This window comes from Chiroxiphia lanceolata, chromosome 2, assembly GCF_009829145.1.
Source record: "Chiroxiphia lanceolata isolate bChiLan1 chromosome 2, bChiLan1.pri, whole genome shotgun sequence".
NCBI lineage: Eukaryota > Metazoa > Chordata > Aves > Passeriformes > Pipridae > Chiroxiphia > Chiroxiphia lanceolata.
This window is the reverse complement of record NC_045638.1, coordinates 109043795-109158273: the sequence shown is the minus strand read 5'-3', so window position 1 is coordinate 109158273 and position 114479 is coordinate 109043795. Positions and strand designations below refer to the sequence as shown.

At 39.4% G+C, this 114479-nt stretch overlaps 1 protein-coding gene across 5 annotated transcripts; it reads right to left on the bottom strand.

The window, feature by feature from the left end:
• Nucleotides 1-25099: 25099 nt before the first annotated feature.
• On the bottom strand, nucleotides 25100-112752 carry LOC116783299 (SAM domain-containing protein SAMSN-1-like). Of its 5 annotated transcripts, XM_032680728.1 has the most exons (19): nucleotides 112635-112752; nucleotides 109580-109660; nucleotides 108919-109055; nucleotides 100779-100916; nucleotides 95201-95241; nucleotides 92788-92825; nucleotides 91273-91359; nucleotides 87428-87495; nucleotides 83827-83895; nucleotides 79437-79560; nucleotides 78206-78325; nucleotides 77949-78115; nucleotides 43261-43332; nucleotides 42522-42677; nucleotides 40407-40527; nucleotides 38895-39046; nucleotides 36434-36640; nucleotides 35256-35406; nucleotides 25100-26319 (listed from the first exon to the last, which is right to left on the bottom strand). In XM_032680728.1, the coding sequence occupies exons 3-19, from the start codon at nucleotides 108940-108942 to the stop codon at nucleotides 26114-26116; spliced, it is 1941 nt and encodes a 646-aa protein (XP_032536619.1). In that variant the 5' UTR covers nucleotides 108943-109055; nucleotides 109580-109660; nucleotides 112635-112752; the 3' UTR covers nucleotides 25100-26113. The 5 variants fall into 5 exon arrangements, with proteins under 5 accessions (XP_032536619.1, XP_032536618.1, XP_032536620.1 ...); XM_032680727.1 differs by having other exon boundaries at nucleotides 77949-78325; XM_032680729.1 differs by lacking the exons at nucleotides 77949-78115; nucleotides 78206-78325; nucleotides 79437-79560; ... (7 more) ...; nucleotides 109580-109660; nucleotides 112635-112752 and adding an exon at nucleotides 60583-60717.
• Between the last annotated feature and the right edge of the window lie 1727 nt (nucleotides 112753-114479).

The following is a 114479-nucleotide window of genomic DNA, read 5'->3' as shown; positions in this document are numbered from 1 at the left end:
AGAAGGGAGGTAATTGGTGCTAGGAATTTAGAAGATACCTAAACCTGAAACCTCATTTTCAGTTTTTAACTTAGGTAATAGTAGGTTCTTAGCTTTAGTGCAATCACATTGTCAAAATTAAAGAGCTCACTGATAGTTCCTTTCCCTAATTAAAACACTGATCTTCCTCTGCTGGATACGGTTGGGAAAGGGAAGGATTTCAGCAGTGCCCAGCCTTCCTCTGACAGACAGTTCAATGTCAGGCAGCTGGAAGAGGAGTATAACCTTCAATTTAGATGCAAAAGTTTCCATTTAAATTCCAGCATGTAGCCTAAAGATTTCTAGCTCCCGTTGAGTGGCTGACTGGCTATTGCCGGGCAGGTGTGCGCTGAATTCTTCATCAGCCAGAGACCCACTCCCCAGCTGGAGGCAGCAGGAGCAACTTGGGGCTGTTCCTGGGACCTGCAGCCCCAGATCGAGGAATAAGAGGAGTGTGAGGAGCTCCCAGCAGATGTCTCTGCCACGCAGCAATGCTTCTCCAGAACACTTTAAATGTATGACAGATACCTGCAGATTCATATAAAGCATATTAACCTTTTGCAATAGTTATCCAAAGTCTTGTAAAGGCGTAAGTCATGAAAATGGTGCCTCATTTTTCATTACAGTTTATTTAATTGCTTTAACATACCCATTTCACCGAACCTTCATGAAATAATTTTGAGGTTAACAACGAAATTATTATTTCCCCTTTCATGAATACAGTTGCGGTGATACCAGTATGATGTAACCCAATAGATGTCCAGGAAAAACAGTCTGGAAGAGAAATGAGATTTTCACAGCTGTTTCTGCCACTTCTCTACTTGAATTTCATTTGGTTTGCATGCTGATACAGATTTCTGTGGTGTGAATAGTAATAATAATAATAGTAATAACCCAGAACTTTTATTGAAGAGACAAAGCATTTTGGCACTTGCTAGCCTGGCAGCTGAGATTTTCTCTTGCTGCTTCACCATAGTGAGGTGGGTAGGTGTTGCAAGGCCGAATGGCAGCCGTGAGATTGGCTGAATTCTCCCCAGCCACGGCAGCCTGGGTTAGTGGGGCTGGATCGTGTCTTGGCTTGGACTCATGCTGATGTCTGGAACACATCATCCACCTTCTGCTCAGCTCGGGTGTCCTCTGTTGAATCAGGGAGAATGATACTGTGGGGGGTGACAGGAAAACTGATTGCTCGTACAACTGTTTGCAGCACCTCGTTGTACAAGGTGCTGCAGAGTGCCAGCTATAGCTCAAGGAGGATGGGATGGCTGGGAGTCTCATCATCTGCACGAATCATGACAGTGATAATGATAATGAACAAGAGTCCCAGCAGCCTCCCAAGAGGCCGTTTTCTCATTCGCGTTGTTGCTGTGCATATGAAATCCATACAGATGTCAGTCAGGCTTGTCAGTTTTGTCTATTATAAACGACAACAAAAGGATAAACAAAAGAATGCACTGAAATGTAACTTCCTTAATAGCAAGCTCCCCAGGAAAAGGAGAAGAAGTTTTGTGATATGTGTGGATAGAGAAAAGTCCTGCTTTTCTTTTTTTGTGGAGTACTGAGGATGAAGTATCAAAGTATGTATTTTACATTTGTCCTTTTCCTGAAGGTATCGCCTACAGTACTTCAGTGGGTTTGTGCACTGGATAAGAACTTTTGGGCCTTTACAGTGAATCTTTTGACTGGCACAGAAGAGCTATTTCAGTTATCACTTTGAAGTAGTGTTAGGGTGCTTCAGGAGCATCTATACTGTGCCTATTTTCCTTGTTTCTGGCCCAAATTATTTCTAACCCAAGTATACAGGAGAAATAATAGTTTAGAGCATGTATTCGTCTTTACACAGTGTGAAGCAGAGGACCACAGAACATCAGTGACTCCAGAAGAGATAACAAGCCTGGATGGCCAATACAGTTTGAAGCAAGATGTCTCAAGCACCATTTCAGAGAGCTCACAAAAGCATCAGCCTTCTTCCATTATTTTATGGAAAGGAATCTGTATTGAGGAGGAGCAGCAAAGATCTGATGAGGTAGAAGTGTAGAAGTGTCCTTATTTATTTGGTTAAAGTGCTAGTGGCATTTGCAAATCTTTAGAGTATATATCTGTCCTGCAGGAACCGAGTTGCCATTATTGTATAAATAGCCAGCACACTTCAGTTTAATGGATATGTAGTTCAAATGCAATGAAGACGTGAGCAAGCTCATCCAGCATTATACAAACTCAGTTTAATTTCTGAGTGCAGTATGTGAAACCAATAGCACTTGACAGCACATCCCACCATGCTTCTTTCATACTCTAGTTGGCCTGAAATAGGGAGAGAAATGTTGAGAACACAGAAGAAGAAAACTGTGTCATCATCAGCCTAAGTCAAGGTCCTTAGTGTTGCTTTGTACCTTCCCAGAACCTCTGGTCAATTGGCATCCACTTCGCATTAGTTGTTGCCTGTGCCAAGGCTTGCAACGTACCTGGAGGGCTCTTAAACCTATTTCTGACAATATTGATGGAATCATTCCGACATTAGTCAGATTACCCTTACAAGACAAGCAAAGATATTAGCCACAGAATGTCTTCTTTTCTCAGCATCACTCCCCCGTGCACTGTTGTGTGAGTAGCAAGTGTCTGTTTTGCCTGGAGAGAAGTTTGTTAGAAGCAGATACTGTAAAGCTAGAGCCATTCCAGAAGAAGTATGCACTGCTAGAGAAGATGATCCATCCACAGAAGCATAAATTAGTCTTTCTGTGCAATCACAATAAAATAAAAGTCCCATCCAGCTTTCTCTCTCTTTCTTGAATGATTGCACTGTGTGTAGGTCTGCTGGACTGTATCAATACTTTTGTGCAGCAGATAATTCATTGCCATGCTTTTGGCTCGGCCCTGCTGCTCAGCTATGCAAGTGCTTGAAAAATCAGCTATTGCTTATGCACAGCCCAGCACAGTTGTAGACTTTACAAGATATGTGAAATCTGCGCGCCAGCAGATTTGTGGGCACTGAGCCCTTAAGCTTCAGAATATTTTTACCAAATACAAAATACTGATAAAAATGCAACAGTATGTTTATGTTGTGGTTCTAAGAAACATTTCTGACTGTGTGCAAACAGTCTCATTGGGCAGGACTGCTTTTTTTTTTCTTCTTCTTTTCCTAGCACGTGGCACAAAGGGCGCTGGTGCTGTCGGCATGCTGAGGTGCTCCCACAGTGCCCATAATTGCAATTAAACCTCAGTGTGAGGGAGGGATTTCACAGTCTCAGAAAGACGTAGTAGAAGTACATTAATTTCTGCTGAATTTTTTGGGACAGAGAATGCATCTCTTCATATGTTCTGGAGAAGCCCCAAATGCTTCCCATCTCAGTATAATAGCTCTTTTCTTGCTGTCAGTCAGGACCAAAGTGAGCAGAGCTGACAGATGTCGATTCTTTCAGATTTCCCCTTTCCCAAGGACCTTGACAGCGTCAGCTGCGGGAACAACAAACTTACTCCTTTTTTTTTTTCCCATACCTGTTTACTCTCACTGTAGCTGTCCCCTCTATCACAAGGAGATGAAGATTCAGTTCATATCATGCAACATCAATACTTTACCCTCACTTTGTTGAAAAGGATCCAAGGAACAATATAACATGCTACCTGTCCTTCTCTGTCTGCCGTTTACTGCAGTAACCATCCTCCAGGCTTTCACTTCAGAAGCAGTTGGGTATGACAGAAGAACTGTAGGATAGCTACAGATGCCACACGTCTACAAAACTTGCAATATCCATATCAGCAAATAAAAACAAAACCAAATCATAAATAAGGGGTTTTCAATTTCAGTGTTAATGAATAATCCAAATTTAAATATATCTGTGTCAGCATTCTTGTTGCTATCACATTAATTTAAAGCAAAAAAATTTTTGGATATCATGCAGTGTATGGACACAGTTTTTTGAAGCTGGATTACACATTCTGGCTCAATATGTGGAAAATATGGGATATCCGGAGAGGTCCAAGGGGTATATGATTGGGAACCAAATACTTAAATCTCTTTGGTAATTTGATTTTGTACAGTAGATCTCCCATAAAATAACATTGAGTTGACTGTTATCTGCAGTCACTGAGGGCTTGTAATTTACTGCCATTATGTTTCTTCTTTCTGATTTCTGTATGTGATTGAGAATTCTATGGATAAGCCTCTTTCTATGTATCTTTTATATATTTTTGTTTTGATTTGTGTGGCCCTAAAATCTGACCAGACAAGTAAAGCCTTTTTTTTTTTTTTATGTTTATTAGACAAAAAACTTTACTAACCTTTCCCCAGTTCTCAGAACTCATCTTTATTTTTCTGTGTGCAGATTGATAGATTTTAGCTCAAATGTGTGATAAAGAGTAGCAGAGCTCTTCCTGTAAAAGGCATTTCTATGAAAAATGCAGTTTAGTTTGCAGCCTGTGATAATGAGATAATTCACGGAGGGCCTGTCAGGAAAATCAGCTTGCCATCTCTGTGCCATTTTTAAACAATGTGTATTATCTATCTTTTTTCCCCTCCACTTTTGACAGAAACAAGAAGCTTTCTCTATCCTATACTGAAGGATGGCAATGGAAATGAGGGGGAAAAAAGCACTTTTCTTTTCATACACAAACATTGTGACTGACTTGAAGGAAGTGATTACTGTTGGGAAACAGATAGACATCTCTGCTCCTCCAGCTGGTGACCTCCATCCAGCTGGGTGTTTTGTAGTCTCCCTTGCACCCATGCTGTGTGGCATCACTGGCTTTTCCAGCTCATGGAGCATCAGCAGAGCCTTACACATGGAACGTGGTGAACCACGTGTCCCTCTGGGGGAGTACACAGTCCAGTAATTCCATCTGGGAGCACAGTCTTTCAGCAGTTAACCAAAAAGTCCATTCCAAGCCCATCTATGCAACAATATTTAGTGCTAAACAAAATTGAGAAAATCAGGACTGGGGAGGAGACTGTTCACGATGAAAGAAAAAGCCTGCGTTTGTTGGATAGTGCTTCAAGCAGCCGAACTGGTTGGTTCAGCCTGCTCTCACCACCATTATGCATTTTGAATGTCTATTTTCCAGCTTTTTTTTTCAATATAGAATAAATGGTTTGTCTGCAATTTCATTTAAGTTACTCTATGTGACTATAACATTCCGCTTGTCTATCTGAGCAGGCTCTGTTCCGTCTGGATGGCAAAATGGATAGAGGATCTCAGTAGTTACAGAAGGAAAAGCCATATTAGACTGGAGCCCATCATCCTGTAAGGGCATGATATAACACTGTGCCAGAGGCAATATCAGATATTAAACTGACATAATACAGAAGTGTTTTACACTATCTTAAATTATAATGAGAGAGAGCAGCCTAGGAGTGGATTTCTTGTCAGTGCTGTAGCCGGGTTGCCTTATGAGCAAGAGGTGATACACAGACTATGACAAGGAACAGACTGCTGGGTTAGTTCAGGCAGCTAAACCTTCTCCAGCATCAGCCGTGCACATTTGGGACTGTAAGGTCCTGGGCAACGTGCTGTTGCACTGCGATCCCGTCAGCCCTGGCCAGCCGAGTGGAGGGGCCTGCTTTAGTCCCTGGGTCTTGAGACAAAATCCATCAAAGCCGAGTGGGTTTTTTTGCCCGTTGTTTTGGAGCAGGGCAATGCCCGGCTCTGCACAGCCCCAGAGGAAGGACTCGGTGCCGCGGTAGGTGGCACTCTGTCCCCAGGCAGCCCCGCTCCCCCGCGGGATGCGCTGGGCAGCTGGAGGTGGTGGGTTTGTGCTCAGCATCTGAAAGCAGCCCTGGTGTCTTGCTGGGAGGATGAAAAATCCCATGGCATGTTTGCAGAAGAAGAGAGATGAACTTTTTGGCATCCTGGCTCGTCCCAAAATTAAGTGGATCTATTCCACTTAATTTCTCCCGCATTTTAATTGGCTCAGATGTAACTGGTGCCTTGCTTCTCCCAGACTGATGCAGGCTTTGGAATAGCACTTTAAACATACATTACCCCACCCCCCAAATGTGAAGTAAACCAGCATTTAACAGGGCTTATTAATTTGTACTGCACATTAATGCAGTTGTGGAAACTGGCACAGTACAAATATCCTCTCTCATAACTATTTTCTGTAGATCTTTTTTTTAGTAGAATATGAAATCATGAAATAGAAATGCTTTTATACTCTTCTGCTGCTGGAGATATTATTGAGAGACAAGGAATATCTTCAGTGCTGTGCCTTAAACTCTCACAACAGTTTTTTTTCTCTCAAAACACTTGTAACAAAAATACATTGCACCAGGTGCCCTGGTTTCATTTCTGCATGCTCTCTTCTCAGAGGTTTCACATAACTCAGAAATGGAAAGTCAAACTACGCAACGTGAATTTGCTGCTGATGGGCATATACACAGGGGTAGACTAATAAAAATACAGCATTTCTTCTCGATACAGTGTACATTTCCAGTGCTGAGTAAATACTAAATACAATGGCTGAAAGATCCTGTTACTAAGGCAACCAACTCCCATGTTATCTTTAAATATATATACATAATCCTTCTGCTACTTGAAAAGAAAAATTCTTGTCAAGATTTGGTGAACTGAATTCTTGATGAGATCTGTCTTACAAAAGGCCAAATATTGTGGTGCAGTGTTAGTTTATTTCAGGACTGAAAATTAACTCAGCAGCAACACTCCAGCAGAGAGGATGTCTGAACTTCATGGTTGACCCAAACCATCCTGGTTTCATGGCATGTGGCCTGCACAGTACTTATATTCAGTGGACCTCGGACTGGACAAGTTTGCAGCTTCTTACACCTCACCATGCTTTCAGTGAAGTACTACAGATATTAATGAGATCTATGTTCAGGGTTTAGGAGTTACCTTTAAAAAAAAGAATATTTAAATAACTCCAGCTTAGTGTCTCATCCCAGCAGCTCAGGACACTAAATGAAGTTATCTATGAAGGTTAATCAGCCCCACGTTTCTGAAGAGCGGGTATAAAAGGGGTCACAGAATAAGCTTGAGGAACAGTGAAATGGTACTAGGTGAGACTTTCTCCTCCAAGTGAAGTCTTAACCCCAGTCTGTCTCTCACAGATGTAAGTTGTGAGGCAACTCATCTTCTCTGTTAGGTCAAAGAATTTTTGGCCAGAACTGGAGAAATTCACCTATGTGGCACAAAGATCTCTCACTGCTTTGCTTTGCTTTTTTTTTTTTTGACACTGAGAGGAGGATCTGTCCCCTCTCTCATATCATGTAATAAGGTTAGGAGGTCCTTATCCGCGTCCCTCAGCTGGGTTGCTCTCTCTCCATGGCTTGAGTCCAAGTACTTTCAGCTCTTTTCGACATCTCAGAAGTGACACCGTTCTGTTCCCATTTTTAGAAAATACCGGGGATACGCTGAGGTTGAGAAAAATCTTTGCTCCTAAATGAGCTATTCCAGATGAAACTTTTTGTGTCTCATTTCTTTCCCAGTCTTTTCAGAGGTTTCCCTAGTGTGGTCGTGAAGGCGGTGCTTGTAATTAGGGAGACTCATCGTTCCAAGCACAATTGACACAGTCCTTTTGTCAGTTATCCCCCAATAGGGATAATAGTATTTTATCCTTAAATCCAAAGGTTAAATGCGTTTTAACCAAAGTGCCTAAACCCGATGATGCTTAACTGCTATGTAAATGAGGTCTGCCCCATACAGTCTTCTTCCTGGCTTACCAGCAGATGCTTGAGGAATACACCCTCCCCTTGGAGGCCTCCGTCCATCTGGAGTTCCCAAGCAGCCCTTAGGCTTCTCTTCTCCCTTTTCATCAACAATAAGCTCCTTGCTCTCAAAACCTTCAGGGAATGTGGATTATGCAGGCATGGAAATGGGATTTTTAGTAACAAGTGGCCAAATGTTCAGACATCTTCTCTAAAGACATTTGTGCTTCTAGTGAAAAAAAGAGTCTGATCCCAATAACGAATCTATTTCTAAATTAATAATAATTTTTAAAACCTCTTAAGTCTGAGATGCATTAAAATACAAGGTGACATTTGAATATGTACTGTGGGTCAGACTCTGATGCTCTAGGGCACACTGAGTACTGTTTTACTTGCAAGTAGTTCCATTCATTTCAGTGACCCAGTTACGGAGTAAGACACCACTCAGCAAGAGAAAAGATGTTTAAAATCTGCCCACAATATTTGATGATAATTTGATTTCTGTGCTGCCTTCCAGACACAGTCACCCCGTTCTGCTTTCACCACAGTGCAGCATCTCTTTCATAGATGCTGACATCTCTAGATGGCTGTCAGGCTTTGTGATGAAGAATATTACAATAACATTGCAGCTGTGTCAACGAAGCATTCATGAAGATGGTATTTTTTGAGTGATTCTTGTAAAATTCCATGGATTTTTCTCTTAAGTTGATATTCAGGTTTCTGAAACTATGGTAACTTCTGCGTATTTGCATATTGTAGGCTGTACAGCCACAAATGGAGGTAATTGATTTTCTCCCCAAAGTAATTCGGTACTCTTCACTTCAGAGATCATCCTTTGGATTATCGACTCCTTATTATTAGTCATTTGCAAAATTATTGCTATGGCTATGAGGTTCATAGCCCTGCCAGACTTTTCACTTCTTTTCCTCAGGGTCTTCTTCCTGACCAGGAAGGTTTTAATCCTCTTGTATTTGGGGGGAAAAAAAACCATCCAGCTAGCTGTGCTGGCACCTTCTTCCATAAGGCTGACATTTCAAATCAGTTCTTTATCAGCACATGCTTCTTGCTTGCCTTTATGATAGCCTCAAAAAATGTTACAAAGAGCTTGGTCAGTGATGATAACCTCTCCAGAGCACTGACCTACAGCAAGGAGAGGAGTGTTTCCCAATGACTACAGTATAGTAGCAAATAAATAGTTTGTGCTTGCACTCAACTACACTGTCACCCTTTTCAGTGTTTCACAGTTGGACTAACACCTTGCTCATGATAGCTCTGCCCCATTTTTTTTTCTGTTTCAAATAAATTTATAACTTCAGCATAAACCCTCGCTCTAGGCTAAGTGGTACATTAACATTAATTGTCTTATTTAGCCCAAAATTTTCAAAATTATTAGAATAACTTTTGAAGATTTAGAGTAGACCTAGTGTGGGAGCCTTTTTGGTTTGGGTGGGATATTCTTTTAAGGGCAAAAGGTGAAACTGATGTTTCAGAAAAATTTCACCAAATGTATTGATAGTTCTTAGACTACCAATGGTTGCTTGTATTGATTTTCAAAGCATTTAGGACTTCACAGAAATGGTAGGGTTAATCTAAATTTAAGGTACTATTTGAGTTTCAGATACAGGTATTTCTGTTTGTACTCTATTTTCACAGAAAGAAAGTAGCATTTCTCAGGCTCTGCGGTGTTCTAAAACTGCAGATAGCAGTAGGAGTGACTCAGTGCTTCAATCACCATTTGTGGTTCCCTGCTTGTGCCTTTGTTGTTTTCTGGCTTGCAGTTAAGGTAACCATTGAGTAGGAAGGACCTGGTTTTAGTTGTGCAGTTGTATCTGAACTAGGCATAGGGGTGAGATGATGGAGCTGTCACAGTAGCATCGACATCAGTAACACAGTTGGCCATCCGTGGCACTTCCAAATTATTCTTTTGGTTATAAGTCAAGCTCTGTGATCTTCCTGCCTCCACCTTCCTCTGGGAAAACTAGTGTAGAACCAGAACCCCAAAATTTATATAAGGTTTTACTGATGTTCCAGTCATGAGTTCCTTAGTGTTGGAGAAACACTGATGTGGAGGCATGGTGTTTTGGGACAGAACATGGGATAAAAGTAAGGGCTACTTATCAGTGACTACTGATAGCATTTCTTTTGTTACATAGTATTAATTTAATTTCAGCAGTATTCATATACATGTATGTATATGAATATGTATTCATTTTCTGCTGAATTGGTAGCTTTCTCTTTATTAGGAGCCCTTATTGTCTGCCTTTGAGGGGCTCAAGAACATCTCTGTGCAATGAAGAAGGGTTCTGTATTTCCTTAGTCTTAGCCTAGCCCTGATAGATGGCACTTTCATCTCAGCCACATATTTCTCTGGTAAAGGTGATTCCACAAACTTTACTCTGAACTTGTTCCATTGCCTAAGTTTTCCAATAGTTATAACATTTACCTAATATTTAATCTAAATTCCCCCTTGCTGCATCTTAAACCCATTACTTCTTGTTCTGTCCTTGTTCTCTAATGAGAATAATTGGTCTACGTCCTCTCCATAACAGCCCTTTGCCTATTTGTAGACAGTAATGCTTCCCCTCAGTCCTCTTTCCTCCAGACTGAGCAGCCCCTGCTCTCGTAACCTTTTCTCAGAGGTCTTATTTACTAACTCTTAAATCATTTTTGTTGCTCTCCTCTGAACTCTCTCCAATTTCTCTGTCTGTTTTAAAATGCAGTGCCCCAAAATGAATGCCATTCTCCGAATGAGGCCTAGCCAGTGCTAAGTAGAGCAGAATAATTATCTTGCTTGTTTAACATGAGGTATTCCTCAGCACGGCTCTCGCCTCATCTGCCAGAGCTCGGTCCCCTGGCCTCTTCGTCCATTTGTTATCCTTTGTAACCCTGCAGAAAACAGGAGCTTTCTAATGCAATGTTTTTAGGGCAAAACCAAATAAATTAACTCCTGATGTCTTAATTGCTCCCCTTGCCAAATGGGAGGCACTTCTGGCATGGCGGAGCAAGAGGCGGCTGAGCTGTGGGGTCTGGGGGAACTCTGGAAGACTCTGAGGTCCCTCAGCCCACCCACAGGTGCTCCTTGGCACAAATCACTGGGCTCCAGCCTTGCCCTCCCCTTCCCCACGCCTGCCCAGGGCCTGTGACCTCCCACGCCTTCCCCTCACACGTGTCCCACCTGCCGCTCACGGTGTCCCCCGCAGCCGGGATTCTTTCCCCGTGTGCCGGTAATGAAGGGAGACCAGTGTGGCCATGACCCAGGGATGCTCCCAGCCCCCAGGAGGCCTTTCTTGCTGCGGTGGTTCCAGCTTGACTGTCCCGTTCAGGCAGACCCGAGGCTGGAAGTACCACTGCTGTCTCCCCACATGTCCACACAGTTCGATGTTGCTCTCAGGTAAAACCAAGTGCCTATCCCTGGTTCCTCCAAACCCACATCACAGCGCTGACTGACAATCCGCCTTTGAGTGAGATGCACTCTACCATTTTTAGTGAGGGTTCACCATTGCCCTTCTGGCCTCTGGGAGTCAAGCTTTTGCAACTTGGTTTTCCCAAGGCACTGCAGCCCTGGAGACCTGCACAGGGAGCCTCCTGTGACTGGGAAGGATGGAGAGGTCTGGAGAGTGGTAGCTGGCTGCCACACTGGTGACAGAAATATCAGGTTCAGAGGAGGAGGAGCACATCAATTTTTTCAATCACACTCAGCAAGTGGAGGATATATTTAGTTTAATTCAGAAAAAGTTATCAAGACAAGGGGGTTTATTTTGTTTTCATGCCCATGCCATGAATGGTTTGCTGGAGCATCATTCCTGATGTTTGTTTGGGCCCTTGGTGTGAAAGGTTTGAGGGGTGAGGCTGTCCAGCAGCATGGGAACTGCAAGGGCAGCATGACTTCACAGCTGGTGGCTCACTGCTGGTGACAGGCAGACACTGTTTCAAAGCTCCCTTGCAGATAGAAGCTGAGAGGTTATTTCCAAATTCTGTGCCAGCTCACACCAGTGAGAGCTGAGGTGCTGATACCCTGATAGGTGCATGATCCAAGGAGAATGCAGGCAAACACAGGATATCACTTGGAACATCAACCACCACAGTTTTGCTTAGGAGCCTTTAGCAAAACTTGTCTCTTTCCATTATAATTTATGCCCATATTACAGGGACAGTGATACTTTCCAAGGAGTACCATGTGACATACATAAAATGTTTGACGGGCTTTGGAGCCGAATCCAGAACCCTTTCTTTCAAACATCCCCTTTGACTTTGCAGAGCTTGGTGTCAGCCCTGGAGACCCTCTGACTGGAAGCACTGCTGAAGATTCTTACTTTTTCAGAGAGCAAGACAATACCTGCTGACACACTGTTTTGCCTGCAAAGAATTAAAAACTCAGTGAATGAATTCTGCGTAAAAGTTCCAGTCTCAGACTTCGAGAGAGAACGTGAGTGGTAAAAATACACCAGCATCTCAGGCTCTGTCTTCAGCGAAGGCACGGGGCCAGAGATTCAGCTTTGCTGAGTCCACATTTGTTGAAGCAGAGTGAGGAACTGGTTATGACTTCCTAACTCTGTGTCTGGCTGCCAGCCCACAGCCAGAACGGGGAAGCCAGGGAGCTGCTCTGACACGTAGCATCTAAGTGTGTCCCAAGGAATACGGATGGTATAACCTGGGCACATTCTCTGCACCCTTCTTTTCCTTTCTTGTCTCTTGCCTCCTTTGCTGACATGCCCCTTGGAGCAAAAGTGGCCAGGGAGAAGCAGCAGCGCACTCTGAGGGGACATTTCAGTGCTGGCAATCAGTTGTGCATGCAGGTATAGCACAGCTCCTCTCTTTTACCTCGGCACCTCTGAAGCGATGCAGGGAATGTGCCCAGGATTTACAAGGCTCGTGCTGAATGCAGCCAGCATCATTGCTTGCTACATTTTTCCAGATCGGTGCACCAGTATGCTGCTTAATAGACCTCTGGCATAATGTGCAACAGTACTAAGCTCTATACCTTAGAGCTAAAAATGAGGAGGCAGGAGGAGATGAACAGCATAGTTGTTTTTCATGCTGCTTGAAGTGAAATTACACAGGAAGTAAGTCACCTCCTGAAGAGACTAGACACAAGAGGACTTATCTCTCTTGGTTAAATTAAAAAGAATGATTAAATGCCAGATAGTGAGAGCACGTCAGGCAAATCCCACACAAGCACTTTTCTTGCTAATAAAGGAACCACGTAAGTTACCAACTGACTTTAAAATGATTGAGAAAGTGTAGTTGTAAAAATCACTGCTGCTAATTTACCTTCTGGCAGGTGTAGAAGAGACCAGCTTTGGCTCAGAGTAGCACTTGATGCAGTATTACAGTACTGTAGCTTGTAAAGAGTGCCTGCACATGTGAGGACGTGGTGTCTGGGTTGCTCCATGCTTGACTGCTGAACTTGAATGGCCCTCACAAAAGCTTCACATATTGAGCAAAGAACTGTGAAACCCAAACCCAGCTGACTGCATAGTCTGCTGTCTCTTTTGGCTTTGCAAAGGTATGCAACACTGGATTCACATAAACTGACTGAAGGAGGGTACACTGGAGCAAGATCTCTTCAAACCTCTTCTCAAATCCAGCATCTCTTTAGCATTTCTTGTTAGCCAGGGTCATTACACCTGCCAGAGGAGATCCTTTTCCCAAGGAATTTCTCTTGCTGTCGCAACACTAACCCTGTTCTGCCTCAATCACAGCAGGTAAGCTGGACCACTATGGTCCCTCCAAAGCATTACAGGGTTTTCACCACAGCCTGCATAGCAAATATCTCTGTATCAGATCTTGTACAGACAGGAAAGACATTTTTTTTCATCTTTCTATTTTTGTCCCTTTTAGTTCTCACCAGCTAGCACATTACTCATATTTAAAGGAAAAATACAATTCATTTTAAAGACTGTCCTACTCTTTATGAAAACCTTTCCATTCATCTCAGCAAATATTGTCGAGTTGTAAACCGAAATACTAAGAGAAGTCCCATAGGGAAAGGGATTCATCCCATCTCTAAGCTCCCTGATTCTGGAGTTTAGCAATTTTCTACCTAGCAAAAATTTGCCTCCACCAAGAAATATGTGCAAGGGTTTTGTAACTGGGGTTTAACTGGAACTGATCTGTACAAAACCTTCTCCCACAACCCTAGATTCATCATAAAGAGGAAAGAACTGCTATATTACAGCAGAATAAAATTGTCTGCACAGAGACCTGGCACAGTACTACTGCCCCAAATGGGCTGTTTCATGCAGTCAAGCCTTAAGTTAAGACCTAACACTTATGGGCCTTTCAGCTCCCCAGTCAGTGGGAAATTTGGGGGAATTTCTTCATAGGCTCCTGCTCTTTCAAACTCCCAGTATTACCACAAATTCTCTGACTCAGTGGAATAGTAGTAAAAATAAAGGAGGGGGGTGTGAACTTGCTCTGTGGTGTCCCAGGCTGGAGAGAGAAGCACAAAAACTTTATTATTCAGATCAGCTCCCTGTCTTTGGTTACTGCTCTCACTACTGTCTGAGGGCAGTAGGAGAAGGAGAACACCACAGCCTCAAATTTTCAGTTCATAACAAAAGCTGACCAAGCCAACTTATCCTCTTTCTCCCTCATCCTTATAACTTTTATGTGATAGGATGTGAAGGCATCAAACATCTGTTATTATACCTTGCTCCTTTGAAATATATACTTCCAGTTGCCCATATCTGCTTTGCTACTCGGCTCCTAACAACGTGATTGGCCATCTATAACTCTTTTTAAAAGTAATCTTTAAAGGATGAATGGGACAGAAAACCCCTATATCTTTTAGAGACCAACCCTAAAAGAAGATTCCTTCTAAATCCATCTATTCCAGTTAATAGGGTTTGGCACAGCCACTATGTCTGCTATTCCAGACCTTAAAAGATAATTTATAACAGAACTCTGAATGTTTCCTGGCTCAATGCATTTTTTAATATACTGGATCATTTGCATTAGTGTCTCTGTTCACCTTATATTTCATGAGTAAGTAAATTGTGGAAGGTTAACCTTTTCTATAAAAAATAGGTCTTTATGTGGAAGTCAATATTGGCACAGTCTGTAGAAGACCTCTGTCTCATCTGTCTAGGTGAATGTGTTGTCTGGGCTTCATTGCAATTCTTTTGGTTTTACACAGTCTTTCTTTCTTTCTTTTTTCTTTTTTTCACCCTAAAGCTAAAAAAAGAAATTTAATAAACTAACATTAGTATCAAATTCTTTAAATTGTCGAGTCATGCTCTGGCTGGCTTTTCCCCCTGTATAGTGCTGTGCACCACAGTTCACACATTTATGCTTACAGCACATCCCTTCTTGACTAATTTATAGCATTTAAAAGCTTAGTTGATCTTGTGGGCTGCTTGGTGCTTAAGTGGACTCTTGGCTCTGTAGCAGTGATTCCAGGTCTAGCAGGCAGCAGTGTGCCCCCTCAGTGTTTGATTGCTACCCTACTCATCCAAGGACATAACTAGCACTATGAAAGATTTCTCCAAAGACTGATGCATGCAATTAACTGAATTACTTCAACAGGGTGTGGATAGGATAGATTTAAAGTGGAACCTGTTACTGTGCCAGTGGCTGGATGAGGATCCTGCTGTGCCAGTCGAGGGGGAAGAAAATCCTTCTCTGCCAGTTCTCAATGAAGAAGTTCTTGCTGTGACAGCAGATCTAGCTCACACGCTTGATTTAATGCCCTCAATTACCATATCTTTGTAATTATCATCCATGTCTGATAAGTCTTGTGGAAACTATCAGATCTTGAGTAGAGGATCTAGGAGACTTGTAAGAATATAATGTCTTGAATTGATCTTGCTGTTTAATGTTTCATCACTCTACTACTGATTGATCATTCTTTGAATAAAATGATAGCATAGCTGTATGCCAACACTAGTGATTCATTTTCACTTAGCTAATCAAAATGTTGTTTCACAAGACCCTGATGATGTTCAGTATGCCTTTTAGGAGGTATCACCTTACACCAAGCTGGCTGACTCAGATGGTCTATTTCTTATTCTGTTACCAGACCAAACCATGATTTATGAGGTGCAAGTAGTTCTTACAGGAGTTCAGATCTTTGATTGCAAAGTTTTTCAACTAGTGAGAAATCGTAGCAAATATTATTTTTTTTTCAGTTGAAGGAACTGCAGCATCTCTGCATACCCTGGATCAATACCTGCACATTTTCTCTTTTTACATGTAATTTAAGGATTAGCAGAAGATTCTAATCTGGTCCGTACAGATCAGCCACTCATTGTTAGCTAGGCAAGCCAAGCATATTGTTTTCGCCCTATCTCGTGATGGAACCATAATGCTAAGATTCAGACAGTGACTTGTTTTTAGGAGGGCTTTTTTTAGCAATGTGAAAAAAATGAAAAGCAAATTTTTTGCTGCCTCTGTAGTCATGAAGTGTGTTCATGTTTGTAGCTGAATTTTGAAAGCGCATACCCATCAGCCAGGGATGTGACTCTTACCTTTTTATGAGTGCTAGTTGTTCTTTTTACTACTGTAATCCTGGTAAGTTAAACAGTGTAATGCAGTTTGATGTTTGCTAGAGCAATGAAGTGGTGAGTAAAGATCACCTTTAGGAAGAATTAAGCACTGAAGTAGGATAAAGCAGTGAGTCAGGATAGTCTAATGTAGTAAAGAGACTGCAGTTTTCAGACTACAATTGTAAGCAAGTACTTCATAGGCCTTAGGGGCACAGGTGAATTTTACCCTGAAAACACAGCATTTTCCTACAGGTTTATGTCTGATATAATTATGTTCTCAAGGTTTAGCTTTTTTATTTTTTCATATTCCATGAGCCTCAGTAGCAATAATGCTGGAAAAAAATTCCACTGTAGCACTGAACACTGTCTGCCTGCAGCAAAGACAAAGTTCATAAAGGACACAGAAAGCACAGAACCCCTGTTAACCTTCTGAGAAGGAAGGTGTGTTAGTACATGCCAAGAAAGCAATCTTTTTTCCCCCTAGGTCTTCGTACAGTCTCATATGTTTTCTTTTCTAAAGAGAGAATACACCACTGTGGTGATTTTGTAACTATCATAAGCTTCAAAAAGACTGTAGAAGATTCTGGCAGGGCCAGAATTGTGATTCATGATGTCAGCCACCCCTTTACCCATTATATTTTTAAGAATTGACTTAAACAGCCTCTTAAATACTGACAGGTTGGATATAAGCCTGAATCAATGGTCAGTGTGGTCAGTGGCTGGAATGGCCACTAGAGGATGTCCTGCAAAGTGATCAATAATCCATATTGGTTCTTTGGTTTTTTGTTTGGTTTGGATTTTTTTAGTTTGGTTTTGTAGGGGTTTTTTGTGTGTCTATGTGTGTTTTTTTATTAATGATGTAATGATTAGCATCTGAGAAAACAGTGTTTCTCTAAGTCCAGTGATTCACCCATATTTTTGAGTGTGATTGCAAATGTTCCCATTTAAAGTGTTATGCAGATGCCTTTTTCACAGACCAATATGTCAGATTTCTACCCACTTGCCTTTGTTTTCTACAACATTGATGGTCCTTTGAGTTAGTGATGCTTGTGCAATTCCAGATGAGAGCTCCCAGTGCCCACGTGGTACCACTTCTTCCTGATTAAGCAGAACTAGTGAGCACCTGATTGACTTTTACCATAAATGCTGACATTCTGCAGCCAAAGGGGAGAGGGGAAAAAATCTCCTTTGATAATGTTTAAAGCGCACAGGCCATTTTCAGCAAGGATTTCCATTTCAAGAGATTTGTTAGTGTAGTCTTGGATTAGTGTATGCATCGAAAGCTTTACTTAGGAAGATTTTCATCCTTTGAGGCACACATATTCCAAAGCTCTTTGTTGTTCTGAATCCATGATTATGTGCTGAATAATGAATATTTTTAAAAGCTTTATGCAGCCACACTGTGACACCTTGACAATTTCAGCCAATCTCGCTGTCTTTTTGTTTTCCTTTTTTTTTTTTTTTGACATTTCCTAACATAAAACTTTTAGCAAAGACTTCTAGCAATTTAGAAGTTCTTCAGTGTCAGGCAACCGAATTGCTGAGATGCTGATTTAAAAAAAAAAAAAAAGGTATCTTATGCTGATTTTGTTTTAGAACAAGCTGACTAGCTGCAATTGAGGTTAATTGACCTTTATAATGGATACACAGGACAGTACTAAAGCTGTATACATAAACTGCAAGTTTATTTGGTAGCAAATTGTGTTAATTGACATTCATTGTGCATCTTTCTGTTGTTTATTGCTAGTTGCTCATGTGAATAGTTTGTTGATATTATAGATAGGACAAACATTTGTTTCAGATAAATAGGATTTTCAGTTGAATAGGTTTTAATTAAATGATCCCCTGTTCTCAATTTTGAAATTATGAAGTCCTGTACAGTATATAGCTAAACCTGTTATCTGGGATCTTATATTGTCAAATATGTCTCACACAAATTTGTTTATTTTTGTCAAATAATGCCTAATTTCTCTACCAGTTGGGCAAGATTCAGGTCTCTTGCCAGAGTAAACCATGAAATTACAGTGTTGCAGAGACTAAGCTTATGCAAGAATTATAGGTGGTTGGTCTGTCTCACAGGACAATCCAGTGTTACAGCAAACACACATTCACTGCCATGTTAAAACTGTAAGGGAGAGGATATACAGCTTCTCTCATGCACAGGTCCTGTTCTGCTGGACACTCAGCCATCATCTTTCACAGACCTCAGTAAACACCTGTAGGGCCTGTCCTGTATAGCCACAGTCTTCATGCTTTTCACAACATACAATGCTTTTAATCCCTTAACTAAGTTTTAAATATGTCCACAAATTAAATTCAAACTAGTCAATTTTCCCATTGTTTTCCTCTAATGAAATGAAGCCGTAACTGGTAAAGTCACTCTTGTGACACAACCACTTCCACTGACGATGGCTTTCCCTCCACTCTGAAAGCAAAATAAAAAAAGTAACCCCTCCAAAGGCCCAGGTGGAAGCTCTTTCTAGGTTACAAAGCATGTTTTGCTTAACAAATTTAAAATGAGCAAAGGTTGATAATACATTTTGCCTAGCAAAAAAAAAAAAAAGCAGAACTAAGACAGGTAGATGTCCTGTAGGCATGTACATAGCATTAATTGAGTGGTGCAGAGCTATTAACTATTATAGTCTTTTATGTCCTTCTGATACTTCATCACTGTCTTTAAATAGCCACATAGCTTGAAACATTGACAAGGAAGTAAAATAAGTATTTTCTGTGTATTTTTACCACAGAGAGGTTTAAAGAGGAGTAACTGTTTTTCAGTAAGTTACATTTTATTTTAATGTGCTGGTGTAAAGAATGATGCTAGTCATTCACCTTTTATGTTAGAGATGAGAGTAAACTTAGGAAGCAAAGCACTTAGATAAGATACAGAGAGATTTCTTTAAAAGCATGCAAGTTCCTCGGTTTTACTGTATTCATTTTTCTCTAAAGTGTTTTTTCACCACATGAGTGGCTTTCTCTTTCCATTTCTTATACATTTGCACTCTCTAAAGTCTAAGGTTATTGCCAGTAATATTTTAAGAAGTGCTTTCCCTGGAGGATGTTTTTTTGATAGCCAGCAAGGGACTGCTCTCAGATATGATGGTGAACATTTAGAAAGATTTGTGATATAATGTGCATCACAGACACGAGGACCTTGTTTCTTTTCACAGAAAAGTAACAAAAGGCTGGGGCCTGATTTTCAGCTCTGTTTGAGCTCACCAGCTGCAGGAACAGTCACTGAGACCTGGCATCTGAGTGAAGCAGGTCAGTAGTGTCCGGATGAGGGTGCTTTAGAAATGGAGAGTAGAAGCAGCACAGGCTCTCTGTCCTGATGGCAGAGTACACACTGCTGTATTCAAACTCAGTCTCAAGTCACTGAGTAACTCTTAATGCTTGTGTGTTCATTTACATTAAGGGGAGCTGTGATTCACACAGTTTGGTTCCTTCTTTCTTCAGGAAAGCTAAGGCTTGAGGACGATTAAGTTTGAAATCCTCCCATGTCTTCCCCCAGCCATATAGATTTGACTGGTAGCCAAACAGTGTCAACCAGCTTGTCCACAGTCTGTCAAAACCACCCTATGACCTTGCACAGTCTTGACTTGTCTCCATGTCCTAATGCTGAGTTGCACAACGTGTCTACACCTCTGATGTTCCACCCTAAAACCCCATGTATGGCACACAACAGGAGAGCCCTTCCATACGTGGGAAAGTAATGGGACAGTAGTAAGGGTTCCTCTAATCCTCACTCACTGTAAGCACAGAGGACCCACGGAGAAACAAACTCTGAAACCTGAGAGCCCTGAACATGGATGATTTGAGAAAGCCCAGGCTTTGCCACAGCCCCGTGTCAGAACATCAGTGAGTAGGGGGGTATTCATGTGTTTGGTTGGCATGGGGAACGGGCCTTAGGAGGTGAGGGCATGTAGGCTCTGCCCAAGGAACATGCACATTGTGGGACACTGGCCAGGTTTAACTTAAGCAGCCAAGGTACATGAACTGTTAAGGAACACCGCTTGCCCTCCAGCCCTCTTGTCCCTCATTTGTGTATGAATTCTTGGCACAGGCAGATTTTCTGTGTTCTTGCTGTCAGCAGAGAGTTCTCATGCCTAGCAGAGATTTCTAGGCATGTCAGAACAGATTCTGCCAAGACACAGAAAATGAAATGACCTTCTCAAACCCTCCAAGCCTATCATGGACCTCCTCCCACCTGTTTCCTCTTTCAAGAGAATATGTATTTCCCAAGAAATTCAGGTTCATTGCGGTTACTGCTGTTAATTACGCATACATGATGCAAATCAGTAGATTTAACAGTTGTGTTAGCCTGAATTTATTACTATTTCCCAGATCCTTTTGCCATGTACTTATAGTGGCATTTGTTGGCCTTTCCTAGACAGGAGAAAATAGAAGGTTTGCCACTACTTCTCTTGGTCTTGTAAGGAAAAGACCAGCCTTCTCCTAGGGTGAGGTAATTGTAGAATCATAGAATTATAGAATCATTTGCATTGGAAGAGACTTTAGAGATCATCTATTCCAACCCCTCTGCTGTGGACAGGGACATCTTTCACAAGACCAGGTTGCTCAGAGCTCCATCCAACCCGGCCTTAAAAACTGCCAGGGATGGGACATCCACAGCTTCTCTGGGCAACCTGTTCCAATGCCTCACCACCCTCACAGCAAAGGATTTCTTCCTAGTATCTCATCTAAACCTACTCTCTGTCAGTTTGAAAACATTCCTCCTTGTGCTGTCACTACAGGCTCTTTGAAATAGTCCTTCTCCATCTTTCCTGTTGGCTCCCTTCAGGTACTAGAAGACCACAACTGGGTCACTGAAGCCTTCTCTTTTCCAGGCTGAACAATCCCAATTCTCTCAGCCTCTCCTTGTAGGAGAGGTGCTCCACACCTCTAATCAACTTGGTGGCCTCCTCTGGACTGTCTCCAACAGGTCCATGTCCTTCCTGTGCTGGGGACCCCAGAGCTGGAGGCAGTAAAAGGCTTGACAAAGTCAATGGCTGATTGTCAACCTGCAGCAGTGATTCCAGCCAGTGCCAGACCTCTGGCCAGCCCTCAGGACTTTAGAGGCAGAAAAAGAGCTACAGGTTTATGGGTTCATCAGTTAAGACAAGCACTGGGGACATACAAACTGAAAGCTCTACACAGATGTATTATAGGCTTTTCTACGTTCTCCTGAGCTGTAGGCAAATATCTGCTTATTGCCTACCAGGAGCCAAGGATCAGGGATGCAAGTGAACACCTCATGCAGGAACTCTTAGACCAAAAGAATATGCTTATACTATCCCATGTCTTGTGTTCCTGGAACTGACCAAAGAGCACAGAGCAGCAGTACAACATACACAGCCCACAGACCTCTGAGTGTGATGCAAATAATCTCCTCAGTGGTTAACGTAGCCCAAAACCTCATCTTTGAGCTGTGAAAAACAGGCAGGAGGTTTGCCAAGCTGTTACTATACATGTTGAAATTACTTCCCTCTGACATGACAACAGAGCCAGGCATCTGTTTGTGTGTGTATATATGTGTTTATCTGTGGGTGTAAAGGACTATATGGATCTTGACTTGATGGAACAGTAATTTCCACGGAAGGGGCAGGTTGTACTTATCCTGTGAACAGTGACATCTAGAAACTGGCCTTTTTCACAGCACCCAAGGTATCCTTTCTTCTTTCAGTATTGGCTTGTTATCTCTGCACCAGCCTTCTAAAGATTCTGCCAGAGTGATGCAGCTCCGTGACAATGCTAGAAATTACTTGAATTGCCACTACCTGGGAGAAAGCACTACGGTATAAAGGCACCTTTTATATCACAGCTGACAAGCTGTGGGCTTCTTCACATCACTGGAGAGACTGGCCACTCAGTGGTAGGCTTGGTGAAGTAAGGGATGGACAGCTGGGTGGAAAATTGGCTGGACTGCTGGGCAAAGTCCAGCTGGCAGCCAGTGTTTAGTTGGGTCCCTCATAGACGAGTCTCCTCCAGAATTTCCACAGGTCTGCCCACATTCCACCATATGCTTCCTGTGCTCATTCCCACTGTTGCCGTGGGATTTAGGTGCTGAAAAAATCTCCCGGAGCAGTTAATTAGGGGTGAGATAAGAAAGGGTTTATTTGCCAAGGCTAAGATGTTACAAGACGCGCGCCCCTGTGCCCGAGAGGTTACATTTTATAATACCATCCATCCAATCCCAGATGTGTCCACCCTATGGCCTTTACTCTGGTCCGCCCCAGGGTCCACCCCAGAAAATGGGTCTGGGGTGCATTTCGGGACCACCTACTTCATCACCTTCACCATCATCAGAGCACAAAGGGTACATAGTTACCTAATTCTTGACTTCATTCTGTGGTTTAGGCCCAGATATGCTGTTCTGTTAACTGTCTAGGCCTTGCCTTGACAAAAGACTAAACATTTCTATTAGATTTGGGGCTATGAGTGATATAGGGAGGATAGAATGGGGTAAGAGGGTTAAGGAATGTATAAATGAGGGTACTAGAGGGAAAAGAATAAGGGACAAGGGACAAAGAAGGGAGGTTGCTGCTTTTAAAACTTACAAGTCTTACCAATATTAGAAAAATAAAAAAACCATTAGGGGCTTAAGGCATAACCACCTCAGCAAAATGAAAGCAAAACCCTCCTTGTTTCTAGCCTCTATGCTGATGCATTTATACACTCTGACTTTCAGAAGTTTTGTTACAAAGCCTGGAGAGCAGGATGCTGACTCTTGGGATTTGCAGGCTAGTCCACAGGGCTGTGATCTGGCACTCAGCTGCCCTCTTTGCTGGTGCAGCAGCCCTTCTCTAACGTGGTGCAGCTGTGAACAGCAGTCAAATGGGGCTGAGCATGCGACAGTGCTGTTAAATGTGGTGTTGACTTTGACCAGAGCTGGTCCTCCTTTGGGGAGGAGGGGGCCCACCACCACCTGAGTTTATCTGTGGGTCCCCAAAGTCTTTCTGAGTTAGTGGCTTTCTGCTGTGGGCAGGCAGCAGCACACGTGTCAGCAGCCAGCCCAGCACCCCAGCCCTGAGGGAAGCCTGCAGCAGCTGCAGCACAGCCTCTGAGGCTGGGGACAGCCCCACGGGTGAAGGCCAGAAGGGCTACCCTCATTAGCTTCACCTCTGCTGTCACTGAGTGGTTCTGCAACCCTTTTTAACTGCAGGGAGCAGTGGACTCTCGGTTACCTCCAAATAAGAGACTTACAAATGTTTTAGTCCTCCTTAATGGTAGAGAAAGGTTAATAGAAATGAAAAGGGACATGACACTACTGAGCAAGTGACAGAGAGGAACAAAACCTCTACTGCTTTCTTTTCTTCCCTGTGTCCGGGACATTTTTAAGATTAACAGATCAAAAGGAGCTAAGATCTGCACCAGATTTTTCCCAACAGTTCCTAGAATTATCTTTTATTCAGATTACCCAGCACTACAGCCAGTTGGAGAAATGTTGGTGCTATTACAAAGAGTTTAATCCATGATCAGTGTGATTAATGAGACTATGAGAGATGAAAGAAAGTTGGGTATGCATTTTCTTGCTTTGTGGTACCAAATTTCCTCATTCTTTTCTCAGAATAATGTGAGAGAACGGAAGTTTCTCAGTTTGAGATCTAATCTGCTCTGCCTTCTCAGGAAGCTACAAATGTCTCAAACGAGCCTTCAGTTGATACATTTTTCTAAATAAGAAGCCCTTTGGACAGAGCCTTACTGATTAGAGACAGAAGTGGGTAAACCACAGCTCATGCCCTTCATTCCCAACTAGTTAACCTCACACCTTTATACTCTTGCCATCAGCTCAAGCTACTGAGAGTTTAATTCCTGTAAAATAAATCAGCTGTTGGGTGTTTTGCTCTGTTGAAAGCTTTGCCTGTCTCACTAGTTAGGGAGACCTATTTTTGTTTCCAAATCTATGCAAATTAACTTTTCTCAGAGTATTTATATCAGGATACATCTCTGGTCTCTAGGGTCATTAGCCCTTGACCCACGTAACTTAGGTGTTTCTTGACAGTCCTAATCATACTTAAACTCACCTTAAAAAACATGTTATTTACAGGCTCAGCATTTTTACAGATGTCTACATAGAAGCAACCTGAAGACTAAGCACCTCTGCCACAAAAACCAAAAGATAAGCCCCTCTTAGAGGAATTCAGGCTGACTTTAGTCCTCCTCTAGAATGAGGAGATGATAGAAGCCAATCCAAATACATTATTTCAGAAGTTAAGTCATATTAAGCAATGTCAGTACTGCATGTCATGACGCACTACTGGCTAGAAAAGCATTAACAAACGTAGCTGCTTGACACAAGCTCTCACAGTCCTCCATCCCCACCACGCCTGGCAGTATGGGGTCATTGCTGCTAAATGATGATGTTTGTTTCCAGTGTAAAAAGTAAGTTAAAACCAGACACAAATCTGAGTAGCTCCCTTCCCGGTTTATTTTTCTAAACAGAGTGTATTTACTCCAAATCTTTGAAACCTAGTTAATGCCATTTTCTAAAATTGCAATTTTTATACTACAGCCTTCAGAGCAGATCTGTGTATTAGGAGTCTGACAGCAGTAGTCAGCTGAGGTGTCATGAAAAGAACAGAAAGTATTTACACTGGGAAAAAAAAAAGAAAAGAAAGAGAGAAAAGCTTTCCATTTGTTTATAGCTTCTTCAGAAATACTCCTTTTGAGGTGGAACTTTCTGTGTTTCATCTCTTCTGAAGGTGATTTTCTTTCAAACTGTCAGCAATATGTGTGAAATTTTTTAACATAAATGCAAAATGCCTTAAATTATGAAAATTGTGTGACTAATGAGTGCGCAAAAAGTCTCTCTATTGATTTGATACACAGATTATTATGCATGCTAAAAATGCTCAATGGAGTTGCCATTTACTGTGTTAGTCTTAGAAGAGAGCAGTCTTTGAAATGTAATGACCACATTAAAAATCAAGTAGTTTTTAAAGGCTTAAACACATGCTTCTGTTTATTATTGAAGGAAGTACTATAAAAGAAGACAGGCGGTTAAAATGTGCATTCCAGTGTGAAATATACTGGGAAAAGACAATAAAATCTCATATGAAAGACAATCATGCACAATAACCATGTTAGCTTCCGAGTTCTGTATACAAACAAATACTCTATTAACAAACTTCACACCACACACAAAAGGCAACAGCTTCACAAAAAGATTATCATAAAAGCATAACATTGATACTGATTATTTTTTTCTCCAAGCTTGCATTCTCTGTGTAATGCTTGGGACAAATGAGAACAGGTGAAAATAACCATAAAAGAATTGCCACTGCATAAGCCATTCAGGTGGCTGTGTTCTTCTAAAAGATAAGGAACACAGAGAACTAGATTCAGATCCACCCTACAGTTCTTTCATGCCTTCAAGATAAAGTACAGGAGATGATAGTCTACTTTAGAGCTCCTTTTGGAGTGGTATGAAACAGTTTTAGTGAGAATTAGCTTGGTACTTTTCAAAGTAGAGTATGAATGTATCCACTCTTTATTATGATGATATATCAATGAAAGTACATTCTGTACATATATCAGCAAAACACAGCTGAAAATAGAGACAGTGTGATCAATCCATATATTTTTAAAATAAATATATACAATATTTACATTTTGGACAGTTCCAGAAATTAACATTTCCAGATTATGAACCACTACCTAAAAAATATCTCTATTATTATAGAAAATGCATTTGCTGTACAAATATTTATAAATACTTATGTATAAACTTTTCCAGTGAAAAGTCTGTGAATTCATTGAAAAGAAAACCGGGAGATATTCTTATTATCAACTAACATTTAACTATCAAGTGTCCACATATTAAACAGTCTAGAGCATCATACATCAGACAAAAGTAGATTTTCGGTGTTGAGAATATTTTGTGTTCTGCTTCTGTGCCATCATACTGCCAAATCTGACTGTCTTTTCTGAAAATCTCCAGAAAAGCAGCAGGACTGAGTCAGTTTGACTCGGTGATTGTTATTGACTGCACCATGTCAGACAGGGCTTCTGGGTCTACTTCTTCTTTGCCATTATCTGAATTTTCTGATGAGATGTAACAGCCAGAATCTCTTGGACAGTCATTTAACTGTGATTTGTCAGAGTTTGGGTGAGGGCTTAAGTTCTGTGTCTCCTGACCATCCTCACTTTTTTGCTGTTGTTCAACTAGAAAGAACAGAAAAAGAAAGAAAAAAAAATTGTCAAAATAAGCATCTTGGGAAAGAGTTTGAGGTAGCAGCATGACTGATCTTGAACTTTAGAAACGGAGCTGGTAACATACACATGACTAGATCAATATCAATATCAAAAAAAAGATATTGAAACAGAAACCTCAGAATCAAAGAGCTAAAAATATGGTCACGCGAGTATAACAACACCTGAGTTGAGTTTGAGGCTGGTTTTTATCCCTTGGTACGTTTCTCAGAGATGAATTCTGGAAAATTTGGCCTCGTCCTTCAGCCTGAGGTCCTTTAGGCTGTCCACAGTCGCTGTGTGAGGTCACCATGCCCACAGATGGCAGATACATGCCTGTGTTTGTGTGTTCCAGAGTCTGCCCAGGCAATATCATGTTTATAACATGTTGCATTATAGATGTTGTGCCCTTTTGACTGTAACCCCCAACATTTGACATGCACTGTGTGCTGTGTAGGGAGATGAAATGCTCTGGTCTTCAGAAGTGCTCGGTATAAAGATGTGGTAACCAGGTTTTCTAAAGCACTGAGCTTTTCAGTGGGAGTGGGTGGCTGATGGAAACTTCCTAAGCTTAGCTTAGGAAGGTATCCAGAAGGTTATTTTCCACAACACAGAGACCTCAGAGAAAGCTGAGATGCCTGACTTCTACTGTATGGTTTTTGAACACTGTTCCAAAACTGAGTAGAAGCAAATTATCTTGCAAATAATTTGTCCTTGTTTAGCTGCTGTATGACTAATCTGTTGAAACTCAAGAATGCAACTTGGTGAGAGTATCAACAGACCTCTCAAAAAAAGCTCAACAAGACAGGACATACCTGTATATCATGACTCTAATTTATCTCATTTTTAAATTGTGTATTCCTCTTTTCTGGCTTTGAGATACGTGATGTTTACTCACAGTACGTTTCTTAAGAAAGTAAACTATAAAATATAAAATCTTTCCCCTTTGTACTTTTGTGTGTGTGTGTGTGTGTGTGTGTGTGTGTGTGTGTGTGCTGTTATCACCCTCCTCTAACTGAATTTTTATTTCAAACTGTGTCTGGCTTTCCAAAGTATGGGGAACAAGTCTCAGAGGAAACAGATGGTTTTACCCCAGACTTTTAGCCCTTCAGAAAAATGGAACCTTTTTGCTTTTGCGAAGACAGTTCCCTTATTTCACTTGATTTGTTACTCCATGGTTAAATAGTTAGCTTTAGATCTTGAGTCATGTTTAAGCTGTCTCCATTCAAGTTCAGGCAGACTGGAAGTCCTAATATATGAAGGATTTAATACTGTGTCAAAAGCTAAATCCAGTTGAGGTCCCAAAAGTTTAAAATTTCCACAAAGAAAATTCATACTGACTCTTGTTTCAATTGTTGGAAATTATAAGATTTGTTAAAGTGGGAAAAGACTTTATATTTGATTTTTTTTTTTTAAATCTTGCATTGTATAATGAAGCATAAATTAGAAATGAAAAATTGAAATATTTCACTTTTAGAGTGAAAGTGAACAGCAGGAGAATTTCTTCAGAGACCTTTTTCATTGTGTGAGATTTCAACAAACTTATTTAACAAACCAATGTGATATATTGAGAAACATTTTGAGATCTTCATGGCAGTCTTGTAGATTTCTTTGGCCTGATTAAGTCTGTTTAATATTTTCTAACTTTCAATTGCCTAAATAAGTCAAAAAACTAATCTGATTTTTGAAGAAAAGAATCCAAAGTCTCAACTTTGTCATTTTTGCATTAAGCCTGAGGCTATAGACATAACCTGATGTATTTAAAAATAATTTTAAAAATCACTTTAAATATATTCTAAGGAATAAAAGTTCCACCTTGTTCCCAAATAAATTAGTGGTTAATTGCACTTGTGTGAAAGAGTACACGTTTCAGCAGAGGTAATTGATATCTGTAACTCTTTGATCTCCTTCTCACTTTACAGAACACAGTTTGTCATGTCAAATGTTATCTCTCTTTGCAGGGAAAATATTTGATCATGTAGGGTCCAATTGATTTCTGATTTTAGTCGGGAAGGAATTACAAAAGGCATTACACCAGCGAAGGCATTACTGCTGCTAGTTATAGCCACCGAAGTAGTTTAGCACAAAGACCAGCAGATGCCCCAGTAAAGCCCTGTCTAAACCGTGTCATTAGCTCCTCGCAGCCCCATCCCACGGGCACAGACCCCGCGGGTCCTGGGCAGCACCCGGAGCCTCCTGCGCGGCCGTGGGCAGCGCTGCCTGCCCACCTCCACCCTAATCCCCTCATCAGCCTAATGCTGCTCCCTGGAGCTTCTATCTGCTTCCCCAGCATCATCTGCTGCCCCGGCAAGCACTGACCTAAAAAAGTGTTAATCCTGTTTACATTTTCAAGGTCAGAGAGGAGCTTCCATCCACTTTGTTTTACGATGGGAAGATCAAGTAACTAGCGGGTTAAAAGGAAAATGCAGTTTCAGTCAGTGTATTAGTACCTTGTAACTAGCTGTGTAGATAATCTGAGTAGTTCCCATGTGAACAGTGGATCCTAAATTTGTTTTGTATCAATGTCTCCCTTGTCTGTTTCAGGGGAAAAGGCTGAGATGGAAGCCTGGAACTAAGATTTATTTTTATTTTTATTTAATTTGAATTTCGATCAGTTAGGAGAATAAGAAATCTTTATTTACAAAGCATACAAATATGTAAAACTTTCTATAACACTAGTAGAATTTTTCTTGCATGAAAAACTTACTAAATAGTCAGGTTTTTGAGACAGCAAAAATATTGTATTTTCTATCATTCTGAGCAGAAAAAGTTGAAGATAAGCCCTTCTCCTCCATATTTAAGAAGAAAAGACTGAAAGCAAACTTCAACACCTTTTTTTCTCTTTAAAGGTGCCTTAAATATCATGCAGTAAGTACTAAACCACTTGAACAGGATACTGAGTATTAAAAATATATACAGCATGCAGTTTTAGATGTCGCTTCATGAGAAAAGCAAAGCAACTTTTGCTCTTTTTTCTTTTTCTTTTTTTAAGCTTTTTGCTCTTATATTCGGTTCCACTTAAGTCCTTTCTCTAGCACTTACATGTTCAAGTAAAGGTAAGTTTGCTGCCTTGATCTTTTGGACATCAGAAGAAAGCTGCGATGCACAGAAAGCAGGAATTGATAAAATTAAACTGCTGTTAGATGTTGCAGAATCATCGGAAATAACTATCTTATCAACGCATGGGAGTCCTATCATTTTTCTACAGCAAAGCAGCTTCCCATAAGATAAATAGCTTTCAGTCACTGCTGTCTATGATATGGCCAGAAGAGCCCAAGATATGCATCATTTTGACACATATATTCCAGTACTACTTTAGACGGTAGGATTATATTCAGACTTCTGAAAAAAAATGTGAGGCCTTTAGCCTTGGTAGGAGACGTGTGACACATACTTATCTCCCCCGCTGTTTAGATCTTTAAAATGAGGGTTTGTTGCTCAGTGACATAGATGTGCATGACACATGCAGGGATAGGCTCCTTTTTCCCTTCACCAGCTCTTTTCCCTTTCTTAATGAGGTTAAAGTCCTGACTGGGAGAGCACTTTAAACATAGGTTTAAGGCAATTCAGCTCAAGAATGTACAGGGGTCACACTGACTCCTGTATGGTTATGACAGTTTAAACCAGACGAGTGGAACGAAGGCTTGGATTTTTTTCTTGGGCAAAAAGAAGGTCACCCAGCAGCAAACCATACTTCATGAGTGTGCCCTCTGAGAGTTTGCCTTCATGAGTTTTGTCCAGGAGGAGAACTGGGCTAGGAGCAGAGTGCTTTAGGCTGAGTCACTGGCCTGCCTGCCTGGGAAGGTGCAGTGGTGATGTGCTGAGCAGCATCATGTAGTAACTAAATAAAAATCACCGAATTGTTAGGGTTGGAAGGCCCCTCTGGATATCACCTCGTCCAACCACCCTGCCCAGGCAGGGTCACGTAGGGCAGGTTATATAGGAGTGTATCTGGCTGGGTTTGGAATGTCTCCAGAGAGAGAGTCTCTATGCCCTCCCTAGGCAAGTTTCTGTGCTCTGCCACCCTCAATGGACAGTTCTTCCTCGTGTTGAGGTGGAACCTCTTATGTTTTAGTTTTTGGCCATTATCATTGTCCTGTCACTGGGCACCACTGAAGAAAGTGTGTCTTTGAGCACGAATTTAGATCTCCTGGGTATATCTGAAGGCCATGTATCAACCTGTGGTGCCTGTACCAGTTAGACCAGCTAAGTGTTAAAATGAAATGAAAACTCACAAAGCATCAAACTCAGAAAGGATTATTTTGAAGAAGTAGAGGGCAATAATTCTTGAAAAAGAAGCAGAGAAACCTGAATGGGTTTGTGCAATACTTTGGGCACCAAAAGGAGTAAACCTTTTGTGGATGTACAGACATGCAACTGCAAAAAATTGCTCTCACTGAAGTCAGTGGCATAGCTTTTCTGAGAGGGAAAAGTTACTGAACTGATGTGAGAGTGTATGGTGGAAACAGAAATGAGAAGATTCTTTTTTTCTCTAAAATCTGGAAGCAAACAGATGTGCCTTTAAAAAAGGTGAAATAAACTAATACTCATGCAAGGATGAGCTTCCTTGGGAAATCTGGAAATATTATGTCCAGGCCAATGAGTTGTACCAGAGTACAGAAGGAGAGATTGTCTTTGAGCACTATTTGACCTTGACATGATATTGTGTGATCCCACGTATTTAAAGGGATTGCCCAGTGTAAAATAGTACTCTTGATGCTTGATTGTCACGTAAGGAATGCATCTGAGAACTGGAAGTCATGTCCTTAGCTAATTACTATTTTGCTGTCCAAGTACAATAAATAAGAAAACTCATCTGGAACTGGCATTAGAATTTAGAGTATGATTTGCACTTAAATATGAAAAGTAAGCTAAGGAAAGGATTTGGGGAGGTAAGCATAAAATATTATCCCCCAAATTACACATATTCACCTTTTTTTTTCCATAAAATGAACTGTATGCACATATCCAATCAAGTCTAATTCTTCTTTAGCTCAGAATAGCTTCAGACTAATGTAACCCACTGGACTTTAGGGATGAACCTCTTCACTTAAATCATCTAAGTGAGAAGAGAATCAAGCCTATTATGCACACAGAAAAACGTGTGTCCTGGGAAGCGGTCAAGAAAAAAAAAAGTTCAAAACTTCTTTTATTACTTTATTCATTAACCATCCAGCAACTGCTTCACTTTAAAAATAGCATCCTACAAAAGCACAGACATCCATCTCCTGTCTAGGAGCCATCTGGGAGAAGAATGGAAAGCTATTAAGAAATACTTTACAAAAAAGACCTTTTTTTTCCCCTCACAAGCCATGAATTCATGAAAACCAATCATTTCGTCCCAAATATATAGGTCTGATCAACTTATAGAAAATCTGAAAAGAAATCTGGGAAGGGAGGAAAGGTCATGAAGAGCTTACAAGACCTTGCAGTTCTAGGATAGCCTTGCTCCGTTAAGTACTTGAAGATGATGAATTTGGGTCTGGACTCTCAGGAAACATAGAAAGAAGATAGTGCAGTGCTAGGAAGCAAAATCTGCTTAAAAACACTATGTGGTAGCATTTGCTAAATAAAACTTAATTTTTAATTTTTGGTGTACGATGGGCAAATTTTTTCATTTCAAATTCATTCAGGTTCGAATCAAATGTAAAATTAAAAAATTCTCACTGCCAGAAATCCTACATTTTGTATGGCTTTAAGAAGCATATAATGTGGAAACTATTGTTGCAGGTCTTTTGGTTGGAAAATGTTTATTCTGCAAAATGAATCATATAGCCAAAGTATGTGGCATGAAGAAATCACTTAGTATAATACGCAATAAATATAAAGAAAAAGTCAAGGAGCGAAAAAGAAATTAAAAGCCCTGTAAAGGCATCTGAACATCTCAAAAGATCAGATAACACACTAAAAAAATATGACATCCTGCTTTACTACAGTTATAGTAGAATCTAGTAAAATGAGGCTATGTTCCAGCATGCTTGGCTGTTCTGAATAATAGCAGAGTCACAAAAACTCAGAAACCCTTGTATTTCAACTCTGGACCATACCTGACACTCCATCCATTAATCAAACATGTGCTCCATGGAAGTATGAATGCAATTCAGAGACATGGAAGTCTTCCAAGCTCTGTGAGAAAGATGGACTTAGAAGAGTAAATATGGACTATGGCCTTAGTATTTTTTTTTTTTTTCACAAAGCTTATAATAAAAGTGAACTTTTACCTGGAAAAGTGCTGAAATTCTAATTAGAATACTCTTGGCCAGTAAACAGATTACCTTGTATTTGTGGATAATTATGCAGCTCACTTCTAAGCAATGCAGAAAATCAATTTTAATTAAAAAATCATTTATGCTGGACTGAGCCATGCCCATTTAGGAAAAAAAAAATATTGACCCAGGAAAGTTCAGTTCAGATGCAGAATTCACTTTCACAGTAGCACCCAGCTCTTTCAACCCAATTTTCCAATCTGATTGACAGAAGGACAAAGAGGTCAAGTGATTCGTACGACGTCAGACTCATGCTGAGCTTATCCCCAAGATCATCTTGACACCCCGTCTTTCGTTATAGAGACTTAACAGATAACTTCTACCCAATTTAGTATTTAGTATCTTCCTTTTTAGACCAGGTTGTTAAATTCTCTTCCATCCCTACCAGTCACATGACAAGTGCTATGAGCCTTTCACAACCAGGCAAAGCAAGGATTTGATCCAGTCCCGATTCCAGATTCAAACTGGGAAAGTATTTATGCATGGCTTACCTTAAAATATACATGAGTCTTGTGAAACTCAACTGGACTTAAATGAATGTTTACAGCTGGCATGACATATAAAGTTGTTGTGGTTCTGGTCCCTGCGACTAACCATAAATTCTGGGGAAATTATTTTATCGAATTTGAATACTGGAAAGATTTGCTATACTTGTCTAAAGTGCATGTGAAGTAAATACTCATTTCATCTCTTGAAATAAGACTACAGTGTCATCACTGATTTTAAAGCATGGGCTACTTTCTAAGATTTAATGTTATTATTTCAAGAACCATTACAAGAATTTGAACTATTAGACTACCATACAGATAACATCAGGGACACTGTTTTGCCTGGAGAACTGACTTAATCCCATGATTCTATTATAGGAAGAACCCTATTTGGGTAATAATGGTAAATTTATTAATTTTCAGTGTATGGGATACGTAAAGACTTGTTAGGTTTGGTCCTTGCACAGATGTATATAGAACATCAGGTGTTAAGACACCTTCGAAAAAAGACTTGGTGTTATATTCTAAAAAGGTTCAATATCTGATGCTGCTTGCTGTGCTCTTGTTACTCAAGGAACATAACTAGTAAACCATATCCTCACCACTACAGAACAGTTTAACACTTGTGTGGTCTGTTAAAAACCATTATGTTTCAGTTTGGATTTCACACTGATGCAAAACTGCAAAATTACAATCTAGCATTTTTCTTCACTATTTTTTGGTGTGTTAAATATTGAAAAAAATATATGCAATAAAAGGTGCAGAAAGCACAGCAAGGCTAGTTAACCACAAGGTATACACTAATGCATGTATAGCCAGTATGCACATTTTCAGATGATTCCCAGGTAAGTTCCTGCAATACAATTCTTGCAAAATATAACCCTTTTTTTCTTGGATTCACTATTTCAGTTGCTGTTTCTACACAGACAGCCCTTCAGGAGTCCTTTTCTAGCCTGTCATCTCACAGAGCCATAGACCAGAAAGAACTTTTGAACCTGGAGGGCAAAAAAACCCCTTTCTAACACCTCTCCAATGTGTTTGCAAGAACCTTACCTTTCCCTGGAAGCTGAATAAGAACAGAAAACACTGAATGTACAAAAGGGGTTCCAAAAAGCCTGAAAATTCAGAAAAAAGACTGGAAAGCTACCTACTGACTGAGGAGACAACAAGTAGATGCCTGACAGTAACTGATACTTAAATATCCCAGGAAGTCATTGTTTTCCCTTCTCTTTCTTTCAGATGCTACTCGATTGCAAGTGCACATTTGATGAAATGACTGCTTAGCACAGGGGTGAGTATGCACGAATATTAATGAAGAGGAAAATATCTCCTGTGTTGGCTGAGTGTCTAATTAAGTAGATGCTTAGCTGTAGTTTCTACGAATTTGACATAAATTATTTAAAATTGGAAGTCAGACTGGAAACATCATTAAAATATCATGAGAATAGTTTTTTTCTCTTCTGTATCCTAGCTTTTCCACTCCCCATGAAAGGAACAAGTGAAGAAAACAAAACGGTGATCAATACACGTGCATACACACACACTGTATGTTCAGATTTTGGAAGCTTATGGAAAAAATAAGTTAGATTAATTTTGAGAAAAGAATGCAAAGCAGCTATTAGCGTATATATTTTTTTTTTAATGAAACTTTTCTACAAAAGAAACTAATTTGGATAAGGATTTAAGTGTGGGATGAAGGGAGGGAAGGAAAACACATATTATTCTGCAGAACGTTGTTTAAAAAATTAAAGAAAATTCTTTACTGCAGCTCTATTTTGGTTAAGATATGAGTGCAGAGTTGGGGAAGTTTTATTTTCTGCTCTTGCACAGACGTATGACTTTTGGGAAGCCACTTAACCTCTGGGAGGGTTCAGTCCCCAAACATGGATAGGATTGTTCCTAAGCAATAGTTGCTACTAATCTCTAGCGTAGGAACTATAAATAAGAAATTTTAAATCATTCATGTGTTACTAGTATAGTAATCATATACATATCTAGAAGAGATGTATGGCTTCCTATCTGAACAAATAAGAAAACCATCTGACTCCATGTTTCATATTTAAAAGAAAAATCATTTGAGAGCAATGTGAGAACGACTATTTCTTTAAATATGTTTCAGCTTGCACATGACTCTTAACAAAGTTTAAACACTTACTGTCACAATCCTGTAGATTTTCAATTGCTGATAACAATCTTGCCCTGTCTTCTGGGTTTGAAATATTTAATTCGATCAAGTGGCTTTCCTGTAGATCCTTTAAGTCCTCTAGAGTTTCGTAGCCATTTAGCAAGAGGGTTGAGGCATATTCCTACAAAAAGAAGGAAGCAAATTCTCTCATGGAAACAAGAACTATGTAGAGGAATGGGCACAGTTCCACTTTTACTTTTTTGTCAGGTTGAAATAGGCTCCATTCTCCAATCTGATTGACTAGCCTTTGGCGTAAAACCAGAGCTGGAGAGCAAGAGAGGACAGAGGCAGAGATGCCTGGGGATCATCCTGGCCTTCCCAGCATCTATGCCTGAACTCTCTAACAGACTCCGGCAGCAAATTGGACCAGGACAGAGCTCTGCCAAAATTATTTAATCTGCCAAGTGTCTGGACTTTTGTGGGTCATTCCATGAGTGTCTCTCATGCTGGATCGAGGAGGGCTCTCTGAGGAAAGGTGTGCTCTGTGTTTGCATAGAAGGAGCCCTTTGATACAAGCAAGGTGAGAAGCTGGGGCAGACCCCAGCCGTGCTGTGTCACACGTGGTCCCCCTTTGAGCTGTGTGTCGACTCAGTATGAAACTCTGTGTGTGCTCCAGGGAAAGGAGCGTTTGCATCAGCAGCAAAGCAATTACCGTTATTAAAAATGTTACTTGTAAATCATGACCCCATTATGCTTTGATGCTCAGTCAAGAACTAGGGTTGCAGAGATGGAGAAAGACGCAACATGAGCATAGTGCAAAAAGACTATTGCTCCCTAAAGACCACAAGAAATTAGAAACACAAATTCTAGATTTTGGCACTGGAGTCAGACTGCAGTCCTGTCCCCGAGGTGTCCACAGTCACACACCTCCTGCACTTAACACACAACTGCAGTCAGCAGTGACAACTGCACTGACAAGTCACCGCTCTGCCTCTTTGTGTGGAGCCTCTTAGCCTGACCAGATGAGGTGATAAAATGTGGTTCTATAGCCACTCGTGTCAGATAAAAGACAGATACGAAGCTGCCTTGCTTTGCTGACATCAAAACTGTTGAAACCTGCCTTTCTACTCCTGCCTGTAAATGGCATCCGAACCCGAGCACACAGAAATGAAACGTTACACGAAGAGCTGGGAAATGTGCTGGCTGACCTGCAGGTGGACACATTCCAGGAGCTCTTGCAATGTTTTAGGCTTGGTCCTTTTGCTTCCTCGGTGCTGGTTTATCTTTCTGGGTGCAGCTTCTTCTTCCAAGATAATATCCACGTAAATGAACTTGAAGTTTCCTACTTTGTTGTTCAGCATGCCTGTCCATATGCCCATGGGGGTTTTACAGATGATATCTATAATGTCTCCTTTCTAGAACAATAAAAAAAGCACACCACTGCTTACACCTCTGGTTTGTTATCTGCAGCTTTTCCTTTCTGGATCAAAAGTCATCATTTTAAAAATTACCTAGATTTAGCACCCTTGCTTTTATAAACTCCCATTAAAATAATTACAGAAAACTGAGCTAGCCCTTATCTCCATATCTTTGTGAAGGAAAGGTTAGCATAAGCAGCCCCCTTCACCATTTTTGTGCTCCACTTGCATACGGTTGCATCAGCAATCAACTTTTGCCAGGGACAGTGGGAACAGATTTTGCAAAAGGCAAGGGATCACTGTAAGGTTATTTTCTGAATATGTGCCAAAGCATTCACACAATAATCTTATTATCCAGCCCCTAAAGGGGCTTCAAAACCAATAGCTGAGCTATGTGAAAGGTGAACTTACCCATTTTACAGTAAAAAACACTGGTTACATTTCTCAAAGGCAATAAAGAACATTTAACTCCCTTAATACCTTCCTATCTGTCCTTCCCAAAGGACTGACAAATTTTCCCACTGTTATTATCACAATTGACAGAGAAAATAGTGGATGGGGCCTTAGCAGACAGATCTAGAGACTTCAGTTCTTCACCCTTGTCCACTCACTAAGAAATATGAGTGCTAAAAAAGAGTGACAACACAGCTACTTCAAGAGGGCTTTTTGGTAAAGGTGTTCACAGCCACACTGTGGGAACCAAAGCCTCAGCTCAGCAAAAAAGTCACTGAGTAATTCTTGTAGCAAAAAGGCTCCCTTTTAAGTCATACACCCCACACAACTTGCTCCCAGGACCTCAAAATTGAGTCCTGTCTCCTTGGCACGTATCACAGAACTTATGAAAATGTTGAAAATCTTTGAAGAGTTATCCAACAAACACCAGATCCATTTGGCATTCTGTTACAAAGTTAGAAATCAAACACTGTTTGTTAAAAATATGTGTTAACAACTACAAAACTTTTAAATCTTTTCTGGTCTGGTCAGGAAACTGCAAGTCAAGTGGTCAAGTGGACACACTAGTTTTGGTAGAAACCCAAGTACAAAATTGACTGTGTTCTGGTGACCTGGTTTTGTTAGAATATGGAGCTCAGAGCTGTGAGCACGTTTGAAACAGAAACTAAACAAACATTTGTTTAAAGCTCTACAAGCACACATGTTGTTCTACACACTCATGCAGGCTCAGGAACTTCAGATGTGGATGCAGATCAGGATTAGGCAGTGGCTCTAAGCCAAGCTGCAGATGCACTTTGAATTCAGATTCAGGGTACTGAAATCTTGTGAAATAAATATGGGGGTTTTCAACCATAAGTACGAGTTTATAATTCTAAAATACACCATCCCAGTGACTAAAAAAGGGACCTATATGAACCCGCAGATATTTGCTGGTTTACAGTTAAACTGTTTTAAAAGAAATGCCCTAGATCTCAGTGGAAGTGGAGTGCAAATGGTGAAGACTGCAAGTACCAGTGTTGCAATGACTGTAGGTTAGGCCAGAGAGGAGAAAAGGGAGTCTGCATGAGATACAGATGGGGATTTTGACAAAAAGAAGAGGCTGTGAAAAAGAAAAAGTCCTGAAGTGTGAATATAATCTGGATATGAAGGTGCTAAAGAGGTCCAGATTTACAGACATGAGTAATCAGAAGGATGATGATATTGAATGCATTTGTGAGTAGAAGGAGAAGAAAAGGGCCAGATTTTTTTTAGTAATGTTCACCTAGGCCCACATCTGTTGTTCCTTTTCCTCACTTACACAGCCCAGACACCCCTGCCGTGTCTGGGCCAAAGAAAGTTCATAGTTCAAAGGTAGGCTTAAAGAAAAGCTTCATGAAAAAGCAAACAGTTTCTATTGAAGACAATGGGTGCCACTGAGCTTCTGATATATCCTGGTTGTGACTGAAAAAGCTGGGGAGACAACTTCACGTCCCAGGAGACTTTAGTCTTACTCCAGACCTAGTATGTGGGAAGCAACACGTATTTTACTCTGAGGAAGGCTGTGGTATCTATGTAGATGCCATGATGGAGTACCTACCTGGAATATATGCCTTAAAAGGCCTTTAACAGCAGTTGGCTTTGCAGCATTGTCTGAACTAAGTCCTTACAGAAGCATTGCAAAACCAGACAGGTCTTGCTTTTAGAGTGTTACGTGTGTTTAACAGTTAAAAATGCATCAGTAAACATATTCTTCACATGTAAGAAATGCTCCCCCCCCCCGGCATTTCTGGGAAATAGGAAATCCGGGTGGTTGTCTTACCTTGATTTTCAGAGAGTCGGTGTCATAAGGACTTGGTGTGAAGTCAGTGTGGACTTTGGCCCGGCCGCAGAAGGGGCCACTGTAGGGGACCTCGTCATCAAACCGGAGGCTGTCCCTGTTGCTCGTTCCATCTGAGCAGCTGGTCACCCCACCTGAAAGACAGTCAAGTTGAGAGAGCTCCTGCACCAAGTGCCCAGACATGCAATTCTGCCCAGTGGCCGAAAGTGTTTAAAAACACAGAATCAGAGACAGAGTGTACTCTGTGTGGGTTTGACACTTTCCAGGATAAATACATTCAATAAAAATCATACTACAAGAGACCAAAGAAAATGGGTAGGAGATCTTTCATTAATATCTTCCCTACAGCAATCTTTTTCTGGTGATGATACTAATAGACTACACATTTTACTTACAGACTTTTTGAAATATTACCTCTGCAGATTAATAATGTGTACCCTAAAAGTGCAATTTTGGGAATTAATTCTCCTGAACTTCTCCTGTTTATTCAGAGAAATGAAAACAAGTACTGTAGAAGTTATTTTATTTCATTACAGAGCTAGCTGAAACATCAAAGAACCTGCATTGCAGGGGGAAATTTTAATCTTATCAACATTTCTGCCTGTCATTTTATCCAAGTTGAGCAATAAAATATCAGCAGAGTAATTCAAGCAAATTTGAGCAAGCTCTGCAATATCCCATCCAAATATGTTTTTAGATAAGAGCAGCAGTGTGTTGGAAGTAAACTCCCATATACGATTTTCACAAATCACATCATAGAAAATGATCATAAAAATGGTTTTGTTTGAGATGATTGCTTAAGTGCACAGTTCCATCTCAGGGCCAGATTAACTGCTAAGTGCAAATGGTGTGGACTGCAGCTCCAGTCTGCAGTCAGGGCTCAAGCAGTGCCTGCAGGGATGGCACTGCAATGTCATCATGGCTAACTGTGGTCTGCTCAGCCAGTGTCCACAGCAGACCAGCACATGGAGAGGTGGAGACAAACTTCTCATCAGAGATTCATCTGCCCTCTGAGCAAGACTACTCTGTTGGGAGGGGTTTCAGTGGGTTTCAAGCGGGCCGTGTCTCTCTGAGAGACCTCTCACTGTCTGCCTCTCATCTGCGGGGCAAAGGATGAACTCAGAACCACTGCTCACAGAGAGGATGTTTCTGTGGCTGCACCCAGTGATTGCAACCCTGTGGGTGACAGCACTATAGCAGTGATAACTCCACAAAAAATTTGTGGCATATTTACCAGCAACATCTCCGATAATCCACGCGATTTTTTAAATTCAGTTAATATTTCCACTCTTGAAAACACTGAGCTTCTTTCTGGACAGAGCTATATCTACTCTAGCTGCTACCCATTTAATCAATTTACCCATTTAATCAAATTACACTTTTGTCTGCCAGACTGAAGAGCTCTCTACCATCACCAGCTCTGATACTGCAGACTTAAACAATAACTATATTGATCCAATGACTGAATAAGAAGTATGGATATCTTGTACTTACTAGATGAGCTCTGGCCACTGTTCAGACTATAGAGACTTTCCAAGGAGTCACTGGTTTTTAGGGATACCTTCTCAGTGTGTATTCCACCACCAGGATCACTGTCATCTTTTCCTTCTTCATTCTTTAACACAAAAATCAGATGTTAACCCCCAAGAAATGTATTTTAGATAAACATATTTTTTTTTCTTTTTAAATCATCACTGGAGATTAATTCATCATTGTACTTTATTAAGAACCACTCTGTCAGAGAAAGCATTTTAGAAGTTGAATGCCTGGTACTATGGGTGCCCAGCACTCACTCCTAGAACCTTGGAGAAATTCCCTGTCTTGTCTCTGTCTCACTCACTCTGTTCCACCCCTGTCCAAACAACTACTCTGATTCTCCCTCTTGGAAGGCTGCAATATACCATGGCAGAGACAAAAGCTTGTAATGGGAAATTTGTAGGTAGCCAGATAAGGTGTTTTTTTCCGCTTGTCTCAGAGAAGGAAATATAAAGTTCAATTCTGAAAGCACGTGGTGAAGTTCTAGCTGACAGAGCTGTGTTTTGCACTGAACTTCTGAAAACCATGGCCAGGGCATTCGGGAGACAGCTCTCACACATGTATGACATTGGTGTGTTCCAGCACTGTGCTCACCATGCTGCCCAACCTATGCATTGGCCTCAAAATCCAGTGCATTTCAGAACTAACAGATGCAGGTTTCTCTCACAAAATCTAATGGTGTATGAAATTGGCCCCTTGAGTTTATACCAGTACCTCACACCTCAGGAATCACAAGCCTGTTCAAAACAACAGGACCCATATTTCGGTCACAGCTAAGTTAAACATGATGTAGCAGCTAAATGAAATAGTGATGAGCTTTCAAAGGAAGGAGTTTCTTCAGCAGATTTCATCACACTGTCAGTGTGCATGATATCCTGATGCAACTGAAACGTCCTACAGTACTTAGGATGTTACATTATATTTGGGGAAATGCTAGTTATTCGTTAGTTATAATGATGCAGTGAAGCAAAGATGATGGTGCATGGATGAAGTAGAGGCCCATACAGGCACATATCAGGCATGGCACTGAAATGAGATTATACTGGTTTTCAACAAGGACTGTGTTTGTTACACCAGCCAGCAGCACTACCCATAGATTAATCAGGGGGCTGGTATTGATTGTCATCATCTCCTGCAGGAAAGAAGATCATGCTACATGTGTGTCCAACCAGATAATCCATTGAATTTCTATAATGGGAATTGTCACCGTAAATGTGTAGATGGTAAATATAAAAATATAATCTAAACAACATGGATTGCCACCTCTCAAAGTTTAGGGGGAAAAAAAAACAACCAAAAAACCTAAACTGATAAATAAGGATCCTTGCCTTTGACCTCCTAAAACTGTTTAAAGGTATCCTGTGAAACACTGTTTTCTACTTGTGAGATTTCTTATTTATTTTCCCTATTTATTTGATATTGACACATGTGTGAAATAGGATGCAGAGTAGCTAGAATTTTTAGGATTGTTAAGTGTGACAAGTCCTTTTTCTTTCTTTTTTTTTTTTTTAATTTGGAACTCACTAACACAATGTATTGAGAAAACAGTGTTTGCAGTAAGTTTTTATGTTTAATAAGGATAGTTTCACTAAGATTAGATAAGGTAAAAGGAGATAAGGTATATGAGTTGTCATTCTCTGGGATGCTGGCTGACCTTTACAAAATGGACTTTGGAAATATTTCTTGTATTGAAAGATAAATTCTTCTAATGGGGCTTTTTTTTACAACTTCAGTATGAGACTGACAATGGGGTTCAGTCGATACTCCCTTCTGTCCATATCAGGACATTTTTTTGCACTGCTTATACACATGATTCTTGATGAAAAAGTAAAATTAAGTGATGTAAAACTCCACTTAGTCCCTTACCATGTGATGCTGTGTGTGTATATGTACACTAACATGCATATGAAAGAAAGGGTACATACCAAAAGCTGGTTTAATTCAGTGTCTGTTACCCTGTTTTTATGGATTGTCATAGGTGACGATAGTTGAAAAATGAAGGGGAGAAATTCACAGAAAATTTTTACTTCACATGCATTGTCAACAAACACAAGACTCTTAGGTTGTATTTACCATTTCCTCAGAGAGTGCCTTGATGTACTTTTTACCCATCTTTCTCTTCATGGTGAGTGAGATGGCTCTCATCTTCTTACTCAGACTTCCTCCGTTATTTGCTGCTTTGGTTTGTACTGTTTCTCCAATGTCACTTATAGTCTCCAGCTCAGAGATCTGTTTTGAAATAAAAGAGTAAGCAACAACTCACCATGAAAGTAAAATGCAGTGTAGTGGAATAGGAATTACAGGGAAATATTAAGGACACTAATACAGTTAGCAGGATAAAAGTCAGTCATGGCCATTTTCCCAGGAAATCATATACATAAACAGGTTTGCAGCACACCAGAGTATGTGTGAATGAAAGAAAGAAAGTATATTTTATGCTAGAAAATGTTGTTTGCCGTTATTTATTGCTCCTAATACAAATAAGAATTGAGGGGATTTTTGCAGGGGTCTTGAAAACAAAAGTGACATATTTGTGGGTTACTTGTAAAGTGCTGGTTACTTTGGGCATGCACCACTGTGAAGTGTACTTCTGTGGCTTTTCGAAAAATTGTTTCTAATCTTCACACCAAAGTGCTAAAGTTTAGGTGTGATTGTCCTGTTCATTTTGGCAAGGCCTCATTCACCCAGACAGGCCCAGGGACACGAGCAAAGTTCCCACTAGTGTAAAATGTACACATTAGTTTCCCGATGTTTTTGCATAACTGTCATGGGAAAGTGAACTAAAGAAATTAAAACTTTGTGTTATACAGACCTCAGCTGAATCATCTGTCTTTGATATCGAGTGGTGCCTGAAACGGTCAAAGCTTCCAAAGCTGCTTGTGCGCTGTAAAAGAGGAGAAGACAAACCTTGACTCACTGGTGGTCTTTTGTTCTGTTAAGACTTAAATACAACTGTCAAGTCATCTGTTTGTGTTAAAAATTCCTCCCCTATCAGTGGACCGTGAACCGCTACATCCAGCTAGAAACCAACTAGAAGGTGACTGTGAGGGGAAGAAAAATTGTGACTGTCCAACCAGAAGCAGAAAAATGAGTAAGAGAAACAATACCACTTCAAATACTAATTAGGTAATGGATATGATTAGGAGTTCTTCTACATCTATTTCACGTTACTTACACTCAGATACCTATGCACTACTTGTAGGCCAGAAACACTGCAGGTGCTGGCTAAGAGCTCAGGAAAAAAGCTGTTTCCATAAATATGATACAAGCTATAGACCCAGGCACGGTGGTATAAATTGTGACAATTTATACAGTGTACTTTTGCAGCTGGAGAAACTATTTATGGTTCTTTTCCAACAGGAATCAGCAAGGACCACCAAGGATTGTAAATACATCTTGTCTAAAATGCATACGTTGCAGAGGGAGTAAGAGAATAATCAGGCAGGCCTCGTGGTTTTCTTCTCAATTGTCCAATTAGAATGTCTGATTTTTGAACATAAATAGGTACAGTTTTTTCCCATGTCACAGCTTACTTAGCAGAAGAGAAGCTGCATCACCTGAGCTGTGCATTAAGAGACTGTGAATGGATTGCTCTTACTTCCCTCCAATTTTCAGCCTTTCTGCATGCGGATAAGTGGCATGGAAAGCAGGGAAGTGGCACAGCAGATTTTGAGGTGAGAGGTCATACAGAAATACCTGTCAGACATGCCCAGGCAGAGCTGTCTGACACTGAGCTACCCATGGTGGCAAAATGCATAAAATTGGCATTGATGGCAAGTCAGAAGTCCCTTTAAGTGCGGCTCTAATAACAGCCAGAATTTGTACGTCTATCCACTCTACAGTGTCTTTAAGAGCTTGTTTTTATGTCTTCACCAATACTCAAAGCTAAATCCAGAATGACTCGGGTTTTTTTAAGTACTTCACTCTTCCATACCAAATGAAAGTCTTTAATGCAGTATCAGAATACTTGAGCAGGGTTTACTGTTATATACGATGCAATATCATCTCAGTCTATTTTTGAGTATTCAAAATCCCCTCTGGAGGAAAAAAAGAAACCCTGAACTAAATAGCAAACCACAAAATAAATACATCCTGACTGATTTAATAAGTGATTTCAGACTACCTGGCTAGTACAGCTAAGTACAGCTTTTCCTGTACTTATTCATCCTTTTGCCTTGCCCCCTTGATTTCAGCCAAACTAGTTCCTTGTTCCATTGCTTTCTTCCCCCACCCCCAGCAACATGAGTCATTTTTTCATTTCCCCCAGGTTTTTAAAGGACCCATTGTGCCCTTTTCACCTGGAATCTCCAGCTACCTCCTTTTGCTTTCCAAACAGGAACACAAGAGAGCTGTGAGCTCCTGGCTCTACTATTACAGAGTTCCAATCTTCTTCACCAGGCAAAACTTTCCATGAGGTAGCCTCAGAAGGAACTGAGGTAGATCATCCTTTGGGCAACAAAAGAGGAGGAGAAAAGGACTGTTTTAATAGGCTGTCCCTTTGCTTGCCTTTGCACTGCAGTCACACAGGCATGGACCTGCTTCCAGAGAAGTTAAGGAGAAATCTCTCAGCCATGGGTGTTTTCACCCAGGAAGGACCCCATCTTTTTCAGTCCCTGCTCATAAATCACAGGGTTACTCTCCATATTAGTTCCCTTCTCTTGCATGTAGTCACTTTTAAACTAAAAGTAGTTTGCAGAGGAAAAAAAAAGTGACAAAAAAAACCTACAGGAAGCCACGTGAAAATACTTTGTCTTAAAATCTCCATTTGAGAAGAAGAAAATCAACATCCCCTGGAACACAACTGAAAATAAAAGCTCCTTGCTGTTATATTTCCCTGTTTTCCCAAACTTATTTATTAACCAGCTTTGCCACTTTCCCCCCAAAAAATTAATGTCAGCATAGCAGGGGGAGAGGCCTGAGCACAGACAAATGGAAGAGAAAAGTGTACACACATTTTGGCTCCATGTTCTAAGCAGTGCAGCTCAAGAAAAAGAGAAATAACATTTTTTTTTCTCCCCTACATTTCTGGGCACATCTAACCTGAAAAATATTTCCAGCCAAAGGTTATTTGAAGAAACTGACCCAGATTTGTGAATATTTTTGGACAAGTAAAATGACATTTACTACTCACTGAGGGGGAAAAAAAAAAAAAGAAAAAAATTAAAAATCCCACACAGCTCTCCTCTTAATTGATTGCAATCTCTCAGAAAATCTCTGTTGGCTAAACGTTGTGGGGTTGTTTGGATTGCACACTTTAATTTTATCTAAAATTCCTGTAAAGAACTTTGCTATCAAGTAGATGAACAATATCCTGTGACAAGGGGTTAGCTCAATAGTATGATATAAAAACACAGCCCCAAGGATTATGGTTCTATTAGACAGGATTAACACCTTTCACTAGCTTGTCAACCCAGCCAAATGTGCCCTGCAGCATGGAGTGAGAGGGATAGGGAGGAAGGCTGGGATTCACAGCAATACTGGGAAAGTATAAAATAGTCTCCCACAGCGATCTCTAAACATACACTGACCTTTCTGTTGCATTCAATCACTTCAATATGTCTAGTAGGAATAACTGTATATTAAAGTGCAGATGTGCTGCAAATACTTTAAAAGGAACAAGAGGAAAAACATTGTTTATTGTTGGTGTTACCTATAAACAGCTTGAGCACAGGGAAATCAGTTATTCGTTTTCAACCCTCAAAACAACCTTATATCCTACATGTGCAGAAGCCTTGGGCTATTTTGTAGTGTACTTCAATGTTGCTTCATCCTTATTAAATATTAATAAGGGTTACAGGATGATTTCCACTGTTGTAGATAATGGTCTTGCTGCACTGGAGAGCACTAAATAGGGCTGCTTCAGCAGTTCTCTATACTAACTTTTTCCATTAAGTAATCAATAGGCACCACCTTTTAAAAACATATCCAACCCCATTATACTGATAACGAAAAGCAGATTTAGGAGCTCCTGGCTGCAAAGAGAATGGAACTATTAGTTTCAGTAGTGTCAGTCACTGCATTAGCGTCAGGGAACACCTACTTTGTGAAGATAGGGACAGGCCTTATTTCCAGGTGAAGGGAGGCTTTTAAAGTAAATGCAAAGCTACCAGGAGAAAATACGCTATTGACTTTTGATACCATCCTGTAAAGTTAAGTGGTTTTTCTCGCTTGATTCATGCAAGAGCTACCAGTGGATATGTTAAGCAAATAGGAATTTGCTCAGTAATATCCAGTGGAGGCGTGGGCAAGGGAGAAACAACTGTGTTTTCCCACACAAGGACCGATCAAGTAATTTCTATAAATCAATGCACAAACTTTCATCCCTTCCCTTTCGGTATACCAAATCAGCATAATAAAAAATATCAAAGATGCTTTTCAGTATTTTAAATCCTCCTTCCATCTTCTCCTATATTGTTTATTCCCTGAAATCCAGGAACTTTAAATAATCCTTTTAAAGGGATAAGTGCTATGTAATTGTCATTTATTTTAATTTGGACAGTCTGCAGTTGATGGTTGGGTTTGTCTGTAAATACCCTATAATTTTCCCCAGAAAATAGTATCGTATGGTATGCAAATAGTAAAACAACAACAACAGGTTCTGAAATACATGTCTTTCAGTTATAAAACATTCTTCCCTTGTTGGACATATTATAGAAATCAGATAGTTCTTATGAGAAACTAGGCAGAGCTTCTCTGTGTCTAAAGACAACCTTTGAGCCAAAACTGACAGCAGTTATCCTGCTAAAAATTCATTATGGGTGATATTCATCTCATGTTTTCCATTGGACAATTCACGCTGCTCAGAGATCTGGTTCCCTGCTGTGAGAAATTCTGGCCCATTATATTTTGGTTCAAGTCCTGTTCAAAATATCTTTTAAGTCCAGCATGATACAGTGGCTTTGTACTGACCCTCTCACACAAGTCAATCTTTTCCAATTCCTCCATGCATTTTCATTTTTAGCTTCCATTCATCCTCAGACTACCCAAACAGTGTAAGCTGTATAGGGGCAAATGTGGCCACTGGGAGTAACAAAAAGGCAACTCAGCATGTTGCTCAATTTCCTTGGGTGCCACAGACACTTGTCTTCTTCCCTCTCTCTTGGAAGAAGCCACAGCAGCCCTCAAGAGAACAGGCTGTTCTTGATGCTCTGATGGATGGAGACAAGTGGAGATCAAAATTTGGTTCATTTCTTCTGTTCTCTAATGGTCCTAGTCCCTTCAGAAGGAGGAAACTACTCTGAAAATGAAATTAAGAGTTACCAAGTAGGGATGAATATTTCCACTCTGCTAGCTTATCTTGTTACATAGATAATCAAAAGAATTGTCTCCTACTTTCCCAGATGGCAAGATGGCAGTTTTTAGCTTTTTGGATGTTCTGTGGAAAAAAAAAAACAACACCACTACCAAAAAACCCCTAGCTTCTGTATAAAGAATGAGAATTTGCATACAAGGTTAAGCAACTCTCCAAGGAGTAAGAGAAGCAACAAAAGAGAAGACACCACGACCTTCTACTTCAGGGATTTTTTTTTCCTATTTACACATTAGTTACACATAGAGAACTTCTGACCACTAACCAATCTATTAATATAACTTTATGGCCCACACAAAACATGGCCTAAGCCCTGTACTTCACCAGTCAAAAGCAATAAAAAAGATACATCTTGTTCTTGCTAACTCAAATAGAGCAATCTACTGAATTGGCGTTTTTAACTGGCTTAAAAATGACTCTATAATTTTATCGTGACCTGGTGTTCAGTAACTGCATGGAGGTGGGGGGAGAGGGGAGTAAAGTGGACTTTGAGCAAAACTGCCTCATTTTAATGATGGGAAAGGACTGGAAAAGAAAAGCTGGATTAAATAACGAGTTAATCGCACCTAACACTCCAGGTGAACAAACTGTGCTCTCCAAAGTAAACACTGAGCAGCTGTTTTATCAGTACCTCTACCTGGTACCAGCCTCTTTCTCTCAAGTCTAAAGCTCCGCTGACACAAAGTACGTAGTTCCAGATAACCCAGCCCGCACGTCAGAGTTTCCACCAGAAACCCGTCTCGAGCGCTTTCAAGAGGCACCTCGCACGGGGCAGGCCCTGGGGCAGCTGAGAGCAAGGGGGAAACTACCATTCCTGAAGTTAAATGACACTGAGATAGCTTGTAAGGTCTGTAAGTCTTCCTCAGGAAGAGGCAAGCCACGTAGGATGTCCGAGCAAAACGGCCATTTCATCTGGCAAAAACTGTGCTGTGTTGATTAAACAAGTTTGTGAGGAACTAAATAAGGAAGTAATTTAAGAAACGTCAATCTTAACAGTAGGAAAGTTTCATGCAAGTGAGTGTTGCAAAATGTGCAAGGGGGAGAAGGGACCTGACTCTTCTTTCTTTAAATGAACATTGACCCTGAATTTTGAGCACCATCATTCCTGCCCAGTTACTGCAGAGCACTCTCAGTTCCCGGTGAGAAAAGTCACTCCAAGTGCTCTTCTGGCAGTCTGTCCAATTCTGGGAGTGTGCACACAGGTATTTGCAATAATTATGTAATTAAGACTTTATTATTTATATGACATTTAATTAAAAGTGACTTTCAGTGGCACACAAAACCATGAAAAGAAAATGACTTTAAAAGAAGGTTAAGGATGTGTGACAAACTCAAAGGAGCTATGAAAATGACAGTTAAGGATTTGGCATGATGTGCACTTCTACCTCCCTGGTATCCTTTTTTTTACCCTTGATTTACACATGGGCAGAAACATCATTGAGGGATGAGCCTTGAAATCCACCCTCCACAAAACCATCACTGCAGTAAGGGGAGCGCTGCCTGAGAAAAGATTGGTTAAACACTACGTAAGCATTGCAGGCTTTGATTTTTAATCTCTTAAATACCAACATCTTTCCTCTCCTAAAACTTTCTCCTCTTCAAACCAGATGAATTGGTAGACGAATTCTCATATTTTAAAACCGAATCACCTAGCTTCAATTAAAGCCCTTCCCCTGCTTACTTACACAGCATGATTTTATTAATGCTGTGTGTCATCTAGGTCCTGACCTTGCAGGGTTTGGCTGGATTTCCTGTGCGAGAGAAATTACTCACAAGTACGTTTGCAGGCTTTCAGGGAAGACAAAAATACTTATATGCCCAATGACGAGCTTGGAAGAACACAGCCCCCCAAAGGCTCAGTTTTGAAGGGACCCCCGTGCCTGTCCAGCACACCCGGAGCGGGGCAGCCACCACACTCCCCCAAAGGAGGTGGGAATGTGACTGCCATGAATGCTCAGCAGAAGAGGCAATGAAGAGCCTACATAGACCACACTCAGAATAGCCTGGAGAGACACAGCCTGCCTGAGGGGTTTCCTGTTCCTTTTGGAAAGCCGAGGAGTGGCTACAGCTGCCGACTGTAGCGCGCTTGCCTACCCACTGCAGAGAGGAGCAACACAGGACAGGCAGAAAATACTCCTGCCTGGTGAGACAGTGGTTTGGTCAGAGCCTCTTCGACTTGACCATTGCACCATAAGATCCTCCACAGGGATTATTTCAATGGCAGCAAAGACCTTCCTTGCCTACGTCATGCTTTGCTCACGCATATTGTGGGAGCTGTCCTGCCTCCGGGGAGTCACCGAGGATGCAAGGCAGCTTGTGCATTCCTTGCCAAGGAAAAGGACATTTTCAGTGGAAGGTGTTCCTTCAAATGACCTTCTAGATGGGAACAAGATTAAAAAATAACCTCTAAGTCACGGTCAAATCTGACCATCCCAAACACTCTTTTGCTTTTTTTCCTAAGAGTAAGCAAATTTTAGAAAACCCTTATACAAGTTTTACTGCCATACTGCAGTCTTACCCTTGACAACAGGTAATAACCAACAATCAGCTAATTCTAAGAAACTTGGTGGAGAGGGGGAGAAAGAAAGTTAGTTTTTATTACTTTTAAATGAGTGTTTGATACATCATGTTGGTTCCCCTGATTAATGTTCACAGCAAACTCAGCCATTGGAGTTGTAATGTTTCTGCAAGCTTCCCTACAGCAAAGCTTAGCCATTAATTCAGTGGCATATGTCAGCTCAGCAGAGCAAGGTCACTCTTCTCTTTCAAGGGGAACCTTTTTAGAAATAATAAAACTGACAGAAAGTTCTTTTTTGCATGCTTTATGTCACCTGAGGTTGAGTGCTGCAGTTAATATCACAGAGCTTATAAACATCCCCATCTTCAGCAGGCTCCAGCCCCACCAGGCTCTTAGAACCTCAACTTTTTTTTTTTTTTTTTTTTTTTTAAAAGTAACATAGTGACAGCTTTATGTGGGGCAGATATACAGTATGTAATCCTAAATGAGTAAAAAGTAAGTAAAAAATGAACAAATCTTTTCTTAGGCTTTTTAGAGGAGAAATTTTGGAAGGCACTAAGGACTGCTGATACTGCAGTATGCACTCAGGATGTTAGTGCTTAGAGAAAAGATGTAGGATTAGGGAATTTGTCTCCATGGATGCTTGTGTCTTTGGATAAAGGGAGGAAATTTTAAAATGCTACTGGTCCACCTGTTTCTATGTCACTGTTAGCTGATGCTGCAGGCTGGAAATCTGTTTAGGCATTCGATGTAAAGATAACACAAAGTTAATTGGTCTATCTATAGAATAATTTTGAACGTGTAAGTAAATAAAAATGTGCTAGTTGTCTATTAGGATAACTAACTGCAGCTGGAACTTATTTATTGGGGTACAAATATTATGGAATATGATAAACAAACTAACTAGCTGAAGAATAAGATCCAAACAACAGGTCATTTTTTTCCCTCTCATTATCTCTCTTCAGACATCCTGACTACATTTGATTAATGAATCCATAGTGAGATTAGCTGAAATTGCCTTAATGGAGATGCACTACAGTAGAGAAGCAAAATTCAGTGCAGTATCTATCATCAGTCACTGTGAATTTCCGTGTTTCATCAGATCTATATGTCCATTTATTTAAATTATTTTTATCTGGAAAAACAAAACAAGCAAACAAACAAACTATATAGTAGGTTAACTTTTGACTCCTCTGAAATGTAGATCAGAGTAACCATTTTTGCCCTTTCATGTGTCCTCCCTTGTCTAAGTTCCAGTGTTGGCTTATTGTCATAATTTACTGTTATAAGTTATCCTTATTGTGCAGTTGAAGAAAGACATGTGGCTCTTCATTTAAGCCTCTCAGGCTTCAAAAACTGGACATGGTTGCACAACTTATGCCTGGGAATCTAAAATATGCTCCTTGGAAATTTGAACTCATAAAATAAGTTCAGTAACCTTTTGATTTTGGACGACTATGGAAACTGAAAGAAGGTTGCCAGCTCAGGCTTTCCACGTGACTGGGGACTAGGTAAGAATAGTTCTTAGTTCAGAAGTTAGAATGTGTTAAATTCTGGGTTTTCTTTGTAGCATAAGCTCTATAACTACTATCCCAGGAAAAAAATGTATTCATCTGAAGACAAGATAGCATCCTGATACTGTTCAGGTCATATACCAGAAAGGAATGAATACAATCAACAGCTCCCTGGGGTACTGGGCACAACAAATGGTACCGGTACGGGCACATCACTTCCCCTCTCTCCATATGATTGTCTCTGTGGCATGGGGTTATGACAATCACAGTTCAGTGGAAAACTACAGCTTCATTTCATGAAAAACATATGTAGCAGGTGCACGAAGTGTGTTTTCCTTTCGACACATGACAAAATTGAGACTGAGCTCTTCCCCCCCCGCCTTCTGCAATCTCCATGAAAGCTGCATGCAGCTGAGAGACACCAATGAGATGCTGCTACTGAGGCAGAGACAGCAGCAAGGCCTTCAAGGTGTCCTTTGAACCCCAAATTCAAGGCCATATTCCAAATCCTACTGAAATCACCCCTATCACTGCAAAGGGGTTTGTCCCAGCTACAAGGCTTTAAGCTTTCACGAACAGGTGGGAAGATGTTGCCTCTTCCCATTCATTGTCATACTGGCTAAAATGCTAAATACAAAGCTTTCAAACACTTTACCACAATTACCAAGATACATTAATCAAGCAAATATAAACTCCATTACAGAGACAGGAAGAAAATAATGGAAACAAGCCAATAGACAACATCAGAAAAGGTTTGCCATGTGCTTCTGACTAGAGCTGAATGCCTGCTCTACCATCATCAGTCATTTCATGCACCCTCTACACAGGTTCTGAGCTTCTCATCCATCAGTGAACCATGTCTCCTTTGCTGCTCTGTGAAGAGGTTTTTACACTGGAAATCTGATCTTAAAGAAGGAGGCAGACAGACAGAAATACAAGAGAAAAACAGCACCACTGTGGTGAGTGAAAGCAGTTCATGAGTGGTAAAGCTTAGCATCCACTTTGCACAGGTGAAGGCAGCAGAGAGTCAAGCTGAGTGAGTTCATTCAGCTGTCTCAGCCACTTTGTCATCTCACCTTCACACATCTGCTTTTGGCTGTGCTGTTGCTAAGTGAAGCTGATTTCTTTATCTCAGGGCTGTGGGCCGTCAATGACAAAGCTCCATCTCTATCTCAAACATAGTTTCTCAGACATGAAACTGCACCATAGCTTTGCCATGGTTTCTGGTTGAACAGAACTTCTCTAGCATTTATCTTGCCTTTGAGAAACAATGCAGAAAAACCTAAAGCCAAGTACTCAAGTATTTCAGTAACCTCGTGTCTCACTTCTCTTTCCACATACCTAAAAGAACAACAAACTTTCTGAATGAGGTCAACCAAGGAGAGGAACTTCCAGCTTCCTACAGTTCTCAGGGAAGTAACCACTCAGCATCTCATGGAAGTCAAGTACAGGAGTGTGAGGTTTTATAGTTGTTCTTGTGACAATGATAAAAGAGATAAAGACATATAAGAGTAGGAACAGGACTAAAACTCCACCCAGAAGACATAATGGTGCAAAACAGGAGATTGATCTTCTTCCAGAGAAAACCTGTCACTTCAGTGCTGGGTGATGATTAGAGATAAAAGACCATTTGCTGTTGACATTCAGCTTATCAGAAAGGTACCAGAAGATGCTATGACTGGCAATTAAGCAGCCTGAAGAATGTGTGCAGGTGAAGTCATAATCCAGCTATAAGACCCCAAGTCTGGAGCTATGAGTTGTTCAGACCCAATAATTAATGTAATAATTCAGTGTCTCACACCAGCTTTCTGTGTATCCATGTAATAAACTAAAGAGGACCAGGGAAAAAAAGTGGCAGTAAGGTATATATCATATATAGTCAAAGCAGCAACTTTCCTGGAGCAGTCTCCAAACTCTTCCCTAAGGTAGAATTTCAGCCCCAAGTTTGAGAATAAGAAAAATAGTAAAAACATAGTTTTGGGTGTGCTGTAAGTGGAACAGGATTTAAAAAAGAGCTAGAAAGGTAAGAGCAAGCATGTATGCAGAAGAGCTTGCACTTGGGAAAAAAGGGTAGGTGGTCATTCATCTCCCTGTGGAATAACAACACACATACAGCATATCTCTATCTGATGCACAAGACAAAGATTTCCATTAGGATGGTTTAAAGGACATAAGACTTGCTAAATATTCAGAGCATATATAATCTGTAGCCTGGTGCCAAACAGCAAAATGTCTAGCAAAAACACTGACACTGATAACTTGTGGAACAAAGTATAACTGTTTCTACCAGCTGTATTAACCCTGCTGTCTTTGTTGCAGGCTTCCAGAAGATAAAGGTTAAGGGGTATTGTGATTATAGAGACCCAGAAGACTTTTTTTTCTTTTCTCAGGATTGGGTATTCCCAGTGGTTTCTGCCCACACACCAAGGGGTTGTTTCCTCTGGATGAAGTGTGTGTAGCCAACCACAAATTCCTTATACTAGCTGCCAAGAGACAGCTTTATAATGACTTCAGTCATTTTGCTGTGACAGAGGTTCCTAGAAGAGCATGGAAACCACAGAAAACTGTAGGCCACATCCTCTGCCAGTCCTTCCCATATATACCTACTGATCTTTTTTCCCAGCAATGACAGGCATCCTTGCCAATGTTTAATTTGGGGTATTCTGGGTTTCCTAGAAACACAATATTGAAGTCAACTGCTTTACAAAGCTAATTAAAGAGTTAGAAGACAACTAAATGCTGATTTATGTCGCTTTGCTGACTGTGCTATGTATTTATCAGAGATTACAGTTCTAAATGATGTAGTTTCTAAAAATGGCTGGATAAGATTGTTCAGACATACCTCTTGAAATGCTCTTACTTGCTTAGGAAAACAAACACAGAACTGAACTGGATTTGTTACTCTAAGCAAAATGAATATTAATGTGTCAATATTCCCTTCAGGAGATTTGCTCTCACTTGTTTTAAAATATTCTGCTATTAAAGACTTAAGTCTGGCTAGTGAAGGAAAACCAAGACAGGGAAGAAATAAGAAATTACCTGAATATCGTGCAAGGTTGGTTGAAAAGTTAAAAAGTGGTGTAATCAAGGGAACACACAAAAGATGTCAGTACTGGACCAGGCCACAGATGTCATTTTTGCTTTGACACAGAACCTAGTCAAGAGTTATGTGAGACCTCAATGAGCCTGTGTCTTGATGTGAGCATCGAAATGTGGAGTCTGGCCATCCTAATCAGCCTCCTGCCAAGGGGCAGGTGAGGGATGGCTGTTCTTTCCCCACAAAGACTCTAGACCCTGACTTTCTGGTGAGAAAACAAAATTCCCCAAATTTCAAGACCTTACTAAAAGAGATATGCTAACATATATGTTAAGACACAGACAACTTCCTGAAACTGCTGTTGAAAAAAAAATTATCTGATGAGCAAGAACCAAGATGATAATATAAATTAAGAAACAACACCAGAACTAAGAGGAGCAGTAATATGATTGTAGAGCCTTCCATTCACAGAAGGGAAATAACCCAAGGTTAACTCTAACCTTGTTCTAGTTTTTTATGAAGCCTAAGGGAGACAGAAAACACCTTCTGAAGTGTCACCTGTAATCCCTTCCTTCCCCATCTAGACACACATGGTTATTACAAGTATCATTTTTTCTTTCCCTGAACCCTCTCTGATAAAGGCCCACAGGTATTTACACTATAAACCAGGTTCTTAAAAATACTTCCCAGATGTTGTCATCTGTTTCTGCTTATTTAACAGAGTTCAAATGGATTTTGACAAACAGTCTTTCTTCAAGAGGCAGTGCAGTAAAGACCTTTAATGACAGAACTATGTGTCATCTTTGCCCATAAGCATAAATTTGCACAGCGGGCAGTACGGTGAAAACAGCTTATCGTCAACTCATCACCTCTCATCATTGTTAGAATGAAATGTAAATGGAAACGAACATCACTTCAGTCCTGGTTGTGAAAATCAGCATCTGTGACATTAGCAGTGGCTCATTTATTATGCACTCGAAATTTCAGGGGGAAAGAAAAGAATATAAAACTTCATAACTCTACCAGTCTTTACCTTTGAAATAAAATTAAAACCTTCAGCTTTCCTCACTCAAGGATAAATCCTAGTTAATATTCATTAACACTGAGCAATCTCTAGACTGCAGATCTTGTCCTACAGAAGATCTAATTATGCCTTTAATTATTTTTGGTGTTTAGGTTTGCTGTACCTATTTTCTATTTTCTTTTCTTTAACAAGTATTCCCCGTTGGAGAGGCACAAGCCACTGTCTGAGAAAAATACAGCACCAAAAAACTTGCTTGTAGCATCTGTCTGCACTGCAGGCTCCAAACACTTAGGCAAGCTATAAACTTTACTCAGATAATCCCACTGAAATCAATGGGATCACAGCTAATTTATTCATTTAAGTGTTTTCGGAATCAGGATCAGGCCTTCTGTGAAGAATATATAAAAAGGGGAAATTCTGGCCTCAAGTCTATGGCAAAAATGTGCATTCATTTCTGTGAAGTCAGGGTTTTATTTAAAGCTTATAAAAAAGTAACATTACTGGCATGAAATCATACTATGGAATAAATCTGCACATTAAAATGTTTCCTCCCGTTGGATTTGCCACTATTATCTCATAACCCTGAAAACAAATAAAGGTTTATCACCTAAGTAAGTGAATACTGATTTAATTAGGAGCTTGGACATATTTTTGCCTAAACAAAATGCAGAGGCATTGACCCTGAATTGTCTGACACACCAGAAGTAAGCTGAGTTTAAAGCACCAAGCACATTTGGAAGCAGAACAAAGAAACAAAAAACGTCTCAAACCTTTAGCATAAACACAGATCAACTGTCATGTAGAATAATGACACAAGACTTTCTTCAGTCAAGCCAGAAAAAATGGCACAAAGTCGTCTTTCTTTCACGTTGAAGTAAAGCCAAGAATCATCAGGCAGTTCTCAAGTTTGCTGTGTCCGGAGGAATGTCAGAGAGAGAGAGAGAGAGAGAGAGAAAGGAATAGGTTCTGCCCAGCACACTGTGTTCTGTGAAGTGGGCAAGACAACGCAGGGATGTTTTACAGATTATTTGCACCTGGTCAAACGTGTAAAACAGTGCAAAGTGGAATGCAGAGTATCTGTGAAATTCTTTAAGGATGTTTTATTTGTATGGTGCTGCCTGAAGCTATACAAAAGAGAAGACTGTATAGTTTCTTTCAATGTTTTTTTTTCCGTCGTTCTAAATCTGCTTCATTCCATTCCCCAGATGCACTGACATTTGTAACATCATAAGGGTCAAAGAGGCTAAAATCCAGGTGTTTTCAAAAGTCTTTCCTTCATCCTCCAAGTCAACTGCTCTCCTCCTCCCCAGCTCTCTAAGGGGTGGTGGGACTGACTGCACAGACCCACAGCTGAGACACATCCAGCAAAAGCTCCCCCCTCTGCTTTCCTGCCCTGCAATAAACACTCCAGCAATGCACATGCTCCTCTCCCTGCAGTGAGCTGAGTCCAGCCATCAGTGTGACCAGGAACCTCAGGGCTTTGTGCAAGACCTGGTTTGTTTGACCTCACTTGCCCACAAATAATTCCAACAGCTCAAAACAGCCACACCATGTAAACCAAGCCATGTCTCATCTGGCACAAATGAAAGGAGGGCAGGTAAGGACTCCCTTAAGGAAGGGATGGAAGATGCTCTGTCGTGAGAGAAAATCATTTAAGGTCCTGCGTAGACAGATAGGTTAGATTGGATAGGCTTGAAATAGAGAGCTTAGCCCTTCAACTGGTTGAATTTCTTCAATATTAAGCAGGGTAATTTTAACCCTTAGGACTTTTCCCTTATAATTCTGTTATCTGGGATCCTCAGCTGATGTACAAGGTACAAACCTACAGTTCCACAATAGTAATGCAACTACATTAGTACAATAGTAATGCAAATGATTAAGATTTGCAAAGGCTCAGAATCCTTCCATGATCTCTTTTGAAAGCATTTCTCTCCCATTTCTCTCCCAGTTTTCTCTTGCATGACACCAGGTGTAGATGGTTTTCTTGCCTAACAATGAATGTTTATTTATATAGTTTACATAAAATGCTTTCAGTAGTTATATGCATATCCATGCATACACAAAAGCCGCCAGACATTCAAATAAGTCATTAGCATGACTGCAGCACTACTGAAATCCTGCTGTATAACCAAAAAAACTACAACAATACTATTTCATGGCACAGGATCAAACTTTTCATAGCAGAAACTAAGAGTCCTCAGATAGACTTTTTGTCTATGCAGCACTTACCACGTCTGCAGAAGTCCCTTAAGCACCACAGTAGTAAATAAGTAAGGTAAATGTATTGGACACAGAGAACTGACAATTAGATACTGCAAACCTGTATTACTGCTGCACTGGTCATTTGTCCACCACTATGAGGGGCTTTATACAGGGACAGTGAATTGCCTCGAGAAGGGCTTTAACACCAGCTTCCATCCCATTCCTTCATCCTCATCAAAAGGCATAACTGGATGCCAACATTCTTCACATTAGAAAGTAATAATAACAAAGGGATTAAAAAGAAAATCTTGGTAAAATACTTGAGTTAATGCACAGGAGTTCATACAGTTGTGATAAAGACAACTAGTAACCATGATTAGGATTCGGTTACCTAAAAAGATCATTTTGGTGTCCTCTTTGAGGTCTAGGGTAGCAAACCTGATTTTCATTTAACATTCCAGACCTTATGGCTCTCTTGTGCTGGCCCTGTGTGGTTGTGTTGGAGACACTGGGATGTCTAAGCTGCCTAAAGGCAAGGTGAGGTAGCCCACGACCTCCACAGTGACAGTGGAATCCTGACCTGTGAGCATGAGGAGGTACCAAAGGTTGCCTGCTTGGAGCAGGGGCACCCAGAACGTGATCTGGGGAAGTCACTTGTGAAATCCTCTGACTTCTGTCAGGAGGTAAGGACCTGTGCCCCATCTTACCTAATTCTGCATTAAGCAAGTTAAGTATTGACGTTGCTTCCGTGGGACAAGTTTCAAAACATGCTACAGTAAAGTCAGATTTCTATTCTATGCAAAGTGGGGCTCTTTTCTCCAATGCCATTTGTGAATAGCACATTGAGCAAAAGCACTCTCGTCATGGAAAGTTTACACAGCTCTGTGCAAAAGTGGGCCAACAGGAGGTGAAGTGTCTCAAAGAACACTCCTGAGACAGAAAGACATCCTGAGACACTTCACCAAGACCTTTCCATTTTTGTAAACACTTACAATAGGACAAAAACAGCACAGCAAAGTCAGCAGCTGTGACACTCAGTCAAGTGGTTGATTCCTTTTGTCCCTGCTTTACACATACAGCGAGTCAAATCCAGGAGCATTATGTACATATACATATATATATAATTGAGAAGCCATAATGCCAGTATTTTAATAGCATAAAATGAATTCATGAATGGATAACTGTGTAGGAAAAAGAAAATTAAAAATGAAAATCAGATTATTGTTAAGGAATGTTTTATTCTGGAAGAAGAGAGTGACCAAAACTGGCTTTTGAAAATATTTAGCATGCAGGAAAACAAAGCCCATCCACAGAGTCTTTCATGGTCATTTCTTGTTTAATCTATAGTGTAATTAGATATTAATTATACTTCTTCCCTGCCATTAAAAAACAGTATGATGATTGAACAGGAGAAAATGCACACCAAAGCAACCAGTGCAATGCTTAAAAAACCCATTTGTGTATGGGAAAATGGAATCAAAATTGCTTCAAATCCATGAAAAAAACCCCTACATTAATTTTAACCGTTTATGAGTCATAGTTTAAAACTGCAAGCACAATATGCAAAAGCCAATGCTGTGTAAAACCAGAAGATTCTTGCTGGAACAGTGCAACAATCTTTTAGGACACAGAAGTCACTAAGGGAGGTGTATTCTCAAACAATGAGAAGATGGGGCTGTAAACTAGGAGCTGCTGAATTGCTGGGAACAGAGATATACTAAAAGACTTTTCTAATCTCTTTGTTAAATTTTCAGCACTGATAAACTGAGGCGGAAATGGATAATGAAGCCCTCAGGTCAAGCAGTAGCCACTTCACTTCAGCCTTACAATACACATGTGCAATACAACACACATGTACAATACAACACACAGAGGTCATTTTGCACTCAACGCAGGGACTGAAAATAAATTTCTAGCACTGGACACATTGTTATGCCTCTTGCAAAACTCTCACTTCCTTTCTTACAATTCCAGATTGTGGAAAGTGTCCAGTGTAGCACATTATCAACTTATTTAGAGTATTTCATTCAGGCTGAATTTCAATAATTCCCAGAGAAATTAAGATAACAAACACTAATTGTCAAGTACCCTCTCCTCCTTTGGTTATGGTGATGCAAAAGCAAATTTGTTAAAACAAGGAACAAATTGAATAGCTTTTCTAATTCTTCACCAATTCTCACACTCTTTTCTGGGACATCATCAATTTATCATAGATCAAAGGGAAAGAGGGGATTTTATGAACTCCTCTGTTAAAAGACTGATGAAGAACTTAAAATAATAGACAAAGTCCAGTACCAGGACTCTTTAGCACAGCTATAGCAGCTTCACAATGATGATTCCTTGAATTGGATCCTTACTATTATGCAGTGAGTATATTCAAATAGTCCTGAGGTTATAGCACTGAGGCACTCACTAGCCCATTAGGAAATCCTGAAACTAGGATTTAAAAGGAAAGCCTCCTCTTAAAAATTGGTAAATTGGTAAAAATTCCTGCTATTGCTCATTGACAACAAAAACTGAACATTCTTACCTTTGGCTTTTGACTTTTCTCCTTGTCGGACGCGTTAGATGGTTTTCTCTTCAACATGTTTAACCCACGTTTATCCAGAGGATGTGCAACTGCTACTGCCTTGTGACCAAACTAAGTACAACAGGGGGTACTACACACGTGTACATTGGTCACTTCCTTGTTCTGTCAGGATGTGACTTCATGCAGCTGCTGTGTTGCAATGGGGGAGTAAACTGAACACTTTGTTTGGGGAGGGGGTGAGGAAGGAGGGGAGGAAGTGACGGGGATAAGAAAGAGAGAGGTGCACCAAGGAGACGAGTTGAAAATGAGGACAGGGTTCAAAGTGAGAAATGCTTTAAAACTCATCTGCTTCTGGGTCACCATCAGGCCTCAGTAAGACTTTGGACAACCTCAAGAAAATCATCCTCTTTTCCTCTCTCACTTTTCCCCTCTCAGCCTTATGGCACTAACTGAACCTTTATTTCATCGTGTGTTGGGACTCAGTTGTGAAGAAGGTGTGCTGATGTTCAGAGGACCAAGGGATATTATTGCCCAGGAGATCTGCACTGTACTGTGGGTGTGTGGTCCAAATGGTGCCAACACCTCCCCTTCTCTCTTAGCTCTACAGTAATGCAACAAAAGCAGTGAGATTAAAGGTCACTGTTTGGTAGAGAAAGGGAAGTATCTAAAGACATCTTTTTCTTTTGCTTGGTGAAATAATTTTTTTGTCATTCATCAGAGGATTTGGACTCCCTGAAACAGTACTTTTCAGTCCTCTGCTGTCCTTGATTTGCTGACAAAGTCACAGGGAGAAAAGGCCTTCTTACAACAGAAGGCTTACCACAAAGAGACAAAGGAGAATGGCAGAGGTCCTTTGCACCCTCTTGAAAAACAGCCCAGAGGATAAAGGAAAGTGGAGGTATTAAGATAGCTTTGAATTTCTGCTTCATTTTGCTTGATATTATTTGCCAAAGACAAAAAAACAAAAGCCTTGAGTATTCTAAGTAAAACTTATCTGTTGTGAATCATAGGTCACAAAACCTGAAACTATGAAACACTCCCAAATTTTTGCTGAAAGATGGAGGTGAATTCTCAATTTCAAAACCGCAAATTTTTTGGGCCACCCACAGAGTTTCAATTAAACCTTAATTTAAGAGTACTGCAAATGAAAAAGAAATATATTTCTCTAAATTGCAAGAAAAAGTTCACGTAAGTGTCAATAAAAAACTGTAGTATTTTTTTTTTTCAAAATTTTGATAATATATTTTCCAATTTTTTTTTCCCAAATGAATATATTCTAAGCAGCCTTTACTCCTAAGTTTTGCATAAATAAAAGCACTTTTAAAACAGCACTTCACTGTGGAGGTCTCTTGCACCAAATAAAAATTCCGAAGTCTTTGTGAATCCGAATACTCAGTGCACAGGCCTTTCTTTTTCTATGTCATTCTTGTAATATTAGATTTGATGGAACTTGAATTTAAAGAAAAGGTAAAACAGGAAACCATCCAAACTGAAACCACAAAGAATTGATGGTTGAAATGCATCATGGTAAGAAATGCTCCTCAGATGAATTCCTAGTTCAGTTTGCTCTTTGGACTTCTATGTAAAGGTTTAAGAACAGTTTTGGAGGGTTTCTTGGATTTTGATGGATGAGCAACTGAATGGACTGAGACCAACTGATGAAAGAATAATTATTATATGCTAATGGTATATGAGGTTTCCTTTCCAGGCCTTCTAAGAATGGGGTGGTAGGAAGTGGGGGAGGAGGAACTGGAGTTAAGGTACTGAAATTCTGTCAAATATAACAAAAAACTCTCCAGGCTAGTGGGTTGCAATGGAGTGTGTGTTGAACCTCAACCCATTAACCAAGATGTTTCACTTCACTTTTAAATCTGAGCTACACTAACTTAAAACAGAGTTAAATGTGAGGTTTTTCGTTATTAAAAACAACATATTAATCAGAGTTCATAATAATTGATATTAATAATAATTAATTATTGATAATTATGAACTCTGGGAGATCTGTTTCTTTTCTATATTTGAAAACACCACCTGAAATGTCAGTTTAAGTTTCTAAGCATAAGGAGGTTTTACCATGGATATTTAATCAGCCTTAGTAATTTAGTAGAGCCATACATGGTTTTAAAAGCTGTATGTATGTTTAAAAGTAATTAAACTTGATTATTTATCTACCTAGACTTACACTGCAGTATATTGGTTTTCTTTTTAATCTGATCCAAACGTGAGGATTAAATCAGACTCTGCTGATCATTACACTGTGATTTCCTGTCTCAGGCCACTGTTAAAATCTTCATGATTAATAAAATGGGAACTCATCTGAAGAGTAATATATGAGCTTCCTTTCTGTAGAATATTTATTGTTAAACAGGAGGAAAGAGGCTATTTCAAGAGATATAGTACCCACCCATATCTATTTCCTATCCTCATCCACATACCAGAAAAATTATAGCAGCTTGAAAGCTGACCTGATTATGTTCTTGCCCTTGGAAGGGTGACCCACACTAGTTTTAAAAAGTAACAAAGTGAAGAAAATCAAACATATATAACATTAAGTTCATTTAATTTGGTTAACCAATACATTTCAAAAGTAGCTCTTTGAATTAAAATTAATAATAAGCTTGGTGCTTATATCCTCTGTATTTGAAGTTAATTTTTCAAAGGGGAATGAGTATCTATGTAAAATTAAAAGAAAAACTCTTATACTTAGTTTTCTGTTGGACATGACTGCAGGTAACTTATTCCATTTCCTTGCTGGACTTTGAATCTGATCCAAACCCCAGTGAAATCAATAGAAGGTTTTCAGGTGAATTTTATGGGGCTTGGATTGACTCCTCTATCCTGAAATAACCAGGCAATGTCACTCTTTTATCTGGAAAGTCTTATGGGGAAAAAGGCTATCCACTTAAAAATAATTAAGATGACCCCATGAGAATGATTCCCACTGTCATTATATTATAAAGGCAACATACCTTATAGCTTATTATTATCATTACTCAGTTTTAACAAATGGACCATGATGAATGGTCCTGGATATTCAAGTGCTTTATGTGCCTCCCTCCCACACGGTATCAAAGTGCTGCAACAGCTCCATATCCCCTCAGAGCTCCATCTAGTTCCCTTGCCCTGAAAGGAGAGATCACTTCCAGCCTAAACTGTGAGTGTAAACTTATCCTTTCAAAACTTGATCATTCTGTTGAACTATAAGGTAGGGTGTGAAGTAGATTGAAAGGTTTAGAATGCTGGCCACCTGTCAAAAAGCAAATGAAATGAGACTTTCCTCATATTAGCAACTCGTTTTTCATTGTCCATCAGACAAATGTGGTCCAAGTTTAACTGGAGACTCAAGGATACCTTGGGGCTGTACACTACTTTCCCTAATGCTAAGCAATCCCAGAGTGTCTTAGTCTGTTTATTTTAATTAAAAGAAGATTTATATTTTGTACAAGAAAGGAATCATGCCTTCAGCCTCTGCTTTTATGGCCGTGCCTCTCTCTGAAATGATCTAACTCAGATATTGCAGAAATCTCAGAATAGCAAGTGAAGCTGAGTGAATAATTTGCAGTGAATAATTTACTTAACAAATTTAATCTTTATTTCCTCAAGGAATGTTCATGAGCAGAACACAATTTCCTCATATGTATTAATTATGGGCCAGAATTTAGCTAGATACTTCCCTCTCCTGGTCTGATTTGAGCAAGGGCCAGCCACAGATACAGGCACAGCTAATCCTCAACAGAACTCTCTCCATATAAACCAACAGGGCAAAGACTCTGTGGAAACTAAAAGGAACAAGTGTGAAAAAGTGAAGTTAAGCACTCCCTCCCCCAGAAAGAATCCATGAAAGAAGACAGAGGTTGCAGGCTGGGCTGTGTTTATAACTATTTAAACAACACACTCACTTTTCTTTTAACTCCAAAGATAGAGGCTGTGATTTTGGGATGCTGGGGAGTAGAACTGGATGCTTAAGGTTCCATCTTTGAAACGCCCACACTCATTGCAAACTCATCACTATGAGCAGACAGAACTTAGTACTGAAAATCGGTCCAAAATGCTCAGGGATTTCATGCAACAAAGTGTATAATTTCCTATTGAATAGGCTCTTCTGTGCTTTTTTTCATCAGGAACAGAAAATGGAGAAGCCGCAGAAACTCAGAGTGTTAGAGAGACAAGACACAATTGAAGAATATTTTAAGCTTACACCCTTGATTTGGCAGTTTGTTGACACTGTATCAAGAAGACTCCTATTCCATAGAAAGCATAATTTTTATGAAACCTGCAGAAACTGCCTATTCAGCAAAGTGAATAACTGATATCTGAATTTTGATCCAAAAACTTAGTCTTTGCTAAATAATTTACACTGGGGAGATTTTTAATGACACTAATAAAGAGTGAGAGCCTAAGCTTGTTTAAGCAACCGTCGGGGCACAAAGCAGCAGGAATACCCTCACCATGCCAAGTCCCAGGAACTGTGAGTTTGGCCTCTCTCAGACTACTGGGCTTCCTTTTCTTCCTGAAAAAACCCTATTATTATGATTCTTCCTTCTCTTATGCTAATCCTTTGCCTCTAAGGTCAATGGAGTCATGAGGAAATATGGCAGGGACAGGCTAATAGAGCATTACTACAGGAGCTCCTACTGAGTTTAAAGAGGTGTCTGGTACAAAAAAGCGGTTGCTACCCTATGAGTAAGAAAAAGTATCTCATTGCCAGGCCCTCAGACTGTGTCCTTGGCATGTTCCCAACACCACCTGGCCTAAAGGGAAAATGAAGTACCAAGAACTTTATCTCAAGCTTTGATCCCAACACATTCTCTTGCATTAGCAGCAGATGAACAGATCAGTCATACCTACACTATGTCAGGTTAGCACTAACACTAATAAAAAGCTATACTACTGTGACAAAAGGATTCTCAAGGAGATTGGCTTTCACCTATTGAACAAATCTCTTTCTTATTACCTTGAAGAGTAAGAGCCAAAGTTGTGTCTCTATCTTCTAGGTATTCCTGTTTAGAAAACTCGAAGTCAGTAAGGTTGGTGTCTTGTAAAACACAGCCACAGTCTTATCCAGAATCCGTGTAATGATTTCCTACAGAAATGTGTGCGTCACCAGTGGTTTTCCTGTACAATTTATTGTAAGCAGAGTCTGCGATGAAAAACAGAAAGTAACTGGCAGGAAGGTGCTGCTGTTGAGCTCAGACGTGCAAGAGAACAGCACACTGTTTGTCTGGGTGAACATCAAAATCGGGGCTACACTGCAGTGTTCATACCTGGAACATCTCAGTGGATTCCGTGAGTGAACACTGAGATTACTAATCAGCTACAAGGGCATTTTATGCCACATAATTTGCAGGTTTATGTGACTGTTGTTTTATAGTCATCCAGCTGAAGCTCAGCCTCCCAGAAATGCATTTACAGATAAAGAGTGATGGTTGCCTCGTACATCTATTCAGAAAGCTCAAATATGAGATTTTCGATAAAGGGAACTGATATAAAAATAAATGTAGGCTCTCTGTTTTAATCTCATACACAAAGCATGACATGCTTCATTTGGCATTTAGACCAGCTTAACACAGGAGCACTGACAGTGCAGCAGGGGATTTTTTCAAGGTATGTACATGATGTCTGCCAGCCTATCTCTGATTAGAATCAATATCAAGAGAAGTAAATTCTGATTAACTCTAATGCCAGCCTGCTGTCAGAAAACTCTTCGTAGTTTTTACCCTCTTTTACCAGTAAATTTCTGCTGAATTTCTTCACTGGTGTCAGAGTGTCACATTGCTGTGCCATCACAGCTTTAGGACTGCTGTGCAAATACTAACATGAAAAAGAATAATGTGTGGCACACTGCATATTCACTTGCATGGTTTTGATTTCATACTGCTTCAAAGGGAAAAATGTTATTCTTCCTTTCTTGTCGAATATGGTATCAAGTGGGTGAAAATCATAATTTGGAAGTGACTGAGAGGGACAAGATGACCTTATATGTATTTGGGCTTAAAACTCTCTTTCTACGCATCTAACTGATGTGATACCCAATTATAGCCAGGAGAAACACAAAAGTCATCAAGAATAGGTGAAAATTTTCTTTTCTTTTCTTTTCTTTCTTTTTTCTTTCTTTTCTTTCTTTCTTTTCTTTTCTTTTCTTTTCTTTTCTTTTCTTTTCTTTTCTTTTCTTTCTTTTTTTTTTTTTCTTTCTTTTTTTCTTCCTTTCCTTTCTTTTCTTTTCTTTTCTTTCTTTCCTTTCCTTTCCTTTCCTTTCCTTTCCTTTCCTTTTTTTTTCTTTTCTTTTTTCTTTTTCTCACTTTGTACCAGACCTGTGGGCTTACTGTTACAAAACTTGATTCAGGTGCTGACATTAATGGCAATACCTCAAAAATCAAGCAGGATGTGGGTCAAATTAGCTCCATCAGCAGACTGCCAAATCACACATACTGGGAATGAGACTTGAGTGGTTGATTTTCTCTCATTTCCACACCTGAACCTCACTGCAGGGAGGTCTGGCTTCTGCTCTGTGCATCTGTCTGGCAGGTGTAGGTGGTTACCTCGATCCAACAGCCACTTGCTCCAGGGCACAGGTGAAGGAGGGTGGGAACAATGCAGCCATGCTGAGCTCCCCCACGAAAAAGACAAGGCATTTTTCCTGCTGGATTTTGGCACCAAGTCCCTCACTGGGGAGGACTGGCGAGGTGATCACTGCACCCTTTGCTGGTCATGGTTAGTGTCCAACTTGCCTCACTCAGGATTTCATGGGACACTGCAGGTTGTGGCTGAATGGTCACAACTGACTAAGCTGCCCCCGGTCAGCTGAGCCTCACCAACGGGGTGGGAACCTTCTCTTAGCCCATCAACAAGATGAAGTGAAGCACAGTCACTTAAATTTATTTCATTAAGGGCTTAAGATAACATGCTTTATCTCAGGCTCTAGGCTAAAAGCACTCACAGGGACAGTCATGGTGCTCAGTATGTTTAAGGTAATTACTTATGTGTCAGTAACTTGTCTTTGGGGAGAGAAGGGAATGGAAAGGGGAGGCTGTTTCTGAAACTGCTCTGTGGAAAGAAAGATTCATGCTTTGCCTCTTCACAAACACCCCATTTTTTTTTCCATATTCCTTCCACCAATCTTGATCTTTTTTCATTGTATTATCAAACTCCTCTCCTCTCACTTCCCACAAAGCGTGCGAGCTTTTGACTCATACCTTGAATACCCCTTCTCTAGAGAATCTTTTTTTACCACCTATTCTCACCTATATGATCCTTTTTACTTCTATCACATGCATTATTCCGTGTGTTTTCTGTCTCCTTTCTCTTGTTGCTGCCACAGAAAGCAGAGGCTGATGAAAAGGCGACAAAACTTTTCCCTCCACAGCTCCATGATCTGCTAAAAGTTCTACTGAACAAAAGCAGTAGTAGTTCTAAAACAAACTGGAGAAGATTCTCACTCCAGGAGCAGCAAAACTCTGAAGGCTAGATATAGGTCTCGTTTACAGCAAATCTTATTTGGGTTTTTTCTTAATACGTGTACAAACTGGTGAAGTGAAATATTAATATTATGGTCCTCCCTCCTAGGGAGGGAAAGTTCACAAAAAAAATATTTGAAACATTTGTGTGTTTCAAAGCCTAAATAACAATAATACCTAAAACCCTAAAAAAATAACACCCTTACATACCATACACACACACACACACAAACTCATTTGATTAAGAAAACAAAGTTTTAAAGGAAAGGCAGAATGAATGCTATCTGTGATACCTGAATCTCACTCCTATGCGTGGATATTTTATGATGCAGTTTTAATAATGCAGCTTTAATAGTTCCCTCATTTTCTCTACTCAATGTCTGTCTCATTCAGTGCAATGAGTGAATCTAAATGGAGGTGTCAGAGCCTGCAAATACACTGTTTGAACTCCTGCACTTCTGGTACACTGGTATGTGTATTCTTGCTCATGCAACAACCGTCTGATGTGTAAAATAACATTCTATCCCCATTTTGCAAATGAAGCCTGAGGCAGACAAGTCAAGTGATTTGTCTAATATCATACAAGAGTCTGTAGAAGTGCAGGGAATTGAATCTGTATTATCTACATCCTTAATCACTTGATCATGATTCATGAGGTTAAGGAAGTTATGAAGAAATGGAATATGGATTCATTTTGTCATTCTAGTTCAGGAAAACACTAAGAAATTATGTTAAAAGCTACCTACTTTGCAGTTGATCACTGACTGCATGTAATTCTAAGGTTTTGACCCTGTGGTTAGATGTGCAGAAAATCTAAGCAAATATAGCTGCAAGAAAAGTTTGGGGAGTTTGAATTCAAGTCTTTCAAACTGGAAAATCAGAATACTATCCTGACGCAATTTTTAGGGGAAATACGTGGAAGCATAAATGTAAGGGAAGAAAGCTAGGTATTAAAACACCTACATGACCTAGAACTAAATATAGAAACCCTCAAGATACCTGCAAAAGTTTTTTCCTCGTGATCTTAAACTATCTGAACTCTTGATCTTTGTACTTCCCTCACACTGTTTGTCATCATTTCTTGTGCTGTGCTATCAAACATAAGCTGCAAGTAGGAGTGAACAAGAAGTTTCATGTCATTTAACCTAATTAATTTGGTCCTTTTGCAAAAAAATATTCAGCCAGATTTCTTCAAATGGATTGGAGTGTAAGCACTTCCAGCAAGAATTATGTTAGGTTCAACTTTCCAATTTGCTTTCCTTATGTATTAGGGAAGGTGAACTTCTTCAATCAATTAAATGTCTACAAAAAGATTGGTCCAGAAATTTCATTACCATAGGTGAATTCCTTTCAAAATGAGAGAGAATAGTCAGATACAAAACCTTTTCCAGTTCTTTCTGAAAAGCTCTGGTCTTTGTCTTCTAATGATCTAAACACCAGGAAGTGTTTAAATAGCAGAATTAGAAGTGTGTCCACTGTGTGTCCATTGTTTCACTTCCAGTCTTATTTTTCAGGCCCTATTCTTGTTCATTTCACCCACAAGTGTTTTTTCAAAGTTGGATGAACACCCAGTATTCACATTAAATTTTCAGTTTCTAAAAACAAGTGTGAAATTATGCAAGACATACCCTACTTCTGGAGAATGTCACAACAAAAGTGTTTCTTTTAAAGGACTCTGAAATGCATTAATTATAATAATGCTGCAGCCCTGGAAACCTTAGTGCCTTTCTGGCACTGAAAATCCTCACTCTTCCATTTATGCCATTGCTGAGCACCTATATCATGTGACTTTCCCTTCACTTCTATGTGAGGGAGATGAAAACAGAACTAATTTATTCTAATTAATGAAAGGCTTATTTCACAAATAAGCTTTACAGGAACAGTTTAAAACGTACAAAAATGACTTACCAAAGAGAATAACTAGCTTAATCTACACTCACAAAACAAGCAAGCAAACATAATCAGGTTTTGAGCCAGCTCAGAACTTCCAGAAAATTGATGTCCCCCAAGAGAAAAGTCATTTGAATTACCTAGGGAAGAAGACAAGGAGTATCAGGCGTTGTGGTATGGCACTGCTATCCACCACTTACATATTCTTGTAACTTAAGGTCAGTAAGGATCCTTGAGTCATCTTCAGTTGTGGCTTCCTTACCAAAGCCTCAAAATCCTTACCTAATTAGTCATGTGAGTAGCACTTTAATTTCAGCTTCATCAGGGACTCGGAAGAAATCTGAAGCTGAGCTTGCTTGTTCTCCTGAATGAAGATGAGCACACATAAAAGGTGCACTGAGCTAATGCAAGCACAGTGAAGATTAAACATTTTAACTACAAACGGGAAGCTCGTCACCAGCTCAACAAGCACAAGAACAGGAAAAAAAGTTTAGGTTTCAAAAATTCATGCAGAAGTAAAACTGCATCACTTTGTGTGAGAAGATAAATTGCACTTTAAAAGTTGCAGACTTGGATAAGCATATCCCAAGGCACCTGATAGCTTCACTGGTGAAAATGTTCCTGCCAGCATCAGGAGCTGATGCATTAGGACAACACAGCATGAAAACACAGCCTGTATTAGCTGATTCATTCAGTGGGAGCACTGATCAAGCAGAGTAATGTGTACTTTTTTTTGCTTTGTGTGGTGTATGGGAAGAAAGATAACCTTTATATTTTATTTTTTTTCATAAAAAAACTAAGAAAAATGCCTATTAGAAAATACTGGGCTGACAGCAGATCCACATAAGGATAATATTATCACAGTGTAGGTGTGTAAAGCAGCAGACAGGCAAGAGAATATATTTCCTTCAGTACACAAAAGTGCATCGTTTTGGCAATTCTAAAGGATGTTAACAGGAAGTCATCCTTTCATCAGACAGTTTGTTATCAACAACTGCACTTAGTTTAATTATATTTCGACTCTTAATCATGTTTCATGAAGCAGGTAGCATTCCTCTTTTTCTATTAAGAATTCATACACCATTTACAAAGAATAAGTATACAAAGTACACAGTTTTCCCCACACTTTCAACAATTACAGTCCTCTTCACACTACATTCATGACAGTAATCCAAAATCTTTCATTTCTCTCTCTAGCTGTAGCTCTGCAGTGCCTAGCAGCTATGTCAGAAGCAAACCCATGAAATCTGCTGAGGTGAATTACAATGTTCTTCTGCAGTTATCTGTAACCATATTAAAAATGTTCTGATATTCTAAAGTATCTTTTAGTGCAAATAAATTCACTCCATTACCATTCTGCCTTATATTTACTAGCAGGTACTAGCAATCCAACTTTACAGAACAGCCCAGAAATGTGGAGAGGAAAAAGTTTGGTAAGCTTTTTGGTAAAGTTAGGTACACATGCCTCTAAGATTAATGAAAAATATTACATCATTCCCTATATAGCTATGAAAATTCTAGTAAGGTATGAAAAACATAAAATAGGACAAGAGTTACCATTGTGAAGAGCAGTGGCATCAGATTTTTCATATTTTTTAAAACCTGCTGTAAGACTACAATAGCAAAGTCACCACAGATGAGAACACAAAATTTTTCACATTACTATGCAGGAAATAGCAATAATCACTGTAGGATGTGGAATGGTAGTGGCAGATATTTGCTATCAGCACAGTGCAATGGTGCAATTCTAGTGAGGCTGGACACCCTCACAGGCTTCTCCCTTCCAAGCACAAAGCTTGAGAGATGAAGCCTTGCACTTTCAGAGGTGATTTTCTTCTACTTTTTGTATTTAACTGAAGTGAGACATATAATATTTACCAACTTACCGATGTAATTGTTTCTTAAATAAAGCTCCCTGTGACAGGAGACAAAATAAACCTCTACAGACTCTGAAGCATCAAGAAAATAAGCGCTCTTAAGTTCACTAGCATTTATGTCTTTTTGTCTGAGTCCATATTTTGCTTGGTATTTCCAAGAAAAGTAGACACTGAAAATTTAGTCCTGGCTCTTGACTTTTCACTAGTTTCAAAAACAAAGCCATTCAAATTTCACCAGCATTTGACCACAACAGACTTGCATAAATATATCTCAATCCCTACCCCCTCACAAGTCTTAAAATTTAAAATAAATTTTAACAAGGTTCTGGAACAGGGTTTGGACTGTGGAAAAGCAAGTGCCTTTGAATTTAATCATGTGTTAAATTTAACTGTAGCACTGTTCCTTTTCGTCTATCAGCTCCTGTATCTTCAAAGTCTGCAGTCTGGGGAGCACGGGGGTGTCTCTAGCTGTGTCTTTACCTTGCAAGAGAGGTGCTGAGTACAGAGTGTGAAGGGATGAGGTGCTGGACTGGTGGGAAGAGCAGAGTAACAGGTGAAATTATCTAGAATGTTATAAAAAACAACAGGAAACCTGTTGGGAGCCTTTTAAATTAAGACATGGTAAGATGAAAAAGAAGCAGCTGGGGACAGTTTCATACCTTAGAAAACAAATCCTGTTTCATGTCTCAGCCACAGCTGAACGCACATCATCATGGTCTTGAGGGTTTTGCTTACTGCACCCTTCCAGCTGCCCTTTATGTCTTCCCTGGGCAAAGACTTTGGGCCTCAGCTTGGGTACAGCTAAGCAGAACTCTCTAACAGCAGTAGAAAATAGATTTATACTTGGTGAGAATCTGGCTTCCTGCCTTGTCACTGAAATAGGAACAAAAGCTACAGCTTTTAAAAGGAGCACTTATTACTGACAGTGAAGCAGCTACAGTGACCAGAGCAGTTGAAAACTGGTGTCTCAGAAAGGCAATTTGGGGATTTCCAGGCGTTCTTTTTAGTGCTATATTTGTGCCAAACGAGGATTCAAAATGCAATTGAGAAAGTTCTTCTAAGGCATGTTCAGGTGTCTCTCAACAGAAAGACATTAGCTGAAGAAATCAAAACCTGCAGAAAACAGTCAAATTGCTTAAGAAAATTGAGCAATCAGAAAGTCCATTAAAGCCCATGCCATTCTAGTGTGCAGGAGAAACTGCTGGTTGAAACGAAGTAGAAATCTTCCCACAAGTGGGCTGTGCAAATGGTCAATACAACTTCCAGCTTCAGAGTACATTTTGCCAGAGAAGAGCATTCTGTCCTCTTTGTTCAGTACTGACCGCCCACAGCCTTCCTCCCCACTTCACCAACCTAGGGAACAATACTCAGTCACTGGTATCACAGATCCAGTAACATGCATAAACCTCAAGGCAATATGTAGCATGTTTTTGAGAACCAAGATGACCAGGAGCAGCAGAAGCAGTGCAGAGGGCAGGGGATGAGCACTACAGCAAGGAAGCAAGGCTGTTACGGGGCAACTGGGAACCAGAACCTATTAAGTACAATATGTCAGGAAAAGTCAGGATAAGAAAATGTCCAAAACCAGAGTTAAGAGTGTCAAACTAGGCATGTCTACTAGGGGTCAAAGGGAGATGCTGAGAAATGGCTTGTCTGACAAGGAAGCAAGCCAGACCACAAGGAAAGCAAGAGGCCACAAGGTTACTGACATTGCAGAGAACCACAGACATAACAGCAGGGCATGCATGACAAGACCATGACACTTTCCTGAGAGGAATATGGACAGAATGAATACATGTATTGGCAAAAAATCACTTGTAATGTTCCCAAATTTGTTATTCGTTCCACCACAATGTAATGCATTTGTATCGGATAGAAACCAGTCTTTTGCAGCTTTCTACTCTCCTCTTAACCTGAAAATGGGAGAGAAAAGGTATCTTGCTCTGCAGTACCTTTAGATTTTATTTCTCCTCACCAAAATCCCAGATCTTCTCTAGTCTTGGGAAATGTCCATTGTATTTAGTTCTCACTGAGTCTCAAACACAGGCTGCAACAGATAAATATTCTTATGGTATCAATTACTAAATCCTTCTTCTGTAAAACTTAACCATGCTGCTCAGATGTGTGAAGAAGATAAACCTACTTCCAGTAACTCCCTGCTGATTTGTCTCCAACAGACGATGTTGTCTCCTCTCCCTCTCTTGTAAAGGAGGCCCGGATGATTCTACAAACACAGCTTCCATATTGCATGGTTATTGGGAGAGTGGATGGGTCAGCCAGTGAAATAGCATGTTAAAGTATTGAGGGAGAAGAGAAAGGGACTCATCAGCTTTTTTCTTTCTGTCTCAGGCTGTTGAGGACAGACTTTGAACCCTTGTGTGAAGAGGACCCCTCATCTGTGACCCCACAATGTGCTCCACTCCATGCCTGTTTCAGGTCCATTCGAGTCTATCGAGCTCCTGTGCTTTGAAAGCCTCTGACTGTGGATTTTTCATGCCTTGTATGAGACTGCAAAAGTCTTATTCAATTGCACAGATTGAGAAAAAGCAACAGAAGGCTGAAATAGCTTGTATAAAAGTCATATGGACATGGCATTTCTAAGTATGCTGCTTTGTTTGGGTAGTGAGGATCTTAGCATACAAATAACAGAAGGGCAGCTTCTAGTAACCACAATTTAAAAAAATTCTGAGACAGACAGCTGAACTGTTTTCTGCAGGGCTAAGCTTGAGGAATAAAAAGAAGCATTAAAACCCAATAACCTTTCGCATTAAGGTCAAGTGGTTGTTAAAGTGGTGTCTGGACAATCTTTTTTCCATCCTCTGCCTGATTTTTATCTGATTCATAACATCACAAACATCAGCCTGCATCACTCATTTCTCCCCCCAATATACTTTGTGATAATGAGAAAATATACAGCATAGTAGTTTCTTTTTTCAAGCATACAATTATATTTTTCTTTTTTCTTTTTCTCTGAAGTATTTTGTATTTTTAAAAATATACTCTTCCACTTTTTAAGGAAGAATTATTTGTAAATTTCATCTCTCTGGAAAGAATACCAGTTACAATAATTTCACATGGCACTCTTGACACACTGAAAAAAGCAATGTTCTGTGTTGCCCTAGGCAAAATTTTGACCAACCACTAATTATATTTTAAAGAGCTAAAAAATAAAAAAAAAAAAAGTATAAAAAAAGACCTATGTCTAAGTTCTCTTTGCATAAAGTTGCTAATGGTGGCACCGTGGCTACAAAATGGTAACACAGCACACAGTTCTGGATTTCATTAAAGGACAGAAACACAGAATTCTACAATATTTTCACAATACATGAAGGTGGGCAGGATAGGTGAGATGTGAGCTGCCTGTAATGTCCCTGGGCCAGAGGCAGTCCAGCTAACACAGGTGAGTGTTGTGAGCTTAACGGGGGAAGGCTGAAGGAAGAGTAACTGGAGCTGGAGGAGCGTACTGTAGCTGAAGAGGGACATGATTTTTGCAGTCTGTTTTCACAGTTGTTGTTTAGTTGACTGGCTCGGATGACTTCTGTCAGCCTTTTTACTGGTTTAGGTAAAAAAAAAATGGCAATAGGAAACACTGTAAGGGAGGCTTTGTAAAGTGCTGAGGGGGAAGAACGGAAGAGGAAGAAAGGAGTCAAGGGAAGAAATTGGAGGAAGGGAATTAGGATTACTCATATTTTGTCTCTCTAAACAGCAATCTATCATGAAGACATCTAGGTCTTTTTGCCTGTGATTATGGAAGAGCACTACTTAATTCACTGTCTGCAATTCAAGCTTTAATTAAGGCTAGGCTCAATCAGCTTTGCGCATGCTGCTGAGATGAGCCTGAATAACATGTGTCCAACCTAGATATTTGTCTGTCCCTCAAGCCAGATAAGCCACAGTTTGTTGACTGAATAGCAGAGTCTTGGATCTCGGTCTTGCATCTACTAGTTTTGTCTGTGTGCCTCAATTCAGGACATACCAAGAATTTCAGCAGTACATCTCAGTCTATCTCCTCCACAACATGCTGCAGCAAAGACAACAGAGTAGTTGCCAAGTCAAGAAAATGAAATTATACCTTCTTATTCATAGAATCAGAAAGAGTATCATGGAATATATTGGGTTTACTCTAACAAGTAAATCAACATCAGAAAGAACATCTGCACCATCCGCAGTGTCTGATCCTCTCATAGCAAAACCACCCGTGTCCGCTTTTTCATCCTTAAACAGCAAAACTGAAAATCCAGTCTTTGTAATCTTCAATTGCACCAGTTGGTAGAACACAAATGCAAAGAATGAGATGACTTGCCATTGACTGTAATCTAAATCCAAAGACACTAAGCCCACAGAGATACATTAAAGTCAGGGAGCCCGTCAGGAAGGCAGATGGCAAAATAAACAACTCAGGAAAAAAACGCACTAAACCCCTTGCTGGCAGTTAATAGTAACATGGGTAGGACAAATCTCACCAGGGCAGAGAACGTTAACAGGCTGTTTGTGACAAAATGAAATAAAATTACTTGAATTGACACTTATGGTCTCATAAATCTGACCGACACATCTATTACTATTTTGACCTGGGACTTCATCCTTGGCTCAGGATGCTGAAAGCTGCTTTCATTAGGAGCCAGGCATATGATGGAGCCCAGCATCCCTGACACAATTCAGTTTCTACAGAGAGTCCTATTTACTGGCGGGTAGGAGGATTCACCTGACAGAGCACAGCCTCTGTTCACAGCTCCCAACCTATTTCTGCCAACGCTCTGCCCCGGAGGTCTGTCTGCAGGGGCTCTCCCTGGGACTCTGCACTGCTAAGGCTGTCCAGGGTTGCAGTGCTGCACCTTCCTCAGCTCTTTTTAGGGGTGGTTTGTTTTCTCTCTTTTCTGATAACAGTTCTGCCAATGGAAGTTCTACACTTTCTGTTTTCTACATCAAATTCCAGGAAAACCTGCAGCTAGATAAATCCCACGTTTCAGGTACTGCCTGTTTTGTCAGTTACTGTGTCGTTGTAAAGGAACTGAATTACCACCTCCATGTATTCAGAAATATGGTTGCTGTATAGACCCACACACCTATACGTGCACCTTTCCCAGTGATATATGAGCACCCATTACAGAACATGGTGTTTTCAGCAGGAGACTCTCTGGTCTAAGGTTATGGTTGCTCAGGTCTCCCTTTGAACACTCAGCTGGCAGGTTTCAGCGGGTATTTTGCCCCCTGTGGTTTAGGTGCACTTTCCTGGGAGCTGGCCTTATTTCACAGTGAGAGACAGCTCTGTCCCCAGAGCACTGCTGAGGGAACAGGAACGAAGGGAAAAGAGGCTGCTCTTTACTGCTTCCCTGATACATTTCACTCAACCAGTTCCCCCACCACGTGCTTACCACTATGTGGAGTGCCAGAAGACCTGCTGTGCCCAGTGAGGAGAGGGAGAAAAGCCTCATTGCAGTGACTATATTTTGTATATCTCACCAACAAAAGGTTTTCTTTTTTTTTTTTTCCCGTTTCAAATAGCCTTTTAAAAAAACACATCAATTTAAATGCAAAAGCCTCCGCTAGAAAACTATCCAGAAAGATAATTTCAGACCAAGATTAAACTCTCTTCGATTCTGTCCCAAAAATCTTTTTGCTGGCACAGAGGTTACTGCAAAAATAGGCTCTACCAGCTGAGCTGATCCAAGAAGGCAGAAGCACAGATACCATTTCAACCTCTGACATTTGCCTAAATAACTCTACTGTCCTTTACTAGTATTGCAGTGACCTCTTGAAGCCTGATCCAAGCCCATTTGCTTCACTGTCCCTTACTGACTTACCCCAGACTTCCAGAAAGTTTTCTAAGCCTGGAAGGATGAGTATTTAATATACAGATAAAAACCCAAAAATACATGAGTGTGCTGATGAGAAACAGAATAGCCTAAAGCCTTCCGTCTCCATGCTGCTGATGTCTGCGTGGTTAAAAATGAACTACCTAGGGCTATATGAACCCTGGTGTTAGCCTGAACAATGCATTCACATCCATTTACCTGAAATCTAAATTTGGTTTATTGCATTTCATAACCACATGGAAGATGACGGCATCCCTTTAATGCTGAGTCAGAGCAAAAAGTTTCCACTTTTTCTGCATATCAGCACAAAAGAAACCACTTCCACTTACCCAGGAGTACTGTAGATCCATATCAGTTAGGGAATATGTGAGATGTGGCTGATGAGAAGAGCAAGTACAGTTTTCCCATTCTTCTATTTTTGAAATCAAGAAGTCACAAGGACAGAGCTGGTTGTCAGGAAACGTCTTCCAGTCACTCCACAAGTGAAATTCGGTTTCCGAATGAATTGAAATAGTTCCTAAGTTATTAAGTCTGGAAGTGTATGTGCGGCCCAGAGACGCAGAAATAAAATCTGGCCTGGTCTCACTCTCTTCTTTTCTCCTTGAGCTATCTTTCCAGGTTTTCTTCTCCTGAGGTCTTGTCAACTTCATGCAAGAAGTCAGTGCTTCTTCATCCTCTTCAGAGAGATAAGCATCCTCTAACGCATCTTTAAAAATACGAATACTTCTGTTATGATATGTTGCAATTCACAGAGAAAGTGGCACTTTTTTTTTTTTTTTAAATGTTGTCTGTTGCATTCTATATAATGAAGAACACAAGGACTCCATTAAAAAAACAAATAACAATGATAATTAGGGAAATGGAAAGTATTTTGTATTGTGTCAGGCATCTGAGCCAAAAGTAAAATCTATTCTCCATTTGTTAAATTTATCTTGTTCCCTCAAAAGCCTGGAAAATTTTACTGGTTCTGCCCTGAATATGAAAATTTGGTAACTGGATGTCACAGTTGCAGAGCATGAGTTTAGCCTAAATAATGGAGAAGTTCAGGAAACTTTCTGGATATTTCCTCTCCCACCCCTTCTCAGTATGTAGCTACAAAGTAGTGGCTGAAATCCATTATTTCCTCATGTGTTTCAGCCCAAGCAATGAGTTGTCTGGAGCAGTAGTTCATCAGACAGTTTAAACTCATTTTGCTAGTATTGGTTTAAAAATAATCATATACACAAGTGCATTTTACAACAAGTGCATGCACTTTTAAACTGGCAAAACAAGTTCAGAGGAAGAACTGCTGCACAGTCAGATCGGTGATCCACAGGAGACTCCAGAAAATAACCTGATCCCAGAATCAGTGTAGAATTCCTGTGTCTTATGGCCCAAGGCAATCAGGTATGATGAGAGGCCAACTTGCTTACAGACCTTCCTGTACTCCCAGCAGCTACTGCTTCATGGATTAGCACTGGAAGTTATCTCCACATTCGTGAGTTTTGCCTTTCTGATCTGAAACGTGATACAAAACTAGGAACTACTGCAAAAACAAATTTTCCCCATCCCGGAGGCCCCGCTGTTATACAATTCTATTTATCTAAAATCCCCACTTGCGAGATATACTGTTACAAAACTCGAGCTAGTGTGACAGGAAACAGGTTTTCACACTATGAGGAAGTCAGCACTCAAGTGGTATCACAGTAACATCTCAGCTGGGGTTTGAAAATTGTGGGTGGTGAATGACAGACCAGGACAGGATTGTTTACAGTTATGTTCAATACAGTGTCATTTGCCAAATGTTGGAAAGAATGTTGATATGATGCTGTACTTACTGAGGGGGAGTAAAACATGCTTGACATCTTCCAAGCTTTGTGTACTCGTTTTTTTTGTTCGGACCAATTTCTGCAATCGTTTTAATGTTCCCATGGACTCTACTTTATCTTCTGGTTCTGTACCCTGGCAAAAATACCAAAGACATTAAAATTATTCAAATCCTACAAATAAAAAATAAGGGTAAAATGGTGTTAATCTGGAGAATGACAAAGTTTCAGATTCAAAGAACTGATCGCTGACACAATGCTTTAGAAGTTAGGCACTTCCTTGCTTGGGAAAAATAGGTAAAAAAAAAAAATAATCCTTAGAACATTATTAATATTGCTGTTTACATATTACATTTCTTGAATACCACAGCATTGCTTAGTACTTAATTCCAGATTTGTTCCAGAAAACATTTTAATACATGAATGCACCACATTATCTAGAAGCCTTTTAAGTGTGCACAGGAATCCCAGATGTGGTGAGCTACTGCATTTAAGTGTATATGGGAGTGTGTTCTGAAGTACTGACATCTGTCTTTCATTTTTCAAGACCTTACTTTGTTTCCTAGATTAAATGACAATAATGTAAAAGACAATTCAAATCTGTTATTGTACACTCCAACAGCTTCCTACTGAGAAACTCAAGGTTTAAATACTACAGGCTCCTAGAGCAAGGACCTCATGAACATGCAGCCATCTCATTAATGTTCACTTATGTTAAACCAGCTGCTGTCTTCCAAATCAGTCCAGAAACACTTGAGTTCTCTTCCAGTCTGACTCTGAAATCCTCTGTAAGCTTCAGAGAGAAATTTCATACTCTGACAGCAAATAACTTCTATTCCATAGTCACATGCTGTGTTTCACATAGAATATCTGATTTTCAATGAAGCAAAACAAACCAAAACAAAATTAGAAATTAGTTAAGATTGTAATTAACAGATGGCTACCTTTTTGGAACAATACTGTCTGGCTTCTATGGATATTCACCTATTTAAGCTGATAATGATTTTGTATTGTAGCAATAAATCTTTGGCAATATTGCAAGTGACTAAGTGCTAGTGCTGATGTTATCAAAAGGTAGAAATGCAGAGGTCCTTATTACAGTTTCCCCAGCAAATAGGTCACACAATCATAGATGCTTCCTTCTTCCTCACATGCATAATCCTTTGAGACAAAGACATCCCAGAGTTTGCCAGCAGTCTAATGTATAGAGGGCAGGCTGCTTAGGAATGGGTCTCAAGGGATCCTGAACTCCCCAGCTCTCATTTGGGTTAAAGCTTCTTTGCAAAGTCCTAGCTTGAAGCACATCTGAAGCTCCAGCATTCACATATTACAAGTCACATCCATCCCCTGCAGCACTGATAAGGGAGAGGGCGTATGTTGATTTCAGATTAAAAAAAAGTCCACTGTTCACTTGACAGATAAATGCTTATAAAGATTGCTATGCTTGAACTGCCGAAAGTTCAGATATTTTTCTGTGAAGACATGAGGTTCTGTAAGCACAACTAGGAGTCTGAGACACCTTATGCCCAGGCAAAGGTCACTTTTATGTGTGTTTAGTTAGTTCTGTGTCATGAGACAACTGTGTTGAAATTATATTCAGTTGAAGAAGAGAGTTAGTGAAAGCTAAGTGAGAATGAGTGAGATGTTTCCCTGTATATTCAGATGTTTAATTTCAAACCTTGAAAGGGTTTGTACCAAATGATTTGCATGACCACTTCATCTTGCTCCAGCTATAAATTGGCATGAGGAATTAATAGACTATGCTGCTTTCTTTCCTTAGGGACAAGACTTAGGAGTCCTCCTTTTGTTAATCACAATAAGTAATGCAAAAGTTCCCATGGTGGATAGCACTTGGGTTTAGACTCCCCTCTTTTCAGCAGCATGTTTCATTCCTTGAAATCTGCAGAGTGTCCTGGAGACTGGGTGTCAACCAAAGGAAATAGAGGGAAGTCAGAGAGTTGAATATAAACACCTTTCCATGCCTCCAATGTTCAGTTATAGCTACATTAGTATTTTAGTTTTGAAGTGAATTTCACATCTATCCCTGTAAGCTGTGATTCGGTCTCAGAGTGCCACCAACTGAACTCATCACAGATGAAATTAAGATGAAAGACACTTTCCAGAAGTTCAGCTGAAGAACTCCAGCTGCTCTTGAATGTCCAACAGAGAAGATGTGAACAGAGGTAGACCTCCCATAAGATGTACATTGTGGACATCAACTCATCAGCACCAACTGTTCTGCTGTTCTTCATCTTTCCTTCATCTGTGTGTAGATCAAACACACACTGTGCCTGCAATGCAGGCAGAAATCCTGCTATGATAAATCTACAGGAGAAAGGGAACATAGTGCAGATGCTACAGTATTCCTCAACGCTAGGATAGTCATATACTACTGTGCCAGTTACTAATATAGACAAAACCTAGGTGCTTTCAATTTCTGCCATGTTTTTATTATTTTGTAGATTTTATAAAAGATAGCATTTTTGAGTTTAGAACCATTTAGGTCTCAGCAGATCCACCTTAAAACTCTAGTCAGCTTAGGGCCCTCTTACAGCTGGTATCTGATTATTCATCATCCACTGTGGGCCAAATCCAAGAATGCTTTGGTTGATCACGTTCTGATTTGCATTTCAATCCCCCTCTCTCCTCTTCCAAATTCAAGATAGTAGGACTGCAGTTTTACCTTAGCTAAAGAGAGAAATTGGGGTGTAATTTTTCAGTCTTTCATTCTGAGATGTCTTTGCAAAATAAATCATAGGGGTTTAAAATGCTAATATTGCTCTCATATAAGATCTCTTGTAGCAATAATAATTTGTTCGCTTATAAGTAACGACACAAAAGCAACATGATGACTTTGAGTTATGATCTGGGATTTCCATCATGGAGACATCAAGATAAATGGAAGATAATCTATTCAGATAATTTCATTAATGGCAAACTCTAATCCTCTTTGCCTTAAAAGCACTCATTTCATAGAGTCTATCATTAGGGAAAAGTCATAAATGCTTAAATAATAAATGCAGCAACCCCCTTTCATGGAGAAAAAAGATCATGCAGTATCAGCTGGTGCTGGGAGGGCATTTAAATTTACAGTATTTTATTTTGGTTTACCTAAATGTTCAAAGCCGGAATTTTAGCTGCCTATCCAAATAGAGGTAAAACACTCTTTCATATAGAAACTAGATAGACAATCAGTGAACTGTGCTTTTCCCCAACCTATAAGCAGAGCTATTATAAGGAAAGAATTCCTTCCTGACCAAGTAACAAGAATATTATTGTTTTCTCTGCTTAACGGGTTTTAGTGATGAAAAATCATGTCACATCACAACTAAAAATGAATTGTGTAAAAAAATAAATCACAGGCTGCCCTTTAGTTGCAAATAATTTGCATGAAGTGCGCATGACTATTTAGGGACAAAAAAATATACATTTTTAAAATGCATTTCTGAAAATGCATTACAGAAGAAAGACCTGAATTGAGTCTGATAAACTCTTTTGGGTTTATCCTAAGGTATTTGAAACACCTTAGAAATCTTTGCTCAGTGAGGTGTTATGAGGATTAACCTGGTGACAGAAATACAGCAATTTGGAAGCTAAGTGTAAAACGCTGTTGGTCGGATTCCAGCAATCTCGGTCCTGTTGAGCACTCTCTTCCCTGGGTGTAACTGCATTAATTTCAATAAAACCACTTGCACAGCATGTCAATTCTCAGCCTAAAGAATTTAGTCACGGCAGAGTCTAATCTCTGTGATTTTCCTTCAACTGCTTTGCCTTTCCCAAAGAAGTGCAATGATTTAATCATGGTTACCTGTGCGCTTAAATTCAGAGTGTACAGTGCAATGGTGAGAAGACAAAAATTGCCCTATGTTTTTTGTGTCCATGGCACTCTTGTTATTGTACCATAGAAATTTTTGGAAAGTTTCAATAATAAGCTGGCTGCACACAGTGAATATTAAAACAGTATATGATGATAGAGAACTTTCTGCTCTGTTTATACAAAGAGCTCTGTAAAATGCACTGAATTTGGATAAAGCTCCTGCCCACACATATCTGACCTTTAAATATTCCCATTATTTTAGTCTGGTACTCCAACTAGTCTAAAATGAGTGTAGAATCAGACCCAAGCAGGTTAGGATTATAGACAGATTTTCTCCTGGGAATCACAGAGCAATAATACAATATTCTATAAATGATAAAGAAATATTGTTATTAATAGCAGAGCAATAATAAGATATTCTATAAAAGACAAAGAGATATCATGATTAATAACAGGGATATGGATAAAGATCTTTCAGCTTTTGGGGAAGGAACATACAGTACAGAAAATTCTACTAAAACAGCCTGTTCTTCCCAGCTGCTGGCTGCTGGTGAAAAAAAATGAACAATTTTCATGGCAACTCACCATTTCACTATTACCAGGTGCACCTGGATTGTGAACTCGCGGTGGAATCCATTGCTCATAGTTTATCACCTAGATGGTAAGAAAAATAAAATAAATTAAAATAAAATTTAAAAAAAAATCCAACATAAATAAGACGAATAAACATAATTTGCATCATGTAACTCAATATAGATGGGAGATCAGCAGTTTCTCAACCCAGTGCTGTGTGCATATAAAAGTAAATGGCTGACATGCACCAGCTGACACCCACTGAAATAATTTTGATATTGAGCTGTCTTAATTTCCTGAGTTATCTGGGACTTGGGAACATCTTGGGGACTCCACAGCATACGTGGTGCAGTGGCAGAGCCATGCACTATAGTATAGGATCTTTGGGTCTCATCCCACATCTTGGTTTTCCTTTCTCAATGAGCAGGAAAGCCAGAGAAGACTTTCCTCAGCACCAACCGCCCCGCTGAGGAGCAAGTGTTACTGATGCATTTCTAAAAAGTTTCTTGCTCAGTTTACCTTATTTTGCCTGTGGTGCTGAGCACTAAGGGTGTGAGTTTGAACTGGGTTAACAACAATCCCCAGAACTAAGCAAAGACAGGACTATATACACTGCCATCATCTGCCCATAAGACATTTCTTGGTCACAATGTCCTCACAATGGGAACACCATGAGAATACACTCCCTGGGGCACTGATGCCCTAGTGGGCAAGCCTGACAGTGCTCTCATAGCTTATCAGGAAAGTAATGAACACTGGCCTTTTCTCTTCATGAATATGAATGACACTTTGAAGGTTGAATGCAACCTAAGAATTTACAAGAGAAACAAGGCTTGAAATATTTTTGAAAATGTATTAGCCCAAAGACTGTATTACTTGATATTTTATGTCCCTCCCAATATGCTACAAAGGGTTTGAGCCACCAAGGGAGCCCTGCTAGACACGAGTAAACAAGAACAAAAGTATGAAAAATAAATGCAGAAAGTAAAGCTCCTTTTTCTGGTAAGGTACAATTATTGTAGTGTTGCTCACACTGTGTCTCTCAACCTGTACTTCTATTTCAAGCCCCTGTTTTCCAGTACTTACAGAACGAATGGAATGAATGAGTGTCAATTTAGGAAATGGAGAAGGCTTAAAGCTTTTGTGAAGGACTCAGGAAAACTTATTTGCTTTCTTTTTTCTTTTTCTTTTTTTTTTCTTTTTTTTTTCTTTAAAAAGGGGAAAAAAAATCTAAAATGTTCATCTGTGCTATTTACCCTTGCTTGTAAATCTACCTGTTCCATGTCTTATAGAATCACAAACTCACACAGACCAGCTTAGGCAGGAATGCACTTCTGGGAATTGTCTAGTCTAACTCCATGCTCTGAACAGGTCACCAGAACAAGCTGCAGAGGTCCGTGTCTTGACAGGAGAATCTTCAAAGATGAACTTCTCATACCATCTCTGGGAAGCCTCTTCAGTGTTTGACCTCCCCTCACACTAGAGAAGTGCTTTCTTTATGTTAAGTGAAATTTCCTGCATTTCAGTTTGTGCCTACTGCTCCATCACACCCCAATACCCCAGGGATTGGGGTAACAGTGTGGTCTGTAGTTCCCTGAATAGCCAGGGGATAGCTCAGTTGTGTGACCTGTCCCACCACATTGCTGAGGTCATGAGACCTGTAGCCATGCAACTCCATGCAGACCTCTAATTCCTCCTGTTTGTTCCCCCTGCTCTGTGCATCAGCAAACAGGCACTTCATATGGGCACTCATCTGTGCTGATTTTGCAGAAAAAGAGTGAGAGCTTTCCCCATAGTGCTGTTCTCTCAGCATTTCCTTATTTGTGTGCATAATGTAGCACAGCAAAGGAATACAGACATAATCAGACTGTTCTGGAAGCTTAAAAGAGCATGGTATCAATGTTATCTTGATGGTAATGAAGGCAAGAGGTAACAATCACTAAAATTCAAAATACTGTCATAAACCTTGAAATTTTTAAAAAGCAAATGCAATAGTTCTTAAATTGGTACCGAAGTTTAGAGGTATCCAAGTCTCTGCAGCTCATTTTTCACGTACCCCAAGAAGTGCCTTCAAATACTTTGAGAAGTGAAAAATAGAACTTTGCACCTAGAATGGGACAAATGGTTCATGGGAAGAAGATTTAAGGGATTTTAAGGAAACTTATATTTAGGGCAAACATAAGCCTTATTCCCTATTACTCCTTCCCTTTTCCCCTCCATATTCTGCCATATCTGGGGAATGACCTCCATGATCTTAACCAGGAATCAGCCCAAAAGCTTCCTTGGCAGGACAGGACAGAGCCAGAGATCCCTCACACCAAGGGAAGAACTGTTGTGGAAAATCAAAGAGCAATCTTTCTTCGTAATACTTAGAAAGTGAGAGGAAGAAATCAGAGACAGAGAATGACAGATGCAGAAGAGAAAGAGTTCTTTTCTCCTTTCCTCCCTCCTCAGCTACTTTTTTGGCAGCTGGAAGAGGAGATAATCATGGGAACAAACTAACAGTGCAGAGACAGATAAAAGCCTGAGGGAAAGCAGGAGAAACCTGGAACACACTGACTTTCAAGTTTCCAATACGGTCATCTGTCCCCTGATATGCAGATCATTTGACTTTTCTTTTTAATCCTGATTGTGTCTTTGGCCTACACTGGAGCTGAGCACTGCCTAAATGCTGGGTCTTCACAGCTCTCTGTCTTATCTCAGATGCCTTCAGGGTGATGCAGGTACAGTTTTTTCTTGCTTTTAACCTACACATCCAAAAGGACTCCTGACATTGTATAGAAACAACAGAGGAAACTCAGCTTGGAGCCTTTTCTAAAGTTTAGTGCTCACCTTGAATTTAACACTTTCCTTCAAAAGAAAATTTAATAGATTTTCAGCTCCTAAATAATTTATTGTATAAATTCCTCATTTAGGAGACACACATATGGAGAGGTGGGTTACACATTTTTAGTCAGATTCCCAAACTGGGTGAACTTTTATCTCCTGTGAAATCAGCAGAGCTAAGATGGTTTGCCACAGATATGAACTGTCCCTTTAAGTAACATTATCAGGGCTGGAAGTGAATAAAAAGCAAACATCAGTCATGCTAATTCAGAGATACAAGTCTTTCTCCTCACCTCTCTGCTGTTCACCAGCTGATGGCTTGTTACCTACCTTTATGTTGTTGTTATGATTATGTAAACCCAAGGGTCAGATTTCCTTAACTGCTGGTGCTAGTGGGATAATTAATGCAGTATTAGGAAGATGAGATATGGTGTATGTTTACAGAAATTCAGAAAGCATTAGGATACATATGCCAATATGAATCATGCAGGACTAATCTAAACACTTAGTATAGATCTTGCTAGACATAATTCTAGCACATCAGTTTAACAGAAATGGATTTGCTCAGGGAAAGAGAAGGCTTCCTCTGCAATAAAATCCATATGGTCTGCATAAGTAAAATCATGGACAACTTTGGTAGTCACCAGAGTCTTCTTTTAAACTCAGCTTCTAAAATACACAAGCATACTGAGTATGAAGTTTAGGTTAGGTAAATGCTGAATGGAAACAAGAAATATGCATTTCATTTGAATGAAATTTTAGATTTCAGAAAGAGTATTTCTTTCACCTGGCATGTTGTTTCTTCTATCTTCTTTCCTTGCAGCAAATGTATTCCATCAGCAATAATATTATCTTCTGTGAATTATGACCAAAAAAGAGAAAACATGCTTTAAAATGCCCTGTTTTATGTTGTTATGAGGAATATCATTTGAATTGCACTGATGTTTTGAGCTGACATTCTGACTCTCTGAAGTTAATCTTATATCATTTAAACATACATTTTATCTTAAACTGCTTTGAAGTGAGACTGGAGAACAAACTGGCAAACTAACTCACATAAAGAAAACTGATTCATGCTTCCTTCTTATCTATACTTAGTCTTCGGTTTACTAACCCAGAACCCCACCAAGACCTTTCCCTTGCTCTGTTAATTTACAGCAGAAAGGTGTAGAATATTCATATAAAAAGGTAAGGGCAAAAATGATCTTTGCAATTGAGATCTGTTCATCTTAGATTAGATTAGAAATTCCTTTCAGAGGATGAGCATCCTCCTGTTTCTTCCAAGAAATGAATGCTTTGCATGGGAAGAGTATGAACCTTCATTACAACAGTGAGCAATAATAAGTCAAACAAGTCTTTGAAAAGTTTACTTTATGTAAGTCTACTTTGAAAGATCTACTCTTACTCCTAATCTTAAGGCAAAGCATCCACCATTATGATTGTGTAGGATGGCCCCAGTGATTAGATTGCATCAACACAGATATCAGAAGCACTCAGTTATTTTGCAGGGGAAAAAAAACCCCAAAAACCAAAACAGAAGAAAAATTATCTGCTAATCACAGCACATAATACTACTGTAATTTTCCAAAGTTACTAGAAACCAGTAGAAATGTGTTGAGGGTTTTTTTCTCATGAATTCTAACTTGATATCCACATTGCTGCTGAGGAATATCAGTAGTTCTCCTGCCTGCAAAAGGACAGCTTACTTAATGTATACAGTCACAAAGCTAAGGGTAGGTAGGTGAGACTGATTGCATTGTTTTCTCTACAATCAACAGAAAGTTTAAGTTAGTGGCTGAGATTCTTCAGTTATCACATGAAAAAAGGATCTGAACACTATCATGAAAAATTATATTCAAAGAGGTACATAAAATCCTAGTCCAGATTTTAAGTTGTCTTGAGCAGCTACAAATCTTCTTGAAGTCACTGAAGGCCTGGTGTCTGACAATCTGGTTGTTTATTCCATTACTGAGCTGGATGGACTTCTAGAAGCAGCATAACTCATGTTCAGCAGTGCTTATGCAACACACCATTAACGTAACTGGGTTCTTTCTGGTCCTCAGGCTAATTTGTTTTCATCTCCTGCAGGCATCTCAGCACACTGCAGCCCTGTGCTCTGTAAGCTTAGTCTCAAAGTTGTCCTGCAGTGTTCAGTCCTGTACCCCAAAGTCCTCTTACAGTCTAATCCAAAATAGTATTATTTGGTAGCTGTTTGCAGCTGAATCACAAAAAAAAATGAGGGGTAACATATAATGTCCTTAATCTGAAAGACTACATGCTGTGACACTACTTTTAACATAATTCTGTTCAAAACGAAATGAAAACAGCAAGTTATTAAAGCAAACAATAAATAAAAGTGTTCCCTCCCAACCATGATGTCTTTTGCTAGCCATAATAATGTGCATCCACAGTAGTCTTAAATCTTGCCTAGGTCAGCTCTCCAAAACAATGAACTATGGAATAGGGTATTTGTGTAAAAAAACAGCCAAACCAAAAAAGTCCATGGAAAAGATATATATAAGCTACAGTTGTCTTGTCCTCCTAGTCTGGTAATGGGCACCAGTCACTTTCCTATGGAATGAAGTAGGAGCAGTGGAGAATTACATCTGCTGACTCTAAAGAGTTGTCAGTTCTTTCCTGTTTGTCTCCATAATACTCTTTCATGAAAGCCCAATGACTGTGACTTGCAAGTCAACTTTTCAACAATGATGCTTTTAAGCTGGCAAATCTCGATGATTTGGGTTTGGCCTTGTGAGCAAAGACAAGTATTCCCACTATTGTGTCTGTGGGATATATGTTTTCACTGCTTTATCAGCCTGGAAGACTTGTTTTTGTAGAGGAAATACACACAGTGGCATTAGGAACTTCATCCAAAAGCTGACAGTGTCCATGGATGTCTCTTCATTGATTTTGGTGGGACTTGAGACGGATCTGTGAATACAGCTCTGAAGTAAGCACAGAAGCCTATGTTGACCACCATGCATGGCATTTTACATCTAAGAGAAATTCATATTATGCAATAGACTTGCAGACCTTGAAAGATTATCTCTGCTAAGAGAAAGGTTTGATCAATAATGACAAATTATCTTGATCGATAGTGATACACTGTAAATCTCCTTGCAGTGGTTTTCACCACTGTGTGAAGGGGACTTCCCCTGAAATAATTTTACTGCAGTAGGGAAAAGGGAGATTTTTATTTAGCTGCCAGCTTTGCTTCCTGTTCCCTCTGGGCCCCTGCCCTTCAATTACAACACTTGTCAGCTTTTAAAATGTGCACTGCTTCTTTTGCATGCTTTGGATATTTAAAAGGGTAAAAAGTGCCTTGAGTAGAAAAGACTTTGGAGGAAGGTCAAAAAGTTCTGCTTTCTCATTCAGCCTTTCCCCACTTCCAAACTGACAACTGCTGAAATAGTTTGAGGAATCATTCCAAAAGGGTTTTGGTTAAAAGTAACACTTGTCTGAAGAGAAAAACCTAATATTTCCTTCACCTATCATCAGAACCTCTTCCTTCGCAAGGCAACAAGACTTACTGAAGGTCCCTTTTCCCCTCACTAGTTCATCACAAGAGCAGAGTTCCTCTAAATCTTCTTGTCCTCTCTTATTTCTTGTTCTGGGTCAAGAATCCTAATTTGCTCACACATGGGCAAATACAGTAGGTATTGCAATTTCAGATCTATTTCCAAGCATTTAAGAGTTTAACTTCAAGTGGTGAAGGGAATAAAATCCAGAGGGAAAGCTGGTGCCCTGTGCTTTTCTTTCTTTGACATATCCAGGTAAGAGTGGAGTCTCTCTTAGCAGTGGAAAATCTCTAGACCATTCGTATAGGAGATATTAAAAGTTGAGGCAATGACCATATTCCTGCTTTGTTGGCTTAAGTGGAGAACAAAACATCCATCCACATATCTTGGTTTCTGCTTCTGCTGAACCTTGCCTGGTTTGGTCTGGTTAGGCAACTTTAAGAGATCTACGTTCCCTTTGAAAAGTATAAACATATTTGCCATTCCTGGAAGCAACATTAAGCGGATTATCAAAGCATTTTGTTTTTTGTGTTTAACTAGACAAGGTGACTGCTCACTTGTTACTTCTCACCATTATTTTAATGAATTTATACTGATCAACTCTTAAACAGTTGCCATTAGCAACTTCCAATATATTAGCTGCAAGGTTGTTTCAATAAAGTTGGTCCAAATGGGTTTAGAAGGAGAATCAGACAAAGTACTTGCATCTAAACTTTTGCCAGCTCTTTTGCACCTGTCTTGTTTTTTTTTTTCTGGGAAAAGTTGCACTGTTTCCTTGTTGGATACCTGGAGCAGTGTAAAATATCCAGGAAATGTGGATTTCTACAGTTGGCAAGCCCTATACAACACAACTATGGCAATTTACTGTAGCAAAGTCTCCTTTGGCCCATGGACTACAGAGTCAATTGGTCACAGAGTGTGTTCTTAGCTTACCAATTTTAAGATAAGCTCTATTTTAACTAATTTTTTTCCCCTTTGAGGACAAAATAAATCTCAAAAGGACCTGACAAATTATTTAGCTGGATTATTGGTGAAAAATGAGAAATTTTCCGAGGTGCCCTTTAAAATACTTTGTGGAAAATGCAAAATCAGCTGAAATATGTTTAGCAATTACCTTCAAGCTGACAGTGCCTTCTGATGTACGAATCATTCTCCGGCTTCCTGGAACCCTGCCAAAGTGTGCCATTCACATTTTTCCTGTCTAAAGTAAAAGCACAGAGAGCAGTCACCTGAATTCATAGCAAACCCGTGAAATAACAGGAAATTCTATAAAAATAGCATCAGAATGCAAATCAAACAAGCTTGCAGAACCGTGTAGCATCTGCTTCAACGTGGAAATGAATTGATGATTTTGCAATACAGGAATTTTGATGGATGGATGGTATTTATTATAGTCAGACTTCAGGTTTTATTATCTTTTGCTGCAAATAACCTAATTTAACCCTGTTAAAACTTGATTAGAAGGATTTTTACCTTAACCCTGATTTTGAGATGTAAGAGCCCACAGAACATCTGTGCCTTTATTTTGCTTCCAGGAATTGTATAGATATTATTTAAGTTTACAGTTAACAAGCTGGAGTGTTTGCAAGAAATAACATCAAAGATGCCCACTCCAAGCACTCCAAGGCTTGTACTGTCTCAGCTTGGATGGCAGAAACCAGGTTTGCTTTGAGAAGAGATGGCCATTCTCCTGTTCCCTCGCTGAGCTTCAAAGTGGTCAGGCTTCACAACATATTGATAACTATTAGGGGTTTGTGCTTTCTGGGTTTGTTTTGTTAAGTTTTATTTAATGGTGGGTTTCACTCTATGTCAGAAAACTTTCTTTATGAAAGCTCTTGTTGATCCTGTCATTAGAGCCTGTCTGCTGTAGACCAAATTATACTGATCTACATGAAAGTCTTCCCAGTGCAGGGCTACAGAGTGAAGCCTTAACATAGGGGAGCTTTTATCTACCCAAGACACATTGATATGAAATACAGCTGCACCTTTACAGGCAGATATAACAACCTTTTTTACTCAGTAAGGACTAGATGCAACAACTAAACCAAAACTCCAAACAATAAATGAAAGCATGTTAACAGGAAGCTCTCACTCATTAAAAAAAAAAAAAAAAAAGGAACTTTTACTTTTTAAGAAGCTGATTATTATTTCCTATGGAGGATTTACAAAATAGAACCCATTGAACCACAAGTGTAGATAATAATACACAGTGCAAAGATGGGTTTTAAAAAAAAGCAAACCTGAATTTCTTCTTTGGTGAACTTGTTTGTGAAAGCTATTACAAAGTTTAAAATGGCAAGGAGAAGGGACCTGAATTTTGTTAGATCAGAGATTTCAGGGTTTTATTGAAATGATTAAAAGAAACATTGGACATGCTGAGTATTTCTAATGCTGTCCCAGAACAGGTTCTTTAAATCTCAGTGTGGTTACTATGTTTAATGAGTTTGTTTTCAACATCTATGTGTCTGTGAAAGGCAGGGAGGGTGGAAGAGTATATTGATAGCTTAACCGTGTTTTTCCCCTTCCCTTTGCATTTGCTCTAGCAGCTCTAAAGCAAGTCAGACCCTTAATTAAAGTTGGCTCTCTGAGATTAGGAGGTATACAGTAAATTATTTAAGCAGTTACTAACCAAATGCTTCATTTTCAGACATGGACTTCTGGATGGATCTAAAAGAATTAAAAGAATTTACCATTAGCTGAAAGTCAGAATGAAAAAAAATGGAAGTGCATTTAATCAAATATGGATATTTTCAACTAATTCTTCAAAGCAGGGTACAGGGATTTAGCTGTGCAATTCCCACTGGCTTTAATTGGAGTTACTTGGCTTGTGTCATTCACCCAATCATCTACTCCCACACGATATATAAAGCTCTGAAAGCATCTGAGGTTTCATTCTGCAAAAATAGGTACTCAATTTTATTTTGTAATGAGGAATCTGTGACTGAATCAGGGAATCCATCAGGAAGAAAATAAAAGATACTTTTCTTTAGATGTGATCTGAAGTGTCCTACAACTTTTAGAACATATTGTCTGAAGTTTGGTGACATAATAACAGATTGAACCAAAGAGCTACATATATCCCCACAACCTTTAGTGACATTTTATTGCTCGAGTAAACCTTGTTTTTTGCACATTTACATGAGAGAGTAGTCCTAACTCACACTTACATCTGCGGGCAGCAGTTTACAGCTGACGACTTAAAGAATATACTAACTTAACAGAGGAAAAAGAAATCTTTGAATAAAGATTAATTTGTTTCACTCTATCCATTAAAAACCCCATGGAGAGTAGTTTATGAGCTAAAGGATGAAGCCAGAAGAATATACTGGAAGAGACCAGAGACTCTCTAATCTGTTGCAAAGATCAGTAGAAGGGAAAGAGCACAAAATCTAAGATTCCTCTCCCAACTTCAGGCATGGAAGTGCTGAAGGGCTTCCTGAGTAAGAGGGTGCAACTGAACTATTGTGTTTTTTAAGGAACTGGTTCATACCCACTAGTTCCTTTTAAAATCACTTGCCTTTCTTTTTTTTTTTTTTTTTTGGCTTCCAGAGTTCCACAATTTAATTCTTATTGTCTAACCAAGGCATACTTCTGTTTATTTTATTTCTGCTACTCTATATAATTTGGTGTTTCTTGGTTGCCCTGACAGAGGAAGGAACAGAGAATGATAATTCCTTATTCACTTTCTCCAAATCTACCGAAAAGGCCAGTGTGAAAATTTCTGCATTATTACCAGAGATATCATGCCAGGATAGTGATGGCTGGACATTCACAATGAAATAATTTTTGTTACAAAATCTTTTCATGTTGACTCAAATTATTTTCTTCCAGCTTACTCATTTTTTTTTAATTGATCAGTCAAATGGTCTCAACAATCCTTCTAAATTCTGATAATTAATCTAGAATGGGATTAAGTTTCAAATAGAACAGTTTTGTTTGCATTGAAAAATTTGACACTGTAGCTATAGGTTGCTCTTTTTATTTCTGGGGCAGACAGTTCTGATCTAAGCAGGACACTCTTAGGCACCCAGGTGATTGATGAGAAACCCACGAATAATAGAGTTATGTCCATACTTTAATTAATGAAATTTTGGGAGCACTTTCACGGGGCCCTGGCTGGTGACAGACAGTTGAGATCTCACAGCTCTGAGTGCATACATTTCTGTGATAAGTTACTAGTGTTTTTATCAGATGATCAGAAACAGATTAAAACTGTGATTTAAGACAAAGGAGCTCTTGATTTTCTTAGAAATCTTAATCTGTTTTGAGATTTCTTAGCAACAGGTACAGATAACATCAATGTTCTGAATTTAGTGGAGCCCCACCTACAAATGAAAAAAAAAACAAAAAACTCCAGGGATTTTCATGTCTGTCAGAGTAGACAGATTAGATCTGTCTCTATCATTCCATTAGGTAGGATTTCAGATTTCATCTGAAGGAGACCACTACAGTAATGCAATATCCTTCAACCTGAAGCCAAAAAAAAAGAATTTTCAAAAAAAATTCCTCTGCCTGCTAATACATTTAATCATTAGCCCAAACCATAAGCATTGTGTTTTAACAAATGGATGCAAAGCATGCTGCTGTCACAAACATAATTCATAAAATACCGTCTGACCTGCTTTATCTGAATCATTTTGCAAACTAATTTTTTACTTAGATTAAAAACATAAACAAACAAACAAAAAAACCTCCTCAGGAGATTATCAGGTCAATGGTGCAAACACGCTATAAAATAGGTTACCACTTCAATCTTTCAGAAAAGCAGACATATGGTTAAACCAAGCCCAGATTAACTGCATTTGATTTTAGCTGTCCTGGTTCTGATATTTTGGAAGAAAGATTTGTGTATATGAAAAAATCATGGCAAAAGAGCTTTAGTAATGCATTACAAGCTTGTTACGTGCTTTTCAACTGCAACATTAATACATGTACTTTATGAGAATCAAAGCAACATTGGCAAACATTAATAAAACAACAAGGATGAAAGGTACAGACAAATATAGTGACACCGCGTAGACCTTGAACTGGTCTCAACTTACTTTCTTTTTTTGGTCACTGTGTTCTCAAAGTCAGGAAATTCCTTTTAAAAAGATAGAGAAAAAGATCTATGAAAATCAAAAATGTTTAATCCAAATATAATATTTTTGTCACTCATAAGGCAATGAATTATGTACTTTTGATGTGTGTTTTTAATATCCACTACCATTTCCAGTCTTTCTTTTTCCAACAGCTGAAGCTGTGGAGGACACAGTGCAGCAGAGAATATATGTAGTTATGTGTCCTTATTTTAGGAAGCTTCAGTATCCATGGCTCCCAAGAAGTTGATAACCATAATACCTCTGAAAAAACAGAGAATCATACTCATACCCCAATAATTAATATCATTTTCTTCCATAGTATGATTATTTTAAATTTTATGAGGATTAGAATTCCCACACCTTATAATGGGATGTGGTTTTCTGATGAACACAGGACACACACCCTTTAAACCTATTACATGCAGAGGAATGTGGAAGAGTGCAGGAAACTGTAAATAAAATTGAAAGTTATGCAAAGCTCTGAGTGGGACCATCAGAATCAAGGGAGGAAAAGATCCCACAGACCCCAGGACCCAGACAGTATATATATCCTGACAAGATGTAGGAAGGATTGTGTAGCTGTTGAAAGAGTGAAAAAAAGGGTGCCTCACCAGGCAAATAATGGCAGAACATCTCAACGCATGTTTGCTGTTGCAGTTAACCGGGGACTTGAAGGTAATTTTAGTTGTAGGAAAACCTGAGGATGTCATGCTAGACAGAAGAGATTTCTAGTCCCTATAATATTTTGATATCCCCTAAGACAGAATATCAAAGCACTGCATCACTTTCATATCTATTTCTTCCAGCCTGGAAAGCAGGAACTGGGATAAAAATGTCCATGATGATACCACTTCAATCTGTTGTGCAACAAGAGACATTAAAACAAAGTATAACCATTCTTAATTTTATAAATATGAAAACCTCAGTGTATGGACCCATTTCTCATAAAATGTTTATTTCCTTCATGTAACACTATCTACATCTGCGTGACTCTGACCACAGTAAAACTTAAAAGTGTCATCCAGGTTGCTTGATGAAAAGCCAAACCATGTACTACATTAAACTATGTAAGTGCATAATTGAGCATTCTATATTTTTTCCCTTCTCTCAGTAAAACTCATCAGAGTTTTTTTAAGCTTCTTCAGGAGAGTGCATTAAGAAAAGGCTGTTCTCCTGCACTAAGTTATTTTAGCTGAGTGTAGGAGGTCCTCCTGGCCTGGATATTCATGAATGCTAATAATTGTATGCAGTTTCTCCACAGTTTTGGGGTTTTTGCATGTGTTGATATTTTCACAGATGCTGTGTGCAAATCAAAAGAGTATACAGAATTTATCACCCCACTTTGAAATAATGTAAGCATAGTAAGATAATTTTATTGTTGAAAAGAAAAAAAACAATCAGCATTTTAGTCCTCGGACAAATCTTTTCAATAGCTCAAGAGAAATTACTAGATGAGGTGCATAAGCAACACAGAGAAGTTAAAAAATGTTTAAAAAAGTGATTTTGAGTCTTATTTAAAAGGGTATTGTCAATATCTCATTAAAAAATATCAAATATTTTATTTCAAAGAGGCTTATTAAAGGAAGTATTATGTATGGAGGTCAGAGACCAAAGGATATTGTAAGTTAAAATCTGTATATGATCCATGGGAAAAGTTGCAGATAGGATCCTCTCTAAACCCCAGTGTGGCCATATACCTGGAAAGACTACTAATTCATAACTTCACATGCAAAACACCTGGTGAGAATCATGAAACATGGGTTTAATATCTTGCTGCACGATTTGAAACCAAATTTTCTTGGTTTCCTAAAGTCCAGCAAAATCACATTGATGACAATACATCATACACTGAAGTAATAACTGATGTGAGTTCACTGGATATCATGGGATGCAGTGCCAAAATGAAATATGATAGTGGATTTAAATGTCCATTTAAAAATGGCATCTTTCATTGAACACACCCTTCCTGCTATTTCTGAATCAGCTGGCTAAATTGAAGTACAAGAATAAATTACTGTTGTTTGTACTTTTTTAACGTATCTTTTCAGCATTGATTACACTTAAAATTGTATGTAACTTTAATGTGAAACTAGTTTTTAGAAACATATTTTATCTTAGCATGTAAATTAAGGTTCACCTAGACCCTCCAAAGACTCAACTAGATTCTCCAAAGAGCATAATTACCTTGTTTATGAGAACAACTCTTTCCTTCCCTACCCCAAATGACAACAATCTGTTTCCTAGAAACAAACAGCACACGTGGAAATCGAGCGTGATAAAATTATTGACAAAGTCCTTTCTTCCCTGATTTCATCAAATAACTCTGAAATAAGGAGTTGAATTAGTCCCTCCAGTGCTTCCACGATGGCTGAGAAAACTCCTGTGTCTGTTAAGACTTGCAAACAGGGAAATGATCATTTCAGATAACTAGCACTCTTCTTTCCCTCGCTGAAATCAAATGCCAATTATAACGCTGCAGATTAAAGCAGGTATCACAAAGGATTGTGATTTTCCTGGCAGCAACTTAGAAAGACCAATAAGTTATTTGGCCCTTTTCTGCTATACAGGGTAGTCAATCATATCACAGTCAGCGGTTGAAAAATATGTGGATCTCATGACATTTGGTGATTGCAGTCTGACAGGAAATATATGAAAATAGTTTTCATATTGAAGACTCTTTTCTTAGGAGCCTGAGACAGCTCATGAGGTAGAAGACTGCAACAGCAAGCTACAAGGGGCAGAAGTTCAGTTTCCCAGTTAACAGCATAGTTACAGGCAAAGAACACCCATCTGATTTATTATGTGCTGATGGCTACTAGCTGTTTCTGAGGAAGGTCCAATTCGGATTTGCTATGCATGAAGTCCAAAACCAACTCCATAAATCTAAATTCTGTCTGAGAATATTACTGAAGCTGAGCAACAGGCAAAGTAACCACAAAGTTAACAGGGCAATTCCCCAGGAGGATTCAAATCAAAAGGCAAGTGTGTGTAACAGGCCCGAGACAGTACCATAGAAACCCAGCGTGGGAACAGCCCAGGCAAATTCTGTAAACAAAATAGGTGTCCTCAATTATGTGAAGGAGAACAGTGTAAATGAAAGGGAGATTATTCTTCATTCAGGATGTGCCATTTGGGAAGATACTTGGCCAGGAGCAAAGAGATCCTTGGTTCAAAAAAAGGTGTCCGAGGAGTATGTTCACTGAATTATGTCCTGCACAGCTTCAGTGACCACAGCACTCTATATTTCCTACGTCTCTAGAAGAATGTCACAGGCCAGCTGTGATTAGGACAAATCACGACAGACAAGATAACTGCAAGAAAATAACTATCTTGTTTCAATATAAGGAAAAATTTTCTCTAGCCCTGGTCACCCTTTTCAAAATTGAGGAGAGCACACCTTGGATGCCTGCTCTGTTGATTTTGAAATTGTATAAGAAAAAGGAAGGGGCCAAAGCCTCCTAAGGGGGAACTGTGCCATGCCAGGTTGCTCCATCCTTAGGAGGTTTAACAGCTCAGTGGAATTTGCCATGCCTCAGCCAAGCATTTAAACACACACTCGAGCCCACACCTACTTAGCAGTGCACTTAAGTACGTGCATTACTGAATAATGATGGATGGCTAAATGGAGTCAATAATGTTCTGAATTTATCACGCTGTGGGGGCTGCCCCGCAGCCTGGAACCAAGTGACGGAATTAAAAATAGGGGAGAAGTACAAATGGGCTCAGTTAATAAGCTTAACAGCTTCATCCAAGGTGTAGGTCTAATAACTCACATGCTAGAAATAGCAGATAAGATTACACACAGGCCTTTGGCCTCAGAGACATTTTTCCATAGGTCTTACTGCCGACACGTCATCACTAATCTCGTTTTCCATTTCTAGAGAGTATTTTGTAAATAATCATGTTGATTCTACAGCCAGCACAGTGACACAGCATCCAGCCGTTATTTTTAGTTAAGTGCTGAGCTGAATATTCTCTCAAAACAGAAAATAAAACCCACAGCCAGTCTTAGGAAGCTTCCTGTTAATACCTCGTGAGCCAACAGTGTGCTTACCCATTTAGTATTGTTTTTTAATGATGATGAATTTTACATTGAGTGATCAGTAAATGGGCCATCACTAACACATCCCCCTTAAGAAAACAAATATATATGATAAGAGCTAGCAGAAACTAAAGTTCTGGATTCTTCTATTCACTGCTGTACGTGTATCTTCATGGACTGTGCAGTGCCATCCCACAAAACTCAGCAATAAGCAACGTGAGAGAAGTTTTGCTACAGTTTGTTCAGATTAATGTACAGGACTTTCTAATCTACCCTAGTAGCAAATCTGTTTCTCTAGGTTGGCCCAATGAAAATAAAAATCTTTATTGGATAGGTTAATTATTTTTACTTAGCCAAATAATTGATAAAGCCTAAATCTACACTGATACAATGAAAAGTCTGAAGTAATGCTGTCAAATCAAAAAAATAGAATAAAAAAAAAGAAAAAAAAACCACTAGAAAAAGCAAGAAACAATAAGCCTGATGTAAACAACCACTGCAGTTTTACTACTTAGTCTTACACACTTACACATAGCACAGTGCTATGGATGTACCATACCCTGAGAAGATAAAAGGCAATTTCTTGTAGTTGTCTACTGAGTGGTCTATTAAGGCAGCATATGTCACATTCTGGGTACAAACCAAAAAAACAAATCTTGTTTTTTCATTTAACTTTGTCTAAATACTGCTCCTGTCAGATAAACATCTATTGGCCAAGGAAATATTAATATAGTAGTCATTAAGTATCAAGTTAGTTTGTAGTCATGGCAAAGGAGAAAATGAATGGATGCAGGACCTCTACTATAATGTCCACCTTTAGACACTAGGAATGTAAAATGGCATGTTTCAATATAGTTGTAACAGAGATTATTAAATGAATAAGATTATGAAATTTAATATACTATTTTAAAGTATTTGCCAAAGTTTCAGTTATATATTATACCAATAGCACACCAATAATAAAAGATTAAGTGGGATAACATTGTTTAGGAAGGAAAAATTGCAAAAAACCAGAAGATAACTCTCTTCACACATTTACCTAACAAGGTCTTCTAAAATGTAAAGGTTATTCCAGAGGCCATCAGTTACAAAATTCATACAACTCAAACTCTTTAGAAATGCACTTTTCTAATTAATAAAAAGGACAACCAAAGACACCAATAGGATCTCATTTAGAGACAAACTATTCTAATATCTGTTCTGAGCATTTTCATATGTTACTATTTGCAAAGAGAAATTCCCTCGTAGAGTGAAGCTGCACTAATCTCCCTGTGCTGCTAACTGTAGAGAAACTCATGACCTGCTTTTCAAGTGTGCTTGTTAAGACTGGACAGAAATCAGGTCACTGGCTACAGAGATGAGATCTGAACAGTGGCTCTAAAGATCCTAAATAGCCCAAACTGGCAGAGAAGCCAGAACACACACACACGAGTCCACATACAGAGTAATAGTTTTTTGCAAAAGGCATTGCATGCTTTGCAATTAAATGTTACTTACCAAAGACTTAGACCTATCAGGTGGTCCACAGTTCAGATGTGGGCTCCCTGGAGTACTAGCCTGGCTGTCAGTAGTAGTTGTATCCTTGGGTTCCTGATGTTCTGGGACAGGCTCATACAAGCTGTCCATTGAGCCCTCCTAAAATACATTTAAACAGATTTTCAAAGATGAACACTTGTAAATATATTAAATTATTAATAATTTAAAAAAGCAAGATGTTTCTGTGATTTACGAAACCGAATGTGTTTTCCTCTCCCCTCTTCTGAAATCCTTTATTTAGTTCTTTCTCTAAAAAGACATATAGAAGTCAATTACAGTAAGTACCCAAATGCCAGAGTTCACAGTATCATGACTTAGATTCCACAGGTTGCCAGATGTAAAGCTAAAGGTACAGCAAAAATGAATATTATCTGCTCAGAAGAAGTAAAATCAGATGTGTATGTCCACTTGAGCACTACATGAAAATTCCTGTGAAAACTAGAAACCATGAAAATTTCTCTGTGAACTATTTTATAGTTAGTACTTCTTTACGTGAAAAAAAAAGGTTAATTTGATGCAGAAAGGTAACTCCAATCCTTAGAAATAAAGAGAAACAATGCTGCCAGCTCCCAGAATTTGATAGTCATGATGTAGGCCCCCAAAATAATGATAATGAGTAGAATGAAAAATAAATTCCATTTGCATTCAAATTTTTGAACTCCATGTTTTAATGTGCATGTAAGGTTCTTTTTCTCCAACCACCATGAATATAAACACGGTAATAGAAACTAAGATTTTCACATTTATTCCACAACTCCAAGAACCAGGATTACATATACACACTGCCATTTCATAATTCAAGAGTTAAATGAAGGCAGATGGCAACACTAAAGACACTCTAGCTGATGATCCCACATTTTAGATGTTGCCATTTTGATCTGCACTGAATATTTTCCCAATGAATTTTGATTACTAATTTTAATTGCATTAATTAAGGAATAAATCAAATTTATAGCAGTATGACTTAGAGCAGAGCAACACTATTGAAATTAACATTTCAATTTCATTATTATTACTTAAAGGCATCTGTTAGTTTAGCACAGAAGATAAACACAGATGTATATTTGAATTATATTGTTAATATATAAAATTTTACAGGAAATATTTTTGGCTGGAGAGGCAGTAGTTCAAAGACATGACTAATTTTTGCAAGTATAATGTTTATCTATGCATCTTTATTTGCTTCAGTCTACCAGAGTTTTGATAAGCCCAAATTGATGTTTTGGGAGAAATATTATATATTGTTCTTGAAAACACTCAAGTTATGTATTTGAGCCTATGGTAGGAACTAATATGTTAATGCTTCCTGGGACATTGTCGCCTGGTTTATGAAACACACTGCACATGGATGTGGTGAACATCCAGCTGAGCCTGAGTTTTGACAGCAACTGTGTTTTTTCATTACTGCATTTATTTTTTATTTCTCAGTATTTTGCCATATAGCACTGATGGTTCAGCTCCTTGTCTGAAGCTGTGGATTGAGCATTTCTAGACAAGAAATTATGAGTTTAAAACTTTATTACAAACTTCCAGGATTCTCCAACGTTTAATGTGTCCGCATACTTCTCCCTCCACAGGGAATAACACATGACTTTTGTGAAGAGAGCATTTAATTAAGAGACAGAAGCATAAAGGAGAGCTCATGTGAAAGGGAGCATGAGAGAGATAAAAAGGGAGAGAAAAGAGAGGGCAAGGAAGAGTGAAAGGAGAGAGTGGGGGGAAAGAAAAAAGGTAAGAAAGGAAAGTAAAAGAAGACAGAAAGAGAAAAGAGTGAAAGGCAGGCAAAGAGTGAGGATAAGAGAGGCAGGAGATGGGGAAAGATAAGAGGAGAAACAATGAGAGAGAAAGGGAGAAAGAGCATATGGGTAGCAAGTGAGAATTAGTCCTTGAGAAACGGAGAGTGTGAGAAAGAGCTGAAGTAAGAAAGAGAAATCTTGTGTGAGAAACATGGAGCTCAAGGCTGCAAGAAAGGGTGGGCACATAAAAAGCAAGTATGCACAAAAAAAGCAGGTCCATGTGAAAGAGGGAGGGCACAGGGAGTGGGATATGCACAAAGAATTATGGGAGAGTGAGAATGCATGCAAGAAGTGGAGCACGTGAGAAAGTACACAAGAAAAAGTGACCATGTGCGAGAAAGAACAGGCGCAATAAGAGGGGCGGGGTGTGAGGGCACAGGAAAGAGTTAATGTGAGAAAGTGCAAGTGTGCAAGAAAGAGTTTGAGTGTGTGAGCTGGAAAGGAAGAGGTAGTGTCTGAAAGATAGCAAGACTGAAGAAAAATGAAGGGGAAGAGTTGGAAATACAGGGAGACAGAACAGGGCAGGGAGTTAAAGCTTAAATAGAGATTGGGAGAGGCACCACACCAGAAAACAAGAGAGAACATGGCAGAAAAAGGGAAAGCATGCATGAAAAAATGGGTGTGAAAGAATGAGAAGGAACAAGGATGAGGTTGAGAGAAAGGGTGTGAGGTCTCAAGAAAAGGATGGGGTCAGGAGAATGGGGGGTTGTTGGAGTAAGGACATGAGAAAGAGAACAGGTTGCAAGAAAGAACAAGGACAAGAAAGAGAGAAAGAGCAAGTGCTTGGGGAGGGGAATGCAGGGGGAAGAGGTCCCCCAAGAAAGGAAGCTCTCAAGAATGAGAGACAGAAAGTTTTCATGACAAAGAACGCACATAAGAAAGGATGGGTGTGAGGGCATAAGAAAAAGAGTGTCCAAGAATTAAGGGAAAGCAAGTATGAAAGAAAGAGCAAGGTTGCTAGAACAGGGAAGGGCATAAAAAATAACAAGAACACATGAGAATGAGCTGAAGAGTGAGCAGATTAAAGAGTGATAGAAAAGGAGAGACAGAGGAGGAGATAAAAGAGGAGAATATGATTTGAGGAGAGGGAAAGAAACAGAATGGTGAATTGCGAAAGAGAAAGAGCGGGAAAAGAGGAAGGGAAAGAGGGTGTAAGAGAAGGAAAGAGGGAAAAGAGCAAGGTGGACAGTGAGGGAGCATGAATGAGAGAGATTGTGAGGGAAGCAGAGTGCACTGATAAGCCAGAATGTTTAGGAAAGAGAGGTGATGTGAGAAAGTGAACACAAGAACACAAATCAGCAAGAACAATGTTGTAAGAAAGGGTGCCAGACCAAGAGAAGAAGGGTAATGTTGCAGAAATGGGGGCATGGCCATGAGAAAGGGTACAAGGGCACAAAAAGGGTGCAGTGGTATGAGAGGGAGTGAGAGCACAAGTGGGCAAGGAAAAGCATGATCATGTGCGATAAAGAGTGAGTGCACATGAGGAAGTGCACGTGTGCATCTGAGAGAGGAGGAGAGGGAGTTAGAGATGTGAGAAAGGGAAAGAAGAAGAAGCAAAAGGAAAGGAGGATAGAGTAGAGAAGAATTAGAGGGAAGAGAGAGTAGAATGGAGAAGAGAGAACTCATGAAAGAGAGAGCTTGTGTGTAAGGAACAGGGATGGAGAGAGATCATGTGCATGGGAGTGGGAGTTTAAGAGCAGGTGAAAGAGTTAGAGTGAGGTTGAAAATAAGGTTCCAGGAAAAGCATGGATGTGAGACAGATCTGGAAGAAAATAATTGTCTGTAGCTCTTTCCTTTGCATGATATTATTATCATCTTGGCATGCAGAGACTAAATTGATCATAAGGAGGAAAGGAGCATTTAGTAATGCAGCCAGGCCATTCTCCAGATCAGGTTTAAATGTGGACTCCTGTGGATGGTGAAATCCAGCTAAAATGAACAAGGAGTATATGGAGATGATTATATGGGAAGCACCACGAAGTTCAACCACTCAGATCTCTTCTGCTCACGCTACACTTTAGAGGATGGTCTTTCCACATTCAGGTAATTCTTCTTTGTTAAAACACGTATTTTTAAGTCCATCCATTTCTAAGTACCATCATGCCCCAGTAGCCATAGCAGCATTGGCATCTTTCTATTTACTCTATGGTTTCTTTAACATATAGAGGTTCCACTAGTTCATAATTTATCCTCTACATCACTTTTATTAATACTTATTCTCTCTGCATCTTGCACCATAGAAACATTAGCTTTTAGTGCCATGGCCTCTTTCAGTTTATAGAATTAGATGTAACACATTTTACATTGTGCTGTCACCACATCTTTACACCAACAATGAAAATAAAATGTATAACTAGTTCGATGCTACTGAAAATCACTAAGACGATTAGACTTTCCCTCAGTACTTTATATTTTACTAGCAAAAGTGGTGGTTAGAAAGCTACAGTATGGGAGAAAAATAGACAAATGAAAGTGATCTTATTTGGCTTAAACCCTAAGACAAGTGCTCAACTGGAATAACTGATCTGAACAATACTGTGATTAGGAGTGTCACAGCCTTTTTCTACTGACCTTCTTACATGGATTTCTGCTATACAAGAGGTTGACACTTCCTAAGTATCTGAAATACTTCCCTGTCTTCATTAGTTCGATTACTAATGCCACTGTTTACTGTCAAAGTAGGTAGGACCTAGTCTTTCAGTACTGCCTTGTGCAAGGAAGATTTTCATGCCCCTCACATCCACTTTTTTACAGAAACTTGACTGAAATAATGGGGTTTGGGATTTTTTTGAAAGAGAGATACATTTTCCTGCATCTCTCTTAGTAAATGAAATTATGGACAAGAATGAACCAAGTGTGATCATCTGCACTGGTACCCCCTGCCAGAACAGTCCCTGGCCCACTCTTGTCTTATGTCAGCTAACAGACACCCAAACGATTCCTTGGCACAGTTGTTAAAACACCATCAAAACTATACTTGACAGGCAGGTTGCCTGCAGCCACCTTGTTTTGAGGGTTTGCTACAACAGGCACAGGTACTTGTCCCGGGGCACATTCCAAATGTGTGTGCTTTATTAATTGGAGCCTCTGTAAAGAAATATCTGCAAAGCCTGTTATTTGGGCTAAGTGTAGAACCGTGGTCAAAGATGGCCCCATCTAAGGAGGCACTTCTGCTGCTTCCAGGAGTAAATGCTACCAAAACAGTAAACTCCATCAAGAAATAGTAGGATAGGTTTAACTGACAATGTTCCAGGTGAATTGGTGCTAACCCCAGTGTGCATATCCTTGATAATGGAGACCCGATACTGGAAAACAGCGCAAGAAAAATATTCTACCTTAACTAAAGGACTTCATAATTCAATAATAAATTTTATTTCTCAGATTTGTAGGATTCTGCCATTTTTTAGGCAGGGTATCAAAACAGATGGTTTGGTGAAATAATTCCCTGCAATTCATACAGAAGCAGTGTTTGATTTGGACCCCTCTCTGTATATTGCCCATAATACAAACAGTATTGTTCTGATTCAATTGTCTGACACGCTAAGTACCATGAGAGGGAAAAGACACTGCAAATTCAGGGTCTAAGGTTGACCTTTTAACATAATATATCTACAAAAGAAGGGACATTCATCCATTTGATTATTTTGTAAATGGAAGAGGGACACAAGGTTCTGAAGGCAAATCTAATTTGCCTGCAAATCCCTTGAGACCAAGGCAATGAGTCTGATGCAAAAAATAATCTCAGTGGAGAAACCAAATAAGTTGTGTCAACTCAGGACACAAAGAACTGCTGGGGAAACACGCTATGCTGGAACACTCCTGCTAGGAGATCAAAGGACTCCCAGGTGATGACAGAGAGGAGTAATTTCTGGCTGCCTCCTTGGGAAGGGCAGAGTCCAGTTCAGGCTCCAAAGCCCCTACAACCGTCTTGTGACTATTATGTGCCTTCGGCCTCCATGCCACCACTTGCTACACTGGTCCATAACACTGTGTCTCTCCTGCTAAAACTGCCTCAGTTCTATGGACAGGTAGGAAAGCAAACCCACAGAGAGTCAAAGTCAACAGCATGAACTGATGTTCTTTTAACTATGCTGGTGTTCCTGAACCAGAAGCCTGGATATACTCTGTTTTTAAACAGAATATTCTTGTAATTACCCTCAGGTTGTAGATTACTTCAACCACTATACTCTGTAGGGTAGAGAACTATTTTCTGAGCTAAAAAATAATGTCTTTTAACAACATATGCATATGTACACACATATATACATGCAAGCACACACACTTTGCAGTCTGAAATCTTGTCAGTCAGTCTGTATGAGGTAAACACTTGCATGAGAATACTAATTTTTGGACAGCTCTTTTTGTTCTGTCAATAATCTAAATTTCTCTTCCACGGTTTCAGGTTTAGCAGTTGCTCCAGATGTTCACTTGACGTAAATCAGCTGTGATTTCTATTCATCAGTGGCTGTTAGTATCTGCTAAAGAACCTGACTCCTCTAGCATCTTTAAAAGTTGTCTTTAAATCCTAATTATGTTGTTGCTGTGCATTATTTCTTACTCGATTCACTTGAATAGAAAAATACCCTTATATTGCTACTTCAACCACTTTTCAGCCTGTCTTTTCAAGTCACAAGTCGACAGAGTAAAAGTGGCTAGTGTACATCCTTGGATCACTAGCTTATTTCCAAGCTGGACAATCTGATTACAGAAAGCAACTGCACTGCATCACATGCATAGGGAGGACTGTACAGGGCTCTTCACTTTATGAAACACATAAATGACCTATAAACTACCTTTAGATGTTGATAACTTGGGAGGTGTTTTTCTGGGTGTGTGAAAGGTTACCAAAGTGGACAGAATGGCTCCCATGTAAAGCTTGTAAGGAACGGAGGTTATCTTCTTAGCAGCAGTCTTTAAACAGAACTAATTATTTCATTACAGAAACTATCATGGCACCAGCTTTCACTTGTCTGAACCATCCATTACTACTGCAGTCATTACCTCTCCCACAGAAACCCACGTTGCCTTTCTCTCACCCACACAACCTACCCGACGTTTGATTTCTCAACCGATACAAGGCTCAACACCTCTTTTAAAAGTGAATTACACAGAAAACAAGAAGCTGCTCCAATGGAACAGTAAAATACTGGTAGAACAGTTTTTCCCAAAGAACTTCAAAAATGAGTATTTGCAAGCTGTTACAGATTGTACCGCGAAGCCATTGTTAACTTTGAACAAATACACAGGCATTCACATTAAACTATGATCAAAATTTTCATTGAATTCCCAGGGTGTTATTTTTCTGAGTCACTCTTGCCACAGAATCCTGAAATACCACTGCATTTTACTTTAAGTACAAAACAGCTTTTAATCCTTACGATCTAGAAAACACCAGTACTCTGCAGTAAGGTAGCATTAGCAATCAGGAGCAATGGTTTACACAAAGCAGCTTCCCTGTTTGTGTTAGTGCAGCTTGAATACTGATTTTTATTGTTCTTTCTAAACATATGGGGAAGATACACTAAACATCTGGACAAAAGATGAAAAATGGGCAAACAGATCTACTGTGCTGTGTAAATACAGCAAATATACCCAGCTAATTACCATTACTAATACTGGGCATTGTTATTGGCAGATGGTTAAGCTTTTAAACCAGAAACAGTTTCTGTGGATTTCCTATCCTGATTACCTGTTCATTCTGAGCAGTTGCCTTGGGGCAACTAAAGAGGAAAAAAAAAAACAAAAAAAAAAAAGAGAGAAAGTGAAAAAAACCCAAACAACCCCAACTAAAGAGGATCTACCATATGACTAAATTAGCCCTTATGAGTATCTATTCATGCTTGGGTAATAGAAAGCTATTATTTGAAAAGTTCTGGTAGTTCTCCCAAACTACTGAAGAAGGGAAACAGATGCTATCATCTCAAAAAAAAAACCAAACCCCAGCTTAAAGCAAATTATAACATACACATATTATTAGTAATCTTAACTTATATATGAGGCGTTTCACTGTGTTTGGATCAAATGCCTCATGTCTAAATCTGCATGGTTTTGCAATAGTCACAGATAGTGCATGGTACATTTGTTATACATTCTTTGCATCATATTTTTACTGAATCATATTTTGCTATGTATAATTTATCATACAAAAACTCCTTCGTCTAGGCTAGAGAGACTTGTCATTGTCATACAACCCTTGCACAGTTCATGATATAAAACCTTCATTATTGTTCCATCGAAACACACCCACCAGTTCAGTTTATGAACTCAGTAATCCACTAAATAAAAACATGTGTGTGTGCACTTACCAGAGAAAAACAGAAAAGATTCATGTTGGTATAGAGATCCACTCCAGCACCCTAAAACTCCGCTCGACAAACTCCCGCCGCACAATGCAGCTCCTTCTTGCTCTCCCAGCTGTTTGTACATTTCCCCCTGGAGATTACTGCAAGATAAAATCCCTGCAATAATCCACTGGATTCAGAGCCCATTATCAAATGAGACAGGCTTCCCCAGGCCAGTACAAACTGCTTTCTGAATTAAAGAACAGTGTTTACTAACAAAACATAAGCATGGTCTGAATGATTTCCATGAACTTAGAAAATGCTCTCTTTGCAGGCTATTGTTTCCATTAAAGTTTGTCATCCAAAAGAACTAAAGCTCTTTCTGTCTGAGATGACTGGAACACACAGCTAACTCCAAGGTAAATCTTCTTAGCTTACTCAGATTGTCAAGAGACACACAGAAATTCTCATGAAGTGCTGGTTTCCTATATATATGAATTAATTTACAAAATTCAGTAATTATTATTGACTACATTTTAAAAGGAAGTATCTTACTTATGGACCATGGGACAAAAAAACCAACAAAACCTGTGAGCCACAACCAAATCATTAAAAAAACCCACAACTAACCAAACAACCATACAAAACCCTCACACTCTGGGCCTGTGCACTAAAGAATAGTTACCAAACTGCCACCTGACATGTTGACTGCTTGATAATGAAGATTAGGACTAAACCAATTTTGCTGTTTGAAAACACTGCAAATCTGGAAAATAAAAGTTTGGGAGTGGTCAAAGCTGATCCATGAGCTAGTGTTATTATAATGTATACAGACAGGCAAACAAGGAATAAGAAGTTGTAAAGAAAAACAGTAGCCTATGTCACTAGCTGGTCTAAATTAGGAAAATTTCATCACCTGTTGTGGAGTGGAACTGTCTGACAAAGAATTAATGCTGAAAGCAGTGTGAGTCTCAATTTTTTTCAGATTATGAAATACCTGAAATAAAACTGGGTTTGGAATAATACTGCTTACTAAACCACGATTAATTTCCTACAGCTTTTATGCAAATATTATGAAATTTGCTTACATGAACAAGCAGCAGTTGGTACCAAAAAGATAAGCTGAAGTTCACCACAAATGGAAAGGTAGTGTTATTTTGTGACCAGAATCTTGATTTCCTTTCTTTGAGCCCAGAGCTTCATATTTGTAAATGACAGGCAACTCATTCATCACTCATACTTCTGACTATTTCAGTTCATTATATTAATTTGCCAGTTGAATCTGCATCCCAGTGAAATTGAAATGTCTGTACTTTGTCAGAATAAATACATTTTAACATAAGTTAGTTTCCTCTCTGAGCAAAACCCAAACAAGGCTCATGCAAACCAACAAACACCAGAGGACATATAAGATTCAAGATTTCAAAAGAAAAAGATCTTTGGTTTGCACTTTTCCAATTTGCTGTGAATTATATAAAAGACTTTCCCCAGGCTTCCTTTTCAGTTCTAATTTCAGGTTGGTTTCACATATTAGAAAAGCAGGGTTGGTTATGAAGAGCTTCGTGACAAATGTTATAGTTTAGAAGCAAATTAATGAGAGATTTCTCATTTACTCCTCATATAAACTTGAGAAACAGTAACAGATTTTGTCAATTACCACCTAGTGACACTTCCCTAATGTGACTACACAAAAATAGACATTTGAGAGGCCTAGCTTGCCACAGATGGGCTTGCATTTGCTTTATGGCTCACTTGCTGGTTTCCTTGTGAAGGAGCAAGTTCTTATCCTTCCCATGCCTCAGGTTCTCCAGCTGGAAATCTTAACTAAGAGCACAAACCTCATGTGCAAAGTACTGTGAAAGTAACGATCAAAAGCACCCTTTCCCAGCTACAGAGAATTACTTTTTTTTTTTTTCCTTTAATGCCTATTTACAGTAATATCTATCTGGAAAACTCCAGAAAGGCTGAAGAGCTAGTAAAATGACAATAAGTAACTCAGGAGAATGTGTCTTTCATTCAGATCAATTTAATCTCTTGATTTTAGATTGCAGCTTTTGAAGTGATTTGGCTATGTATATTTAAAGCCTTTAGGGGGAAGTTTCTTAATTTTATGCCACAGATCCTCAAGGTAAGAGTAACCAAGAAAGCTTTGCTTATATCTGTAGACATGCAGAAAAGAGAATAATTCAAGAAGAAAATCAAAATATAAAAATATTAAAAGAAGTCTATATTCACAACTAGAGATACATACGTATGGTAAGCAACTATGGTAGAAAGGCAAAAGTGCAGAGCTGTACAAGAGAGATAAAAGTTCATCTGGAAACTTTCTAAGGCATTGGGCCAACTCCAGTTTCAGTCGTTCCTGCTTCACCATTTGGACAGGTGCAATTCATCACATCAGGCTCGAAATCTCACAAGGTAGGCACGATGCCACTGGAGTGAAATGTGAAAACCAGAAGCAGGTTTTTCACAAATACAGAGCTGGAGGTTAAAGCTGGGAATTATCCTGGCTTGGACTCTGTGGATGTGTCTCCTGAGTGCACAGCCTGGATTGCTTATTTGACTTCCTTTATTCTCCACAAAGCAGACCTCCAGCGTTCAGTTGCTCTCATTCTATATCCTGGTGCATTCATCCTTCTGATTCCAGCGGTATTAGCTCTCGGTCTGTGTCTGTACTGAAGGCATTACGGTGACAGTACTCGGTGAAAGTTATTCCAGTTGGGTTTAAAATGTTCAGTTCAAATATCCTGCTTGAGAAACAGAAGTTTAACCCTCTCTGATTTCCGTTCTGCTGGGCCAGTGGCTTTACAAGAAACAGCTTTCAGTGAAGACTTCAAGGGGGATCCCGAAGCACTGTTGCAGATATTCTGGATGCAAGCCACTAAAACCCTGAGACTAAAGATTGCAAATTTATTACATGATTTTGAGTACTGTCAGTGTTAGGACTCTTCTTATGAAATGGCAACATTTTAGACATCTACTATTCACTAATACAGCCTTCTGTAAGGGTTAGGTTTGTTGATAGGTGTAAACTATAGATGGTATTATCCAGCAGGTTCCAGTCCTTGACTAACATATAAATTACAAACTGTGAGGAAACACTTACTATAATAATTAAAATAAGAAACAACAGCTTATGATTGGTTCATCAGGATGAATAATATAAATATACCCAGCAAGAATTTATAACGCCACTCGATATCACAGCCATCTGTGTCAAGAATTTGAGCTCTGAATATAATTAAAAAACAGTAACTAAGTAAACCAAATTTGAAGGTAACATCAGAGTTGTGATATCTATGTACATTTTATCTGGTATAAATAGAGAAATTTGCTGCAGCAGTAGCATAACAGAACAGCAAACCCACACTATAATGAGGGTACAAGGATCAGTTTCATCAAACAGGAAACACTTGAACCTTCATTTCCGAGCTCTAATCTTGAACCACTTTTAGCATTTAATGCTCTTTCTTCACTGCTACATGATTTCTACATGCTTGGGCTCTACATCCTTGCCAAAAAAAGAAACCAAAACCAAAACAAAACAAAAAAACCCCGCACAAATCAAGTCTTTGATATGTTGAGTTTTTCTATTCCTGCACAATAAATGGACTTCACAGCTGAGATCTCTAGGTATCCTTGGCCTTTTCAGGAGACTGGATTTCAGCTGTGTATTCACAGTAAGTGGCAATCCATAATCTAACAAGCTGGTAAAGCTGAGCCATGATGAAGGCACTCACAATTGGGCCCTGCCTCCAGTCTTGCAGTCCAGTGACAGCCATTCTACTGGTGCAGCTTCATCTGCCACTGGAAGAACTCATCAGCAGGACTGTGTAATTCACAGATTTCTTTGGTTTGCTGGACAAAGGAAAAATAATGTATTAGTAGTTGTTAACTTGGACACATTTCAGCAAATTTGGAACTAATATTTACTCCTATTTTCTTCCTCCATTGTTTATTCCATCTATTCTTAATTAAAAGGTACAACTACTTGTCTTCTGATCATCATTTATCTGTCATCTCAATGTTTTCAGACAGGTTTAAAACTAAGAGCAGCGGTGCTACTGCCTGATATAGTATGAGTTTTAAACATAAAACTAATCATATGCTAAGTGGTCATATTTCTCTATTCACTCCACAGAAAAGGCTGAATTATGACTTTATCATTGTTCCAAGGTAAACATAGCACATTACTATTGTCACTATGATCCAAAGGCTCTCCTTGTGGAAAGTGGGCGATTCAGAAATTAAGTTGGTCAGAGGCTTCCTCTTGGCTCTCCCATTTTCTCTGGAAAGAAGAACTTTCAGCAAATGCCTACTCAGTACAGTGCATATTCTCTAACACATCAAGGCAGTCACGTAGGTGGCACACTGGATAAAACCCCTGCATCATTTCACCTCCTTCTGTTCACTTCCAACAGGCAGGTGACAAAGCATTTCTGTGCAGAATGCTTTCCTTGTTGATCCACAATCCATGACCAAGTTGAACCCAGGAGATTGCTCCTATAAGAGAAGTTTAACATTTTTTATCATGAACATCCCCCAAAGATTCTCTAAGTGGTAGAAAGCTCCATTTCAGACCACAAACACAACAGTGTCTCTAAGGCAGAGCTACTAACATTTGATATGCCTGAATCAGATATTCCAATCAGTGGTTCTAAATTACATCTACTTAATAGTTTGGAAAGGACCCATGAAGTACCAACTAAAAATCGGATTCCTTAAACGATATTGATTTTTTTTTTCCTTTTAGAATCTCCTTCAATTTAGAGACAACTTCTTCATTTCCTCCTTTTACATTCAGCAGCTAATTAAAAATTGGTGAGGAAAAAGCTTCACAACCCTCCTCACCCCTGCCAAATTGCAATATTCTGTTTCTCCTTTGAAAAGGCAATTTTACAGAAGCAGTGATCAATTCAACACAGCAGTTTTTACACCTCTGCAACAAGGATTTTCAACAGAGTTTAGCTCAGTTAGAGATTATTTTAAACTTACTCAGTGTAACTAGCTATAAAATTTACTTCAGCACAGAAAATCAAGCAAATAAAGACAAGAAGAGCCAATATTCTCTAACTCAAACAGGCAAGTGAGATGCTTTCATAATTTCCAGAATCCAAGAGAAACTCTGAGTCTATTAAAGTCACTGGCAAAATTCCCATCAAATTCTCTGCAACCAGAATTTCACACACCTTCTCCTGCTAACTGATCATATTTAAACACAGCATCATAAAAGCCCATGGTGCTTTCCATATGATTCATAATAACATTCAGCTATGCCTTGAAGCTAAGATTCCTTTTAGGATAAATAATCACATTTTTCTTTCCCTTGTCCCAAAGACTTTTTTTGATTTTTTTTTTCCCACAACATTTATATTTTAAGCAAAGGAAAAACTGCATTTTTTTAGAGAAGAAATGTTTATTTCCTAAACAGGAGGGCCAAATCCCCTGCTCTATAATTTACTGAAACTCAGTGAATCAGGCCCACACATTCTTTATTGCTATCTAGCACTATACTGCTATTTAGAGTGAAAACTGCTAACTTCTATCATCAGGTCAATTTATGTATTATCAGACAAAACTGATGT

Coding starts and splice junctions, on each gene's coding strand:
- LOC116783299 (XM_032680727.1), bottom strand. CDS start 108,942: ATGAATCTTTTCTGTTTTTCTCTG. Junction 87,496..91,272: donor AAGGCACTGTCAGCTTGAAG/GTAATTGCTAAA, acceptor CATAATTCACAG/AAGATAATATTATTGCTGAT. Junction 42,678..43,260: donor AGACAGATGATTCAGCTGAG/GTCTGTATAACA, acceptor ATTTCAAAACAG/ATCTCTGAGCTGGAGACTAT.